Genomic DNA, 144,179 nt, shown 5'->3' with positions numbered 1-144,179 from the left:
TGAGCATTTTTATTGCCACTTAGGCTAAGAACATAACAATAGCAAACCTGCAGAAGTGATAAAATTTTAAAATTCTTTATAGTCTCAAAATGAGCGTATAGTTCTGTACTTCCATTTTGAGATATAATGGAAACCACTTTGAACTCTTGCTCTTACGTTTTATTTTTGAGCAGGAAAGTTACTTACCCTTTGTCAGTACCTGATCTCCACCAAGCTGTAAGATGTATTTAGGTCCCATTTAAACAGGATTTATTAGTCAATGGGGCTGCCATAACAAATTATCAGAGATTTGGTGGCTTAAACAATAGGAATTAATTTTTTATAGTTCTGGAGGTTGGGCAGTCCAAGATTAATGTGCCACCTGATTTGGTTCCCAGTAAGTGCTCTATTCCTGGCTTGTGGATAGCTGACTTCTTGCTGTGTCTTCACATGATGGAGGAAAAGAGGGAGGGAAGGAGGGAGGGGGAGGGAGGGGAAGAGAGAGAGAGAGAGAGAGAGAGAGGGCACCCTGGTGTCTCTTCCTCTTCTTATAAAGACACTAATCCCATCCTGGGGCCCCCTCCTTATGACCTCATCTAAACTTAATTATCTTCCAAAGGCCACATCTCCAGGATACCATTACGCTGGGGGTTGGGGCTTCAACATATGAATTTGGTGTGTGGGGGGCACAATTCAATCCATAGCACAAGCAATAATTATCTTTGAGACCAATGGTGAAGACAACAAAACATTTGATTGTTTGAGCTTTGATTTTTTTACCTGAATACATATAAAAGTTTAAAAATGTTAAAATGGATACTTATATCTTGATGTTTTAATTTGTTGTTGAGCAGCCTAAAATTGTTTATCAAATTAAAAAAAATTCTTACTTTGTAAATTTTATGTCAGCATACCTTGGCATAAGTATTGTTCAAGAAAACATTTTTTCTTTCGTGGTATCTGCTTCTGTGCCACTAACTCACTTTCTTTATATTCCTGCTGATTAGATAGTGCTTGGAGATGAGCAAGATGGAACTTGATAAAGCATCTGGAATGGAAAATTCTCACAGTAGGACCTGCTAACTTGATTGCCTCATCGCCATGGCAATGCTCATCGGTCAGTATAGCCAGGTAATGAGACGGCTTAGTTCAATTAGGATTTAAATATTCTTCTACCACTGCATACGAAATTTGCAAAAGCATTTGTCTAAAAATAGGTCATGCTCTCCTATGACTCATAAGATATTCTGCGCTCAGTGGAGTGCGCACACAAAGGTAAGTGACCAAATCCATCTCTAGCCTCCTCCATTTATTTTGTCCTTGAACAAAGCATAATGTTTAAATGTGTCTCTGAAAAAATCACATGTTTGTATAAATTCAAGAACATATTGTGCTGATTAAATGTGATTTGGGAAGTAGTTATAGTCATTTATACATAGCCCATTTGGTCTTCAGTTATTGTGAGCAGAAATCTGGTTCAGAGGAGACATGCATCATTTGGGGTTGGAGATACTAGTATCGAAGTGAGGCTGCATACTTAAATGAATAAAGGTGCAGCCCACGTGGTGACAAATGTCTATGAGACATGAGCTTACATCGGTAGTTCAGTTTGCACTCCCATTTTCCATCTATTCCAAAGCGGAGCCTTTCTTCCGGCCCTTATTCTTTCTCCACTCTCCTAGCAGAGCAGTTCACCTCCCACTTAATTGAAAATAGAGGCCATCTGGCATGTGCTCCTACCCCTCTACCTACAAACATCTGCATCTCTTTTACTTCCTTAAAGTTCATTTCCATATCTACCTTTCATCTTCTCTCTTGGGTTTTCAATTTCTCCCCATCTCTGCTGGCTCTTTTCCCTAGCAAAGATGTAAATGCAAGTTTCTCACATCTTAAAACCATGAAAAGAGCATAATATAAAATATGTCCTTGCCTTCTAATTTTGTTTTTGGCTCTTACCTTCAGAACCAAGACTTTTAAAAGAGTTATTTTCTCACTTCCCTTTGTCTCTTTAGTCCATTGAAATCTGTCTACTGCCTCCGTCGCTGTACTGAGATTGCTTTTAGTGAAATCAACAACACCATTTAATGAAGCATTTGGTATGCAACAGATATCAGACAGCGGTTTGGTGACACAATATTGAGTAAGAGATGTCCTTCAAGGTATTCACAAATCATAGTTCTGATACACCTTTCAACACTGAACACATTCTTATTCACTTGTGAAATTTCCAGTTTTTGTCCTCTAACCCTGTGGAGCTGCCTCATAGAAATGCCTTTGTTATTCTTCCCCTCTATATCATACTCCTCTACAGGAAGTATCCTCAACCAGTCCCTCCCCTTTCACTCCTCTACCAGTCCTCAGGCTCCTCTGATGCTGCCTTCAGTATCATTTGGCCAGGGGTCTCTGCCTTTCAGGATCTTGTTAGATCCTTCATCCTAGATCTGTGCCAACTCTTCTGTGGTGCATCCCCTAAACCTCATTTATTAAATTTTACTAGATTCCTCAATTCAGTAATGCTTCGCTTATATAGTTATTATTTCACTACCATACACTATCTTCTAACTTATTATGTGGCTGTCCCCTGTTTATTTTTTAATTAAACTTTTTACTGTGAGATAATTATAGATTTCTATGCTGTTGTAAGAAATAATATGCACAATCCCATGTACTCTTTACTGTTTTCCCCAATAATAAAGTCCACTAAAACTCTAGTACAACATCACCACCAGGATATTGACACTGATACAGTCAAGATACAGAATATTTCCTTCACCACAAGGATGCCTCATGTTGCCTGCTTACAGCCACATACCCCTTTTACCACAACCCCTCCTTAATCTCTGGTAACCACTGATCTCTTCCCTATGTCTATAATATCCCTATGTCTATAATATCATTTCAAGAATGATACATAGGGCTTCCCTGGTGGTGCAGTGGTTGAGAGTCTGCCTGCCGATGCAGGGGACAAGGGTTCGTGCCCCAGTTCGGGAGGATCCCACGTGCCACGGAGCGGCTGGGCCCGTGAGCCATGGCCGCTTGGCCTACGTGTCCGGAGCCTGAGCTCTGTAACAGGAGTGGCCGCGACAGTGAGAGGCCCACGTACCACAAAAAAAAAAAAAAAAAAAAAAAAAAAAAAGAATGATACAACAGAATCATACTGTATGTAATTTTGGGGGGATTTTTTTCCACTGAGCATAACTCCCTGGAAATTCATCCAGATTGTTGTAGTTGTGTGTGTCAATAGTATCTTCTTTTTCTTTTTTCCTTGGTAGTATCTATGTATGGATACACCATTGTTTATTTGACCATTCATCCATTGAAGGACATCTGGGTTGTTTCCATCTGGGGGCTATTATGAATGTGTAAAGCTGCTCTAAATATTAAGGTAGAGGTTTTTTTGTGAACATAAGTCACCATTAATCTGGGATAAATGTGAAGGAGTGCAGTTGGTAGGTAACATGGTAGTTATATGTTTAGTTTTTAATAAAATGACAAACTGGTTTTCACAATGGCTGTACTATTTTGCATTCTCAGCAGCAATGTATGAGTGATCCAGTTTCTCCGTATTGTTGGTTCACAAACTGACCTCCATACACAGAGGGCAAGAAGGAATGAAAGAAAGAGGCAAACCACTACTGATTGGTAGGTGGCAGGTTTAATATGCACAGGAACTTACATATGAGGCTCCTTTTGGATGGCCACAAGATGAGTAGATCTCTACATCTTCCTGCAAGAATCTTAAAATTTATATAGAGACCTTAACTAGATTCAGTCATATATTCTGTGCAGGTGGCCTCAACAACACATACTCTCTCAAGGCTGTGTCCTTGAACAGGGCTCCTATTGTGGGAATGGTGGTCAGAGCATACATTCCAAGGATGCGGGAGGGAGTGAGGAGCCTTCGATTGCTTGGGTCCAGCTTGTAGGTCAACCAGCAGTCACGTCCTCTCCATGATCTCCTTCAACACATTTCATCACCAGCATTTGGTGGTATCATTATTTTTATGTTAGCCATTCTGATAGGTATGTAGTAATAAATTATTGTGGTTTTAATTTGCATTTTCTGAATGACTAATGAATATCTTTTCATGTGCTTATTTACCATTTATCCTCTTTGGTGAAGTGTTTGTTTATGTATTTTGCCCACTTTCTAATTGTATTTTTTAAAGATTTTGTTTTGATAGTTCTTTGTGTGTTCTAGATATTAGGCTTTCTTGTACATGAAGTGTGCAAATTTTTATTTTAGTCTTTAGTATGTCTTTTCATACTCTTACTCTTTTCATACTCTTTTGAAGTGCAAATGTTTTTAATTTTCACAAGGCCCAATTTACCAATTTTTCCTTCTATGGATCATGCCTTTGGTATCAAATCTATGAATTTTTGGTCTCATCCTAGATCCCAAAGATTTTCTCCTATCTTTTTGTTTTTTACGTTAAATAGTTTTGCATTTTATATTTAAATTTGTGATACATTTGAGTTAAATTTTGTATAAGGTTTAAGACTTAGGTCAAGATTGTTTGTTTTGCCTGTGGATACCAAATTAATCAAGCACCATTTGCTGAAAAGGTGTCTTTTCTCCATTGAATTGCTTTTACACCTTTGTCAATAGTCAGTTGGGTCTGTTTCTGGGTTCTCTATTCTATTTATACCTATGTTTCTATCATTCTGCCAGTATCATACTGTCTTGACTGCTGTTGCTGTATAATCTTGGAGTCAGGTATGCTGGTTCCTTCCACCTGATTTATTTTAATTTAAAAAATTTTAGTTTTCATTGAGATATAATTGACATATAAAATTATAAAGTTTAAGGTATATGAAATATTGATTTGATACATTATACATTGCAATATGATTATTACAGTGGCATTAACACCCCTCTATCATGTCTCATAATTATCATTTGTTTTTTGTTGTAAGAACACAGTCTCTTAGCAACTTTGTTTTTAATAATTTACTGTAGTGACTTTGCTGTGCATTAGATTGTCAGCACTTATTCATTTCCTGGTACTTTTTTTTTTTTTTTTTTTTTTTTTTGGTGTACGCGGGCCTCTCACCGCTGTGGCCTCTCCCGTTGCGGAGCACAGGCCCAGAGGCCATGGCTTACGAGCCCAGCTGCTCCGCGGCATGTGGGATCCTCCCGGACCGGGGCACAAACCCGTGTCCCCTGCATCGGCAGGCGGACTCCCAACCACTGCGCCACCAGGGAAGCCCGCAAGTTTGTCCTTTTCAACAACATCTCTCCAGTTCTCCCAACCCCAGCCCCTGGTAATCACCATTCTACTTTCTGTTTGTATGAGTTCAGCTTTTCCAGGTTCCACATATAAGTGATATAATACAGTATTTGTCTTTCTCTGTTTGACTCATTTCACTTAGCATAATGCCTTCAGTTTCCACCCATGTGGTCACAAATGACAGAATTTCTTTCCTTCTCATGGCTGAATTATATTCCATTGTATATATACAGTCAGCTCTCCATATCCATGGATGTGGAACCCGTGGATATGGAAGGCCGACTATATTATACCATTTTATATAAGGGACTTGACCATCTGTGGATTTTGGTATCCATGGGTGTCCTGGAACCAATCCCGTGTGAATACCTAAGGACGACTGTATACCACATCTTCTTTTTCCATTCATCTGTTGATGAACACTTAGGTTGTTTCCATATCTTGGCTATTATGAACAATGCTGCAATAAACATGGGAATACAGCTATATTTTTGATATCCTGTTTTCATTTCCTTTGGATATATACCAGAATTGGAATTACTGGATAGTATGGTAGTTCTATTTTTAATTTTTTGAGGAACTTCCATAAGGTTTCCTGTAGTGGCTATTCCAATTTACATCCCCACCAACAGTGCACAAGTGTTCCCTTTTCTCTACCTCCTCGCTGACACTTGATAATGTTTGTCTTTTTGATGATAGCCATTCTAACGGGTGTGAGGTGATAGCTCACTGTGGTTTTGATTTGCATTTCCCTGATGATTAGTGATGTTGAGCATTTTTCATGTCCTGAAGGCCAGTTGAATCTCTTCTTCAGAGAAATGTCTACTCATTTCATTTGCCCATTTTAAAATTAGATAGTTTATTTTTTTGTTATTGAATTGTATGGGTTCTTTGTATATATATATATATTTTTTAATAAATTTATTTATTTACTTACTTATTTTTGGCTGTGTTGGGTCTTCATTGCTGCACGCAGGCTTTCTCTTGTTGCGGCAAGTGGGGCTACTCTTCAATGCAGTGTGCATGCTTCTCATTGCAGTGGTTTCTCTTTTTGAGGAGCATGGGCTCTAGGCATGTGGGCTTCAGTAGTTGTGGCACATGGGCTCAGTAATTGTGGCTCATGTGTTCTAGAGCGCAGGCTCAGTAGTTGTGGCACATGGGCTTAGTTGCTCAGTGGCATGTGGGATCTTCCCAGACCAGGGATCGAACTCATGTCCCCTGCATTGGCAGGTGGATTCTTAACCACTGCGCCACCAAGGAAGTCCCTCTTTGTATATTTTGGATATTAACCCCTTGTCTAATATATGGTTTGGAAATATTTCTCCCATTCTGTAGGTTGCCGTTTCATTTTGTTGAGTGTTTCTTTTGCTGTGCAGAATTTTCAAATTATTTTTGCTCTTCTATGCCTTTGCCTTTCCATATAAATTTTATAATAATCTTTTTGATGTCCACAAAAAATCTTCCTTAGATTTTAAGAATTACGAAAAACCTTTATATCAGTGTGGGAAAGCTGAATTTTTACTGGGTTGTCTTTCAGCCCATGAATACAGTACATGATTTCTTAAATCAGTGTTTTTAGCTTTTCAGTATTCAAGTCCTGTTCATGCTTTGTTATATTTATGCCTAAGTATTTTTTGAGTGGTTATAAAATGGTATTGTAGTTTTAATTTCAGTATCCACATCTTCAATGCTAGTATATAGATATATAATTGATTTTTGTATGTTTATGTTGTATCCTGAGACCTTGCTAAACTCATTTATTAGTTCTAGGAGTTTTTTGGAGATTCCTTGGAATTTTCTACATAGACAGTCATGCCTTCTGCAAATAGTGACACTTTTATTCCTTTCTAATCTGCATTTCTGTTATTTCCTTTTCTTGTCTTATTTCAGTAGCTAGAATTTCTACCACTGTATTGCATATGAACAATGAAAGCTGACATCCCTTCCCTTTTCCCAACTTTAGAGGAAAAGTATTTTGTCTTTCACCATTTAGTATAATGTTAGCTTTAGGTCTTTTGTGTATGCTTAATCAACTTTAGGAATTTCCTCTCTAGTTTTCTGAGTGGCTTTTTTTTTTAAAGTTATGAATGGGTGTTCATTATGGCAAATGACTTTCTGCACAGTTTAATATGATCATGTGATTTTTCTTCATTAACATATTAATATGATTGATCATACTGGTTGATTTTTAAATATTAAACAAGCCTTGCATCCCTGGGGGGAAAACTCAACTTGATCATAGAATTTGTATATATATATATATATATATATATTTTTTTTTTTTTTTTCCTGTAATTTTCTTTGTTTTGAACAGCCTTTTTCTAGTTTTGTTATCAGGGTAATATTAGCTTTAAAAAATGAATTAGGATATGTTCATCCTCTTTTGTTTTATGAAAGATACTGTAGAAAAATTGGTGTTAATTCTTCTTTAGACATTTGGTAGAATTTGTAGATGAAACCATCTGGGCCTGGAGATTTCTTTTCCAGATAACCATAAGTTTGTTTTCTATGTCTGTGAGTCTGGTTCTGTTTTATAAATAAGCTCATTTGTACTATGTTTTTAGATTCCACATATAAGTGATATCATGTACTATTTGTCTTTCTCTGTCTCACTTCATTTAGTATGATAATCTCTCGGTCCGCATTTTCATTTTCATTCAGTTCAATGTACTTTTTGTTTTCCCTTGAAATTTCTTTTTTGATTATTGAGATGTATGTTGTTTAGTTTCCAAATGTTTGCAGATTTTCCTGTTATTTTTTTGTTTTTAATTTCTAGTTTGGTTTCATTGTAATCAGAGAACATACTTTCTATGATTTCAGTTCTTTTAAATTTGTTAAGGTTTATTTTATGACCCAGGATGTGGTCTACCTTGGTATATGTCTAATGAGAAATTGAGAATAATGTGTATTTGAGTTTTCTGCTGTTGTTGGGTGGAGTGCTCTACAATGGATATTAGATTGTCATGGTTCCTGGGATGTTGAGTTCTTCTATATCTATGCTGATTTTTATCTAGTTGTTCTATTGACTGTTGAGAAAGGGGAGTTTTCCAACTCTACTTATGGATTCGTTATTTATCCTTTTAGTTTTATCTATATTTCTAAAATTTCCATTTGCTTCTTCTTTATACTATTTTTTTGCTAAGTTTTTTGTTTCTTTTCTGAGACTTTCTATTTTTAACTTTTTAAAAAATTATGTGTTCATAATTTCTCACTGAAGCATTTTTATAATGGTTGTTGTAAAATATTTGTCAGGTAATTCTAAAATAGGTCATCTCATGGATAAAGAAGATGTGGCACGTATATACAGTGGAATATTACTCAGCCATAAAAAGAAATGAAATTGAGTTACTTGTAGTGAGGTGGATGGACTTAGAGTCTGTCATACAGAGTGAAGTAAGTCAGAAAGAGAAAAACAAATACTGTATGCTAACACATATATATGGAATCTAAAAAAATAATAATAATAAAAGGTCATGAAGAACCTAGGGGCAAGATGGGAATAAAGACACAGACCTACTAGAGAATGGACTTGAGGATACGGGGAGGGGGAGGGGTAAGCTGGGACAAAGTGAGAGTTGCATGGACATATATACACTACCAAATGTAAAATAGATAGCTAGTGGGAAGCAGCTGCATAGCACAGGGAGATCAGCTTGGTGCTTTGTGATCACCTAGAGGGGTGGGATGGGGGTGTGGGAGGGAGGGGGATGCAAGAGGTAAGGGATATAGGGATATATGTATATGAATAACTGATACAGTTTGTTATAAAGCAGAAACTAATACACCATTGTAAAGCAATTATACTCCAATAAAGATGTTAAAAAAATGAAATAAAATAGGTCATCTCACTGTTAGCATCTATTAATTATGTTTTTTCATTCAATTTGTGATCTTCCTTGTTATTAGTTTGATGATGATCTTTTACTGGAAGTTAGAAATTTGGTGTGTTGCATTATAGGGCTCTGGATCTTATTTAAACTTTGTCTTTTAGCTGGCTGCTTATAAATGGCTTTATTGAAAAAGGAGGGGCCCCATTTTGTTACTGTTAGGTGGGGATAGAGGTCCAGGTTCCCCATTTGTCCTTTGTCAATACCTGAGCAGGGGGTCCTTAATAAAGCTGGGTGGGGCGTAGAATACAGGGTCCTCACTAGTCTTGCAGTGATACCTCCTTGACTGCAGGTGCCTTGTTACTGGTCCCATTGTGGCCTCCTTCTGAGATCGAGTCTGAGGGCCATGTGGTTAGTCACGAAGTCTTATAGCTGGAAGGTGGTGAAAGTCCTTGCTCTCCATTTGGCCTCCTATGACACCATGCCAGCAGAGAAATTAAGGGGTGCCTCATGACTGATCATGGTGGTGGAAGTCCAGGTTCCCCTCATGGTCTTCACTGACATCTCATTACAGATAGGGATCTTGTTACCACTCATCAGGGTTGAAGGTATTCTCTTCTCATGTTTGTTTGACCTTACTCTGCTGGAGAAAAAGGGGTAGTGGACCTCATAACAGTCTCCAGAGGGCAGAAGTCTAGGCTCCTCACTTGACCTTTGCTGGCATGTATGGGGTGGGACCTCAGTTGTTTCTGTGGTGTTTGGCTGGAGTAAAACAGTTACTGCCTCAAAGTTTTCTATCTTGTCTTTGTCCTTTGGTAGAGAGAAGAGGCTGTTTATTTTTGGCCTGAACCTGTTGGCATTTTCTGGTTTCTGGCTTCTTCAGACTCTAAGTATGGGATCTAAAGGACAAAAAGAAAACTCATCAACATATTGCTCCTAAGGTTCTGAAACGCCTAGTCAGTCTGCCTTCTTCTGTCCATTTTTCAGCATTGATGAGTTTGTTTCAGTCATATTTAGTGGAGGGAATAGGGAAAGATATGTTTATTCCATCTTCCCAGAAGTGCAACTTCCCTGTTTGTTTTTAATTAATAGGTTAATGCAAAGGATTCTGATTTAATCTTTTATCCTACCCTTCTTATTTTTTTAAGAGCCACATTGACCCAGAGGTTACAGAGTTTCCAGCTAATACATTAAACTGTATTTAGTAACAGATGTTGGCCCCTGCCTTTTCCTCAGAGACCCTGTTAATTTCAGGGAAGAACAGGTGATTTTGGAGATCTTTCTGCACAAGTTCTGAAAGTTAAACACAGCTCAGAATGGTGTGCTCGTGAAGCTAAACTGAGCTGAGTTGGATTTCATTTTGGGAAAGTGATATAGGATACCTGATCTTTCATTTGGTATTTTCAAAAGAAACCCATCATGGACTACAAGGGATGCAAATGCAGAAGTGTGTTCTCAAGGAAGAGCCTGTATCTTTTCCCTCTCTGAATGTGCATGAGCCATGTACAACTTCTGTCACAGTGGCTGCTGATTAACCGGTACTTTAAAAATCTTTTATATTGGATGAGATTTCCCTGTTAGACAGGTTGTTAGGTATTATTCTGTAACCAAAAACTGTGTTTTATGGTATAATATTCCAATCTGAGTGAATGGGATTCTTATTTTTGTTTCACCATAGATTATTTCTTTCAGTTTTTGCTGATGTTTAACTTAACCTCAGAATTCTTAGTGAATATTTGTTTTTAACATCTTTATTGGAGTATAACTGCATTACAATGGTGTGTTAGTTTCTGCTTTATAACAAAGTGAATCAGCTATACATATACATATATCCCCATATCTCCTCCCTGTTGTGTCTCCCTCCCATCTTCCCTATCCCACCCCTCTAGGTGGTCACAGAGCACAAAGCTGATCTCCCTGTGCCATGCAGCTTCTTCCCACTAGCTATCTATTTTACATTTGGTAGTGTATATATGTCCATGCCACTCTCTCACTTCGTCCCAGCTTACCCTTCTGGCTCCCCATGTCCTCAAATCCATTCTCAACGTCTGTGTCTTTATCCCTGTCCTGCTCCTAGGTTCTTCAGAACCTTTCTTTTTTTTATTTTAGATCCCATATATAGGTGTTAGCATACGGTATTTCTTTTTCCCTGTCTGACTTATTTCACTCTGTATGACAGACTCTAAGTCCATCCACCTCACTACAAATAACTCAATTTCGTTTCCTTTTATGGCTGAGTAATATTGCATTGTACATATGTGCCACATCTTCTTTACCCATTCACCTGTTAGTGGACACTTAGGTTGCTTCGATGTCCTGGCTATTGAAAATAGTGCTGCAATGAACATTGTGGTACATGACTCTTTTTGAATTATGGTTTTCTCAGGGTATATGTCCAGTAGTGGGATTGCTGGGTCAAATGATAGTTCTTTTTGGAGTTTTTTAATGAACTTCCATAATGTTCTGCGTAATGACTTTATCAATTTACATTCCCACCAACAGACCAAGAGGGTTCCCTTTTCTCCACACCCTCTCCAGCATTTATTGCTGGTAGATTTTTTGATGATGGCCATTCTCACTGGTGTGAGGTGATACCTCATTGTAGTTTTGATTTGTATTTCTCTAATGATTAATGATGTTGAGCATTCTTTCATGTTTTTGTTGGCAATCTGTATATCTTCTTTGGATAAATGTCTATTTAGGTCTTCTGCCCATTTTTGGATTGGGTTGTTTATTTTTTGATATTGAGCTGCATGAGCTGCTTGTAAATTTTGGAGATTAATCCTTTGTCAGTTGCTTCATTTGCAAATATTTTCTCCCATTCTGAGGGTTGTCTTTTTGTCTTGTTTATGGTTTCCTTTGCTGTGCAAAAGCTTTGAAGTTTCATTGAGTCCCATTTGTTTATTTTTGTTTTTATTTCCATTTCCCTAGGAGGTGGGTCAAAAAGGATCTTGCTGCGATTTATGTTACAGAGTGTTCTGCCTATGTTTTCTCTAAGAGTTTTATAGTGTCTGGCCATACATTTAGGCCTTGAATCCATTTTGAGTTTATTTTTGTGTATGCTGTTAGGGAGTGCTCTAATTTCCTTCTTTTACATGTGGCTGTCTTTTCTCCATTGTATATTCTTGCCTCCTTTATCAAAAATAAGGTGACCATAGGTGTGAGGGTTTATCTCTGGACTTCCTATCCTGTTCCATTGATCTGTATTTCTGTTTTTGTGCCAGTACCATACTGTCTTGATTACTGTAGCTTTGTAGTGTAGTCTGAAGTCCGGGAGCCCGATTCCTCCACCTCTGTTTTTCTTTCTAAAGATTGCTTTGGGTATTTGGGATCTTTTGTGTGTCCATAGAAACTGTGAAATTTTTGGTTCTATTTCTGTGAAAAATGTCCTTGGAAGTTTGATAGGGATTGCATTGAATCTGTAGATTGCTTTGAGTAGTATAGTCATTTTCAGAATGTCAACTCTTCCAATCAAAGAACATGGTATATCTCTCCATCTGTTTGTATTATCTTTAATTTCTTTCATCAGTGTCTTATAATTTTTTGCATATAGGTTTTTTGTCTTCTTAGGTAGGTTTATTCCTAGGTATTTTATTCTTTTTGTTGCAATGGTAAATGGGAGTGTTTCCTTAATTTCTCTGTCAGATTTTTCACCATTAGTGTATAGGAATGGAAGAGATTTCTGTGCATTAATTTTGTATCCTGCTACTTTACCAAATTCATTGGTTAGCTTTAGTAGTTTTCTGGTAGCATCTTTAGGATTCTCTATGCATAGTATCGTGTTGTCTTCAAACAGTGACAGCTTTACCTCTTTTCTGATTTGAATTCCTTTTATTTATTTCTCTTTGATTGCTGTGGCTAAAACTTCCAAAAATATGTTGAATACTAGTGGTGAGAGTGGACAGCCTTGTCTTGTTCCTGATCTTAGAGGAAATGGTTTCAGTTTTTCACCATTGAGAACAATGTTGGTTGTGGGTTTGTCATATATGGCCTTTATTATGTTGAGGTAAGTTCTCTCTATGCCTACTTTCTGGAGGGTTTTTTTCATACGTTGGTGTTGCGTTTTGTCAAAATCTTTTTTTGCATCTATTGAGATGATTTTATGTTTTTTCTCCTTCGGTGTATCACATAGAATCCTTGCATTCCTGGGAAAAACCCCACTCGATCATGGTGTATGATCCCCTTAATGTGCTGTTGGATTCTGCTTGCTAGTATTTTGTTGAGGAATTTTGCATCTATGATCATCAGTGATATTGGCCTGTAGTTTTCTATTTTTGTGACATCTTTGGTTTTGGTGTCAGGGTGATGGTGGCCTCATAGAATGAGTTTGGCAGTGTCCTCCCTTTGCTATATTTTGGAAGAATTTGAGAAGGCTAGATGTTAGCTCTTCTCTAAATGTTTAATAGAATTCACCTGTGAAACCATCTGGTCCTGGGCTTTTGTTTGCTGGAAGTTTTTAAATCACAGTCTCAATTTTTGTTTGCTGGAAGTTTTTTAATCACAGTCTGAATTTCACTGCTTGTTATTGGTCTGTTTATATTTTCTGTTTCTTCATAGTTCAGTCTCAGTAGGTTGTGCTTTTCTAAGAGTTTGTCCATTTCTTCCAGGTTGTCCATTTTATTGGCATATAGTTTCTTGTAGTAATCTCTCATGTTCCTTTGTATTTCTGCAGTGTCAGTTGCTGCTTTTCCTTTTTCATTTCTAATTCTGTTGATTTGAGTCTTCTCCCTTTTTTTTTGATGAGTATGGCTAATGGGTTATCAATTTTGTTTATCTTCTCAAAGAACCAGCTTTTAGTTTTATTGATATTAGCTCGTTTCCTTCATTTCTTTTTCATTTATTTCTGATCTGATTTTTATGATTTCTTTCCTTCTGCTAACTTTGGGGTTTTCTTGTTCTTCTTTCTCTAAGTGCTTTAGGTGTAAGGTTAAGTTGTTTATTTGAGATTTTTCTTGTTTCCTGAGGTAGGAATGTATTGCTATAAACTTCCCTCCTAGAACTGCTTTTGCTACATCCAGTAGGATTTGGGTCGTCATTGTCATTTTTTTCTAGTTATTTTTTGATTTCCTGTTTGATTTCTTCAGTCATTCTTGGTTATTTTTTAGTTTATTGTTTAGCCTCCATGTATTTGCTGTGTTTATAAATTATTTTCCTGTATTTCCTGTATTTGATATCTAGTCTCATACCGTTGTGTTCAGAAAAGTTACTTGATATGATTTCAATTTTTTTAAATTTACCAAGCCTTGACTTGTGACCCAGGATATGATCTATACTGGAGAATATTCCATGAGCACTTGAGAAGAAAGTGTATTGTGTTTTTTTTGGATGGAATGTCCTATAAGTATCAATTAAGTTCATCTTGTTTAATGTATCATTTAAATTCCTTATTGCGATTCCCTTGTATGTTATTTGTTGTTTTTCCCTTGCTGCTTAATATTTTTTCTTTGTATTTAATTTTGGATAGTTTGATTAATTTGTGTCGTGGCGTGTTTCTCCTTGGATTTATCCTGTATGCAGCTCTCTGCACTTCCTGGACTTGACTATTTTCTTTCCCATATTAGGGAAGTTTTCAGCTATAATATCTTCAAATATTTTCTCAGTCCCTTTCTTTTTCTCTTCTTCTTCTGCAGCCCCTATAATTCAATTGTTTGTGCATTTAATGTTGTCCCAGAGGTCTGTGAGACTGTCCTCAATTCTTTTCATTCTTTTTTCTTTATTCTCCTCTGTGGTAGTTATTCCTACTATTTTATCTTCCAGGTCACTTATCCCTTCTTCTGCCTCAGTTATTATGCTATTGATTCCTTCTGGAGAATTTTTAACTTCATTTATTTTGTTATTCATCATTGTTTGTTTGCTGTTTAGTTCTTCTATATCCTTGTTAACTGTTTCTTGTATTTTCTCCATTCTATTTTGAAGATTTTGGATCATCTTTACTGTCATTACTGTGAATTCTTTTTCAGGTAGACTGCCTATTTCCTCTTCATTTGTTTAGTCTGGTGGATTTTATCTTGCTCCTTCATCTGCTATGTGTTTCTCTGTGTTTTCATTTTCCTTAACTTACTGTGTTTGGGGTCTCCTTTTGCTGGCTGCTGGCTCATAGTTCCTGTTGTTTTTGCCATCTGCCTCCAGTGGCTAAGGTTGGTTCAGTGGGTTGTGTAGGCTTCCTGGTGGAGGCGACTGGTGCCTGTGTTCTGATGGATGAGGTTGGATCCTGTCTTTCTGATGGGCAGGACCGCATACAGTGGTGCATTTTAGGGTGTCTGTGACCTTATTATGATTTTAGGCATCCTGTCTGCTAATGGGTGACGTTGTGTTGTTAGTTGCTAGTTGTTTGGCATAGGGTGTCCAGCACTGTATCTTGCTGGTCGTTGAGTCAAGCTGGGTCTTAGTGTTGAGACAGAGATCTCTGGGAGAGCTTTTGCTGTTTGAAATTACATAGAGCTGGGAGATCTCTGGTGAACCAGTGTCCTGAACTCGCCTCTCCCACCTCAGAGGCACAGGCCTGACATGTGGCCAGAGCATCAAGACCGTTTCAGCCACATACCTGCTGAGCCCTGAGTTTGCTGCCTCTCCCACCTCTGGAGGTGCTGGGTCCATTCCTCTCAGAGCCTCTGCAGTTTATGCCTGAGGAGATTTCAGGCTTTACTTGAGCATCCTTAGTGAATATTTTAATGAAACTTTTAGGTAGATTTTATTCATCTATACATTTTATGAATTTATACTTTAATAAAGAAGAATATAAGAATAGTATTAAAATCAAATGGCAACCTGCCACTCAAAAATAAATATGAGTCTCACTAGCTGTTGATTTAAAGCCATCTGTATGAAGCATTAAAAATAGTTAATGACACCCACATGTGCCACCAATGAACACTGAATTAATTGACTGTTAGTAACATGCAACTCTGCTGATGCCTGATTCTTCCTTTGCTACTGTTACTGAGTCCAAGCTCCTACTGCTGGCTGCAGGTGAGGCTAATAAATTGAGAGACGAGTTGTTGGGGAAGGAATCATGACTTTATTTGGAAAGCCAGCAGTCTGAGAAGATGGTCGACTAGTGTCCCAAAGAACCATCTTATGTGAGTTAGAATTCAGGCTTCTTTTATACTGAAAGGGGTGGGGGTATGGCTGGTTTTTGCAAACTTCTTGCTATTGGAATCCTTTAATTCTTGCAGCTGTCAGTGTAAGTCTGTTTACAGTGCTTTTATAAACCTCCAAAAAGATAGATGTTTTTCTGTGTTCTGCAACTTTTTGTCTCTATATGAACGGAAAAGTGTTGTACCTTTAAAGGTCAGAGCCTTGAGAATGGGCTATTCTTTATATTTCAGGCTATAGGCAACGTTCTTTGACAAAGGTGCAGAACCAGCTAGACTAAGCACAGGCAACAGAACACAAGGGTTAGAGCTAAAGGAATAGATCCAGTATGGAGTCAGGTTTGTTCTTCTCTGTTACACTACCAGGAGTCTCTTGTTTGTCTGTCTAGATCCCAAAGAAAGGTCATTCCTTTAGAACCCGAAGATGACCCTCTCTAAAATGCACAGGGTTTGTTTTCTTAATGATCTGGAGTTGACCTCAAATATCATAATTATGATGCTCATTAGCTATTTTTGAATATATATGTCAAATGAAGTACATACTAGTTACATGAACTGTAGTAAAAACAAAAATTAACAGGGCTTAAAAAAATACCCAGTTTCCTACCATCACAGAAAAATAACTGATGGCATTATTTTTTTTAGATCTTTTTAATATATTTCTTTTGTTTTTATGCAGATGGTAATAATAGTACAGAAATCATTTTAAGTATTATTTTTCTTAATACCTCATTGAATCCATTATGTTACTACATGACCTTCATATATATTTTGATTATGAAAAATTTTAAGATTGTTGGAAAAATTAGTGATAATGTAACCACAAACATGACAAGATGTAGAATTAATGCAAGATTTTAAAATAATATTTGCTCTAGATAATTGTTAACCATTGAAGATAGAATAAAAATAGTCCTTATTGAAGTATAGTTTTTGGAAATATAATAAGGAAACACACAGAAAAGTGCATAAAATGTAAGTGTAAAATTTAGCAAATAAACAGTAAACTGGGTATTTTCTTAATAGAGTCTTTGGAAGATCAGATGTTTTAAGTTTGATGAAGTATGATTTATCAATATATTTCTTTTATGTCATGCTTTTTTTTGTGACCTACAAAATCTTTTGTCTACTTTCAAGTAGCAAAAATTTTCCTCCTATGTCTTATTTTGGAAGTTTCAGAGATGTAGCTTTTACATTTTGACCTTGAAACTGTTTAGGATTAAATTTTGTTATACCATGAGATAAAGTTCATTTTTTTCTCCATGTGTATATCCAATTGTTGCTGCACTATTTGTTGAAAAGTTTGTTTTTTACCCATTGAATTACCTTGGTGCCCTTTTAAAAAGTCAAGCAACTGTATATATGAGTTTATTCCCAGACCCTCTCTTCTGTAACGTGAATCTTATCATTATGCCAATACCACATTGTCTCAACTATTTATTGTAACTTATACACATTTTGATATATTATTCTTTGATGTTCAAAGCATAATTTAACTTAAATGTGTTATTTCTTATTTGAACCATGATTATATAGGTGAGTTTTGCTTAATTACAATTATTTGAGGTTTCTCCAGATATCTCTTTGTAACTTATTTCTAATTTAATTCTGTTGTCAGAATTAACATCCTCTGTTGTCAAAAAACATCCTCTGTGTAATTTCAATTTTTGGAAATTAATTAAGACTCAGTTTAGAGGTTAGCATATGGTCTAACTTGGTGAATGTTCCTCATACAATTGAAAAGAATGTGTATTCCTCTCTTGTTGGGCAGGCGTACTAAATATCAATTAGATATCTGAGAGTCCTCTATGTATCTATTGGTTTTATGATGACTTCTATCAATTACTGAGAGAGGAGTGTTGAAATCTTCAGCTATAATTGTGAGTTTGTCTATTTTTCCTATCACTTCTATCAGGTTTTCACCTCATGTGTTTTAAAAGTCTATTTTGGGGCTTTAAAATTGGCATTTAAGAATTTTATGTCTCTGGACACCTTTGTCATTATGAAATAACACTCTTTATTCCTGATGATAATTCTCATTCTGTAGGCTACTTTGCCTGATATTAATACAGTAAGTCCCACTTTCTTATAATTAGTGTTTGCATGTTATTTATTTTTCATCCATTTGCTTTTAGCCTATTTGAGCTTTATATTTAAAGCCAATTTTACATCCACAGTATATGGTGGACATTTTGCTTTTTAGCCAAGTTGGCGATATCTGCCATTTAACTGGAGGGTTTTTAACTATTCATATTAAACATAAAACCAGTATATTTGAGTTTAAATCTATGTTCTTACCATTTCTTTTGTATTTTTTATTTTTTTAACGTCATTTTTATTCTCTCTATGCTTTCTTTTAATCAATTATTTTTGAATTCCACTTTATTCCCACTGGTTAGCAGACACAGATGGCCTTAGCACAGAGAAAAACATCAGACACTCAGGAATAATGCAAGGAGCTCAATATAGTCCATTGATCAACCATCACCCTAAAGTCCACCTGTACTTTTTTACTAGCTCACCCCATTACTTAAAAGCCCTCTCACCTTTTGTTTCAGTGTGGTTTAGTTGAATCTATTTCCCCAACTGCAGTAATTTGAATAATGTCTTCTTTGCCTTGTCCAGTGCAATATTTACCTTGAACCTAATCACAGTTTTCACAGCTAACAGCTAGAATCACCTGTCTTCAATTCATACTATTATCATCATTAGCCAAAGGCTCTTTCAGAGCTAGAAACCTGATATTTTCATTTTTTATTACAAAATCCTTTAATGAATAGTTAGTGCCTTCAAGATAAAATGGAAACTCCCTGGTATGGTAAATAAGATATTTCAACAAACACACACACACACACACACATTTTAAAACTGAAGACTACTTTTTAGTATAATGTTGCATTTTTTTCCCCACATGCAACCTAACTTTTACAAGTTACTTGTAGATGCAAGAATATACTGTTGGGCTTCTGTTTGTGTCCATGAATTTGTGATGGAAATGATAATAAGTAACATTAGCTTATATGGAATGAATTAGATGAGAAAGAACAAGAGGTGGGGCTAAAACAAAGAAAGATCCAGGATAGAAATAAAAGTCATTAGGTTACAAATTTAGTAAAAGAGATTTCTTTCATCACCTAGCCCAAGACTGGCATCTGCAGCCCTGCAGCCAGAATTTCTCCCTCATTGCAGTTAAAAGGAATTCTTATAGTTTGCAGTGTCAGTGTGCTCTCTCAAATTTCAACTGAGATAATTTTTTGGGAAATGACCTATAACTTTTAAAATGATCGCAGTTTTAGACATCGCTTTGAGTTAAAAAGGACAAGATTATCCTTTTATGTTTGGGATACGTAAGCAAACTGAACACTGATTCAAAACTAAATTTAGAAGGAAAAAAATAATTAGTAAAAACCTTACAGGTGAAACCATGAATCTTTCTCTTACTTTTGGGATGTTTGGTTATTATTATTTTCTTTTTCCATGGAAAACATAGAAATGAAAAGATATTATCTCTGAATATTTATTATTGTGAAAATATATAAAGATTAAAAGTGTTATGCATACATATTTTAAGAATATATAAATGTAATAAATCTTTTGGTTGCATCAGGGATGTGTCTGTGTTAAACTGCTGTGTGAGGATAAGCATGTCCATACTGCAGAAATTTGTGTGCTCTGGTCAGTGTAGCTTCTTATTGTCCTGAATACTGAAACTGTTGCCCAAATAATGCATAATTTTCAGTGAGGTCTGTGTTCTTATGGTGTAGAACTTGCTTCCTGTCCATGGTTAAGACTATCTGCAGGAGAAAAGATTAGAAGAAAAGACACTGGAGTCCTTGAAAGATTACTGTGAAAAAGAAACTTGGAAATAGTGTAGACTCATTACTAGGGACTTCAGGTAGGAGAAAGCCATCGTTCTAGGTATAGATCATGTATCAGTTTCCTAGGGCTTTTATAAAAAAGTACCACAAACTGGATGGCTTATAAAAACAGAAAATTATTTTCTCATAGTTCTATAAGCCAGAAGTCTGAAATCAAGGTGTCAGCAAAATTGGTTCCTTCTGAGAGTTCTGAGGAGACTCTGTTCCATGCCTCTCTCCTAGTTCTGGTGATGGTTGGCAATCCTTGTTGTGTTGATACATCACTCCAGTCTCTGCATCCATCTTCACATGGCATTCTCCTTGTGTTTCAAACAACCATCTTCCCTCTGTGTCTTGCTCCTCTTCTCACAAAGGTACCAATTATATTCAATTAAGGGCCCATCCTACTCCAGTATGAACTCAGTTATGATGAGTTCCATAAGATCGTACAGAAAAACCCGAACGAACTTTTTGGCCAACTGAATAATTACATCTGTAACAATCCTGTTTCCAAATAAAGTCACTTTCTTAAGTACTAGGGGTTAGGATTCTAACATATCTTTTGGGGGAGGATACAATTCAACCCATAACAAATTCCCTTCCCAAAGAATTTATGTGCTCTAAAGAAACTGTAGTATAAGAGGAATCTTCCCTTTGTTGCTAAGATCCCAAAAACTCTGCTGAAGGAATACCTCTTCAAAAGCTGATTACAGGAGCAGAGTCTTTTCCCTGTTGATTTTGGATGGAGATAAGCACCAGTTGATGGTCTTGAGAGAGTGTCGATGAGGTAAACACTTCCATTAGAAATGAGAGAGGGGACAATTTTCCATGGGAACAACTTGCTAGAATAATGATAGCAATAAGTGGAGCAAAAGAGCACCGGAAGGAATAATTGAGAAGAGAGCCATACTATACCTTTTATTTGTTGTCTTTAATGAAGATCTTACTTCTTTAATGAAGGTCCTATTCTTCTCTATGTTTTTAAAGTTTTATTTTAAGTCACCTTTTCTTAATCGTCTATCTATGATGGCTGTTTTTTAATCTTCTTATCTTTTTGTTTTTTGCCTCCCTCTTGCTAAAGACATCCCCAGGGCCAAGAAAAAATATTGGCACAATATTGGCTCAGTAAATGGATACATTATGTATTTGTCAAAGGTTTTTGTTAATCATTGTTGAAAGATAACTAATAAACCTGGATATTTTCCCTTTGATATGTGATGAGTGAATTGCCTCTGTTTATACGGTTCGTTTGGGCGATGGTCAACTCCCCTTTACATATCTAGAGAAGGTCAATTAGCCCATTAATGAAATTCTTTCTTCTGCATCTAAGCAAATTTTAATTTTCATAATATGCAGTTCTGTTGAATCGAGGAGAGATTTCTGCTACCTCTTGTGCTTAGTTCTCTGGCTTTCTGAATCCACTTTAAACACACAAAAAGTAAAACTTTTTGCAGGATCTGAGGTTCGTTCTGTCTATACTATTTTGCCACACAGTAATGATAGAGACTGTGTATCGAAGTATTCATTTTGCCGCTCCCAGCTCCCACTGCTCCGGTTAATTTGTTTTCGGATTTCATGGTCTCCACATGGATGTGTATAAAGAGATACTCAGAGATGCTTGGGAGAAGAGCACATTGTCCACCTCACAGAGGAACAGTCTTACAGCAGAGTTACAGCCGCTATGTTTTCTGTTCAGCGGGATCTTGCATTTGTGAGCATGTGGAATTGTGGAGAAAGGATGAAACCTCTTACCTTCTTGCAGACCAGGCCAATTCTTTCCTATGGCACTGCACAGATAGGCTACAGATGGAATTCCTCAGTGGTAATCCACTGTCGTTCAGTTAATGAAAATGCCTTAATTTCTAGAAACACATGGATAACTTCATATTTTTCTGTTTTCATCATCATTATATGTGAAGTGGGGAAAGGCTGCATCAGGAATTTTCAGACAGTTGCATTTTTTTCCTTAATTATTTTTTGCCATGAGTAAAAAGTTCTTTAATCCTTTGGGAATATAAAGCAGTAAGTATATGTAATACAGAGAAAAAATAATTTAAGCACTTCGAGGAAGATAAAATTTCTCAAGGGAAATAATTCCATTAAATTGAATTTGAAACAGTTGTACCAAGAAGATATTTAAATCCAGTGTGTTGTGAATTACTTTTAGAAGCATAGAGTTAAAAAGAAACTTAAATCCTTAAATCTAGAGAAAGATAAGATTTCCAGGGAGCAGAAGGAGAAGGAGACCAAGCAGTCATGAGGAAAAACCGTTTCGCCAGAATAAGCTGCTTTATTAAAGGAGACAGATTTTGGCAACACTTTCAAAGTATTTTGACAAAACGTAAGGTGAATGAATTCACATAGGTATCATTACAGTGACAGAAAAAAAAAGTAGCTTCTGAATCAGAAAAATAAAACGATTTACCCTTGCTAAAGACTCCAGAAATAATTCAATATTTTCTAATAAAAATTATTATAAAGTCACTGGACTGAGAGAAAATATCATTTTTATTTATTTACATTGTCAACACCACACTCCTCATGGCCTTGTTGGACAATTTTATTTGAATAAATTTGTTCCCAGTGAAACTGTCAAGAACCCAGCTCAAAGCTCAGGGTTTTGACATCTGAGTTTCTCCTCTTATTGTAACTTGACATTCTAAAACAATAGACAAGTGATCTTAGTGTGAAGGAGACTTTCAAATATTTGCATATTGCTCCATATTTTTAAATGTGTAGAAATTTACATGAAGCATAAAAAAGAGATTAGTAGGAAATGGGTAGACTTATATGAAGCCTAATTATGATATTAACAAAAAGAGAGAAATTATGTCTTGGACATTTTGACATCTATCCCTGAGTCAAATCTCTCCAGACATACTTGTAAGATTCCTTTGTTACCAGAAAAGACAAAATAAAGAACCCAATATATTTCCTATTCTGATTACCTACCAGAAGACTAAAGGCAAAATTTTGCAATAATGTATTTATTCTATTTTTAACTACTTCTCAGATCCTTTTAATATATTTCACTTCTCTGTATTTAGTATGTATTGTTCATTTCCACGTGCATTCATTTTTACAAGAAAATGATTATTTAAAAAGTAGTGTCAAGAACCTCACAGTAACTGATGTTTAACTACACACCTTTCTAATTTTTTCAGGTCCTAATAATTATTTTTTAAAACCTTATAATCATTTAGGCCTTTAGAGATTAGACAGTGCATTCAAGCATATCATCTAAAAAAAAAACTCACTGTAACCATGTGAGGCAAATATTATCTGTCTCCATTTACAAATAAGGTAAGTCATTTGAACAAGGAGACACAGCTTATAATTGACAGAAACTAGATGTTAAATCTAATTATCTAAATTCTAAAATCATACTTTCTAAACTAGATTATTACCCTTCCAGTTGCCTTACTTTTCTTCTTTCTTTCTTCTCACTTATTACCATCTAAGGCTTTGACCAATGTCATAACTGTTTGGGAAGATGATGAAAAAGTGAGAAAAAGCTACTAGAAAAGTGAGATATAGATTGCCAACCTAAGCTGAGACAGGTCTAGGCTAGATCTTGCGGCAGGAACAGCTAGACCAGTCGCGACAACCTGTGGTTTGGCTCAGAATGAAAACACGACACCAAAAGAAAACCACGATGGTGGATTCCAACAAACAGCAAAGATGATGGAAAAATAGGAGATTACTCTGGCCGGTCGTGAGAATGAAGGCAAACTCCATCACCCGTTTGCTGTAGTTCACAGGGTGTTAACTTGAATTGAGTGGACAATGCTTTGGCCACATCTGTTGCCTTTATGATGCCCACCTCTCCTCCATCCCTCACACATGAAATATTTTCTATTTCATGTTAACAGGGTAATTCAGGAATCACCACTTAAAAATAGGAAAGCTGGGATCTTTATCAGCGTGTAACTTCTCTGTTTCCTCTAAAGCATGAATTTAGCATGTCAGTGGTTGTGGGCAGATGAAAAAATGTAAACGTGGAGAAGTGGTCAAGCTTCGAGAAATCTCAAAAATAGTTTTTACTGTAGTAAAACCAAAGCGACATCACAAGGTGCCTATTGTGCTGCCAGTGACCGTGGAGAAGGAATCAGGAATGAAATGTCTCTGATCCCCTGTCTACCCAGCCAAGGGTAAAACTGCATCAGCAAAGCTTCTCAGAGCCTCAAGTCCCCCATCCATCAGATGGAGAGCATACTGGTCCTTCTCAGGCACCTCACAGGACAGCTATGGATATTCAGTCAGATAATGCATTCTTTTGCTTATTCAAATAATAATAAAAACAAAACGACAAACAAAAAGCACTAGTTCTACTCTCTCAGGCTTTGTGCTGAAAATTAACAGTAAAACAACAAAAAAGACAGGGGCCTTTTCAGTCTGATCCCCTTCAAATCATCAATGATAGATATTTATAGTGAAACTACAATGAAAAACAAGGAAATATTAAACACACAATTAGGACTAGAGATTAAATTTGGGGATAAGGGAGATATATTCTCACAGTGAGAGGTTTTCAGGAGCTTTAAAATGTTCCTAATGTTTTGTCCTCTAGCTTAGAGGACAACTGAGTAGTTGAATGTTCACTTTATCATTCTGTGTACCATCTAGATTTATATGCAATTTATTTATAGGTAAGAAATCTGAATTTCTTAATTTAGATAATCTCCTTTAAAAAGACATGAGACTTTCATCAAAGAGTGCCTAAGATGCTTGGAAATAAAGGCATAGAAACCAACCATGATAAATATGAAACATATGCTTGCGAGTTTGTGTTGATAAAGGAGGTTGGGGCTGGGGTTTTCAGAAGAAATAGAAGAGGAAGCATGCAACAGAAAACACAGAGAGAAAAGGAGGTTATGAACGAGAATTTCACCATTTGATATGTTTGGGGCAGCTACAATTTGGGAGCATAAAAGCAAGCTGTTGAAGACAAAATGCCTAGGAGAAACATTTGAGGAAACTAAAGAATAAAGAGGGAAATGGATGAGTTCATGAAACTGCTTAATATACTGCTGAATACAAGGTTTTGGACAAGTCATTATGCTTCTGGGATTCAGTTTTCTCACCTGTAGAATCAAAGAGCACACAGAAGGGTGGGAAGATCAGATGATTCTCCCAGCCTTCAAGCTGAGCTTGCTCAGATGCTGTCCTCAGGACTTACAAGAAGAAAGAAATCCTTAAAGTTCCTGCCACATCTTTTTCAACCAGCTAGACCTGGGTGCTAAGGGCATTGCTTGACAAATAATTAAAAGGGAGGGATGAGAAGAATGTACACCCTGGTACAGCCACTTCCTTGAGCTCTCACACCATTTAACAGTTTATTTGGGCAACAACGCTTTACTGTCAGAGTTATTGCTGCATAATTCTAAGGAAGATCACACACAGTATGTAATTTTTTAGTAGCTTTAGCATTAATATTTTATTAAATTTATCTGAGGGGTAGCTTAGCATGGCAAAACGCTTATCCAGTAATTAATGACCTGCTGGGTATGGAAGGGATGAGCCATATGGTGAGGTAAAAGGGGTATGGAGGAGGGGAGAGGTTGGGAATTTACATTCACAGAGGGTCTATTTTCCTACGAAAACACAGACATATAGAGCTTGCAAGCTTTGAAGGAGCGGAGGAACAGGAGAAAACAAAATCATGAATGTGCCATGCAGAAGAGTAGTCGGGGTGATTTGGATGTAAGGAAAGCAAGACAAGACATGAGCAGAAGAGGAGTAAAATGCATGACTGTGGCTGTGCTTTAAGCACTTATGCTGTGTTAAAGATAAGAATGGCCACGGCAGCTGATTCTATTGAAACTTACTATGTAACAAACACGAGGATTAATACTTTTCATATATTATTCATTATACGCTTATAATGATACTTTGAGGTAAGTGCTGATATATATCATTATCTTAAAGATGATAAAATATAATTTACCAAGATTAAGTGATTTACAGTCACACAGCTGGTGAATAGGAATGAAAAGCTTTGAACCCAAGTAGCCTTTCAAAAGCTCATCCTTATATGTTACCCTGTGTTGTTAGTTTCTTCTCTCTTAACTCACTGGTTTCACTATTGAAGTCTATGATCGGTCAGAGCGGTAGCTGACCACTGAAGGAGTGAGGCTGCTTTCCCTCTGTAGAGTGTGTCACTTACCCATTTTAAATTTTCTTCAACTAGGGAGATGGGAAAATGTGAACTATGCCAGAGAGGCAACATTTAAATTAATTCCAAGCCTAAGCTGTAAGCCAGGTCAAATAATCACCTAGCACGCTATTGTTCACTTCAAATTTGTGCCGAGGAGAGCTATACGGTGAGCGCCATGTGACAACATAACACAAATATTTTACCTGTAATACAGAAACAGCCCAAAATCCCAGCAAAATGAAAGTGTAAAACGGAAGTCCATCCCCTATCCAGAAAATTAAAATCCAAAGAAATTTACAGTTCAAAAATCTCCTCCCCAACTTTTTACTCAGCTCTGTCTCAGTATGTAAGTATAATATCTTGGTGGAAGCTAGTGTCCTTCAGTAACTTCAGCCTGAATGTGTTTTTCCCTGCATCTATTATGGCCAGTATAGTACTTCCAAAGATAGAGTAATTTAACCCTAAATTACACATGTATCCCACTTCCAAATTTCCATATATCTGAAAACCACATCAGAACATCAGGGTCACAGGCATACAATTTAGAAATCCAAGTAATTTCTTAGTCTCTAAGTAGTTTACTCCTAGCAAAATAATGTTACTAGCACCTAGTACATGTAATCTAAACATTCCCTGCCATTTTCAGGATGAGTTGGAAAGTGTTCCTTCCTGTTTGATACTTTGGAAGGGTGTGAGGAAGACTGGTGTTAATTCTTCTCGAAATAATTCTTCTCTAATAGTAGAATTCTACAGTGAAGCCATCTGGCTTGTCTTTGTCAGAAGGTTTTGATTACTGCTTAAATCTCTTCACTAGTTATAGATCTGTTGGGATTTTTTATTTCTTCATGATCCAATCTTGGTCAATTGTACGTTTCTAAGAATGTATCCATTTCTTTTACATTAACCAGTTTGTTGGGGGTATAATTGTTCATAGTAGTCTCATAATCTTTTTTTTTTTTCTGTGACATCAGTTGTAATGTCTCTTTCATTTCTAATTTTGACTATTTGAATATCCTCTCTCTTTTTATTTTAGTCTAGGTAAAATGTTGTTAATTTTATCTTTTCAAAAAACAAACTACTGATTTTGCTGATTTTTTCTCTCAGTTTTCTATTATCTATTTCATTAGCTGTGTTTTAATCATTATTATTTTCTTCCTTCTGCTAACTTTGGTTTTACTTTGTTTTTCTTGTTTAGTTCTTTGAAGTGTAAAGTTAGGTAATTGATTTGAGATCTTTGTGGTTTTTTAATGTAAGCATTTACTGCTATAAACTCTTTTTACTGCTTTTGCTGTAGCTCATAAGTTTTTTTATGCTGTGTTTTTGTTTTCATTTGTCTTGAGATAATTTTCTAAATTCCCTTGTAAATTCTTCTATGACTCATTGGTTATTTAAGAATGAATTGTTTAATTGCCACACGTTTGTGGGGTTTCCTTCTGCTATTAATTTCTAGTTTCATTCCATTATAGCCAGAAAATATACTTTGCTTGATTTCAATCTTCTGAAATTTGTAAAGACTTAATTTGTGGCTCAACATGTGATCTATCTTGGAGAATATTCCATGTGCATTTGAGAAGAATGTATGCTCTGCTATTGTTGGGTGGAGTGTTCGTTATATGTCTGTTAGTTCAAACTGGTCTATAGTGTTTTGCAAGTACTATGTTTGCTTATTGATCTTCAGTCTAGTTGTACTATCCATACCTGAAAGTAGGGCACTAAAGTTCCCTACTATTATTGTGTTGCTATTTCTCACTTTAGTTTTTTTTTTTTTTTTTTTTTTTTTTTTTTTTGCGGTACGCGGGCCTCTCACTGTTGTGGCCTCTCCCGTTGCGGAGCACAGGCTCTGGACGCGCTGGCCCAGCGGCCATGGCTCACGGGCCCAGCCACTCCGCGGCACGTGAGATCTTCCCGGACCAGGGCACGAACCCCTGTCCCCTGCATCGGCAGGTGGACCCTCAACCACTGCGCCACCAGGGAAGCCCACTTTAGTTATTTTTAATGTTTGCTTAATATATTTGAGTTCTCTAATATTAGATATATATATTTCATAGATACACCTTCCTGGTGAACTGACCTTTATGGAATTATATGTCCTTCTTTGTCTCTTGTGACAGTTTTTGTCAAATTCTATCTTGTCTGATATAAATATAGCCAATCTTGCTCTCTTAATTTCCTGTTTGCCTGAAATGTATTTTTCCATCTTTTTACCTTTAGCCAGTGTGCCCTTAGATCTAAGGCAAGTCTCTTACAGACAGCATATAGCTGGATCTTGTTTTTTTTTTAATCTATTTAGCCAATCTATGTCTTTTAATTGGTACATTTAATCCATTTACATTTAAGAAAATTAGTGATAGGAAAGGATTTACTATTGCCATTTTATTAATTGTTTTCTGTATGTCTTGTTGATTTTTTGTTCATTCTTTTTCCCTTTCCTGTCTTCTTTTGTTGATCTTTTATAGTGACATGTTTTGATTCCCATCTCTTTCCCTTTGTGTAAATTCTATAGATATTTTCTCTGTGGTTCCCAAAGCAATTACATAAAATATCTTAAAGTTATAACAATCTATTTTAAACTGATACCAACTTAAATTTTGTATGAAAACTTCTCCTTTATATCTTTGCCCCCTTACTTTATGTGGTTGTGACACAAATTACCTCTTTTTACATTGTGTACCCCTTAATATAGATTTACAATTATTATTTTTAGCTTTAAAAAAAATTCTACACCAGATTTAAAAGTGATTTGCACAATTACATTACATTAGTACCGGATTCTATATTTTTCTATGTATTTACTTTTACCAGAGTGTTTTATATTTTTGCATGGTTTTGTTTTGCTGTTTATCATGTTTTTGCTTCAACTTGTATGACTCATTCAGCATTTCTTGTAGGGTTGGTCCAGTGCTGCCTGGTCAAGTCTTCTATTAAGTCCCTCTAGTGAATTTTCAATTCAGTTATTGTATTTTTCAGTTCCAGAATTTCTCTTTGGTTCTTATTCATAGTTTGTATCTTTTGTTGATATTCTCATTTTGTTCATGTATTGTTTTCTGATTTTATTTACTTGTCTATTTTTGCTCTGTTTTAATTCATTGAGCATCCTTATGACAGTAATTTTGAACTCTTTTTCTGACAATTCATGTAGTCTCTGTTCTTTTATAGTTAGTTTCTAAAGATGTAATTTGTTTCTTTAAAAGGGCCATGTTTCCCTGTTCCTGTGTGTGTCTTATTATTTTTTGGGTTGGGATTTCAGCATTTGAAGAACCATCTAACTCTTCCAGAATTTGTGGTCTAGTTTCACATAGGGAGGACTTTTTCATTTAGACCAGCAAGAGATTTTGGAGACCTCTCAAGCCTTTCTCAGATATGCATCCTTTGTCTGCACTTGGATTCAGGCAAGACAGAGACTGTTTCATCAGGCAGCACCCCTAAAAGTCAGGATGTTGGTTACATGTTCTACTCCTTTTCTTCCCCAGGGGGAGGATGAGAGTTGGAATTTCCTCCAAATCACCCTCTGCCATGCTGGGCTCTGGCAAGAGAAAGTATCAGAAATTATCCTACCTAGTTTCAGTGTGATTGGCTTTGGGCTCACTTGGAGTGCAGGAAACATAATTATTCTGCCATCTTGCTGACCTCCCTTCTATTTGAATTAAGATCTTTTTTTTTTTTTTAACATGCATTAGGCCTCACTCTTTATGCTATAAAGATCTATGAATTTTGAAAAACGGATTGTGTCATGTATTCACCACTGCAGTACCACAGAGAAGAGTTTCATGGTTAGTTTCATGGTTAGTTTCTGCTTCTAAAAAGTGTCTTGTGTTAACCTATTCTACCCTCCCCACTCCCTAAAATTGTGGCAATCACTGATCTATCTCTGTAGTTTTACCTTCCCCAAAATGTCATATAATCGAATCATATGGTATACGATCTTCTCATTCTGGCTCCTTACATTTAGTGATATGTATTTGAGTCATCTATGTATTTGAGTAGTTTGATGGCTTTTTCTTCTACTTCACTGAATAGTTTTCACAATATGGATGGATGGATTACACTTTGTTATCCATTTACCTCTTGAAGGACGCCTTGGCAGCTCCTTTTCTTCCCTGTCCTCTGGTTCTTTCTCTGGATGCAGCATTTCTCAGTCTGCTTTTTTGAGTCCTTTTCCCTGTTGACCGTGGCTTTTATTTATTTTATTTATTTATTTATTTATTTTATTTATTTTTCCTTAGGTGAGACAGAAAGGGTGGAGGTGGCTGAAATGGAACAGAGTTCCCTTCCTCAAGCTGAAAAAAGATTTCAGAATTGCCCTCTGGTTCAAATTAATTAAACTTCTGTCTTCTGGAAACTAAGCCTTTGATAAAAAGAATGGTCTGGGTGGGAGTTTACAATGGCTACTCTTCCCATACCATTTCAGGTTCATGTGGGGAGTTTTCTTGGATCCTACCTGTGAGAACCTGGTGATAATCCTGAAGTAAAGCACTTGACAGTGTGAGGAGCCCTGTATGACTCTGGTGCCCCAGCAGCTTCTTACTCTCATGCTAGTCCTCACTCAGTCTCCACCACTTCAAAAGTGCTAATAGAAGTTGTTCCTATTTGTTTATGGCATCAGGTAGGTGAATCTCAGGTACTGTAACTCTCTGGATGTGCTTGACTCTTTAGATTTTGGGGTAATGGTTTGCCCTGTGATGTCTTTTCTCTGACATTTCTTAAAAAATAATTGATTTTTCTCTTTTCTCTGACAGTTCTTTAAAAAAATAATTGATTTTCACTTTGTCTTGCTGTTTCTTATTGTAAGGTTAGGGGTAACAACTTATATACCTTTTATGTGTGGGAGCTGAAACCAGAAATAACTTCTTCATCTTTTAAATTCCTTGTGCTTTTAAATTTTGCCACCACAGTAGCAATGCAAAAATATAATAATGTTTATTACTTATTTTTTTGCTACAGTGATCTGACTTACTCTGGAAATATATAGTAGCTCTCTAAGGCCCAGAAAACAATAGATAAAAGGGGTTGGGTGGGTGTTGCTCGGGAAATATAGGAAGCCATTGGAATAGACCTTTTCTGGCCTAACAAAGAGTTTGTGCTCTCCACATGGTACATAATCCAAAGTATGGCTACTTCTATGAGTATAGAAGTACTCCTAAATTCTTGGAAGAATCTTCTTTCTCTCACACACACATACATACACACACACTCAAGGAAGGAAATTTCTAAACTTGATCTCTTCTTGCCTCCTTTTGACAGGTTGCCCTGATCCTAGCCGTGGCCTGTGTCTACTGACATAAATTTTATTCTAAAATCACTTTTTAACTTTTTTTCAGTCATGACATTTAACTCATTTTGGAATTATAAATAAGATTAAATCAAGACATGGTATTTTTCTAGGACAAAGATATAAGGAAATAAATGTTAGCTCATTGTCCTTAGACCAATCTCAGTATCATTACCTTTCAGATTGAAGAACATCAAGGGAATGGGTTGATTGAATGCATTTTTGGGAACAGCTGGAGCCTAGATATTATTTAATAGCCAAGTCCAGGCATGCCCAAGATGACGCCTCCATCACCAGCCTTCACAGTAAACCCCTCAGAAATGGCCTGGGCTCATTGCCAGAGTCTCCAGTAACAAGTTTTAGGACTGTCTAACAGCTTCAAGAGGATAATATAGAGGATGTTTCTCAGGCTTAGTTAAACCCTCATTTCTTAAAGGTGGTTCTATGAAGGACAGTAATAAATTGCCATAGTGATTTGGGGGAGAAATGGGAAGCATGCTCCATGTTCAGAGTGTCTTTGCCATCAAGCTCCATATTCTATGCTTCTCTTGGCATCTTTCTGTCAATCATCATCCCACAATGACATTTCTGCAGTGGGTTAAATTAATTAAGAAATAATGATCCTGGCAGTGCAGTGGATGGGGAAGGGAGGTGGAAAATGTGGCCTGGGATCTAGAAGACTTATTCTGTTCTAACCAGTCTACCACTGGTTCTTATGAGCTCTCTCCTTAATAATCCTCAACATTTATCAATTTTCACCCTAAAAAAATTATATATCGTTATTTAATCTCCTTCTGAGCTCTGCTACCATTTTGTCTCTCTCCTAATCGTCTCCAGATAGTTTGTTGCTTGAAGTAGAAGTCTATAAGCATCTATTCCTTTGCTTTATCCTTTCTCGTTGTATAAAAACAAACACAGTTTCTTTGTAAGTGCTCAAGGCATTATGACTTGACCAGTTTTCTCCCAATGACTTTCTATATGATAATGTACACCTGTGTTGATCTCTGAGCCTCAGGGTTATGTGTTTTTTATGAAGGAAATTGCTTGACATTTTCCTAAACTTCGGGGTCATCTCCTCACTAAAGCATTTTCCCTGTTTCATACCAGGAGGAACATGCCAGTGGGTAGTGTGAGTGCCGTGATTGATGTGCTTAATCACGAGGAGCTGCCCCTGTGGTTGGTGTGGGTGAATATGAGGACTTGTTACTCTCTAGAAGGGGGCTGAGGGCAGGTGATTTTACTGATAAGAGGATTGAACTAGAGCCTGTGGGCAAACCTGTGATAGGGCGTTATCTTAGTCTGTTCAGGCTGCTATAACAAAAATACCATAGACTGGGTGAGATGTATTTCCAATAGGTCTGGAAGCTTGGGGAGTCCAAGATCAAGGCAGATTCAGTGTCTGGTGAGGTCTCACTACCTGGTTCATAGATTGCTATCTTCTCTTTGTGTCCTTATGTGGAGGAAGGGGCAGGGCATCTCTCTGGGGTCTCTTTTAAAAGGGTACATTTCCCATTTATGAGGGTGGAGCCTGCAGGACCTACTCAACTTCGGAAGGACCTTTCGCCAAATATTATCACAGTGGGAATTAGGGTTCAACATGTAAATTTTGGGGAGATACAAACATTCAGTCCATAATAGGCATTAAGTGTGAGCGTAGGCAGAATTGGACTGAGAGGTGTGGACAGAGCCAAAATGTCAGGAATCCACTAAAACATTGACCCAGGCTTTCTAGATACCTGCCTTACCACCATAAAGCTGATGGTTTTTTCAGCAGTTTAAATGGTGGTAAGAATAGATGATTACTATATTGGAATATTAATGTGGTATCCCAATAGGCTACACTTAAAAAAAATTCTAAGTGTCAGCAGAGAGGGCACTACTGCAGATTACTGGAGTATAATGGTATTTGGGCACTCTGCAGACATTTTATTCGTTGAGTGGATTGTAAAATTCTGAAAGTTATTCAGGAAGCAGTATTCTTTCCCCACAAGATGGAATGATTCATTTCTTATCAACCACAGGATCTAGGAAAAATATGTACAAGGCAATTCACTTAGCTCTAAGCAATGAACATATGTGCACATGTGCATACATATAGAAGTGGTAAAAAATTTAGGTTTACTTTTCTGAATCATTTTCCCAGTTCCTGTAGATAAATGAACTTGGCACATACAATTAGTCAAAATATCTTTGGCAACATGTTTTATTAAACGCTCACAAAAATCACAAGATGTGTCAGAATTAAAGCTCAAAATGATAATGTCACAAAGTCAGTAACTCACAGAGTGGGTATTCCATTATTGATCGAAGTGTGGTTTAATCAAAATTACTCATTTTATAGACTGAGAGTAACACAGAAACCAAATCTTGCCACAGCAACAGGGGCTGAATAGACAGTAAGGAGACTACATCCAAGTCATGATGCTGAAAAAATACACTAAGGCTGGGGACATCAAGCCTGTTGCACAAGGAGGGGTGGTATTATCAGATCACAGTTCATGAAGGCAATCATCATTAAGGTACCCACGATGAATAAATGGGTTTTGCAACAGATGGGAGGATTATATTGATGGGAAACCCAGGGCAAGTGTGATATACAAATCCAAGAAATTATAATCAAGGACAGAGCTACAGGTTCTTAATGTGGGATAGGAATGTATAAAACTGATCCAGTCGAATGAAATTACTGTAGTATTAGAAAGGTTTATAAAAATTATATTACAGAACAGAAAACAAAGCTGAAGTCTAAATACTTAAAGGACCTAGTTCTAGTTTGGGCTGGAGTAGTATACTAGTCCTGAGAAGGTAGGTTAAGCTCTAGTAATAAAGAATATCCCAAATCTCATTGGCTTAGAAATACTTATTTCTTGTTCATAACATTCTTCATTGGAAGTTGGCTGGGACCCCTGATCTGTGTTATCATCATTGCCTTCTTTTGGGGACCTAGGCTAACAGAGCAGTCATTTTCTAAAACATTTTTAATAATAAGGAAGATGGAAAAAACTACATGGTATAAGCATTAAAATCTCTGCCAAGAAGTGAAATATATCATTTCTTTTTAAATTTCATTAGTCAAAGCAACCTGAGTTAAACAGGGTGGGAGAAGTATAATTATCATACAGGAAGTAGAATAGGAGAAATGTGAAAAATGATAGAGTCTGTTACAACTGGTTATTATGTAAGTTGATTACAAGCCATACACTGTGGGAACTAGTCAAAACTGGACTCTCCATGTATTTTTTTGACGAAGATAAGCTTCAACCTAGAAAATGGGAAAGATGAGCTTCTGTTGTAAGTCAGGTATCCTCTCCAGATTTGTGTGTTGGTACAAGTTGATGTGTACCTGTTTGGGGGGATGATGTTTGTGTGTGTGTGTGTGGGAATGGAGGATAAAAATGGGATAAAAAGGAATATAAAAGATTATATAGATCAAGTGGATAAGACAAAAGCATAAAATGGGGCTAAATGATAAAACCAAGGAAGAAGAATTCCAACTTGACTACCTGGGGCTTAGAATCTGTTCTCCTAAGAAAAAGAAAGGGAGAAGGAAATTGGAACAATAGTGAGGGTCTTCTATCTGAGAAAGATGTTACGCCAAATCTTTAATTTCTGCAACAGCCCTCCAAGATCAATGTATAGATTTAATATGGACACAGCCCATTCTGTAGATGGAGAAACTTGAATCTCACTGAAGACTACAAAGTTGTAGGTCAAGGATTTTAAGCTCACCACAAGTTATTTTTTTCCAGCCCATTAATATGATGACTCCTTATTTCAACCACCTATGCAGCTCACAAACATTTCCCACACAGTGTGGGATGAATATAAAGCTATAGCAACAAAGAATACTGATCCAATAGGAATCTCTGTCTTGAAAGAACTAAAAACTAAAATTCCTAAACCACTCTGTTAACCAGCATTAAATTTTAGATGAGGTCTTAAGGCTCAGATTGTAACATGCTGCTTTTGTCAAGCTTTTACTTTTGCTGTGGGAAGACTCCCAGGCTTAGGAAAGGGGCTTGTTGAAAGAACACTTTTACATAGAGGCTATTTCTCCTTGACTGGTCAGCATCGTGTGGGATTTTTCTTCCTTTGGAAGAGATATTTAAAGGTGCCTATTACTTGACCTCTACCAGGTAGGCTGCCTTGCAGCTGGCCGTCCTGTGTAAATTTATTCAGACACCTGAGCTCAGCTTTCATCTAAGCACACAGATGAGAGTTGCAGCAGGCTCCCCATCCTTGCTCATTTGGTATTCCAGAGGAGAAGCTCAAGTCCTGTACCTTGTTAAAGGAAGAAACCAACTGCTAAAAGACCTTGGATGTGAATCATGGCATTCTCCCTCAGCTTATTAAAGCCATGTCTATTCCTGTTTGGCCTCTGATACTGTTTTGGTGCTATCTGTCAGGGAGATTTTTGAGTGGTGAATGAACAGTCAAATATTTTGCAGTTTATTAGCTCCGTGTGGACATGGCCATTTGTCAAGAGAGCCAACCAACAGCCATCTCAGACAATGCTCTCTCTTTTTTTTTTTTTTTAAACATCTTTATTGGGGTATAATTGCTTTACAATGGTGTGTTAGTTTCTGCTTTATAACAAAGTGAATCAGTTATACATATACATATGTTCCCATATGTCTTCCCTCTTGCGTCTCCCTCCCTCCCACTCTCCCTATCCCACCCCTCCAGGCTGTCACAAAGCACCAAGCTAATATCCCCGTGCCTTGCGGCTGCTTCCCCCTAGCTATCTACCTTACTACGTTTGTTAGTGTGTATATGTCCATGACTCTCTCTCGCCCTGTCAAAGCTCACCCCTCCCCCTCCCCATATCCTCAAGTCCGTTCTCCAGTAGGTCTGCGTCTTTATTCCTGTCTTACCCCTAGGTTCTTCATGACATTTTTTTTCCCCTTAAATTCCATATATATGTGTTAGCATACGGTATTTGTCTTTTTCTTTCTGACTTACTTCACTCTGTATGACAGACTCTAGGTCTATCCATCTCATTACAAATAGCTCAATTTCATTTCTTTTTAAGGCTGAGTAATATTCCATTGTATATATGTGCCACATCTTCTTTATCCATTCATCCGATGATGGGCGCTTAGGTTGTTTCCATCTCCGGGCTATTGTAAATAGAAATGCTCTCTCTTAAAAGATTAAGCAGAATTAGTGATATGGACAATTCTGGCAATGGAAGAAAAAAATATTTTGTTTTCCGGTAGACTTTACCTGAAACACCACAACACCAATAATTCTACAGGCACAATGCACTAAGTATATACAAAGTTTAAATTTTTTAATTAACAAATGCTGAATAGAGATGCATTATCTGTTGTTTAAAGCGGTCATGAAACTGAGCAAATAAAGGCATTACATTGGATAGTGAACAAGCTATCAGAAACAAAAAAAGTTTTAAAGAGCTCCTTAAGTGTTCAGAACTACTGACACATATTTTTGTTAAGTAAAATATACATTCCAACACTTAAGTTAATTCATACTTCACTAACATTAACATGCCATCCATTAGAGTCAATAATTTATTATTTGGATACTTTCCATGCAATAATTTTAGTTAACTTAGTACTGTAGTTGGAAATATATTACACATACTGTCTTACTTTTATATTCATAGTTAAACCATACTGTATAACAGGTCCTTAAAAAAAAGATTCTAAAAAGAAGTCTGGGGCTTCACTGGTGGCCCAGTGGTTGAGAGTCCACCTGCCAATACAGGGCACACGGGTTCGTGCCCCGGTCCGGGAAGATCCCACATACCGCGGAGCGGCTGGACCCGTGAGCCATGGCCGCTGAGCCAGCGCGTCCGGAGCCTGTGGTCCGCAACGGGAGAGGCCACAACAGTAAGAGGCCCATGTATTGCAAAAAAAAAAAAAAAGAACTCTGCTGACAGATGATAAATTTACCAATATGAAAATAAGATTAACACAGGTCATTCCATTTGAAGATTCAGAAAACTACTTTTCAAATTTCGTTTGGATGACAGTGTTCATCATGTTGCTCTGCACAGTTACTTCTGCTTGGAAAAAATCTTTCTTTAGAATTAATGATTCTACAGGTACAATGCACTAAGTATATACAAAGTTTAAATATTTTTATTAACAAATGCTAAAGAGAGATGCATTATCTGTTGGTTTAAGCGTTCATGAAGCTGCGCAAGTAAAGGCATTACACTGGATGGTGAACAAACAACACTTTTTCTAGTTTTCTAAGATTGGCAAAGAAAGGAAGCATATGCCATGCATCTCATATCTTTGAATTATTAATTTCAATTAATTTGTCAGAGAGCTGGAATAAATCATAGGAAAGTTATCTTTATTTCTGTAATTTTAGACTTTTTTCACTGAATGTTCATTGCTATTAAATATCTTTAAAAATATTGTGTAAATATAACATTTTTATGAAGAGAAATACATATTAATGTTTATATATGTGAACATTGAAAATCCTAACAAGCATAAAGTGAAATATAAAATAATGTATTTATGTGTAATGAAATCGCAGCTATTTTTGTAGGTATATTTTCTTTTTTATATGTTCATTTTTCTACAGTGTGTAGTATTTTTGGTTTTTTCTCCTCAAGCTTTATTGAAATACAATTTATGTACAGTAGAATTCACTAACTTTAATCATATGGTTAGATAAATTTGGATAATTTATTTATACTTTTTTTTTTTTTTTTTTTTTTGGGTACGTGGGCCTCTCACTGTTGTGGCCTCTCCCGTTGTGGAGCACAGGCTCTGGACGCGCAGGCTCAGCGGCCATGGCTCACGGGCCTAGTTGCTCCGCGGCATGTGGGATCTTCCCGGACCGGGGCATGAACCCGTGTCCCCTGCATCGGCAGGTGGACTCTCAACCACTGCGCCACCAGAGAAGCCCTATACTTATTTTTTATTTAATGTTTTATTCTTATTCTAATTTCTTAAGGTAACACCTCAGGTCACTAAATTTAAATTTTTGTAATATACACATTTCAAACTAAAACTTTCCCTATATATACTGCTTTAGCAGCACTCCAGAAATTTGGACATGGTATATATTCATTATTGTTCATTTTAAAACATTTTAATTACTCTTACTACTTCTTTTTTAACTTGTGGATCATTCAGAAGAATGTTGTTTAATATCTACTTATTCAAAGGTTTTGGTTATGGCAATTGGTTATTTCAAATTAATTCCACTATATTCAGAGAATATGCTTTTTAAAATGTATTTTTATTCATCTTATATATCAGTATATAGATTATCATTGTAAAATTACCATATGCCTTGAATGTGTATTCAGATGTAGTTGGGTGTAGTGTTCTTTAAATATCAGTTATATCAGTGAGTTTGATAGGGATGTTCTGATCTTCATTTTTTTTTTTTTGCTTTAGTTTTTATGTCTCATTTTATCAATTGCTGAGATGATGTTAAAAGATTCATAATACTATGGGGTTGTCTAATTTTTTAATTAATTTTGTCAGTTTTGCTTCATATAGTTTGAAACTCTGTCATTAGGAACATTCACATGGTTTATCCATTAATTTCTAACATAATTAATGATTTGGTTGAGTCATCTATCATTTTATTTCTTATTTTCTCCTATTTTATTTTTGCTTTCTGTTTTTTTTTTTAATTTTTACTTATTTGAATATATGTTGATATTCAATTTTAATTTTCCCATTGGCTCTTTGTCTTTTGTGTTATATTTTTGTAGTTGCTGTAGGGATTACAACATACATCCTTAATTTTTCACAATTCATTACATTTAATATTGATTTACTTTACATAAAATAATAAAAATTCCAGCTTTATACATATAGTTGTTTTACATGTTTCATCTATATCACATATATGATAAAGTCCATAAGACAATATAATAATTTTTGTTTTAATTATTTGAATTATATGAAAATTAAGAATAAAAATAATGTTATTTTGCATTTATTCAAATATTTTCCATTTCCAGTGCTTTTTATTCCTCTCTGAGAATCCAAATTTCTATTAGGTATCATTTGCCTTCAATCTGAAGAAATTCTTTAAATAGTTTACAGTGTATATCTCCTGGCAGTAAATTTTCTTTAAACTGAAAATGTCTCCATATCAACTTCATTCTATAAGGATATTTATACTGTACATAGACTACCAGATTAACCCTTTTTGGGAACACTTTAAAGGTGTTATTTCATTCTCTCTTCTTTCCTCCATAGTTTCTGAGAAATCAGCTCTTAATAAATCATTGTTCTCTCGCATGTAATGTATTGTTTCTCTAGGTGATTTTTATATTTAGCTTTCAAAATATGACTACATTGTGGCTTATGTCTTGGTGTGGCTTCTGTGTGTTTTTTTCTAATTGGCTAGTTTCTGTCTTTTATCAAATTTGGGAATTTTTCAGCCATTATTTTCCAAATATTTTTACACACTATTTTTTCTCTACCTTCTTTCTGGAACTCCAGTTGCTCATATTTTCAACAATTTGATATCATCTAAAAGGCACTTAAGGTTCTGTTCCCCTTCAAAATCTTTTTTTCTTAGAGCTATTGACATTAAATATTTTCTATTGACCTATCAAGTTTCCTTATTCTTGCCCATGCCACTTACATTTCGCTGTTATTGTAGATACTGCCTTGATCAGTTCTAGAATACCAATTTATTTCTTTTAAAAATAATTTCTGTTTCTCTGATGACATTCCCTATCTCTCTATTCATTGAATGTGTATTTTGTTTCCCTTCATTGAGGATAGTTGGAATAGTGACTTTAAAAGTCTTGGCTGCTAGTTCCAACATTTTGGTTATCTCAGGGTCAATCTCAGTTGATTTTCTTTGATCTTGAAAATATGTTTCAATTTCCTAGGTCTTTGTATATTGGGCTATTTTCTTATTGTATCCTGAGCTTGGAGAACTTGAATTTTGTGATTTTTGTCCTAAGAGAATGGCAAATTTTGTTTCTTGGTCAACAGATCTGATTTTAATTCAGAATTTTTGTTTTTATCCAAGTTGCTTTGAGTTGCCTGCATGTTTGTGGTTCAAAGATATATGTAGATAGAATTAGGACATCCTTTGTCTCTTTGCCTTCCGGATTTCTCCTACTTCTTAGAGGTCGTGAATAGCCAGGGCCAGAAGACTGTGGTTTTTCCAGTGACATCCTTGTTGCTTCCCATACCATGCTGAATGCTTTGGCTCAAATCTAAAAGCCACGACATGAAATCAATTCGTTTAATACCTCTCCTCCGAGTGTGTACACCCCGCAAGATTCTTTCTACTTCTGTTCCCTCTTCAGTGCCTTCAGGTACCTGCTGTTTGTATTATGTTCAGATTTTATAATGATTTGCTGTGTGTGAGTCAGTCTGGTGAGATCTTAGTACTTCCACACTATAGGAACCAGAATTACATTTTAATTTTTAAAAATGCTTTTTTAACGTTTGATTTTCAGCACTGCCACAAAGAAACCCATGTTCAGTATGAATTGTGTAACATTATCAGAAACCTGACATCATCATCATTTGGATTATTTTTCCCCTATATCCATTTAATATAATAGTAATAATATACCAGTATTATATTTGTGTATTTTTATTTTAGTCACATCTACTAATTATGCTCTTTATGTTAGCTGATACTTTATTGTATTTTGATCATTTCTTTAATAATTCTGATGGAACCATCTCATCTGATGGTTCCTCATATAATTTATAGATTGGATGGTTGTTCTAAATTCTTAACATTTTTTCTCTTCCCGCAAATTTTTGTCCTGTTCATTTACTTTATGGAAAAATACCTCAAGAATGTCTTGCATGTCACTTATTCAAGTTTCCAAAATGCTATTTATATAATTTACTACCCTCAATATAAATTTTACTTCTTTTAAAATTTCCTTGTCATTCTTATTTTTTTTCATTTTATTTTTTAAAATTCCCAACCTTTTTTCATATGGTGTTTTAAAATATTATTACAGAATACCAAAACATTTTCTAAAATTACTTGGAGTTACTAAAGTAGAAAATTGGAGTGATATTAACTGAATCTTGAGGATAAGCTAAATATATTTTATGATACCATATTTTTATTTCATATTTTATACACAAACAGATATGTATGTAATATATACACTTGTGTGCATATATATGTATGTGTGTTGATATATGTGTGTTTGTGTGTTAATATACATATGTATACATGTATGCATATATATGTATGTGTATATATGTATGAACACTGATTAAATGATGAGTATCAACCAGACTTAGTATTTATCAAGGCCTATGTTGTAATGTGGCGTATGGTTTGATCATAGTGGACAAAATCCTTCTCATAGATGCAATTCAGAAGTAGGTTAATGAACAAAGTTCCTGGTGAATTCCCAGTTCCTAGAGAACTGTCATTTGTTTCATCTTTGTTTGGCAGAAGTGGGATATTTTCCTTCTTCACTGAGTGGTTTTCTAATATTTTGAACAGATGAACTGCATGAAAACTGTAACCCCAAAATAAATTAGTCCTTAGTCTCTGTCTAATGCCTAATCAGTTCATGGATTGTGAGGTTTGTACATTTAAGGCTACATGTTTTCCTATTGCCAGGCTTGAGAATCCACAACCCTTTCATATTTCAGTCTTAGAGAACTCATTTTAAGAGGAGTAGAGATTTCCTTAAAAGCTCTCAGAGACCCTGGAGAACAGAATCGGCCCAAGACTAACAAGGAAATTAAATCCTGTGATTCCCAGGATTTGCTACTTAGGCTGGGCTATGGGCTATATTCTTTGCAGCCAAACTGAAGTTTTGACGATATGACGTCTTTATAGTTAGAAAATCTGATGAATGGTTACATTTAATGTAGATGAGGCACATATACTAACCACGTTCCAAATATCCAGACTTGTGAGTTATAATGGGGAATGGAAAGTTTTTACTCCAACCAGAAAAAAAAAATACCGTGATACACTCTAGAATTAGAAAATTACTAAGATTTATATTACCACTTATAAGGAATTTATTTTCTATTAACAGAAATATTATCATGTATTTGCTGACTTAGAAAAAATACTAAACAAAAGGGAATATCCATGTAATGGCTTTCATATACTCCTTGAAAAATATATAAGCTATAAAGTCAAAGTTATTTCTGTGATAAGATAACACAAGGAGCAAATTTGGTTTTCTTCTTTTTGAAATTATTTATTTGTTTTAGATAAAATCTAATTTTCTCTAAAAGGAAAACTTACAGGAAGAGAAAAAAAAGTTAAGAATTTAGAACAACCATCCAATCTATAAATTGTATGGGATCCTTATTATTTAAGAAATACATCTCCGAAGGCTATAGCTGCCATAGATAGTGATTCCTCTAATGGGTCTGGGCAAAGTAAATTAAAAACCTTCTGGGGAGTATTCAGCATTCTAGAAGCCATGAAGAACATTCATTACTCATGAGAAGTACTCAAAATATCAATATTAACAGGAGTTTGGAAGAAGTTGATTCCAACCCCCATGGATAGCTGAGAGGGTCAAGATTTCAGTGAAAAAAGTAACTGCAGATATAGTAGAAATAGCAAGGGAAATAAATTTAGAAGTGGAGCCTGAAGCTGTGACTGAATTGCTGCAATCTTGTGATAAAACTTTAACGGATGAGGAGTTGCTTCTTACAGATGAGCAGAGAAAATGTTTTCTTTAGATGGAATCTACTCCTGGTGAAGATGCTGTGTGGATTGTTAAAATGACAACAAATGATTTAGAATATTACATAAATTAAGTTGGTAAAGCGGCGGAAGGGTTTGAGATCATTGACTTCAATTTTGAAAGAAGTTCCATTTTGGATAAAATGCTATCAAACAGCATTGCATGATACAGAGAAATCATTCTTAAAAGGAAGAGTCAATTGATGTGGCAGACTTCATTGTTGTCTCATTTTAAGAAATTGCCCCAGCCATGCCAACCTTAAGCCTCCACCATGGCTATCATTCACCAGCCATAGACATCTGAGGCAAGATCCTCTAAGAGCAAAAAGATTATGCCTTGTTGAAGGCTCAGATGATGGTTAGCATTTTTTAGAAATAAAGTATTTTTTAAATTAAGGTATGTACAGTTTTTAGACATAATGCTATTGCACACTTAAAAGACTACAGTATAGTGTAAACATAGCTTTTGTAAGCACTGGGAAACCACGAAATTTGTGTGACTCGCTTTATTGCAGTGGTCTGGAACAGAACCCTCAATATCCCTGAGGTATGCCATAGTTTGGGGGTTTATACTTAGGTCTGTGATTAATTTTGAATTTTAATTGTATAAGATAAGGGAGATATGATGAGGTTTATTGATTTTTTTTCTTATGTACATTAAGTTGTCCCAGCACCATTTGTTGAAAAGACTATACTTTTTCCATTGTATTGTCTTTGCTACCTTGTCAAAAGTTAATTTGCCATATTTGTGAGGTTTTTGGGGGGACTTTTCTTCTGTTTCATTGTCTTTTCTCCAACACAACACAGTCTTGATTACTGCTGCTTATATTTTCTTGAAATCAGGTAGTATGAGTCCCATCCTTAGCCCAAGCAGTATAAAGGAATACTGGGATAAGTGCTTAAGTATTCTTTTAGGCTGCTGGGGAGGAACTATGTTCTTCAATGTTAACAGATGGTATTGAGGATTAGACCAAAGTTTCAGGCTGTAATAACTGCACACTTACTTATTCAGCTCAATTCTCTGTTCATATGACTTTGGACAGCCTCACTGGAGTGGCTTTTCTTGAAATTAGAGATTGATAGATGTTTTTAACACTTGAGGAACCAGATCTTTTATACGTATATCAAGAATACTCATAATGATAATAATAATATTTTGCATTGTTTGTTGTGGAGCTATATAGTTTACAGAGTTCTTTCATTTGTATTATCACATCCAATTAAAATTAAAAAGCCTGCAGGATAGTACTATTTTCCCTATTTTAGAATAAGGAAGCTAATACTGAATTATTTATCAAAGATACATGTAGAAAATAACACCTTTATCATTTTGATGTCCATGGATTAAGAAAAAAATAAGGCATTAGCCAATTCAGTAGGAAATGACTTATGAGCAACACTTAGTATCATCAAAATGGATGCTTGCCTAAGGGTTAACTGAAAGAGGTACCTGTGACCAATCCAAAACTCTAGGTTGATACAAACAACAAGTGGGTGGAAGTGGGTAGCGCTGTATATGGCAACATAATTAGAGCTAATGAGATAAAATTCAGGGAATTATGGAGGAGGTCAAAGTTAACTGAATTGTGAAGTTAGTAGCAATTAACAATAGAGCTACCTTTTCTGCTGAGTTTTAGAAAAAACATCTTTTATGAGTGAGAATAATTAGTTTATGGGGTTAATTTCCAGTAGTTGCTTGAGAGAGTGTTCCAGAAAAATGCTGTTTCTGAAGAAATGTAGCCAGCAGGGAGACACACCTGCATATGTGCGCACACACACATAGCCTACTTTAGGTGAGTTTTAAAAACTGTTTTTAAATACATGCTATGTCCTGGAAACTGTCCATTAAGCTGAAAGATAATGATTTGTTTTTCCTTTCAATTTAGTCCTTTAAAATTTGGTAATGATAGTAAAACTTTATACTATATACACAATTAACATTTTCCTTCTCTGTGTATTTTTGTTAAATGTCACAGTGATAAATTAAAATATTTTCTTAAAATAGTCTATAAACCATTGAAAAAGTAGCAATAAAAACTATGCCAACTTTACAAGCTGGCTCTTCAGTTTTTCCCTAATTAAAAAATTGAACGTAAATTTTGAATTTCAAAGTCAGTTCATTTCCAACATTGACTCAATTTTATATAAATTTTAAATTACAAGCGATCACATTTTGGACAATTATGAAAAATTCTCTAGGAATAACATGAGAAAAACACAACCTACTTCTGATCCATTTGAACATTAAATAGTGTTTTTATAAAGTCTGCTGGGCAAAGCCTCTACTGGGCAAATCCTGTGTTATTTGCACACAGGAATTCATAGGGTCTCTGAGAATACTAGAGTAGCTTTTTCAAGCTGTATTTGTTTCTCATGCACAGTATCAAGTCTTGCAATAGGAATAAAGGTGGAAAAACTCAAGTATAGTCAAAATATTGTTTATATATAGATAAATATATATAATTTCCTTCTTTGTGTTTTCATGTACAATCTCTTGCTAACACGGGGGAAACAAGACTGAGGATGTTGATGATTTAATGAACATCCTTCCTCCTGTTAGAAATATAATTCAGAATCTCTCTAAGTATAAGGTCAGTAGTTTATGTCCAGATGTGCATTATCACACACCTCTCCATACACTAATTGTTCAAGATTAGAGTGCGTGGCTGGGATATGCCCCATCAGGGCTGCCAAAGGGGACACTATACGTTTGACAGGTACAGAGGTGAGAGTGGGCTCAAAGGAACATTACCATTTACTAGTCTGACAATGATTTATGCTAAAAGTGGGGTGTGGTTAAACAATAGTTGAAGAGCCCGGAAAATGAAGGCAATAGATTAGGAGTTGGGAGTTTGGTATTCTTGCTGGGGGGTACTCTGGTCCAAGAAACCTCGGGAGCGTGAGCAGCACGGGGAACCTGGAGAGTTGAGATCAAATGGGATCTGGATGGTCAGGTGCTAACTCTACTGACCCTTCTTACACTCTGAACAGTCATTTTACGTGAGCCCCAAGGACATCAGCTCTATTGATATTGCCTGTACATCCAGAACAATAGGAGTGATGGACTGTGAGTGAAACATCAAATTACTGCCTCTCTCTGGTCCTTGGCTTTGTATCAATACACTAGTGTCAGTAATACCCACTCAGCCTCCCTCAGCAAGGACCTGCTAGTGTGAGACAAGAACCCACATTTTGTATGGCAGGCTCATTGGATGAGAGGAGCAGTTATTTAAATAATTGAAAGGACAATACTGAATTACATTTTTCCCGTGGATCGTGAGATTTGTTTTATTTGCTACCTTTCAAATGGATTAACATAAAACTCCCCAGGTTGAAAAAATAAAGAAAAAATAAATAAATACCCAGATAGGGTATTTTTATGTTTACGTTTTTATTTTTATGCTTGTAAGTATTTCAGTGAAAACTTAGTGCAAGTCCGAACCCATCTTTTGGACGTTTTCTATGTATTTTCTTCATTGCAATGAAGAAATGATAATGTATTTTCTTCATTGCAGGTCCACCTAGTCATCTCGTGAAAGTGGTTTCTCTATGGAAAGCTTTGTTTTGCTTCCTTCAAATACATGCTTATCCCCTAAGGGATGCGTTATAGTCATTGTGGATCCGCTATTTAGTATGTGAATTTCTCTGTTTCTGTCTTACAAAAAACTTGTCTGTGTGCCCTTTCATACTGACTGTGTGTAGGATTAGGCGTCTTTATGTCCTTGTGCAGTAGTCTGAAGAATTGTTTTTCCCCCCAGCATAAACAAAAAAAACCCTATCCAGAAGAATAAACACAATTGAAGCAAATGGAAGATTCACTTAGGCCTATAGAACATAAAAAAGTGGAAAATGATAGGAGGCATGTTGATATTTTTCTCTTCTATAGCGGGGACACAAATGCACAAAATTTCTCTTCGTGAACACCATTATGAACAGTATTTAAATGATCATGAATCCCAATGGAGAGGGAAATTTGTAAGTGTCCCTGTCACAACTCATGTTAGGGATTATGTAACGTTATATTCTATGTGTTAGGTTTTTGTTTTTGTTTTTGCCTGTTCACGTTCCTTTGTCTTAATAACAGTCCCCTGCTTTTTTCCTTGGGATGTGGGAGCCAGGTGATAGAGGAGGCAGATGCCATTATCCAGGTTCATGGATTGCTGGACCAGCATGTCAGCCATAGGGTTTCCTCATTTTCTGTCTGTCTGGGTCAGGGACTGAAGGACCTCATCCTACTTGAGCCTGCAGGGACTCCTTTGTGGAGGTTGGGAGATCTGTTGAAAAGCTCTCAGTGGTGGCTCTTGTTTGTTACCAGAAGCCAAATCAGAGAGCAGCCACTGCTGCCAGTACAACAAAGAGAAAGCACTTGTGATTCCCTCTGACAGTTGCTTAGTGATTGCCCCAAGCTGTTGGACTGACTCAGCTGCTTTTCCAAAGTGTGACTGCACAGTCTTCTGATTTGGGGTAACTAGGGAGAGAGGCAGGTTCCTTTGTCAAGTGCAGGCACAATGAAGTTTCCACACACCAAGTATCCACACCTTATAGGTGAAAATTTCTGTTGTGATTGACAATGTATGTACAGGCATGTGGTTATCCTAATATGATGAGTTCAACTCAGGAATACCAAGCACCTGGGGGATTGGGTGGGTATGTATTCAGAGACAACAAGTGAAGATAGCAATGCTGAGTCAGTAAATTGTGTTTATTTACTGCTTTCAGAGAAGCTTCTCAGTCATCTGCTCTGCAAATCAGCTGAGAAGTAGAAGTGGTTCAAGATCAGAAATGGAAAATTAGCCAATAGCAAAATAGGCCACTTGGACTTTGAAACAAATAGACACAGGAATCACCTTTAGGGTAGAGGAGGAAACTGTTAAAGAAAATCACAAATTACTCAATCTGAAGAGCCAAAAATTGACTTTATCCCAACTTCTAGCTGCAGGGATTGAGAAACTCAGTGCAAAAAAAATGTGGATATCCCTTAAATAGAATGATGTGCTGGGTTATTTGGGATTGGAAGAGGGTGAAATTTGTCACTATAGTTAAAAGGGGTTCTGGTTATACTCTAGTCAAAAAAGCTGATTGTGTAAACTTGACAGTCTGTCCAAAGGGATCTGTGGATGGTGGGGATTCTGTTTGTGATTTTGAAGTTTCCAGTTTACAAGTGGATTACATCCTGCAGAACAGAGTGGAATTTACAGGGTTTTCCCAGATGCGGATCATGTGACTTTTTAAATTTTTTTTTTTAATTATCAGAGCTAACTAAATATCATTAGCCTGAAGAGTTGATGCCGCCACAAGTTCACACACGTTTTAGTTAACCTGGACCAAATCTGGTTTATAATAATAGGTGAAGAAGATGATTTTTATCTTAAATAAACCTGAAGTTGAATCTAGCCTATCAAAACTGGCTAGTAAATACATTTCATTCAACTGTATAAGGTCACAGATAAAGTGGAAAGGGCTCTTGCAGGATTTTGAAGGGTCTAGTACTTTATAGAAGAAAGTATGGGTGATCAGAAAGGTTTAGGTGTATTTTGTTGATCTTTTCATTTGGGTTGTTACGATGACTGATTTGTTTTTGGCATTTAATGGAAAACATTTAGAGATGCAAGCACCCAATGACTTTGGATCAGCCCTACACAATTAATTTTCCCACCTCAAATGCCCATAGTGCCCCCACTGAGAAATACCGGCAGACTTAAGAAAACCCCAAGGGCCAAAAAAGTGTCTGAAATACCTCATCTGATCAGATCATAATAACAGAGTGTGGCCCAAAGACCAGGACAAGAAATCCTTGGCCCCAGAAAATAAAATATCATCTTTATCTAGGGCTTCAGGGGCCCAGACTTAAGGAAAAGAAAGGAACATCTAGTGAACATACATTGGGTGAATTTTCCACATTGAATAGTTCCATCTGTTCAACAACCTTATGAGAAAAGGGAGATTGCCCCCTTTTACAGACAAGAAAACTAAAGACAGAAAAGAGAATAGCTTGCCCAAGAGCACAGAGCTAATAAGTAGCAGATCCCAGGATGAGAGTGCAAGACCTAGGGGCGGACATTAGAAACCTCTCCACCCCTTTCAACCAGGGCAACCTCACGTAACATAAGGCACTTCTAAGTGAGTTTCATTTAAAGAAATGAAAAGGGAGCCTCAGAGCTAAGAAGTTATCATTGGACCGTGTTTTCTTGACTGTGTAAACTAGCTATGAAGTAGAGTTGTTTTTCTAATGGGAATGTGATAAAAGTATTTGAACAATTTATATTCTTGCCAGGGGACCTTGTTACCATGAAATTATTTTTGCGATTCTGTCTTTATGATAAGCCAAGGTCTTTTTATTCTCCTCTTCTGTTCGTTTGTTTATGTTGGTCTACACTGAATACTAAGAGAATGGTGTTGTTTTTATGCCGATCCTATAGACATAGTTACTGAAGAATTAGAAATGATTAGCCTCACAGCCATCTGAAAATGTACTGTTAAATAGTAAGAACTAATTCTGAAAGCTGGAAACTCTTATGAAAAGCCTGTTACTGTAATTGACTTTTTTTTTTTTTTTTTTTTTTTAAACATCTTTATTGGGGTATAATTGCTTTACAATTGTGTGTTAGTTTCTGCTTTATAATAAAGTGAATCAGTTATACATATACATATGTTCCCATATGTCTTCCCTCTTGCGTCTCCCTCCCTCCCACTCTCCCTATCCCACCCCTCCAGGCTGTCACAAAGCACCAAGCTAATATCCCTGTGCCTTGCGGCTGCTTCCCCCTAGCTATCTACCTTACTACGTTTGTTAGTGTGTATATGTCCATGACTCTCTCTCGCCCTGTCAAAGCTCACCCTTCCCCCTCCCCATATCCTCAAGTCCGTTCTCCAGTAGGTCTGCGTCTTTATTCCTGTCTTACCCCTAGGTTCTTCATGACATTTTTTTTCCCCTTAAATTCCATATATATGCGTTAGCATACGGTATTTGTCTTTTTCTTTCTGACTTACTTCACTCTGTATGACAGACTCTAGGTCTATCCATCTCATTACAAATAGCTCAATTTCATTTCTTTTTAAGGCTGAGTAATATTCCATTGTATATATGTGCCACATCTTCTTTATCCATTCATCCGATGATGGGCGCTTAGGTTGTTTCCATCTCCGGGCTATTGTAAATAGAGCTGCAATGAACATTTTGGTACATGACTCTTTTTGAATTATGGTTTTCTCAGGGTATATGCCCAGTAGTGGGATTGCTGGGTCATATGGTAATTCTATTTGTAGTTTTTTAAGGAACCTCCATACTGTTCTCCATAGTGGCTGAACCAATTCACATTCCCACCAGCAGTGCAAGAGTGTTCCCTTTTCTCCACACCCTCTCCAGCATTTATTGTTTCTAGATTTTTTGATGATGGCCATTCTGACTGGTGTGAGATGATATCTCATTGTAGTTTTGATTTGCATTTCTCTAATGATTAATGATGTTGAGCATTCTTTCATGTGTTTGTTGGCATTCTGTATATCTTCTTTGGAGAAATGTCTATTTAGGTCTTCTGCCCATTTTTGGATTGGGTTGTTTGTTTTTTTGTTATTGAGCTGCATGAGCTGCTTGTAAATTTTGGAGATTAATCCTTTGTCAGTTGCTTCATTTGCAAATATTTTTTCCCATTGTGAGGGTTGTCTTTTGGTCTTGATTATGGTTTCCTTTGCTGTGCAAAAGCTTTGAAGTTTCATTAGGTCCCATTTGTTTATTTTTGTTTTTATTTCCATTACTCTAGGAGGTGGGTCAGAAAGGATCTTGCTGTGATTTATGTCATAGAGTGTTCTGCCTATGTTTTCCTCTAAGAGTTTGATAGTTTCTGGCCTTACATTTAGGTCTTTAATCCATTTTGAGCTTATTTTTGTGTATGGTGTTAGGGAGTGATCTAATCTCATACTTTTACATGTACCTGTCCAGTTTTCCCAGCACCATTTATTGAAGAGGCTGTCTTTTCTCCACTGTACATTCCTGCCACCTTTATCAAAGATAAGGTGTCCATATGTGCGTGGGTTTATCGCTGGGCTTTCTATCCTGTTCCATTGATCTATATTTCTGTTTTTGTGCCAGTACCATACTGTCTTGATTACTGTAGCTTTGTAGTATAGTCTGAAGTCAGGGAGCCTGATTCCTCCAGCTCCTTTTCTCGTTCTCAAGATTGCTTTGGCTATTCGGGGTCTTTTGTGTTTCCATACAAATTGTGAAATATTTTGTTCTAGTTCTGTGAAAAATGCCAGTGGTAGTTTGATAGGGATTGCATTGAATCTGTAGATTGCTTTGGGTAGTAGAGTCATTTTCACAATGTTGATTCTTCCCATCCAAGAACATGGTATATCTCTCCATCTATTTGTATCATCTTTAATTTCTTTTATCAGTGTCTTATAATTTTCTGCATACAGGTCTTTGGTCTCCTTAGGTAGGTTTATTCCTAGATATTTTATTCTTTTTGTTGCAATGGTAAATGGAAGTGTTTTCTTGATTTCACTTTCAGATTTTTCATCATTAGTATATAGGAATGCCAGAGATTTCTGTGCATTAACTTTGTATCCTGCTACTTTACCAAATTCATTGATTAGCTCTAGTAGTTTTCTGGTAGCATCTTTAGGATTCTCTATGTATAGTATCATGTCATCTGCAAACAGTGACAGCTTTACTTCTTCTTTTCCGATTTGGATTCCTTTTATTTCCTTTTCTTCTCTGATTGCTGTGGCTAAAACTTCCAAAACTATGTTGAATAAGAGTGGTGAGAGTGGGCAACCTTGTCTTGTTCCTGATCTTAGTGGAAATGCTTTCAGCTTTTCACCATTGAGGATGATGTTTGCTGTGGGCTTGTCATATATGGCCTTTATTATGTTGAGGAAAGTTCCCTCTATGCCTATTTTCTGCAGGGTTTTTAGCATAAATGGGTGTTGAATTTTGTCAAAAGCTTTCTCTGCATCTATTGAGATGATCATATGGTTTTTCTCCTTCAATTTGTTAATATGGTTTATCACATTGATAGATTTGCGTATATTGAAGAATCCTTGCATTCCTGGAATAAACCCCACTTGATCATGGTGTATGATCCTTTTAATGTGCTGTTGGATTCTGTTTGCTAGTATTTTGTTGAGGATTTTTGCATCTATGTTCATCAGTGATATTGGCCTGTAGTTTTCTTTCTTTGTGACATCCTTGTCTGGTTTTGGTATCAAGGTGATGGTGGCCTCGTAGAAGGAATTTGGGAGTGTTCCTCCCTCTGCTATATTTTGGAAGAGTTTGAGAAGGATAGGTGTTAGCTCTTCTCTAAACGTTTGATAGAATTCACCTGTGAAGCCATCTGGTCCTGGGCTTTTGTTTGTTGGAAGATTTTTAATGACAGTTTCAATTTCAGTGCTTGTGATTGGTCTGTTAATATTTTCTATTTCTTCCTGATTCAGTCTTGGCAGGTTGTGCATTTCTAAGAATTTGTCCATTTCTTCCAGATTGTCCATTTTATTGGCATAGAGTTGCTTGTAGTAATCTCTTATGATTTTTTTTATTTCTGCAGTGTCAGTTGTTACTTCTCCTTTTTCATTTCTAATTCTATTGATTTGAGTCTTCTCCCTTTTTTTCTTGATGAGTCTGGCTAGTGGTTTATCTATTTTGTTTATCTTCTCAAAGAACCAGCTTTTAGTTTTATTGATCTTTGCTATCGTTTCCTTCATTTCTTTTTCATTTATTTCTGATCTGATTTTTATGATTTCTTTCCTTCTGCTAGCTTTGGGGTTTTTTTGTTCTTCTTTCTCTAATTGCTTGAGGTGCAAGGTTAGGTTGTTTATTCGAGATGTTTCCTGCTTCTTAAGGTGGGCTTGTATTGCTATAAACTTCCCCCTTAGAACTGCTTTTGCTGCATCCCATAGGTTTTGGGTCGTTGTGTCTCCATTGTCATTTGTTTCTAGGTATTTTTTTATTTCCTCTTTGATTTCTTCAGTGATCACTTCATTATTAAGTAGTGTATTGTTTAGCTTCCATGTGTTTGTATTTTTTACAGATCTTTTCCTGTAATTGATATCTAGTCTCATGGCGTTGTGGTCAGAAAAGATACTTGATACAATTTCAATTTTCTTAAATTTACCAAGGCTTGATTTGTGACCCAAGATATGATCTATCCTGGAGAATGTTCCATGAGCACTTGAGAAAAATGTGTATTCTGTTGTTTTTGGATGGAGTGTCCTATAAATATCAATTAAGTCCATCTTGTTTAATGTATCATTTAAAGCTTGTGTTTCCTTATTTATTTTCATTTTGGATGATCTGTCCATGGGTGAAAGTGGGGTGTTAAAGTCCCCTACTATGAATGTGTTACTGTCAATCTCCCCTTTTATGGCTGTTAGTATTTGCCTTATGTATTGAGGTGCTCCTATGTTGGGTGCATAAATATTTACAATTGTTATATCTTCTTCTTGAATCGATCCCTTGATCATTATGTAGTGTCCTTCTTTGTCTCTTGTAATAGTCCTTATTTTAAAGTCTATTTTGTCTGATATGAGAATTGCTACTCCAGCTTTCTTTTGGTTTCCATTTGCATGGAATATCTTTTTCCATCCCCTTATTTTCAGTCTGTATGTGTCTCTAGGTCTGAAGTGGGTCTCTTGTAGACAGCATATATAAGGGTCTTGTTTTTGTATCCATTCAGCCAATCTGTGTCTTTTGGTGGGAGCATTTAGTCCATTTACATTTAAGGTAATTATCGATATGTATGTTCCTATTCCCATTTTCTATATTGTTTTGGGTTCGTTATTATAGGTCTTTTCCTTCTCTTGTGTTCCTTGTCTAGAGAAGTTCCTTTAGCATTTGCTGTAAAGCTGGTTTGGTGGTGCTAAACTCTCTCAGCTTTTGCTTGTCTGTAAAGGTTTTAATTTCTCCATCAAATCTGAATGAGATCCTTGCTGGGTAAAGTAGCCTTGGTTGCAGGTTTTTCTCCTTCATCACTTTCAGTATGTCCTGCCACTCCCTTCTGGCTTGTAGGGTTTCTGCTGAGAGATCAGCTGTTAACCTTATGGGGATTCCCTTGTGTGTTATTTGCTGTTTTTCCCTTGCTGCTTTTAATATGCTTTCTTTGTATTTAATTTTTGACAGTTTGATTAATATGTGTCTTGGCGTATTTCTCCTTGTATTTATCCTGTATGGGACTCTCTGTGCTTCCTGGACTTGATTAACTATTTCCTTTCCCATATTAGGGAAGTTTTCAACTATAATCTCTTCAAATATTTTCTCAGTCCCTTTCTTTTTCTCTTCTTCTTCTGGAACCCCTATAATTCGAATGTTGGTGCGTTTAATGTTGTCCCAGAGGTCTCTGAGACTGTCCTCAGTTCTTTTCATTCTTTTTTCTTTATTCTGCTCTGCAGTAGTTATTTCCACTATTTTATCTTCCAGGTCACTTATCCGTTCTTCTGCCTCAGTTATTCTGTTATTGATCCCATCTAGAGTACTTTTAATTTCATTTATTGCGTTGTTCATCATTGCTTGTTTCACCTTTATTTCTTCTAGGTCCTTGTTAACTGCTTCTTGCATTTTGTCCATTCTACTTCCAAGATTTCGGATCATCCTTACTATCATTATTCTGAATTCTTTTTCAGGTAGACTGCCTATTTCCTCTTCATTTGTTAGGTCTGGTGCATTTTTATCTTGCTCCTTCATCTGCTGTGTGTTTTTCTGTCTTCTCATTTTGCTTATCTTACTGTGTTTGGGGTCTCCTTTTTGCAGGCTGCACGTTCGTAGTTCCCGTTGTTTTTGATGTCTGTCTCCAGTGGCTAAGGTTGTTTCAGTGGGTTGTGTAGGCTTCCTGGTGGAGGGGACTAGTGCCTGTGTTGTGGTGGATGAGGCTGGATCTTGTCTCTCTAGTGGGCAGGTTCACGTCTGGTGGTGTGTTTTGGGGTGTCTGTGGCCTTATTATGATTTTAGGCAGCCTCTCTGCTAATGGGTGGGGTTGTGTTCCTGTTTTGCTAGTTGTTTGGCATAGGTTGTCTAGCACTGTGGCTTGCTGGTCGTTGAGTGAAGCTGGGTGCTGGTGTTAAGATGGAGGTCACTGGGAGATTTCCACCGTTTAATATTATGTGGAGCTGGGAGGTCTCTTGTTGACCAGTGTCCTGAAGTTGGCTCTCCTACCTCAGAGGCAGAGCCCTGACTCCTGGCTGGAGCACCAAGAGCCTTTCATCCACACGGCTCAGAATAAAAGGGAGAAAAAGTAGAGAGAATTAGTAGATGTATGAGGAAAGAAAGAAGGAAAGGCGGAAAGGAAGGAAGGAAGAAAGAAGCAAAGAAGGAAAGAAAGGAGGGAGGGAGGGAGGAAGGAAGGAAGGAAGGAAGGAAGGAGGGAAAGAAGGAAAAAAGACAGAAAGAAAGAAGATACAGTAAAAATAAAATAAAGTATAATATATTTATTGAATTAAAAAATATTTAGAAAAAAAAAAAAAAAAGAGGGACGGATAGAACCTTAGGACAAATGTTGGAAGCAAAGCTATACAGAGAAAATCTTATACAGAAGCATACACATACACCTTCACAAAAAGAGGTAAAGGGGGAAAAATCATAAATCTTGCTCTCAGAGACCACCTCCTCAATTTGGGGTGATTCGTTGTCTAAAGGAGGGAAGGACGGAAAGAAAGAAAGAAAGAAAGAAGGAACGACGGTAAAGTATAATAAAGTTATTACAATTAAAATTATTGAGAAAAAAAAATTTTTTTTTTAAAAACCATGGACGGGTAGAGCCCTAGGACAAATGGTGGAAGCAAGAGTATACAGACAAGATCTCACACATAAGCATACACGTACACATTCACAAAAAGAGGAAAAGGGAAAAAAATCATAGATCTCGCTCCTAAATTCCACCTCTTCAATTTGGGATCATTCCTTGTCTATTCAGGTATTCCACAGATGCAGGGTATATCAAGTTGATTGTGGAGCTTTAATCCGCTGCTTCTGAGGCTGCTGGGGGAGATTTCCCTTTCTCTTCTTTGTTCTCACAGCTCACAGGAGCTCAGCTTTGGATTTGGCCCTGCCTCTGCGTGTAGGTCGCTGGAGGGCGTCTGTTTTTTGCTCAGACAGGAAAGGGTTAAAGGGGCCGCTAATTCGGGGGCTCAGGCTCACTCAGGCCGGGGGTGAGGGGGGGGAAGGAGGGGCACTGCGTGCGGGGCGGGCCTGCGGCGTCAGAGGCGGCGTGACGTTGCGGCAGAGGCCGGCGTGACGTTGCACCAGCCTGAGGCCCGCCGTGCGTTCTCCCGGGGAAGTTGTCCCTGGTTCCCGGGAACCTGGCAGTGGCGGGCTGCACAGGCTCCGCGGAAGAGGGGTGTGGAGAGTGACCTGCGCCCGCACACAGGCCCCTTGGTGGCGGCAGCAGCAGCCCTAGCGTCTCCCGCCCGTCTCTGGGGTCCGCGCTTTTAGCCGCGGCTCGCGCCCGTCTCTGGGGTTCGCGCTTTTAGCCGCGGCTCGCGCCCGTCTCTGGGGTTCGCGCTTTTAGCCGCGGCTCGCGCCCGTCTCTGGAGTTCCTTTAAGCAGCGCTCTTAAACCCCTCTCCTCGCGCACCAGGAAACAAAGAGGGAAGAAAAAGTCTCTTGCCTCTTCGGCAGGTGCAGGCTTTTCCCCGAACTCCCTCCCGGCTAGTCGTGGTGCACTAACCCCTTCAGGCTATGTTCAAGCCGCCAACCCCAGTCCTCTCCCTGCGCTCCGTCCAAAACCGAAACCCGAGCTTCAGCTCGCAGCCCCGCCCGCCCGGGCGGGTGAGCAGACAAGCCTCTCGGGCTGGTGAGTGCCGGTCGGCACCGATCCTCTGTGCGGGAATCTCCCCGCTTTGCCCTCCGCACCCGTCGCTGTGCACTACTCCTAGGTCCCGAAGCCCCCCCCTCCGCCTCCCGCAGTCTCCGCCCGCGGAGGGGCTTCCTAGTGTGTGGAAACTTTTCCTCCTTCACAGCTCCCTCCCACTGGCGCAGGTGCCGTCCTTATTCTTTTGTCTCTGTTTTTTCTTTTTTTCTTTTGCCCTACCCAGGTACGTGGGGAGTTTCTTGCCTTTTGGGAGGTCTGAGGTCTTCTGCCAGCCTTCAGTAGGTGTTCTGTAGGAGTTGTTCCACGTGTAGATGTATTTCTGGTGTATCCGTGGGGAGGAAGGCGATCTCCGCGTCTTACTCTTCCGCCATCTTCAAGGTCCCCCCCTGTAATTGACTTTTGTGCAGCAAATGGAGTATGTTCCTCAGGGCTTTGTAGGGAAATAAATGAAATAAAGTGAATATAAGCTATATTACCATTCCTTAAAGTACTTTTAACTACTTCGTGTAGTCTAGTACTTCAGAGATACTTGCCAACATTATGGCCTCCCCCACATGTCTCATTCATTTGTTTCTCTTATTAGAATCTAGTAAACAGATCACTGAAGAACATCAGAGAGCACTAACTTAAGGATCTACCTTATTAGATGTTTTGCACTAAATATAATATGACATTCACTTCTTTATCAGAATGGATGTTAAGCCGTTAATTTGTATTGATATAACCTTTAGAATGACTCCGATCTTGCAGTTTTAATGCATTCTAATCTTTCACCATATATATCTTTAAAATGTTTCCATCTGCATTATTCCTTCCATGTGCAAATTCCATCTCTGTACAATTTGATGATTGCATAGTGCCATTATTAATCATGAGGCAATCACACATCTTGATGATGACTGAAATTCCCACCTACCATTTGTTTAGAAATGCAGGAAGAAGGGTGTATTTTTATGGTTGATCATAATATCCTAGAAGGAAGTCACATCTTATATGGGGCTAGTGTGGACAGTCTTCAAGCTCCCCTTTAGTTTTGAGAGACTAATTTTTTATTTCAAGCTTTGAAGGGAACTGTAATGTGTAAATGATAAAATTTTACCATGTATTAAGATCCATGTATTGAGATATAATGATAAGCTATAAATGATTAATAGTTTATCTCTACTAATTGATCCTCCAGCGAGGGTTTTGAAGCCTCTATTGGAGAATATGCAGGCAGTGGATATGTGGTTAACTTCAGGACCTCATTTTTGTTGGTCATAGCTTCCAAGCCTCAGTGTCAACCCCCAAAAGTGTTGCTGTAATAGTAGAAGACTTTTCTCTACCACTGATTTTGAGGCACTGAGGGCTTGACTGGGCATCTCTATACAAGAAACTCAACTACCGTTCTCTCACCTGGGAAATACTGTATCTGCTGCTGCTTAGATAACGTCTTTCACATGTGGATAAACCTACCTATTGAGCTCAGAATTTTCTACAATACCTTTTCAATTTTAGTTGGTAAGTGATATATCCATATTTCTAAGTCTGACCCTTAGGCTTGGGAATTTATTTAGTATTTAGTTGCCTAACTAAATGTCAGTATCCTCTTGAGTGGTTATTTTGTAATTTTTGTATTTTGTAATGGTAAAGTGTAATTCCTTTATCACTTAGAAGTTGATTCTTTAATGCGGTCACTTTGCATTTAGATGTCTTATGTTTAAGCTCAATGTTTACTGAGGAGCATTTAGCACTAAACAGTTTTTGTTTTCAAAGTTTACTAAATATCTGAACTATGTTACCCTGTAATATGGTATCTATAGCACAAGTAACAGTTGAAGTTATATTGATTTTAAGTCCCCATCATAAATGTCTGTAGTCTTCTACTCTTTTGAACAGTGACTTGTGACATAAGGTTAATAATATGAAGGGATTTTGGTCTTTCATTTCCTTTTTTCTTTTGTGGTAAGTTATTGACACTCCAGATATTAACTTTCTGGAACTCTGAATACCCTCCTCTATGCCTCAGAGACTCTGTCTCCTCGAATCTATTGTTTCTCTAGTTTTTCATTCAATCCAACCTTCTCTTAGCCTATAGCTATTTACTTTCTTCTCTATCTGGTAACTTATTTGGAAAGCTATTAAGAATTGAAGTGCATTATTTTATGGTGTTACCTGTCTTTATTCTTTTAGTAACTTCTCAGGTCAACTCTTACCAGTGAAAGAGGCATAAGTTTCTTCTATAAAACAAAAATTGAGTTATACTTATCCATCATACGTGTAAAAACCACAATTCTATGTATTTTCTGGAACTGAAAAGTACAGAAAGAGACAAGCCAAACAGAATGTTGGGAAATAAACAAATAAAATAATAGCAACAATAACAACATGCAAGGAAAGTAGAAACACAGAAATTTAAAAGGACCTAGGCCAGGAAAGTGTTTTCCCCTGCATTATACGTCTTTGTGTGTGTATGATGACAACTTACACATAATGGCTGCTAAGTGAATGCTATTCCCCTTCCTGAGCTGATTCCAAGTTACAGGAGAAACAAAAAGAGTAAGTGTTACTGGATCTTATTTCCACCCTATCTTTATTCAATCCATTTGAAGCAGACTTAGAATTAATAATCCACAAGTCCATGGAGATAGAATAGGAAATCCTAAAATTCTTCCAAATCTACCATCATAGTTCAAATGAAATCTGCATGTCACCTGAGGTGTACAACTCATGTCATTCTGATAATTTATAAACACTGCCTTACATTCTTTTCTCCAAATAGAGATATAATTCACACACCAAAAAATTCACCATTTTAAAGTGTATAATTCAGTGGTTTTTCATATATTCACAGAGTTGTGCAACCGTCATAACTATCTAATTCCAGAACATTTTCAGCAACCGAGAAAGAATCCACATACCTGTTAGCAGCCACTCCTTATCCCCCCTCACCCTGACACCTACTAATATATTTATTATCTCCATTGGCTCACCTACCCTGGGTATTTCATACAAATGGAATCATGTATGTGGTCTTTGAGACTAGAGTCTTTCACTTAGCATGTTGTAGCATGGATCGATAACACAGTTCCTTTTTTATGGCAGAATTATATTCCATTGTGTAGATATACTACATTTTGTTCATCCATTGATGGACATTTGTGTTGTTTCCATCTTTTGGTCATTATGAGTGTCTTATGTTATGAAAATTCATAGACAAGTTTTGTTAGATAAATATTTTCAATAATCTTGACTATATGGTAACTTTGTGTTTAACTTTTTGTGGAACTAAGTATTTTCCACAATGCGGTACCATTTTAGATTCTCACTATCAGTGTGTGAAAGTTTCAGTTTCTCCAAATCCTCCTCAACATTTGACCTTCACTTTTTTATTATAGCCACTAAAATGAGTGTGAAATTGTATTTCACTGCAGTTTTGAATTCTGTTTCTCTCCTGGCTAATCATGTTGAGCATCTTACCATGTGATGACTGGCCATTTGAATATCTTCTTTGGAGAAATGTCTATTCAAATTCTTTGCCCATTTTTATAATTGGATTGTCTTTTTGTTGTGTTGTAAGTGTTCTTTATTTATTCTGCAAATATTTTCTCTCGTTATGTGGACTGTCTTCAATTTCTTGATAGTGTCCTTGATACACACAAGTTTTTAATTTTTATGAATTCTAATTTGTCTATTTTGTCTTTTGGTTAGTTGTGGTTTAAGATATCCCCACCTAATCTCAGGTCAAAAATATTTACCCCTATGATATCTTCTAAGATTTTTTGAGACTTATTTCTTATATATTGGTCTTTGATCCATTTTGAGTAATTTTTGTATGGCATGAGGTTGCTGTTCATCTTTTTGGAATGTGTATATCCTGTTGTCTCATTTTTGAAAAGACTATTTTTTTTCCCATTGAATGGTTTTTGGCACCATTGTTGAAAATCAATTAGCATAATTCTTTGGGTTTATTTCTGGGCTGTTATTTCCGTTGCATTGATTTATATGTCTATCCTTATTCCAGTACCACATGTCTTTTTTGGAGGGAAAAATTTAACTCATAACAAGTCCCTCTAGTGAGCTCTTATTTTCAGTTATTGTTCTTTTCAACTCCAGAATTTCTATTTTTTTCTTCTTCTTTCTCCTTGTTCCCTTTTCCTTCTTCTCCTTCTTCCCCTTCTCCCTCTCCTCCTCCTTTAATTTCTCTCACTTCACTGCTTTCTCTATTTGGTGAGACATCATTCTCATACTTTTCATTAGTTCTTTAAATATCATTTCCTTTAGCTCTTTGAACATATCTAAATACCCGAGTAACTCTTTGTCTAATAAGTGCAGTGTCTGGGCTTTCCATAGGGAAAGTTTTATTGATTTTTTTTGTCTGGTTTATGGGCAATACTTTCTCATTTTCTTGCATGTCTCATTTTTGTTGTTGTTATTGAAAAAACAAAGCAAATGGAAAATTTAAATAACATAATTGCAACTCTAAACATCAGATATTCCTCCTCCCCAGGGTGTTATACTTGCTTGCTGTAGTTGATGTTGTTACCTTTAACACCTTTTATTAACGAATTCTTTAAAATCTGTATTCGTCAGGTATGGCCACTGAAGTCTGTGTTTGGTTAGCTTAGTGTTCAACTAATGATTGGAGAGAGATTTCCTTAAACCTGTAGCACTCACAAGTCTTTCTCTTTGCCAAGAGGTCCTATATGCATGTTGGGGCACAGCTTCAGCAGGGCAGTTGGAAACTTCATTAGTTCTTACTTCCCACTCATGCAGAGCCTCATGGTTAACCTGACTGAGAGTGTAAGGCTTTTGCACGGTTGCTGCTGAGCTGGGGAGTGGAGGATGTGACCAGATAAAGTGGTGCAAAGATCACTGCTCTTACTGAGATTCAGCTCTTTTTCTTGCATAAATGCTCCCTCAGTTGCTGCAAACCTTTGGTCAATTTCCAGAGTTCTGAACAAGTTGATTCTAATAATTTGGGGAGTACATTTTCAGAGGTTCTCATTATGCCATTTTCTGTGATAGCACTCTCTGATGTGCTTGGGCTCTCAGGTTCATTTCAGGTTTATTCTTTCTGAATCTACAGAGACCCTCAATGTTTTCTACTGCTGTTCCCCTCGGTCTTGTCTCTACCAACACAGATGTGGCTTTCATTCGATTTCTTTTCCAGTGCACATATGCACGCACATCACTCATGCCAGCCGTTGCAGATTTGGTTTCCCAGGAAGAAAATCCTGCGATAGAGATTAACATACAGGATGTTGATTTAGGAATGCCCCTGAGTTCAATACCTGTGGAGAGGAGGGAAAGGATGCAGGCTTGGACAGAGGTAGAAGATGAGCTGTAATGTACTTTAAAAAAAAAAATTTATTTTCATACAATTTTAAAGGTTATTTTCCATTGTACTCTTAACAAAGTCCTCAGCACAACCCATAGGAAGCTCTGTAGCTGTGATGTCCTTTCAGAATTATTCTGAATTAGGTCAAGTGGGCTGGGACTTTGTACCCTTGCATTGAATAGTCACAGATGCAAACTTCCCATGACTTTGGACAAGGCATCTGCAAAGTCCCTTTTGCCATGTAAGGTAACATATTACAGCTTCTGGAGATTAGGGTGCAGGAGTTTTAGGGTTGCATTGTCTTACCTATAACACAATCTACCAATATACCTTTTGTGAGTTGCATATTTATGAATACGTAAATTTCCCATTTTTCTATTGGCTAGACAGTCTCTTTCTTACTGATTACAGGAGATTTTTTATTCAGAGGTCCCCATTGTTATACAAACTAAATCCATTACTAAAATATGTCATGTTAAATTTTTGAAAGTAAACTATATTTCATTATTTAAGTGAGAAAAAGAGTAATGCACTGTAACACTATTAAAAATTTTTCCCAGATACCACCAAAACACTTTAACACATTCATTTGACAATTCGTGAAACATACATGCACAATATAAAATATTTAGAAAGTAATTACCTAATTATTCAATAACAAATGAAGTCATTAATGTGCACTTTTGCATGGTGTTACAAATGCACTGAAAAATATCAAATATGAATTCTATTTTTCTTCTATAGTGCAAAAAGCAAATACTATAAGTTAACAATGAAATATTATGTCAAAGAGACATAAAAAATGCCAATGATATTTAGCAAGAAAAATCATAAAATTTTAACTCACCTACTGAAGAGCTGCCTGAATGGAGTTTGGTAGTTAGTGGAAGGAGACAGATACAATAGATACCTGCTTTTTCGTGCTTGGTGAAAGTCTGGAATTGTGAACAGGTGAAAGAGTGAGTAAAACAGAATGTAGGTAATGTTCCTCCTTGTCTGTACCTGTAACTAGGGAAGTGGCAGACTTCCTCTTCTTGTCACTCAAGAGTCTGGAAGTGGATGGCTATGAATCACTGGGTGATATCACCCTCCACCATAATCTCATTAATTCTGGACTTGGATCAACTCTAAATTATATGTCATCATTTAAATCGTTTGCAGGTGTTTTGGCCTCACTAATTTATCAGTGACACTATAGATTTTTTTATTTCATTTTTTTCTTCTAACATTTTTATTTTAGTGTAGCATATACAAATCATAAGTTTACCGCTAATGAATTGGCAAAAAATAAATGCAGTTGTGTTGTCATCAATCAGGTGTAGAAAGAGAATATTACCATACTTCAGAGGCCCCTCTAAGACCCTTCCTAATTACTAGCCCCCCTCCTAAAGTATCCACTCCCTTAGCTTCTTCCACATTAATTATTTTTTATTCCATATTAATTATTTCTGTCACTTTATTTTTGTCATTAATTATATATGTGTATGTATATATTAATTATATAATTAATTATACATTAATTATATATGTGTATGTATATCTATTATATATTATATCTATATCTGTATATATATATACAGTGAGAGAGAGAGAATCAAACACTACATATTATCTTATATGTATTCTAGTTATGTATTGCTGCTAACATATCACCTCAAAACTTAGTGGCTTACAGTAAGAATTCCCAATGAAATGGAAAACTCCAGGGGTAAAAAGCAAAGAGGACATAGAAAACCAGAGCAGTACAGGAACAGGCAACCTAACTGGCAGTGTGGAGCTGGGGAGATTGTTGCCAACATCAGTAATCATGGTGCTGAGATTTGAACAGTCTCATGTGGATGAGGGAGGGACTTTTATAAAGAGAAGAGTTGGAATCGAATTTAACTAAGGCATTACTTGCAAATTTTGAAGAATGTAGATTGTTTGTGGTGGATGCCATAATTGCTTGGAATTCAGGGTGGACAGGTAGGGAGACAGGGGAAGCCATGGCATTCACAATGTGTCTGCTTCTCCACTCTAGATCGGAACATCCTGCAGTTCTCCATGCTGTGGTAAGAGCTTACATTTCCTGAGTCCTTGCTGTGTGTCAGGCACTGTTCTAAGAACTACACATGTGTTAGATCACTGACATTTACTATAATTAATTGAGGAAAGCACTATTATTATTTCTACTTCACAGGTGATGAGTCAGGGCACAAAATGGTGAAGTCGTTTGGCCAAGGCCACGTACATAAGAAGATGTGAATCCAGCATTCAAACTGGAGCAGTATAACTCCAGTATAGTTTTTTCCATTTGTTATTTTTGAGAAATTTCAAATACATAGGAAAGTTGAGAGGATCATACAGTGAACATCCATATACCTAGGGGGAGTTGTTTTGTGTAATTTTCCTGAATAATGTGTTTCAGACATAATGACATTTCACCTCTAAATAAGAGGGTATTCTCCTGCATATAATGATGATGCCAGGATTATAACTAAGAATTTAAGACTATATCACATCAGCTAATATCTAGAACATACCCAGATTTTCCCAATTGCCCTTAAAAGTGTATCTTTTATAGCTGTTCTTTAAAGATCAAGATTCAGTCAAGGTTCACAAATTACCTGAGACTTGTATGTCTCCTTAGAACAAGTTCTCTGTCTTTTTTCTTTTCTCACAATATTGACTTTTTGAAGCATTCGGGCTAGTTGCTTTGAATTTCCCACATTCTGAATTGGTCTCATTTTCTCATAGTGCTGTATAAATGGCTCTTCTATAAAGCCTGGGTTTTATCTACTATGTTACTTTTCCTCTTCTTTAGGCCCTGAGAACTGAGTCGCTTACCAAGGAGGCATTTATTTAAACATTAGCGTTGCTTCTTTATCCATGAATAGAATAGGTAATATTTTAAAATGTAAGATCATCTTTGGTAATTGTCACAGTGACTGACACCAGGGCCTGATTTTATTGAGTATGTTAGAAACTTTTAAAGGACAAGTTCGGCCATTGGCTGGCCTCTGAACCCTTCCCAATGACCATATGGGTGGTAGATAGTTCTGCTGCTGTGTATAGTGAAAATGAAGTAATATCCAAGTGCCTGCCTACTGTTACACTTGGTTCTACATGTGTGAGTCTGTTTCTGTGTGGGCATATGGGGTGTGTGTGTGTGTGTGTATGTGGCTGCATGCACGCATGCGCTCACCTGCACACACTTATCAGCTCCTCACAAAAACCTTGTATTGTCAGTATTATCATCCCATCTTATATAGATGCTCAAAACCATTATTTGCAAAAGATTCCCTCATTCTAAAGCCTATGAGATTTCCAAAATTCAAAATAGTAAAAGATTTCACCTCATGCCGATTTTGATTGGCTATTAGTGGCTGTATAGAGTACAGTCTTGAGGATTCTGAGGACGCACCTTATCCCAGTGAGAAAAAGTGCCATGGAAAATATTCAGTATCAACCATGAGTCCCCAGGAAGATAGATGCTAGTACATATGAAAAATATTTGAGAATGTCACCTGACCCCCAATGAGCAAGCAAAGTCTAGCAGGTTCCTATCTAAGAACACCATTTCTTTCCTCCTCCAGAGACAGTCCTGGGTCCTCTAAGATTTTATCAATACAAGGTATCCAGGGGTTGAGGCCCTAACTCTTCCAGGTAACACGCATGTTGAAGGGCTGGGGTGACATCTGAAGTTGGTGAGGGGGATTAAATGAGGTTCATAATAGCTCCTTAAAGTAGACAAGAGGTTATTATTTACACCTGACTAGAAATAATTGCTATGTAATGGTCCCATAATGGATCCTCCAAAAGATTCTACAGGAGAGAGCAGTTAATGTAAAACAGCTTCATGGGTCATTTAGATGAAATTCACATTTTTTTGCGAGTGAGAAGTGCTGAATAGATGCTTTCTTTTGAATTCTTCTTAGAGAGCTCCAGACCCATGGAAAGAGTGGAAAGAAAAGCAACTTTGCAGGATGCCTTCTCCAGGCTTCATTTACCCACTGTACTGAAGGCGTTGTGACGCAGTGGAGTTATTCCCTTAGAAACAAATGATAATTAGGAATGGAGGCAGATGATTTGATTGCATTAAGTCTGAGGTAATTAGAGACATAATTTTATTCCCTTTAATTTGGCTATTACATAAGAGGTCACCAACAAAGCGATAGATGCCAGTATGAAAGGGTGTAGGGAAAGCTGAAAATTTACTCTTCATCCTTTTTCAAATCCTGCCGCTCTCTGCCTTTTCCCAACCCAAGGCATCATTTTGGCACTGAAACTATCATGAAGGCTTTTGTTCAGGTGTCTCTCTGCAACTTCCTAATATGGTATTTCACCAGTTACCTAACCCGAACTCAATAGTCTAACCCAGTGAGGCAGGGAAGCTCATTTCATCCTGATTTTATATTTGTAGTTGACATTTAGTGAGGTTAAATGATTGGGCCATTATTACCTGAATTTGAAGAGACAGAACAGTAATTAAAAGTTTTTTCCCCTCTACATTATGCTAAGTGTAGACGTCAATGTGAAAAATAACACATTATAAAGAAATGTTGGGTAACCCAATGGAATGTATTATCATATAGTTCCAAAGGCTTTTGCCCCTTTTCACTTCATTTTTTTTCATAAATGCACACTTATTCCCTCAGCCACAAACAGGAACATTCTCTTTGACTATGGCAGGTCCTAGGGATCCAGGAATTCTTTATCTCATTAAGGCTATTGTCATCTGTTACACCCTTTGGTGTATGGGCACCCTCCCATCACCAAAATGACCTTGAAAACAAATGTACAGTTAAAAAAATTTTTTCTCCAGCTAAAGGTGACATTTTTAAATTGTATGTAAGAATCACTTGAGGAACTTAGGACAACAGGTTCCTAGAATCTGCTCCCAGAAAATGAAACTCTGTTGGTCTTCATCTAGGACTCAGAAACATGCATCTTTTACAAGTACCATGGCAGAATATAATACAAGTTATTTTCAAAACTCAGAAATGCTGCAGTTAGAGGGACAATAGAAATTGCTAATGGGAAAGTTATAAATGCACTTAATCTTTCAAAACTTTGTAGCTAGTGTCTTTCATCTATATTCTTGTGTCTCTTTTCATAAGTTTCTTCCTCACAAGTATATTCCGAAGAGATCTCTCTAACATCTGTAATCGGGTACCAACATAGGACAGGCCATAAAGATGTGACTAGTAGTTACCATATTGGACAGAACAGTTCTAGAATCCCAGAATGTGCTTGTCCATATACCACTAGGCTTTCTTCCTCTATTGGATAACCCTCTCTGAGACATTATAGTTCAAATGGGTACTTTAGTACCAGTTGGAAGTTCACTTCCTTCTTCAATTACTGAATAATACTTGAGCTTCAGTATTGCCATCTGTAGTATGATACTATAAACCTTATTTGCCAGAGATTTTCAGAATATCACTTGAGATAAGACTTTTTAAAAAATAGCCTTCATTTTACAGCAGTATTAGGTTTACAGAAAAATTGAGCAGGCAGTACAGAGTTCCCATATACTCTCTTTCCCAATTACTTACTCCCCCAGTTTTCCCTATTACTGTCATCTCCATTAGTGCATTACATTTGTTACAATTGATGAACCAATAATAATACATTATTATTAACTAAAATCCATACTTTACATTAAAATTCATTTTTTGTGTTGTATATTTCTGTGGGTTTTGACAAATACATAATGTCACACATTCACTAGTACAGTATCATACAGAGGTTTTACTGCCCTAAAAATCTGTGCTCTGCCTATACGTCTGTCGTGGACCCACCCAACCCTTGGTGACCACTGATCTTTCATATCTCTATAGTTTGTCTTTTCCAGAATGTCTTATAGTTAGAATTATACAGAATGCAACATTTTCAGACTGCCTTCTTTCATTTAGTAATATGCATTTAAGATTTAAGATTTCATGGGTTGATAGCTCATTTATTTTGGCTGTGTCAGGTCTTAGTTGAGGCACGCCGTCTCTTCATTGTGGCGCGCGGGCTTCTCTCTGGTTGTGGTGGTGGGTTTTCTCTTCTCTAGCTGTGGTGCCCAGGCTCCAGGGCACATGGGCTCTGCAGTTGTGGCTCACAGGCTCTCTAGTTGAGATACGCGAGCTCAGGAGCTGTAGCAGGTGGGCTTAGTTGCCCCGCGGCATGTGGGATCTTAGTTCCCTGACCAGGGATCGAACCCGAGTCCCCTGCATTGTAAGGCAGATTCTTTACCACTGGACCACCAGGGAAGTCCTGCTCATTTATTTTTATTGTTAAATAATATCACATTGTGTGGATGCACCTCACTTTGTTTATGAATTCAGCTAGTGAAGGACATCTTTGTTGCTTCTAGTTCTTGGCAATTATGAATGAAACTGCTATAAATATTCAGGTAAGGTTTTGGTGTGGACATAAGTTTTCAATTCATATGGGCAATACCTAGGAGAATGATTACTAGATCATGTAGTAAGCCCATGTGTAGCTTTGTAAAAACTGCCAAAATGTCTTCCAAGATGACTGTGCCGTTTCACATTCCCATTGGCAATGAATTACAGTTCCTGTCGTTCTACATCATTTACAACGTTTGGTGTTGTCAGTTTTGAATTTCCACCAGTCTAATACGTATATAGTGGTATCTCGTTGTTTTAATTTGCAATTCCCTAATGACATATTGTGTCTAGAATCTTTTCATATGCTTATTTTCCATCTGTATATCTTCCTTGGTGAGGTGTACAGATTTTTTTGCCCATTTTTTATTGGGTGGTTTGTATTCTCATTGTTGAGTTTGGTTAAGCCTTTTATCAGTATGTGTCTTGTAAATTTTTTTACCACTCTGTGGTTTGTCTTTTGTTTTCCTGAGGTGAGTTTTGTGTAAAGTAGAGTTTTTTAATTTTAATGAAGTCCAACTTGTCAATTGTTTCTCTCATGGATTATGTTTTGGTGTTGTATTTAAAAACTCATTGCCAATCCCAAGGTCACCCAGATATTCTCTTATGTTATCTTCTAAAAGGTTTGTGTTTTACATTTAGGTCTATGATCAAGTTGGAGTTAATTTTTGTAAAACGTGTAAGTTTTGTGTCTAGATTCATTTATTTGCATGTGGATGTTCAGTTGTTCCAGCACTATTTGTTGAAAAACTCTCCTTTCTCTGTTGAATTGCCTTTGCGTCTTTGTCAAAGATCAGTTGATTATATTTCTGTGTGTCCATTTCTGGGCTGTCTGTTCTGTTCCATTGATCTATTTGACTGCTCTTTCACCATTGTGACACTGCCTTGATTACTATAGCTTCAGTAAGTCTTGGAATTGAATAACATTAGTCCTTTGACTTTGTTCTTCAGTATTTTATTGGCTACTCTTGGTCTTTTGCCTTTAAATATAAACTTGAGAATAAGTTTGGCAATATCCACCAAATAATTTGCTGGGATTTTGATTGGGATTGAGTTGTATTTATAGACCAAGTTGGGAGGAACTGACATCTTAACGATATTGAGTCTTCCTATCTACGAACATGGACTATCTCTGCGCTTATTTAGATCTCCTTTGATTTGTAAAATTTAGAGTATTATTGTTTTCATATAGATCCTGTACATATTTTGTTAGATTTATACTTAAGTATTTAATTTTTGGTACTGATATAAATGGTATTGTGTTTTTACTTTCAAATTCCAATTGTTCATTGCTGGCATTATAGGAAAGCAATTGATGTTTGTATAGTAACATGTATCCTGCAAACTTGCTATAATCACATATTAGTTTCCGGAGCATTTTTCTTTTTCTTTGGGATTTTCTACATGGGAAATTATGCCATCTGTGAACAAGGAAAGTTTTATTTCTTCCTTCGCAATCTTTATGCTTTTCCTTTCCTGTCTTTTCTTACTGTACTAGTTAGGACTTTCAGCATGATGTTGAATAGCACTCATTAGAGAGTACATCCTTGTCTTGCTCCTGATCTTAGGGGTATAGCATCTAATTCCTTGTCATTAAGTATATTACCTGTAGGGTTTTGTATATATTCCTTATCAATTTAAGGAGGTCTCCCTCTATTCCTAGTTTGCTGAGAGTTTTTATCGTGAATGAGTGTTGGATTTTGTCAAATGCTTTCTCAGCATTTATTGATATAATCACGTTTAGCCTGTTGATATGATGGATTACAGAGAATGATTTTCAAATGCTAATGAAAGGGTATTTTAAATGTAGTTTCACACACAATGCAACATTTGAAGACCAGGCTTTTTATGTACATTCCCTTGAACAAAAATCTTACCAGATACAAAGAGTAATAGGGAGGGTACTTGGGAAGGAGAGAAAGCCGGAGGGGCATCGGCTGCTGTCCCCATTGCATGCTCTGTTCTAGGAGCATTCCTTGCTTTATGTTAAACAAAGAAAAACTTGTTTTACATATGCCAGTATAGTTATCTTTAGTCATCTTAGATTCCCTTAAGAAACAAGAGAGGAGAAGAAAGACCTCATATTATATCATTTGGTTAATTAGACTTTTATCTCCCTTTCCTTTAGAATCGGAATATCAAGCTTGGTTCCAGAATTTTAGATTTTACAACTGAAGAAAATCAAAGGGTTTACTTTTTTTTTTTCAAATTTGGCCAACTGAGGTTTTGCTTTGCTGGGTTTTAGGACAAATTGTGGAGGGCAACTTAAGATGCAAGAAGAAGATATCACAGCTCTTGAATTGTCTACAACTTTAGAAGAGTAGGGCCTCAGATGGTTAACTGTATCATCTTTACACTTTATACTCCAAACTAGTAGTGTGGGTCATGCAGATCACATTCAAAATTAAAGGTGATCTTTCCTAAGAAAACCAGTTTGGTAATGTAATTGTATTGTATTTGTGATCTCACAAATATGCTTTAAACTGTGCTAAGAACTGTGAGATATAAATGGACAGGAAACTAAGATTGCCATCATCATGAAGCTGGCAGTCTATTTGGGGAGACAAAATTAAATGGGAATTACCCAGACAGGAACTAAGCTTTATATGAGCTTTATACCATCCAGTTGCACAACAGGTGTTACAGAAAATAAACATCTAAAAGAGTCAGGAAAGTGAAACCAGAGTAGGCTAGAGAAGAGAAGGAAGACTCTAGGAGAAATGGGGATTTGATTTGTGCTTGAAGGAAGAGTAGAATTTTAGGCAGGTGGAAAAGGTATTCCAAAAGCTTTTGAAGAAAAAGACAGCACAGAGGTGATTTGTGACTTTCCTATGCCGCTTCTAAAGCATCCCTCTTCCTACCTCATAAATAGCTTTGCTTCTTTGTGGCTCACATCTCTGACTGTGTCAGTCTCTTCACCTGTTAGGTATGAACAGATGAAGAGAGTGACACATCTGAATCAATCACCTGATTTTTCCTTCTCATTTTTTTTTACACATGATCACATAGCTCACAGCTTCCTCTCAGTCCTAACCATTATCCTTATCAGAATGAATTCCAAGTACAGATGCACAGTCATTCTAGAAATCTGGAACTTTGTTGCAGGACCATCAGCAATATCCTCCTTTTTCAGCCTATCTCAGCCAGAGAGCCTGTGATCATATCCTTCTAAGCTAGAGTCTCTGCCCTAAAAGCCCCGCCTTCTAGCTCCCTTGCTGCAGCGCTTCCTTTAAACGCCTCTTTAACTTCATAACTACCACTCCTTTCACTGCTCCGCTTTCCACAGGACTGCTCATAGGTTCACTCACACGGCTTGGATTCCATGGCTCAGCATCACAATCATACTCTTACAGGTCCTTGGCTAGCAACTGTTTTCCCTTGCTTCGTCACAGGAAAACACAAAACTTGGCTAAAATTGACACAAAACTAAAGAGATTTCTAATCACCAAAAATGTACAATTACGTTGCCTTTGGTATGCATGCAAAAGTTGGGGTGGGGTGTGGGGGGGAAGTCAGACCAAACTGCTCGGAGTAATAGTGCCAGCTAAGTTTGCTCAAGAAGGAGAGTTGAACTAACATTTTGTGATGTCTACTATGTGCTAGGCATATTACGTATGAAGTTTAATTCTCCAAAGAATCCAGTGAGATAGGTGTTATGCCCATAACACCTTAAGGCTCAGACAGGTCAAGAAATTGCCCAGAGATACATGGTAAACAGAGACACAGTTCCTGAGAAATGTTAGTTTCCTCTGCTTTGCTGTTTTCTGTAATTACAGAAGTCTCTTCCTTAAGAGAGTCTTCTGGCATCTTGACAGTGAAGCTTATCTCATAAAGAAATTCTTATATTCAGTGTAAATAGCACTCTTTTGACGTTGGCTGTCTCATCTCTTTCATAATTCTAGATGTTAAATTACATTTCATTGTATGTATGTCTGAAATAATATTAGATTTTGGGGGTGAATATTAGAAGTTGCCATAAAAGAGACTTGTGTATTAAAGTAGCATGTCCAAACTCTAAGAGATTGTCATGTGGGTGTTTAATAAGTAATATTTGAAGGTACAATAGAATCCAAGGTGCACTTTGAATATAAATATATTCAAAGTGCACTTTGAATATAAATTTATATGTATATATGATATATATACATATATATGATATATTTATATATATACATATATATGTGTGTGTGTGTGTGTATATATATATATATGTATATATATATATATCAGAACACCACTTGCATCCCCTTTAGATATTCTCTGCAATTCTCTCTATAGAACAGCTCAATGCTGTGCTACCCTGTCTCTGAATCTTATATCCAGGTCCCGTGCCTGCTGCTTTCTGAAGTTCCATAGAAAGAAACTCAAAGCTGGCTCTCTTGGTCACCGCCAGTCAACAAACTTCTGGATGATAGTGGAAAGACAGCCATCATTTCTGTTGCTTCAAAGAATTCACATGCTTTAGTGCCGTGTGTATATAAAAAGCTGTGGCAACGGATTGGTTTGTGGATTTGTGATGCCAGTTTTGTGAGGTTATGCAAGCCCAATGCTGGTATACCACGGTTTCCACCAGTAGAGTGACCCCAATACGCCCATGGGTGAGGAGAGACATGGCTATTACACAGAGCAACTTGGTCATGAAATTCCTTATTTATGACCACATTCAGAAAGCCATGAAACTTTCCCACTTACTGTCATATTTTAATTCACTGCCACACTTGTGAGCACACATATAAATCAGGGTACATCTTTAAAAGATAAATCTCACACCAAATCCAGGGTGAACTAATGCATCCTTTTTTATGGAATCTATGTGACCTGACTATAAAGAGCATTTTTGATGAATCAGAACTAAGGTTTTAATAAAGAAACAGAAGATGGGCTAACCACAAAATTAAAACTCCCAACCATCTCAGAGTAATAAAGTCATAAATATAAAAGTGCTCAAAATATCTCATTTGCATCTTTGAATAACGTCCCTGTTTAACAAGGACAGGGCACTGCCTGGACCAGCAGAGGGCAGTTTCCCATGTATGTTGTCGTTTCCTGGTTCAGTCTTATCGCAGTTTCTTTGTCAGTCTTTCGCTGCGTAATAGAGCAGGGCCCTGTGGTAATTAATTGCCATCGGCCGTGTGTTTTTACCAGTGATTTTTACACCCAATTGCTCAGCTGCAATATCGTATCAGCCTCATTTCAACACATGCTGGAGAACAAAAATGTGCCTTTGGATTCCTAATCAAGTTTGGTCAATTTAAGGACTCTTTTTTGCAGAAACAATGTCAAGTTATCCTGTGACTGTGGTATCGCCTCCCTATTAGTAGTTAAAATTTTATGGCTTTCTGAACAAGGCAGATCGAGGTTTAAAATCAGACTCTGCTGCCTAGTGGCTCTGTGACCTTATATTTGTTATACTAATCACTCTGGTTACTTAAACTGGGCCTGTTGTCTTAATAGTAAAATGTAAATAATGATAGTATATAGTCCAAGGTGATACTGAGGTTTAAACATCTTAAGAATCAATGAAATATGTACTTGAAGTTTTTCAGCTTACTTATGTAAGTTACACATGGACTTGGAACATAGCCTCCCAATAAATTTACCTCAGGAGTTTTTGAGCTCCATTAGCCACAAGCTACACTAACTACCTCCAGGCAAACAATTGAATCAATACACCCATCTGTTTGGTGATTGTAAACATAGCAAAGGATTGATAACAAATGCACTTTGTGGTTCATGAAATGTTTTTATGTGCATTATTTTATTCATTCTTCATGGCCATTTTTTTTTTTTTTTTTTTGCGGTACGCGGGCCTCTCACTGTTGTGGCCTCTCCCGTTGCAGAGCACAGGCTCCGGACGCGCAGGCTCAGCTGCCATGGCTCACGGGCCCAGCCGCTCCGCGGCATGTGGGATCTTCCCGGACCGGGGCACAACCCACGTCCCCTGCATCGGCAGGCGGACTCTCAACCACTGCGCCACCAGGGAAGACCTTCATGGCCATTCTTTAGCGAGGCAGGACAGTTATTAGGATCTTACTTTACAGTGAGGAACTCGAGCTTCAGAAGGTTAAGCAATTTGTTTCAACGTGGCAATGACAGATACAGAGCTTGAACTTAATTCACCCTGATACCCAGTCTGTGGTATTTGTAACACGCGATCTGGTTCCTCTGAAGAGTGACAGCATTTCCCTCTCTCAGAGTCTGCCTCTACATTTGTAACCAACAGAATTAAGACAAATTGCTCCCAAGTTTCCTTTAGCTCTGACATCCCAAGAGATCGTAGGACAATTTCCATGAAAGGGATGGTACTAACATCAGTAGAGAATTATCATGATGTTTGTACTAGGCTTGGAGAATGAGGCTTCAAGGCTTAGAAATACTGAAGAAACTTCTTGGAGCGAAGAGAGGTAAAGAAAAAAAGATAGTGAGGCTCCATTAGTCCCTGAGTCAGTTAATCATTAGATTTTTTTAAAAGTCAACTGTTTCTCCTCTTCAATACCCATTAAACGTCACCTATCATCATTCTAAATACCACCCCCTAAGACAGAACACCATAATTCTGCCTATCAAATTTCCTTCTAAACCAATAAATTATAATACACCAAACTAACTTCTCTCCCTCACTGCCATCCAAACACCACCCTAAAACCAAACCAAGTAACTCCAAATAGGAGTAGTAGCCGTAATAGCTGTAGTGATAGTAATAAACATGCGTTGTTTTCTGTGTGCCAGAACTGTCCTTTGAGCTTTTAAAGGCACAATTTCATATAATCTTTTTGATCTAATGAGGTGGGTACTTTTATTATCCATTTTATACAGCTGAGTAATTCGCCTCATCATCGTCACTCCTGTAGCATTTCTCGTCCAGGCTACTCTCATTTATTTCCTAGTTACTTCACTAGTCTTTTTTTTTTTCTCTACCCTTACTTACCAACCCATCAGTCTATACAGCATCTGAGCTGATCTTTTCAAACATAGATTTAATCATGCCGTTCTCATGTTTAAATCCTTCATGAGCATTTCATTGCACTTATAAGATGCCTTAAAAAGCATTTCTGGCTGCAACCTACCTTTTTAATTTTATCTCATCTCATTTCATGCCTCTTGCTTCTTCTGTCATGAGGCTTTACCCATATTGAATTCTTCTCTGTAACTTGGCTGCATCAAGAATTGTCCCAGTCCATGGTCTTTTTCCATGGGGTTCCCTGACTGGAAAACCTTCCTTCCTATTTTTTTCCTTTGTCATTCCAATGCATATCTCCAAATTCATGTCATTTCTTCAAAGAGGCTTTTCTGGATTACCTAGTCTCAAGCAGATACACTTAATTCTTTGGTGCGAAGAATTACCCTGCTTTTTCATTATACTTATTATAATTAACAGTTACATACTTATATGCATTTTTACTATTGTGGTTTTTTTTCAAGAGGGAAGGGCCCATGTCTATTTGTTTACCACTTCATATCCAAAATTTTGCACAGTTTCTTGCACACGGTAGGAATAAAATAGCAAAGTCACGGACTCAACATTTTCATCCTTATTAAACATCCTTATTCCCTTTGCCTCAATTTCTTCCTCCAAAAATGCAGGCCATTTAAACAACCTATTCATTAGATGAAAACAAAAATTATAGAACACATGAAGCCATAATTTAAACAAACAAAAAATAACAACAAAAAACTGCTCAAGGATAATAAAAGAACAAGCAGGGATTAAATGAATGACTCCCATCTTTATTATGTCAGATTTTCACCCTCATTTTTAAAAAAATACCACTAGTCCACCTGAAGGTAGCATTCCAGGTATTCTGGATCTAACTAATAAAAAAATTACAGAAATATTACTAGAGGAGGTGAGCTAGTATCCACCCAAGAATTAGGAAGGTACTCAGGGATAAAATTGAGAAACTACTGGCCCGGCATTTAATTGGAAAGGCCATATGATGTAAGTCATAAAATTATAATTATATGGATGAGGTGAATGGTAACTAGTTCACCCAATCCCAGAATAATAGAACTAGTAGGCACTCTTCCTAACCCACAGCTTTGAAACTTGAAAGAATAATTACACATTACACTTAAGGGAAATAAAGTGAAATATTTTAAGATAGAGATACATTTTAGAGAATTTATATTAATTCATGAATATCACTATGATGGTATGTTAAGAGGAATGAGGCCATTGGGGAATCCATGATTTAGCTTTTTAACCAGAGGCCCTGGAGCAAAGGCATGCTTGTCTTCAAACCATCCCTTCATGTGATAGGTTAAACACATACTTGATACAATGTGTTAATTACCTACGAGTATACAGTATTTTAGTCCACATTTTGGTGTCAAATACCTTTTCTTTCTTTAATAGAATCATGGAGCTGACTCTCATTTAAGTATGGCAGACCTACCATTTATTAGGTGACTGCAGGACTGAGTGGTCCTCTGGAGGATATTTTTTCCGATCACCTCTGCCCTTCAGTCTGTCTGAGCTGTCATCCTAAGAAGATGGTTTCATATTCTTTGCCCCAGTGACCACCCACTAGACCTGTTCTTCCAAGGGCTTTGTTCTTACCTTAAATCATTTTTTCAATTGATTATGCGTAAATATTTACTGAATACCTATTATAAACATGCTAGCTGCTGGGGAAATGGAAAAGAAAGGGGCATCATACCACCTCTCGCAATGCATGCAAGAGAAAGAAAAATTAATGAGTCATTGCTGTACAATGCATGAAATGCTACAAGAAACACTTGCAAGAAACACAGGAAAACTGAAGATGAAATGTCTCATAGAGAACATGACATTTGAGTTAAATTTTAACGACCTAAGTTCATAAGGCAACAGTTTCGAGGTGGAGAGAAAACATTTATGGAAGGGAAGAGAGATGTGCTAGAATATAATATGCTCAAGAAAATGAAATTCATTTAAAGGGGAAATGTCTAAAGAGGTAGGCATCAACTTAAGGAGGAGTCAAACTCTGTCCTGGAGGAATAGAGACTGGAGCCAATGAGAGAAAAGGCTTCACTAGATTTTGAGAGCGAGAAAGAGATGATGCAAGCTTGCTGCTTTCCAACTTGTTTGGCTAGATGGATTATGGTGGCATACTCTGAGATGGAAAGTGCTGGAGGTGGATCAGTTGAGGGTGTGTGTATTTGTATGTGTGTATAATGGAGAGGGAGAAGGTATAAGGTGACAGGTTCACCTTTGGACATATTACTTTTGGGATACCTTGGGTCCTTTAGGCAGAGATGTATAGCAGGCAACTTGACACACAGTCATCAGATGAAGACAAGTTTTGGCTGGAGATAACGACTTAAAAGTCACTATGTGAGAATGTACAGAAAGAACACATAATGGAAAGACAAAGCTGTGTTATTTAATCAGAAGTTGCAAAACAGTATAATTTTCTTAGAGGAAAGTTACTGAATTCTGCTATAATGGCCTCAACTTAGCAAATGGAAATGTGAGCCCATAGCAGGTCTTCATTCAATGAGTGAGCACATAACCACTTGCCAGACACCATGAAAGACATGAAGCATACTTATACAAAAGTTATGAAAGTTATTTTTTAAGCAAAAATACGCCTCACAAAACTACAAAGTATGTTGATTTCTAATTGTCATGTGCTAAAATCCAGGAGAAATAAGCTTCCAGTTCTGATGTAGCAACATTAGAAGGGGATATGTAAGCAAGTATGACATTACGTCTTTGGAAAAGCTGAACCACTATGGAGCAGTTTTTGCTTCTAATAATGGGTGGGGCAAGATGGAAGGGTGAAAACACTATAAGACCAGGACTGCTCAGTAACAGGACTATTGTCTTATATATCCAGCTGGTTTGAAATACACATTAATATCTGCTTCAACAGCTTGTCTTGTGGAAGCAATTGAGCCAGGAGCACAGCAGCTGGCAATCAGTGGTCTAAAAGTAGTCACTATATTGCATTCACAACAAGGGCAGGTGTCTGGTATTTGGGAATTTTCTTCCTTGGAACCGTAGATAGACCAGACTACGGGAAGTTGGCCACCACTTCTTTCTCTGTTCACAGTTTCTTGTTAGATAGAGATATAATAGTGAAGTAGACAGAGAGAAGTTAAATAGACAGTTAGCTAATCAGACACACAGACACCTGCTCAACACACAGGAGTCACGTGTCAAGGAAGATGATAATGCTACTGCCCTCTATCCCCCTCACCCTGCTGCCAATCTTTTAGCCACCTCTGAAGCCACCTGGGAATTTTAATACCTAAAGTTCTTCATACCTAAGCATATTCAAAACTATTGGATTTTTCTTTGACTATACTAAAAATAATTTGAGAAAAAATAAGCTTGGGCAAGTCAGAAGCATTTTGATGAAAGTACAAGGAAGGATTTCAGAGTTATCTGGCCAAAGATTCATTAAAATAGACCCATAAGAGCCCCTCAATTTTTGAAAGTTTTGAATATAGTATGGAAATAGAAGATTAGGGATGTAACCAAAGACTTTAAATTCTAATTGCTTGAAAAATAATTAAAGTGGATTTTTATATATTTTATTATGCTTGGACTTTAGTCATATTTCTAGGTCTCTTCTTAACCATTTTATGAGTTAAGGTGTGTTTGTAACAGAGTCCTATGCTTATTTCCTCAGTAAATATCAAAGCCCTCTCATGTCCTTTTTTTCTTATTAACTCTATTGAAGTTAAGCTATAAAGAACATGGTACCAAATGACTATTAAGGGATTGAAATTTTAAAGTACAGGCAACTTTTAGAAAATGACAGTATAGCTTCTGCACACATAGCTTAACATTTTAGAGAAAATAGGCATAGTCCTACTGTCTGTTTCGAAGGAAGAAAAATAAATAAATTTAACATTATTATCTACTGTATTTTGGTAAATACCATTAAAACAGTAACACTGGGAATCAGGAGACCTATCTTCTCACACTGTTTTTTTTATAACTATCTCTGCGATCTTGATAAGCTACACCCTCTTTGGGTCTCATTTTCCTCATCTCTGAAATGGGATAATTAGACTCATTCCTTCATCTCTGATAGTCTGAGTCTATGAAATAGTTGGATTCAAAGGTGACTGGACAAATCTTGGTAGGAGAGTGTGGTATCATCTTAGGCTCAGGCAAATCCAGCCCCAGTTGCTACAAAGAATGATGAGATAGTCGGGGTCCAAGAGCTTTTCTACACTTGGATGCAGGGATATGCTCTTTGTAGTTTGGAACTCTCGGAAGCCAGGAGTTGTCAGCTTTTCCTGATTCAAGTAAGCGGATGCTCTTCTTCCGGCCACCCTCAGTTATCTGCACCCTGAAACCAGCGGGAGCAAAGATTTCAATCAGATCCACATGCGAACTTGGTGCCACTGGGCATTATATGATTAAGTCTCTAAATAACACTCCAGCCAAAATCTAATCAGAGAGCCTGAATTGCAATTGTCAGTGCATCCACTGGCTATCTGTGTGCTGAATAAATATTGCACTTCCTGTGACACAAGCTTGCCAAGATACTCCTAATCTTTTTTCTAGCATGAGGGCTCCCAATCAGAAACCATGTCCTGGGAGATTGTTGCGAGCTCCTTTACACACCATTTCACACACCTGTTTTTGTCTCCATGAATTTGCAATGACTTTTCCTCTAGGCTTAGACTGATTAGAGCATTCTTCTTTCCAGTCCAGTTGTTACAAAGGCAGTTCTAATACAGATCAGCTCAAATGCCAGAACAGGTCAAATCTTTAGCTTTTAGCCTCCCCAGTGAGCCTAGTTTAAGTTTAAAAAGGAGGCTTTAAGCGTTGCTTTATAATTCTGTCTTTTGGGCTCTGAGAAACAAACCAGGTGAGTTAGTAATGATCGCAGCAGAGAATTCATTAAGCTGCCCTAATTGAGGGCTGAAGTGAGGGGGGGAAGGCCCCCAAATTTGACCTGATTGATCCTGGAGACTGCAGTGGGAGGACAACTAACACTCTGTGAAACATCTAAGAACTAAAGGCTTAAACATTTTATTTTACCCTCATAGCATCTCTTTAAGATAAGAATTGTTATCACCATTTTACAGATGGCTCAGAAACGTTAAGTAATCTGCCCAGGGTCACGTATGTACAAGAGCAATGATTAGAATGCAGATCTTTTTTTAGGCTGGTGTTCCTTTTTTCTGTTTCCTAGCCTGCTGGGGAGAAAACCCAGGCTTAGGGAAGTATAAAGCAACATGAAGAATGGTTTTGGAAATCAGTTTCCTCTGGTAACAAAAAGCTGACTAAAGCCTGCTGTCATGGGGTTGGAGGGCAGAAGCATGGAGAGGGAGTGAAGCTGAATCCGGCCTCTGTTCCCCAACATGGAATTAAATCTCAGAGATGGAGTTTTGGGTGAAGTAGAAAAGAATAGCTTTATTGCTTTGCCAGGCAAAGGAGGCCACAACAGGCTAATACCCTCAAAACTGGAGAAGATGTCCCAACTTGGAGGGGGTAGTGAAGAGTTTTATAGTAATTGTTCGAAGAGGGCGTGATCAGCTCGTGGACATTCTTCTGACTGGTTGGCAGTGAGGTAAGTGGGAGGCAGCATCAACCTTCTGGTTCCACCTGGTGGCCTGAGGTCTACGTGCTTGTGGGCAGCATACATTTAACTTCTCCCACCTGGTGGGGGTTTCTGTATCTGCAAAACAGCTTAAAGATATTGTTATGTATATCCCTTGAGCGAACCAGGGCCCTGCCCCAAGGCTGCACTATTGTTTCTTTTGACTGTTCCTCTCGTCTCTGCATCCCCCTCCCTTCCCTAAGTAGCAACTGTTTGAACCTGCTCATTGGAACTCATGGAAGGTCCTGGAGGATGAATGAAACCTATTTCCTGTAATCAAGAAGTGGGGGACACAGAAAGGCTTTTGTGCTCAGGAGCCCCACAGGGTCCTGCTGGGTTGCAGGAGCAGAGTGAGTCTGAATGAATTACAGGTAGGGTTCAGGCTTTGCGGAAAATTAGCTGGGGATTCAAGGGTATTCATTGAGAAAGCTCCACTTATAATTTCTCTTACTAGCAATTAAACCCTCCAAAGCCAGCCATACTAATGTTCCAATGTACTGCTCATGCTCATTGCTACGTCTCACATGCCCTGCACTAGAGTCAAGCAGCGTGACAACATGTGCCTCTTCCCTGAAATTCACATGCCTGAGATGCCCCAGGGTCTGGAGATCTGTCTCTTCCCACCTGCCGTACTCCTTCATCAAGGCCCAGATCAAATATCTGTAGCCTTCTCTGAGTCCCCAAGGTGAAAATGGAATCTTCTCCTACTGAATTGCCTTAGCACATTTATCAAGTCCCAAGCACTTGGCAGTTTTTGTACAAGCCTTGTGTTCCCTGCTAGATTCTCAGATTCCTAAAGGTTGGGGCAAGAGATATGGCAGAAAAAGCACATATTTGAGGTTTGGTAATCTTCTATTTTCTCCTCTCAATCTCCTTCACAGAGATGATGCTCAGAAAATATGTATGAAGTAAAGGAATTTATTCCCACCATTATGCTTGCTTTTTCTTTTAATTTCCTTGGTAGAAACCACTGATCATCCATTGAGTAAGTTTTTATTTACTAAGCACCAACTATGTAGATAATTCTGTGATGGATCAGGTCGTAGAAGGCTTTTACTGTCATGCTAAAACACTGAGTGTTAGTCTTATTTCAGGAGAGATATGAATAGGTATGATGCAAGGAAGTGACATGATCAGAGTTATTTTTCAGAAAGATACTTTTTGATGCAATATTAAAGATAGAATGGAGGAAGGTGAACCAGACGGTAGGGAGAACAGAAGTATGTTGGCAACATTCCAGGCATGAGATGATAATGGCTTAAATTAGTCTTTATGATGGAGAGGAAAAGGTCCAATGGAATAACAGACTGTGAATATCTGTTCATAGACCTTTACAGCCCAGGCTTCACCACCTGATCACTTACAGATGATTCTTAATATCTGGCTATTCCTTCATTTCAACTCCATGGGATGTGACTTTTCTTCTCTGTGGATTTGACTTTTCTTCCCTGTAGATTTGCCAAATATAGGAAAAATCAAAAACTTGTTACTAAAAGAAAATAAACATATATTACTTTAAAGTAATAGATAATTTAACTCATTAAGCAGAAATGAGTTCCAAAATGTGAAGGTCTCAGAACACTGTCATGAAATTGCCAAGAACCATGGGCCATATGGTAATTCCATATTTAGCTCTCTGAAGAACTGCCAAATTCTTTTCCACAGCTGACCTAGCATGTTAGATTCCCATTGGCAATGTACAAGTGTTCCAATTTCTGTATATCCTCACCAACACTTGTTGTTTTTTATTTTTTTTAATTATGGGTATCTTAGTAGGTATGAAGTGATATCTCATTGTGGTTTTGATTTGCATCTTCCTAAAAACTATTGATGTTTAGTATCATTTCTTTTGATTATTGTGCATTTTTATATCTTCTTTGGATAAAGGCCCTTTTATATATTATATTCCCCAAACATAGATTTATATTTAGTTTTATGCACTTGTGTGAAAAATAAAAACTGGAGTTAGAAAAAATACAGTGATATTGGCTTTTATATTGCCCATGTATTTACCTTTACTGTCAATTTGTACTTCTTCATCTGGCTTCAGATTACTATCTAGTGTCCTTTCTTTAGAATCTGAAGGACTCCCTTTAGGATTTCCTATAGGGCAGGTTAATAAACACCCTCAGGGTTTGTTTGTTTGTTTGCCTAGAATATTTTAATTTCTCCTTCATTTTTGAAGGATAAATTTTCCAGATATAGAATTATTTCTTGACTGTTTTTTTCTTTCAACATTTTATGTCATCATACTGCCTTCCTGCCTCCATGGTTTCTGATGAAATTTGCTGTTAACCTTACTGAGGATCTCTTGTGCTTGATAAGTTGCTTCTTTTTCCCTTGCTGCTTTTAAGATTCTTTCTTGTCTTTGGCTTTAGCTACTTTGATTATAATGTATCTTTATATGAATCTCTGAGTTTATTATATTAGAATTCATTGAATTTCTTGGATTTGTAGATCTATGTATGTCATTTTCATGTCTGTATTAATTTTAGAATTAGCTAACCAAATGCTACAATAAAAGCTTGTTATAAATATGGCATGAAATTACATAATGCCTATAGACTAATTTGGGGACAATCAATATCTTACAATATTGACTTCCAAGCAGTATATCTTTTCATTACTTAGTTCTTTATTATTTCTCAGTAGTATTTGTAGCTTTCAGTACACTGCAACTACATATCTTCACATATCTTGTGTTAAATACATTTCTTAGTTTAGATGGTTGATGATATAAAGAGAATGAAATTTTTAGTTTGATTTTCCATTTCTTCACAGATAATATATAAGCACAGATATTTACTTTTGTAAATGAACCTTGAGTTCTGTGACATTATTAAATTCACTTATTCAAATAATTGTTTTGTCAATTTCTTAGGTTTCTCTATGTAAAAAATCATGTTGCCTGCCCAAAAAGAAAATTTTACATCTTTCCATTTCATGCCATAAAGTCTTTTCTTAGCTTCTTTTTTCATATCTCTTTTGTCATCTATGTCTTTGCTGATATTTTATCTAGTTGTTCTATCAATGGAATGAGAGAAGTGTTACATCTTCAAAAGTGATGACAGAATTGCCAATTTTTAATCACTTTAATTTTTGATTCATGTGATATACAGGATATAATTTTTTATGTCTTCTTCTTGAATTGACCATTTTATCATTATGAAATATTCCTCATCATTTAAACGTGCATTGACATCACAAGAACAAAAAATCAGAGAATTAAAATTTGTAGTAAAGTCTCCAGGTAAATGATGCATTTTTCTTTATCTTCTGTTGATTTATTTTCCCACGTTTTCTTTTGGCTGAGATTCTGTGACTACAGAAATCCATTTACTGTAGCAAATGGATAGCTGAATGTGTCATACTAAGCAATCAAAATAGAAGGCTTTGCATGTGCATGGATATGTAGGTGTACATAGGCAGACCCTTTGAAATAGACCTTGAGAGATACTATGATAGACTCTAAAGAATGTGATGATTGATAAGACGTAGGTGGGAGAGGAAAATTTGGGAATGATGCCTAGACATCTTGTTTGAACATTTTAGTGGATAGTTATGTCTTTCAGCAAAGTAAAAAATACAGAAGCAGCAGCAGGTCTGAGAGTGCAAAATAATGACTACAGCTTTGGACAAGTTAAGTTTAAAGTGTCTGAGGAGTATCAAGGTGATGTCCAGTAGACAGCTGGATATATGGTCTAGTGCTCAGGAGGGAGGTGTGGGCTGGAAAAGAGATTTGGAAGTCATCAATGTCCTGTCAAGGGCTTGTCAAGTGGAAACTCAAGTGAAAGCCCCAAGATTCATTTGATACCCAACAGACAAAATAAAATACCAGGAAATTCTTTGTGCAAATTGTGCATTTCTCTCTGAGAAACCACATTCCGATGGTGAAAAACTTTAGCGTTTTAAAGTTGCAGTCCCCCTGTGAAGTGCAGTTTTTGATACGTGATAGTACTGTCTCTGTCCCTCTGCCATAAAATCTATATTTGACCAGGTAAAGCAAAAATGGAAATAATAAAAAGAAAATAGTACACAATATTTTAACTTAATAAAACCAGCTTAGCTGTTTTATCCTGGACTCTGTAATTATTGACATAACTTTTAAGTAAAGGGAGTTACGAAAAACATTGGGAAGAGGAAGATTATAAACGTGTGTGTGTGTGTCTGTGTGGTTTTTTATTGTGGTAAAATACAAATAACAGATAATTTACCATTTTATTCATTTTGAAGTGTACATTCAGGGTATTAATTATATTCAGAGTGTGCAACCAACCTCATTATGGGAAATAACTGCTAAATGGGTACAGGGTTTCAGGTACGGAGACCAGTAGTTGAAATACACTGATACGTATTAAATGTCCTATTTTGTGATGTGACACACACACGTACACATACGTAATTTGGTTTTATCATCGCAAGCCTATAGTTTTGATATTATTATCTCATTTTATAGAGCGTGAAATTAAGCCTCGAGAAGTGTCTTAAACACAAGAGCAGATCTCACTCTTGGAAGTGAGGGATTAGATCTCAAGCCTCTCCACTCCCACTTTACCTTGCTCTTTTTCAAGACAAACTTTTGCCTAAAACACATTCACTGTTATCTAGCTCCAGAACTTCTTTTTCTTCCTAAATGGAAACCCTGTACCCATTTAGCAGTTACTTCCTGTAATGAGGTTGGTTGCACACTGTGAATATAATTAATGCCCTGAATGTACACTTTAGGCTTCAGGTACAGAGACCAGTTGGTGTGAGTTAGACATTAACTGCCCAGCAGTTTTCCCCTGGCAGTGACCTCCCCTTGAGAGTTGGGCATTACCCCAGCGAAGTGAAAACAGTGGAATAAAAACAAGCAGTGAAACGAATGGCAAAGCTTTACTGTTCTTTCATGGCATAAGTTCAAGTTCATATGTAACACAGTATATATACAGAAGTAGACTTTGAAATGTGGTGAAGAGATTTAGGAGGATCTAAAAGACATCCACAGAATTCAGGAAGAAGTTGCTGAGGAAGTGCATGATTTAATCAGTAAGCAAATAATGAGGTTATAGTTGAAAAGTCAGAAGCAGGATGAGGCACCATATTGAGGAATTAGGAGAAAGATGAAAGATAGGGGGTGTGGAAGGCAAAAAAGGAAAGAGAGTAGGAGGGAGAAGATATTGATTTAGTCAGATTTAGTCATTCAACAAGTCTTCTTTTTGTAGGGAAAGCTGCTAAGTCATGTTTATCCAAAAGCCAGTGAAACAAGGTGGAAGGTCCAGCTAATCAGGAGAGTGACTTGATTTGTCAATTTCCTGGAGACAGAGCTTTAAAAAAGGAGGGTCCTAGAAGCTTGAGGGGGGGTGTGTGACTGTGCATTTCAGAGATAAAGGGAGAAAGATGTCACCTATTGACCACAATGGTGTCATTAGAACTCTGCTCATCAATGCTTAGAACTAAGAGTAGATATTAAATTAAGTCAGAAAATCAACTTTTTGATTCATTGTTTATTCACTCATGTGTTCACTTGCTCATGCATTTATTTGTTTAATCAACAAATAAAATTTGAAAATCTATTACATGCATGGTCAAAGATATTCCAAAGGTTTTCTGTTAGGTGTTGGGTGATAGGAAGAAGGAAAGACAAAATTTTAGTGTGAGAGCAAGGGCCTGACCTAAATATAAGAAATTCAAGAATTTGAATCCATTTTCAGATGTACCTGAATGTGAAGACGGTAGGCTCACGTGAGCTTCCTCAAGTGTGCTGTTCCTACCCAGTTAGAACTCACTTTAAAAAAGCATCAGTTACAAAGCCTGGTTATAAGCTCTTTGAAACTTAAATCATATTTTCTCAAAAACTCAATATCATGCATGGCACATTCTAATGTTTTCTCCATAAATATCTCATTAATCCCCAATGTGGCAGGGAATAAAATTACCAGGGTATTAAGGTATGCAGTGAACCTTCCCGTGATATCCTGAGAGTTCTGATTCAGAAATATGGCCTTAATTGGATTATAGCGTAGTTGCATTTAACTGTGGAAATTCAACTAAACAACACCGGGGAAAAAGTTAGAGTGGGGCAGAAATAGAAAAGGAACATTTTAAATAGCAAATGTTCCCATATGACAGTTTCTTCAAAGAGATGACGTCAAAGGATACACATGAGATGATGGCTTAAGGCTGTGGTGCCTTCAGTGTGTCTCATCCCCACGCACCTACCTTTCATAATGTGAATGTCTCCCACTGCTAAAAGTGATCCCTGAGTTAAAGATACAGAGGGGGCTTTTTGAGTTGGGAAAGTTCTGTGTATGGAAGACAGAGCCACTGTTGCATCTCCTAGGAGCTTCATGCATCTTTAAGATTTATCTCTTGGAAATTTTTGGCTTCCTCTCCAATTATAATGGGTTTTCCAATAAGAAAATCTCTGTTTCTCCCTGAAAACTCCCACTTTCCTCCTTGATGACCCAAATTTCCTGACTCTCATATCTGTATTTTTAGTACAACCAAAATTCTATGGCAATTTTGAGTGGTCCTGTGTGTTCTCCTTTTCTCAGTGACAGAAGCCAGGGGCAGTACTGTTCAGTTCTTTCCTATGTGCTTTCTTTGACCATATGTGTCCAAACTGATATTATCTCAAATACTAGAGATTTGACATTAGCACTGCATCTACATTGTGAGTTTAATAGATATCTGAGAACTAGATGAACTTTACAGTTCATAGTAAGTTGCATCCTTTCTACAAGTAAATGTATTTTTCCTCAGGAATCAATTGTCTCAGTGGCAGGGTCCACTTGTAAAGGCCTCTGTATCAAAAGCAGACTCCAGCTCAGTCACTGAATCTGTTTGCTCATAATGGCAGCAAAAGTATAGGGATTAGGAGTGAAAGTACAGCCACTGCAAATGATTGTTGGAGAAAGGTCTTTATTTTGGATAGAATGCGGTAGGAAAAGCTTTGACCCCTGGTGGAAGAAAAACAGTACCCATCAATAGACCTGGCATATAGCCTGTAGTCAGTAGATACTGCACTGGAGGACAGTGGGCCAGAGTAAAGTGGGAAATCCCGAGAGTGAAGAAGCCCACATATTTCTTGATGTGGATTAGTATATTTATTTGAATTTAAGTTAAAATCTATAATAGTGTTATTATTTTATGAACAACAAAGGAAGGTAAAGTATAGTCAACTTCCAACACAATACTTTCTGACATAGAAATTTAATTTATTTTTTAAATATAAATTTATTTATTTATTTTTTCGCTTTTGGCTGTGTTGTGTCTTCATTGCTGTGAGAGGGCTTTCTCTAGTTGCGGCGAGCAGGGGCTACTCTTTGTTGCAGTGCGTGGGATTCTCATTGCGGTAGCTTCTCTTGTTTGGAGCACAGGCTCTAGGCACGTGGGCTTCAGTAGCTGTGGCCTGTGGGCTCAGTAGTTGTGGCTCATGGGCTCTGGAGTGCAGGCTCAGTAGTTGTGGCGCACGGGTTTAGTTGCTCCACGGCATGTGGGATCTTCCTGGACCAGGGCTGGAACCCGGTTCCCTGGCATTGGCAGGCGGATTCTTAACCACTGCACCACCAGGGAAGCCCTAGAAATTTTATTTTAGATGTATTTAGATATAGAGTTCTAATATATATCATGCTGCTCTATGCTGTAATTCTTTGAATATACAATATCGTCTGTTTCACTGCTCAGTCATCGTGTATTATTTTTGAGGACATTTTAAAAGGCAACTAAACTCAACGCATCTAGTATTAGCAATGTAAATAATACATAGAGCCATGATACAATGGATGGCTATGGCCAAGCCTGCACATTTCAGGCAATAACACCCTACCTCCCAAGTAGCTCCTGGCCTGCTGCCTGGATGGTGCATATTGAAAGAGTCCATTGATTTGAAGGGATATCAGACTTCAGGAATTTGTACTATGTGAAAAAGAAACATGAATCTTAGAACTTTTGAAATGGCAAAGATGAAGTAAAACAACCTCTCTGCTTTTATTGTGATGAACTTAATGAATGTAAGTGTAGCTGTACTCCAGTCAAATGATGTGCAGATATGTGGGACAAGAATTAATTCTGAAGAAATTGATTCGAACATGTCGAAATTTGTCACCATGACAGGAAAATCATTATTCCAAGGGATTTGCTGTCTGTACCTGGTAACAGATAGCAAGCTTTGCATTAGAGAAAAAATTCAGAGATGCAGTGAAATCTTGAGCATCTAGAAGACATTCTGCCTTCTACAACGCGGATGGCTAACATTTGCATAGAGGGAGTGCATTGTATGTGCCAGGCTTTGTCATGCACTATTTCTGCTAAACTTCATAGCAATTTTATGAGTTAAGAATCACTGTTAGCACATTTTATTGATGAGGAACAGAGGTGCAGAAAGGCTAAATAACTCACTTCGTTAGCTAGTAAACAGAAGGTCACAATTCAAAATGCAAACCTGAAGCATTTCTCACTCTGCTATGCTGTCTCCTGGCAAGTTAACCTGGGCTAGCAGCTTTCTCTTTACCTGCCAGATGTTCATAAATTAGGCATTTGTGAGTTCGGAAAACACTCCACAACTTTGGCTTTCTATCACAAGCAATTACGATTCTCTACTGGCTTCAGTGTGAAACCAGTGAATGCAGGTGCCCTCGGCATCAGAATATTCAAGAGTGAGTGGTGCAAGGCACTTGTTTGTTTTTCTTCATATACTCTTCCTCGAAGTTTTTAGTTGATGGGATTTTAAAATTATTTTTCAACTATAAAACTAATAGAGTTAACTGTTAAAATGCTAGTCAGTTTAAAAGTATACAATGTAAAAACAAAAATGTTTCCCTCTCTTTTTGCCCACTACAAGGGTAAATCACTGTCAACACTTTGCTCTGTGTCTTATATGATGATTTTTAGATTCATATACAAATAAGGTGTAAGGCTTATAAAAATTATACCAAATTATTCATATTGTTATGAAATGTGCCTTTTTACTCACCAATATAACATCAAAACAAAAATTATTGGTTCATGAATTGCAAAGAAGGATTAAATAATTAAACTATAGTATCAGAAGGTGGAGCTGGGCCTCATTTCCTGAAATCAAAATTTTGTACACTCTTCTCTAAACTCAGATTCTTGCATATTGCCAGCTGGATTGTCTCTCTCATTGCAAAGCTAATAATTTCTACAGGAAGGGGAATGAGGTTACCAAAAAATTCCCAGGTTCCCTTTTTTATTTCCACTTCAAAAAAAATCTATGGCATGACTTTAACTGATTCAGCTTGGGTTAGGTATCCATCTCTGGCTCAATCAACTGTATGTAAAAGTCCGGGGAATTATGACTGTCACATCCTTGTTCAATTACCCAAGTCTGGAACATTGGGTAATTGTTGGCCTACAGACAGAGAAATTAAAATATGCCAATTTCCATCTTAAACCACATTGTTGGGAGCAGGAACTGGGTGTGGTTTCAATAATGGTCTCTCCACATCTCTAAACAAATATTGCAAGGATAAAAGTTATCTGGATGAGCAAAATGATAGGAATCCATTAAGCAAAGTATGAATGTACCGTGGATAATTTGTCATCTCTCTATGGATGGACATTCATCTTAGCTCATGTTCTTCATCATCATAAATATTTTTCATTATTATAAATAATGCTGCTGTGATCATCCCTGCACACATATCTCTGTGTCCATATAAGCGTTTCCATATGTGTCCATATAAGTATAATAGATTTATAAAAATGGAACTGTAAGCTAAAAGCACATGCATGTTTTAATTTCATAGATGCTGTGAAATCCCCACTGAGACATATTTACACCAGTTAACACTACCACCAATGGTGACTGTTTGTGTACCTAGCAAATGCTCTAAAAACTATTGGATACAATTAACTAGAGGGAAATTAAGCACTTTCTTATGTGGATTATAAATCTGCCACTTCAAGATAAATATTGAAATTCCTAGGCTCTATTTTTATATAACTTCAAGTTATGTATTTCTGAGAGTGAATTGACAGTGAGTATGAATCTCAGTACTAAACTTTAGAAAATTCAGGGTTTATTTTCACCGAGAGAGGAAAAGCTATTTAATCTCAAGACTGAGAAAACATTCTACCTCATCATGGAATATGCTAGTGGAAGAGATGTGTCTGATTACCTAGTAGCTCGTGGCACATGAAAGGAAAAGAGGCTTGAAGAAAATTCCACCAGAAAGTATCTGTTGTGCAGTGCTGCCAACAGAAGTGGGTTGCTTATAGAGACTGAAAGGCAGAAAACCTGCTCTCGGATGCTGACATGGACATCAAGATTGTAGACTCTGGTTTCAGCAACAAATTCACCTTTGGCAAACAGCTACGTAACTTCTGTGGCAGGAATTTTGCTGCCCCAGAACTAGTCCAGGGAAAAATTTAAGATAGACCCGTGTGGGAGGTGTGGAGGCTGAGAGTCATCCTATATGCAGGGGTCATCTGATCCCTGCCTTCTTATCTCAAGAAGCCATGGGAGAAGTTACTGAGTGAAATATACCATATTCCCTTCTACTTGTCCATGGAGTGTGAAAACCTGCTCAAGAAATTTCTCATTCTCAGTTCCACCAAGAGAAGCACTCCCAGCAAGAGAGGCACTTTTGATCAAATTATGAAAGATTCATGGATGAATTTGGGTCATAACAATGAACTAAAGCCTTATGTGGAACTGCTCTCTGACTACAAAGACCCCCCAGAGTTGATGGTGTCAATAGGTTACACACAAGAAGAGATCAAGTACTCACTGATGGGCCAGAAGTTCGAGGTGATGGCCGCCCATCAGCTCCTGGGACACAAGAGCATAGAATTGAAGGGCTGTACTATCGCCCTGAGGCCCCAGCCTTTACCTAATCTGACCAACAGCAGCAGTCCTTTCCCATCTCACAAGGTACAGAATAGTCTCTGCCAACCCCAACCAGTGGGGTGTCAGCAATAATGCTGGTCCTGCCATTTCCATCTCTAATTCTCAGAATACTCAGAGTAGCAGTGCAGAAAATCAGCAGCCTTCAGATGGCCAGGAACCAGAACAAAATGCTAGCAGCACAGTCAACTTGCCTGCCACCTCTCTGATTGTCTTGGCAAAGAAGAAAATAACTCCTGTTCCATACACAAAGAGTGGCCTCTCCACCAGCAGAAATCAAAACAGGAATTCCCCATTTTTGGAGAGGGCCAGCTTCCACCAGAAAGAAAAGAGCCTGACCAGGCTAGGTTCTGGGGCCTCCACCAGCTTCTGCTTCTGCTGCAATTGACCCAGCCTTTGCCCTGCCTGCACTAGAAACCCACGACAGCCTTGGTGCAGCCCAGCCAAGCCTCTGGGTGCTGCCTCACAGACAGCAATGGCGAGGTGCCTCGGCACTGCCCCGTCAGCATGTCCCTGTGGCTTCCCACAATGGTGGAGCCCCAGACAGGAAATTCCTTCCAAGCTGAACAGCTCTGACATATACACAACCAGCAGAATTTGCCCTGTGGGAAGACCCGAGCCTCTCCCTCTGGCAACAGTCAGGGCCAGAAGAACTAGTGGAGACTCTCAAACTTCACCTGGTGGGCAGCAGAAGCAATGATAAAAGAATTTCAAGAGGCTAAGTGGTGCCCACTCTACTTTACATGGAGTATGAAGTATCACAAGCACATGGAGTCTGCTGGGAGATGTGCAAGGTCCTGTATGCAAACAGCTGCCAGTGTGAGCTAAACAAAAAAAAAAATATTGGGCTGGCCAAAAAGTTCGTTCGCGTGTTCGTTACATCTTATGGACAAACCCGAACGAACTTTTTGGCCAGCCCAATACTTGCTGCTGTACATGCATAGTTTCCAGGGCCAAAAGGACTACATGCAGTGGAAGATGGTGGTGTGCAAAGTGCCACTGAGGTCTCTCAATATGTTTGACTTAAGTGGATATCAAGCATTTCCATGGCCTTTAGAAACGTTGCCTCTAACATCACCGTGGAGTTTAAGCTTGAAAAGGCTGCCACGACCCACCAGAGAGATAAGAGGAGAAGTAGGCTGGCTATAGCTGCTCTGCCCCCCGTGTGGACTAGTGTATTTCCCCCTCTGGCACTTCTCCTCTTCCTGTGACTTTCTCTGTCTTTTCTTCTATTTTTGCAGGGGAGAGGAGATTGGTCTACTGAAATAAAGACAAACCATCCAAATGGAAACACAACACACATCTCTCTCTCTCTCTCTCTCTCTCTCTCTCTCTCTCTCTCTCTCTCTCTCTCTCTCCCCCCCCTCCCCCCTGCTATTAACTCATAATGTCTATTAGCATTTCTTTGAGCTGACTAAAGTAAACCGTTCTTTATAATAATAGACTACATGTTACATAGTAAATGCATTCACATCATGCCCTCTAGAGCAAAAGGGAAGCGTAAGATATAAAATCTCTGGATCAGATGGTTAAAACTGTAATCATTTAAAATCAAGGATGGCATGAGAAAACAGGAAAGTACTGAGCTACTTCTGCAAAGAAAAATAAATTTCTTTTCTCTGGGATAAATATAAGCCAAGAAAGCTTAGCCAAATGACCTCATGAGTATAAATGTTTTCCAGGCAAAGTTATAAAGTGCTAAGATGAACACATCTAACCTGTTGCAATAAAGCTGTTCAGTAATAAGAGCCCCTGGATTCCATGGCTCTAGGATGGATTAAATATTTTATCTTCTAAAGAACAGTAATCAGCTGGGGAGAGTGAAGGAATTGGCTTTATTTGATATTTGATTTACTTTCCCTGCCATTTCCATGGGTCACCTTTTGGTGCTGACTTTCAATTCAGCGGCTGTTGTAGCACCAGAGTCCTGGATTATGAAAAGAGTGGTTTCATTTAGGAGAAGTAAATATTCTAGCAGCTGTGAATTCAGGATTTAAAAATCATTCTAACTTGCTGAAAACGAACAGTCCCAGCATAGAGTCAAGCGAGAAGCAAATGGCAGAAATACCTGTATGAGTCCATTCACTGGGTGTGTAGTGTGTTTCTTGTCTATGGCTTACCTTGTTATTTGCTTGTTTTTTTCCCCATTTTCACCTCCCCAGATGCCCCTAACCACTGCATCTCCAACTCTCCTTCTGAAGACCAGCTGATTCCTTCATTCTCTTCATTCATTCAATAAAATATTGCTCATCTATGAAGATACAATATTTAAAACAATTTTCATAGTAGGCATGCATAAACAAATATACTGTACTAAGTGCTATTTTAGGGTACCTACTGATGGCTGTTGGAACAAAGAAAATAATAATAAACTAACTGTGAGTGGAATGATTAGAAGATGAGCAGAGATATTAATTGCAAATATACAAGGAATCACATTTTAGGTAAAAATAGCTGTAGTAAAATCACAGAGTCTCAGATGTTCTCTGAAGTAGGTAATAATTGGTTATGACATAGGGATGACACAGGGTATGACATGTGGCAAAGTGGTAGGAGATGACACAGAAAGGTAAGTTGAGATCAGATTCTGAAGAACCCTGAAGAGCAGAAGACCTTGGTCTTTATTCTGGAGGTGAATCATCAATGACAGTGATTAGATGAAGGGTGTATTCTAGGATGATAACTCCATTTTCAGGATAGAGAATTTGCATTAAAAATCCCAGTTTCTAGATTTTCCCACAACATGCAGAAAAAAATATATGAGACCACAGATTTTGATAATACATGCCAGTTACCAAGGTTGTTGCTTTTAAGAGAGATACGTTTTTAGCGAAATTCCTAGTGAGTACAATTCTCCCCACTGTAAGTAGGCTATAGGAGAATGAGGTCACTTCTTCATATCTTAAAGTTAAAGCAAGAGGTAATGTGAGTAGGGAGGCTCTGAGTGTCTGACTCTCTTTTGATCTTCTATGATGATACTCACCAGTAGATGAAGTTCCTGAACTAAAATCAATACTCAGTGGAAAGTAACTGCTTACAGGAGGCATAATTTAGAGTGTCAGCCTAATCCCAGTCCCTTCCTTGGTGAACTTCCCCTCTCACAGTCTCTGTATATTTGATACAATGAGAAAATTATCCCCAAACCCTGGTCCCAAGTGATTGGACAGATCATAGGCACATGACCTAAGGGCAGTCAAGCCCTTAAACTGGCCTAGTACACTTATTGCCTGACTTGGTAAGATTCTCTACCTTGCACCCAAACCATGATCTGTGAACAAGCATCTTTGGCATCACCAGGTAATTAATTAGAAATGCAAAATCTCAGGCTCTATCCAATACCTCCTGAATCAATCTGCATTTTACCAAGATTCCCAGATGATCCATATTCATATTAAATTTTAAGTAGCACAGCTCTAGACCAGCAGGTCTAGAGAATTTAATTTAAGAAATATTAAAAACATGTGAGCGATTAGCAGACTGGAAAGAAACAGACATGCAAGTATAACTGTGTTCTTGTTCATGGCCAGTTACTTCAACAGAAACCCTGTGACTCCTTTTGCTACTGAGGTGCCTGTAGAGCTACCCCATGTCTAGACGCTCCTACCAGTTACAGGTGTTCAAGTTCCTCCTGCAGTGTTTCTGTTCTTAAATGTCCAAGAGAGTCACATCTTTCATGTGGGTATTTGTAATTAAATTCCTTCTCTTGGAACCAGTTTGAGATTTTGTTTCCTACAGCAAAAGTTGCCAAAAATCAAACACTTCTTATAGTAGCAATCACTGAGGAGTTAATGAGAGCAAATCTCTGATTCAATTGAGTAGTTCTAGTAAGAGCAACAATTTCTCTTGTGCAAAAAATTGGCAGCAATTCATTTCCCCAGCCAGACCTGGTCAATGAGGAAGAAGCATATCACTCTCATTTAAGACTTGCATTAATCTCCTTAGTCTAGCATGATGACATTCCTTGTACAGAAAAGGATCATTTACTCAACCTGAAAGAAGGAAAGAAGCCATGTCAAGAGAAAATTGTCCTCCCTTTTCACAGGCAGGATTGGCAATTTTTTCTGATGCTTCTCTAGGGTGAAGAGGGGGTTCGATGTAGACATTCCAATTTTAAATTCAGGAGGTTTGGCTTTTTCCCAAGACCTTTGCCGGGAGAGACTGTCTCTCTCTCTTTTTTTTTTTTTTTTCTTGTGTAAATTTTTTTTTAAGTATAGTTGATTTACAGCATTATATTAGCTTTGGGTGTTCAACATAGTAACTCAGTATTTTTATAGATTATACTCCATTTAACGTTATTACAAAATAATGATTACATAAATCAGACAGAGAGAGACAAATACAGTTATGTTATCACTTATATGTGGAATCTAAAAAATAAAACAATCGAATGTATATAGCAAAACAGAAACAAACTCACAGATATAGAAAACAAACTGATCTCAGAGAGGCAGCTGTGAGTGGTGGCGTGAAGCAAGATCTTAATTCCCTGTGCAGGAATTGAACCTTGGTAGCCTGGATGAAAACTAGGATTCCTAGCCACCACACCCCCTGGCTCTCGTCCCCAGTGAAAAATGCATTTCTCACGGAGGCAAAACTGTAAAAACTGGTACAAAGTTTATTATCAGAGACATAGCACAACAACAAGTAGGAGAGCACACAGAGAAACAGTTTGTTTAGTTAAGATAGAGGCAAGGCAGAGATGCACACCTGGAGAGAAAGGGTGTGGGTGTCCTCCCTAATGAGGAGGAATGCAGTAAAGAGGCCGTTAAGTCACTTATATAGGGCAGTTCTTCCGGGTCTTTGTTTACCTTTGGCCAATTATCTGGTTTCTTTTTCCGCACCTGCCCTGCCCTAGGACCCTCCCCAACATGCGTGGGCAACTTTTTTCCAAGATGGATTACAGCCCAGAGGCCTATGGGACGGCCTTAGCATCACATATTATAGGGTGGTGCCCCCTCCTTTTGACCGCCAAGGAGCCTTTCTGCGCATGTGCAATGTTTCCCTTGCCCCAAGGATGGGAAATGTATGACCTCTTGATCTTTTAACAGGGTTTAGTCCCACTCTGTCCCTGCCATAAGAATGTCCAATGTCTGGTTATTTACCCTATTTCTGTTGCTGGTTTTTATATCAAGGTGCAGATCTCGAAATATAGACAAGTGTCCAGTCATAAACATGTAATCCTGGAGCCCGCTTGTCTCTTGCTTCAGGAAATATAAATAGGGGACTGGTAATGAATGTCTGGCCTGGAGCCCATCTTCTCACCCCAGGAAGTGTGAACAGGAGGCCAGTTGTGAATGCCTAGCTTGGAGCCCATCTATCTCTTGCCTCAGAATGAGTGGATATCAGTTGGGAGAAGGATGGGGGGTGGGGGGCAAGATAAGGGTACAGAATTAAGAGATATAAACTACTATGTATAGAACAGAAAGAGTATATTGTACAGCACAGGGAATTATAGCCATTATTAGGAGAACCTGTCTCTGGCATTTCCTCCTTTGTTTTCATAAACTCCTTTAAAGAAAATCCTATCCATCAGGAACATTCTGTCCTGCCTCATTGCAAGATATATGACCTTGAGCAAGTTGTTTAATTTTTTGCTTCTTCATTTCTTTATTTACAAAAGGGGGACATAAAAACCCAGTCATTTTATGTATATTATTCATTATATAGAAAATAATATAAATATATATATATATGTGTGTGTGTGTGTGTGTATATATATATATATATATATATAAAATCATACTTGGGTATCCACCCTCCATATCCGCAGATTCAACCAACTGTGGATACAACGGCCAAATGTATATGTAATTTTCAATGTCAGTTATATAAATGCAAGATATTCTTAAAATGTTCTGTGAAGTCTTAGTACTTTTTCAATATGCTTTAGCAGTGGAATTTTTTGTTCAAAAAATATTACAAAAAAAAAAACAAAAAAAAATACACAAAAAAAAAATACAAAAAAAAAAATATTACATATTAAATAAACATAAGATCTGGTAGTTTGGTTGAATTAGCTTTGTGTTGATGAAGGTAGTGATCTGAGGAATTGACTCTTCAAACATTGTAACTGAATGTAGGGTTTCACAAAGCATAGTGTGAAAATCAGATTTCTATATAATTTGAGTCATCATATATTCATCTCAACAATTATTTATAGAGTGCCTGAATTCTATATCAGGAACATGGCCAAAATACAAAGATCTCAGTTCACCTGGGAAAGAGATAAAAAAAATATATTACATGGTATGTGTTGACAGTTGATTCTGGAGTATTATTGAAGCACAAATCTCTCATCAGTTACCTCTGCCTAATAAAAGTGGAGTAAAACTTCACTTGCCTAATGGTGGTTGGGAAGAAGAGAAATGAGGTTATATTTGACCCAGACCTTTCAGAATTTGTAGAAAATTTTGTGTTAAATAAGTGTGAAAAGAGTGCTCCAAGCAAGGGAAAACAAAGGTAGGTAAAGCCACAGTGTTATGAGTGAGTGGCTTCAAAAACATCACATAGTCTGATAAGATTGGAGTTTGGTTTATCAGATAGAGCAAGACAGTGGTGGAGAAAAGCTAAAAAGGGTTGGGACCAAGTTGTGAAGAGTTTTGACTTTCATGAAGTTCTGTCTTTTTGGCAATAATTGTTTAATAAAAGAAAACAAAAATGACTAAATGTCTATTTTGGAAAAACCTCTGTGGCAACCATGTCAAAAAGAGTTTTCTGGATCATTTTTTTTTTGTTCCTGCAGGTCCACAAGCCATCCTGTCATCCTGTTTTCTATTTTCTAGGAATCTGACCTGCATAGATTGCATCAATGTGCTGCCATGACCTCTAGCTTCTGGTAAGGATCCATCAATGGGAGACACCCGCAGGAGACTAGAGAGGGGTGGAAGAGAGGGCTGATAGGCAATTCTTTGCCTTCCAGCGTTCTCCCTTCCGGGTAACCACTGGTGAACCGCATCTCTGTGCCAAAGGCCACAGTTCCTGCTGTGTGGCTTTCTTCAGTTTATGGTAGTCATTTCTTCCTTTTCCTTCTTTCCTATTTATTTATCAGGATGGACTCAAACATTTTATTTTTTCCAGTGGGGTTATAATCTGCTACTATCATATTCATTTTCAAGTCAGATTGTCAGAATCTTGGCTGTTGAGGGCCCTCCAAGCCCTCGAGCCTTCATGTCCTCTTGACATGTCCCACCATTCTTTGAGTATTTTCTTACTTTGAGGCTCAACACAACATTCAAAACTCTTCTTGTACTTTTAGTGCCTCAGCCCTGGAATCAGCCATTTCTCCATGGAGGTCTAGTTCCTCCTAGTGGTTCAAGGTATGCTCATTGCTGTTTTGGTGCTTCTAGGTCTCTCAGCAGGCAGACTTATGGAAGGTCTATCAATTTATATTGATAACTCCAAATTTAATCCAATAGCATAGAATTCTGGTCTTCTCATTTCCATGTAATTCCCTTCTCCAACCCTCAGAAATCTGGTTGCCGCTATCCTTAGTATATATTTATGTATTTGTCCAATTCTAGAATACATAGAAATTAGTTTCAGAATTATTAATTCATATTACTGAGAAAAGGAAACCTCCTCAGGTTTAGGAAATGTTGTCAGTAGGTCTCTGCTGTCATGAGCCCTGGGATATTGCACCATTTCTTCTTAGTTTCCCTTAAACTCCATTACACCTCTGCTAACAGGCTTTTTATTAGACACTCTTTAAGTATCTAATTTGACTCTGTCATCTGCTCTCTACTGGGACAATAACTGATAAAATGTGCTAGAGAATGACTACTTATAAGGGGTTTAGAATATGTAGAAAGAGACAATCTGCCCTAGCTTTTATCAATATTCAGGCACTGAGCACTTTGTGTCAGCACCAGTGGATTTTATCCAGTGCCTGGCATTATCATGAATAAAACTGTAGTGAGCCATGCAAGAACTTTATATTACGAGATGTATGCAGACAGAAATTTAGGGAAAAACATATACCCTTTATACACTTTAGAAAATTAAACACCTAATGTTTTAGTTATTTCCACTCTGATTAATAACATTCTATTATTTTTGCATCTCCACTTGTATCTGATCTGGGCGTGGTTCCTCCATAGCTACCTTTCTATTGGCAAAACTCATGAAGAAGCACAGGACATTACTGAAAAAAGCCATGTAGCAGTGTGTCACAAAGACATTCTTGGCTAATGTAGTGTTGCGATTTATAATAGGATATGTATATTTGTTCTTCATCCTTATTTCAGGCACAAAGCACAAAGCCCTTAGATGTCCTGTGAAAAGAGCAATAATCTTTTGTTAATTTAATGAGGTGATTTTGCAAAGCATCTAAGGATGGAGGCAGGTTGCCAGTGGAGTGTTGGAACAGTTGCTTAGAGTGTTGGAACTTTAAGTTCCACCCTACTCCCACCCCCACCTTTTGAGAGGGGAGAGGGGCTGGAGTTGAGTTCAGTCACCAATGGCCCATGATTTAATCAATCGTTGCTATGTAATAAAACCCAAATGGCAGGCTTCTGAGAACTTCAGTGTTGGTGGACACATGGTGGTACAGGGAGAGAGGCCCTCGGAGAAGTTCTGCACCCTTTCCTTATACCTTGATGTATAAGTATCTTCATCTGGCTGTTGAGTCATTATTCTTTAACACCCTTTGTAATAAACTAGTAATCTAGTGAGTAAACTGGTTTTCTGAGTTCTGTGAGCTGCTCTAGCAAATTAATGAAACCCAAGAAGGGGGCTGTAGGAAATTCTGGTTTATAGCCAGTTGGTCAGAAGTGCAGGTAGGGCAACCTAGACTTACGATTAGTGTCTGAAGTGGAGGGCAGCCTTGTGGAACTGAGTCCTTAGACTGTGGAATCTGTTGCTATCTCTCTGTACATAGTATGAGAATTGAGTTGAGTTGCAGGATGTAGTGCTGGTGTCAGAGACTTGCTTGGAGATGTGGGAAAGAAGAATCCCACACGTTGGTATTCGATACAGAATTGTAACTTTAAAATTTAAACTTTCTCTAGTAATAACTGGAATATGTACATTATTCGTCTTGAGTGTTCATACATCTCAGAGAAGAAGAGAAATAAAAGTTGACATCCTAAGGCTGAAAAAAAGTTAGCTAGTTGGGTAATGAAAGTTTGTATTAACTCTGTGACATGATTTTTCATACATGTCACTTTACAATAATTAGCAATAATATATTGATCATGGTACTGGGAAACATGGAATTCCTGAGCCCTGTGGCTAAGAATTTAAAGTGGTAAATGCTTTCTTAAGGGAAATGTGTTTTTTTTAATATACTGGATTTGTCATAGATTGCTTATACTATTTGATTCAGAAACAAAGTCTTCTCTAATTTATTCTTTAAAATATCATGAAAGAGCTTCCCTGGTGGTGCAGTGGTTGAGAGCCCGCCTGCTGATGCAGGGGACACGGGTTCATGCCCCGGTCCGGGAAGATCCCACATGCCGCGGAGTGGCTGGGCCCATGAGCTATGGCTGCTGAGCCTGCGAGTCCAGAGCCTGTGCTTCGCAATGAGAGAGGCCACAACAGTGAGAGGCCCGCGTACCGCAAAAAAAAAAAAAAAAAAAAAAAAAAAATCATGAAAAATGACCAAAGAGAGTCGTGATACATCATTTTCATCTGAACATTATTTTTAGTAATTAAATCTTGAAAACTTTTGAAAATATTCAACATTGATATATTTCCTAAATCTATTTTGATGAAGCTTTTATAAAATTATATTTTGGTTCAATAAATAATGGTGGACAATTAAATGCAACACATTAAAATTAAAAAAAAAAACAGGACATGAAATCAAAATTTAACTATTAACTCATATTAAGAATTATGGGGGGAACCTTCAAGATGGTGGAGGAGTAAGACGTGGAGATCACCTCCCTCCCCACAAATACATCAAAAATACATCCACATGTGGAACAACTCCTACAGAACACCTACTGAATGCTGGCAGAAGACCTCAGACTTCCCAAAAGGCAAGAAACACCCCACATACCTGGGTAGGGCAAAAGAAAATAGAAAAAACAGAGACAAAAGAATAGGGATGGGACCTGCCCCTCTGGGAGGGAGCTGTGAAGGAGGAAAGGCTTCCAAGCACTGGGAAGCCCCTTCACTGGTGGAGATGGGGAATGGGTTGGGGGAAGCTTCAGAGCCACCGAGGAGAGTGCAGCAACAGGGTGCAGAGGGCAAAGTGGAGAGATTTCCACACAGAGGATCAGTGCCGACCAGCACTGACCAGCCTGATAGGCTTCTCTGCTCACCCGCCGGAGCGGGTAGGGGCTGGGAGCTGAGGCTCAGGCTTCAGAGGTCAGATCCCAGGGAGAGGAAGGGGGTTGGCTGCGTGAACACAGCCTGAAGGGGGCTAGTGTGCCACAGCTAGCTGGGAGGGAGTCTGGGGAAAAGTCTGGACCTGCATAAGAGGCAAGAGATCATTGTTTCAGGGTGCTGAAGGAGAGGGAATTCAGAGCACCACCTAAACGAGCTCCAGAGATGGGCAAGAGCTGCACCTGTCAGCGCGGACACTAGAGACAGGCATGAGACACTAAGGCTGCTGCTATAGCCAACAAGAAGCCTGTGTGCAAGTACAGGTCACTATCCACACCTCCCCTCCCGGGAGCCTGTGCAGCCTGCCACTGCCAAGGTCCCGTGATCCAGGGACAACTTCCCCTTGAGAACACATACCATGCCTCAGGCTGTTGCAGAGACACTGGTCTCTGCCACCTCAGGCTTGCCCTGCATTCCATACCCATCCCTCCCCCGTTCCTGAGTGAGCCAGAGCCCCCTAATCAGCTGGTACTTTAACCCTGTCCTGTCTCGGTGGGAAAAAGATGCCCTCAGGTGACCTACAATCAGAGGCAGGGCCAAATCCAAAGGTGAACAGCAGAAGCTGTGCAAACAAAGAAGAGAAAGGGAAATTTCTCCGTGCAGCCTGAGGAGCCACAGATTAAATCTCCACAATCAACTTGATGTACCCTGCATTAGTGGAATACCTGAACAGACAACGAATCTTCCCCAAATTGAGGAGGTGGACTTTGGGAGCAACTGTAGACTTGGGGTTTGTTTTCTGCATCTAATTTGTTTCCGGTTTTATGTTTATCTTAGTTGAGCATTTAGAGGTTATTATCATTGGTATATTTGTTTATTGATTTGGTTGCTCTCTTCCTTTTTTATATATATATTTTTTCCTTTTTCTCTTTTTGTGAGTGTGTATGTGTATGCTTCTTCGTGTAATTTTCTTTGTATAGCTTTGCTTTTACAATTTGTCCTAGGGTTCCCTCTGCCTGTTTTTGTTTGTTTGCTTTAGAATAGATTTTAGCACCTTATCATTGGTGGATTATTATTATTACTTTTTGCTTTGGTTGCTCTCTTCTTTTTTTTATTACTTTTTAATTTTTAATAATATATTTTCATTTTAAGAACTTTTCTTTCCTTCCTTTCTATCTATCTTTCTTTCCTTCCTTTTTCTTTCTTTCTTTTTGATTCTCCCTCTTCTTCTGAATCATGTGGCTGAGAGGGTCTTGGTGCTCCGGCCAACTGTCAGGCCTGAGCCTCTGAGGTGGGAGAGCCGAGTTCAGGACATTGGTCCACCAGAGAACTCCCAGCCCCACATAATATCAAATGGTGAAAGATTTCCCACAGATCTCCATCTCAATGCTAAGACCCAACTCCACTCAACAACCAGCAAGCTGCAGTGCTGGCCACCCTATGCCAAACAGATACCAAGACAGGAACACAACCCCACCCATTAGCAGAGAGTCTGACTAAAATCATAATAAGGTCACAGAAGTCCCCAAACACAGCACTGGACACGGTCCTGCCCACCAGAAAGACAAGATCCAGCCTCATCCACCAGAAAACAGGCACCAGTCCCCTCCACCAGGAAGCCTACACAACCCACTGAACCAACTTTACTGACTTGGGGCAGACACCAAAAACAACAGGAACTACGAACCTGCAGCCTGCAAAAAGGAGACCCCAAACACAGTAAGTTAAGCAAAATGAGAAGAAAGAGAAATACACAGCAGATGAAGGAACAACACAAAAACCCACCAGACCAAACAAATGAAGAGGAAATAGGTAGTCTACCTGAAAAAGAATTAAGACTAATGATAGTAAAGATGATCCGAAATCTTGGAAACAGAATGGAGAAAATACAAGAAATGTTTGACAAAGACCTAGAAGAACTAAAGAGCAAACAAACAATGATGAACAACACAATAAATAAAATTAAAAATACTCTAGATCAAATCAATAGCAAAATAACTGAGGCAGAAGAACGGATAAGTGACCTGGAAGATAAAATAGTGGAAATTACTACTGCAGAGCAGAATAAAGAAAAAAGAATGAAAAGAATTGAGGACAGTCTCACAGAACTCTGGGATATTAAATGCACCAACATTCAAATTATAAGGGTCCTAGAAGAAGAAGAGAAAAAAAAGGGACTGAGAAAATATTTGAAGAGATTATAGTTGAAAACTTCCCTAATATGGGAAAGGAAATAATCAATGAAGTCCAGGAAGTGCAGAGAGTCCCATAAAGGATAAATCCATGGAGAAACACTCCCAAGACACATATTAATCAAACTATCAAAAGTTCAATACAAAGAACAAATATTAAAAGCAGCAAGGGAAAAGCAACAAATAACATACAAGGGAATCCCCATAAGGTTAACAGCTGATCTTTCAGCAGAACTTCTGCAAGCCAGAAGTAAGTGGCAGGATGTACTCAAAGTGATGAAAGGGAAAAACCTACAACCAAGATTACTCTACCCAGCAAGGATCTCATTCAGATTTGATGGAGAAATTAAAACCTTTACCAACAAGCAAAAGCTGAGAGAGTTCAGCACCACCAAACCAGCTTTACAACAAATGCTAAATGAACTTCTCTAGGGAGGAAACATAAGAGAAGGAAAAGACCTACAATAACAAACCCAAAACAATTAAGAAAATCGTAATAGGAACATACATATCTATAACGACCTTAAATGTAAATGGATTAAATGCTCCAACCAAAAGACATAGACTGGCTGAATGGATACAAAAACAAGACCCATATATGCTTCCTAAAAGAGACCCACTTCAGACCTATGGACACATACAGCCTGAACGTGAGGGAATGGAAAAATATATTCCATGCAAATGGAAAGCAAAAGAAAGCTGGAGTAGCAATTCTCATATCAGACAAAATAGACTTTAAAGTAAACACTATTAGAAGACAAAAAGAAGGATACTACATAATGATCAAGGGATCAATCCAAGAAGAAGATAGAAAATTGTAAATATTTATGCACCTAACATAGGAGCACTTCAATACATAAGGCAAATGCTAACAGCCAAAAAAAAAGGGAAATCAACAGTAACTCATTCATAGTAGGGGACTTTAACACCCCACTTTCACCAATGGACAGATCATCCAAAATGAGAGTAAATAAGGAAACACAAGCCTTAAATGACATATTAAACAAGATGGACTTAATTGATATTTATAGGACATTCCATCTAAAAACAACAGAATACACATTTTTCTCAAGTGCTCATGGAACTTTCTCCAGGATAGATCATATCTTGGGTCACAAATCAAGCCTTGGTAAATTTAAGAAAATTGAAACTGTATCAAGTATCTTTTCCAACCACAACACTATGAGACTAGATATCAGTAACCAGAAGAAAATCTGTAAAAAATACAAACACATAGGGGTTAAACATTATGCTATGAAGTATAACCAAGAGATCACTGAAGAAATCAAAAAATGCCTAGAAACAAATTACAATGAAAACATGATGAACCAAAACCCATGGGATGCAGAAAAGCAGTTCTAAGAGGGAAGTTTATAGCAATAGAATCCTACCTCAATAAACAAGAAATATCTCAAATAAACAACCTAGCCTTACACCTAAAGCAATTAGAGAAAGAAGAACAAAAAAACCAAAGTTAGCAGAAGGAAAGAAATCATAAAGATCAAATAAGAAATAAATGAAAAAGAAATGAAGGAAACGACATCAAAGATCAATAAAATTAAAGCTGGTTCTTTGAGAAGATAAATAAAATTGATACACCATTAGCCAGACTCATCAAGAAAACAAGGGAGAAGACTCAAATCAACAGAATTAGAAATGAAAAAGGAGAAATAACAGCTGACACAGCAGGAATACAAAGGATCATGAGAGATTACTACAAGCAACTCTATGCCAATAAAATGGACAACCTGGAAGAAATGGTCAAATTCTTAGAAAAGCACAACCTTCCAAGACTAAACCAGGAAGAAATAGAAAATATGAAAGACCAATCACAAGCACTGAAATTGAAACTGTGATTAAAAATCTTCCAACAAACAAAAACACAGAACTGGATGGCATCACAGGGGAATTCTATCAAACATTTAGAGTAGAGCTAACACCTATTTTTCTCAAACTCTTCCAAAATAAAGCAGAGGGAGGAACACTCCCAAACTCATTCTATGAGGCCAACATCACCCTGATACCAAAACCAGGCAAAGATGTCACACAAAAAAGAAAATTACAGGCAGATATCACTGATGAACATAGATGCAAAAATTCTCAACAAAATACTAGCAAACAGAATCCAACAGCACATTAAAAGGATCATACCCTATGATCAAATTGGGTTTATCACAGGATGTAAGGATTCTTCAATATACACAAGTCAATCAATGTGATACACCATATGAACAAATTGAAGGATAAAAACCATATGAACATCTCAATAGGTGCAGAAAATGCTTTTGACAAAATTCAACACGGATTTATGATAAAAACCCTCCAAAAAGTGAGCATAGAGGGAACTTAACATAATAAAGGCCATATATGACAAACCCACAGCCAACATTGTTCTCAATGGTGAAAAACTGAAACCATTTCCACTAAAATCAGGGAAAAGACAAGGTTGCCCACTCTTACCACTATTATTCAACATAGTTTTGGAAGTTTTAGCCACAGCACTCAGAGAAGAAAAAGAAATAAAAGGATTCCAAATCGGAAAAGAAGAAGTAAAACTGTCACTGTTTGTAGATGACATGATACTACACGTAGAGAATCCTAAAGGTGCTACCCGAAAACTACTAGAGCTAATCAATGAATTTGGTAAAGTAGCAGGATACAAAATTAATGCACAGAAATCTCTTGCATTCCTATACACTAGTGATGAAAAATCTGAAAGAAGAATTAAGGAAAAACTCCCATTTACCATTGCAACAAAAAGAATAAAATATCTAGGAATAAACCTACCTAGAGAGACAAAAGACCTGTATGCAGAAAACTATGACACTGATGAAAGAAATTAAAGATGGTACAAACAAATGGAGAGACATACCATGTTCTTGGATTGGAAGTATCAACATTATGAAAATTACTCTACTACCCAAAGCAATCTACAGATTCAATGCAATCCCTATCACACTTCCAATGGAATTTTTCACAGAACTAGAACAAAAAATTCACAATTTTTATGGAAACACAAAAGACCCCAAATAGCCAAAGCAATCTTGTGAGTGAAAAATGGAGCGGTAGGAATGAGCCTCCCAGTCTTCAGACTATACTACAAAGCTACAGTAATCAAGACAGTATGGTACTGGCACAAAAACAGAAATATAGATTAATGGAACAGGATAGAAAGCCCAGAGATATACCCACACACATATGGTCACTTTATCTTTGATAAGGAGCCAAGAGTTTACAATGGAGAAAAGACAGCCTCTTCAATAAGTGGTGCTGGGCAAACTGGACAGCTACAAATAAAAGAATGAAAGTAGAGCACTCCCTAACACCATACATAAAACTAAACTCAAAATGGATTAAAGACTCAAATCTAAGGTCAGACAGTATAAAACTCTTAGAAGAAAATACAGGCAGAACACTCTATGACATAAATCACAGCAAGATCCTTTTTGACTCACCTCCTAGTGAAAGGGAAATAAAACATAAATAAGCAAATGGGACCTAATGAAACTTAAAAGCTTTTGCACAACAAAGGAAACCATAAACAAGACCAAAAGACAACTCTCAGAATGGGAGAAAATATGTGCAAACAAAGCAACTGACAAAGGATTTATCTCCAAAATATACAAGCAGCTCATGCAACTCAATATTGAAAAACAAACAACCCAATCCAAAAATGGGCAGAAGACCTAAATAGACATTTCTCCAGAGAAGATATACAGATTGCCAACAAACACATGAAAGGATGCTCAACATCACTAATCATTAGAGAAATGCAAATCAAAACTACAATGGGGTATCGCCTCACACCAGTCAGAACGGCCATCATCAAAAAATCTACAAACAATAAATGCTGAAGAGGGTGTGGTAAAAAGGGAACCCTCTTCCACTGTTGGTAGGAATGTTAATTGATAACAGCCACTATGGAGAACAGTATGGAGGTTCCTTTAAAAACTACAAATAGAACTACCATATGACCCAGCAATCCCATACTGGGCATATACCCTGAGAAAACCAGAATTCCAAAAGAGTCATGTATCACAATGTTCATTTCAGCTGTATTTATAATAGCCAGGACATGGAATCAACCTAAATGTCCATCAACAAATGAATGAATAAAGGAATTGTGGCACATATATATAATGGAGTATTACTTAGCCATAAAAAGAAACGAAATTTGAGTTATTTGTAATGAGGTGGATGGACCTAGAGACTGTCATACAGAATGAAGTAAGTCAGAAAGTGAAAAACAAATACTGTATGCTAACACATATATATGGAATCTAAAAAAAAAAAAAAGGTTCTGAAGAACTTAGGGGCAGGGCAGGAATAAAGACGCAGATGTAGAGAATGAACTTGAGGACATGGGCATGGAGAAGTTTAAGCTAGGATGAAGTAATAGAGTGTCATGGATATATGTACACTACCAAATGTAAAATAGATAGCTAGTGGGAAGCAGTCGCATAGAACAGGAAGATCAGCTCGGTGCTTTGTGACCACCTAGAGGGGTGGGATAGGGATTGTGGGAGGGAGATGCAAGAGGGAGGATATAATGGGATATATGTATATGTATAGCTGATTCATTTTGTTATACAGCAGATACTAACACACCATTGTAAAGCAAATTATACTCCAATAAAGATGTGAATTTAAAAAAAAATTATGCACTCAATCCATTAGAGTTTGTAAAAGTAATGTTATCATATGTAAGTGAAAGAAAATAAATTGGTCAATTTGAGAGGATGCTAGTGAAGTTATTTTTTTAAAAAACAGTTAAATTAATGGGAAAGTATACAATATTTGTTTACTTTTTTATTAAAAATATACCAGTAGGTAAATAGGAATTGGGGGAAAGATGTTATTTATAGAAGCACTCTAGGTAATACATGAAGAAAAGAATATTAACACTGGCTTATTTTGCCACACTCAATGAATTATTAGTGGACATAAACATTGTTTTCCAATGCTTGCTGTTATCACAAAAAGAGAGATAACTAGACCTTATGTATGCCTTGATGGAAGAATACAGCACTACCTGTAAATATGAGGTATTTTTACTCTCTCGAAAATATCAAAACTGAGTCAGGTTAAACCTCTAGGCCCAACTATTTATTTAAAGGAAACAAAGATGCAGAGGAACATATTAAATAACACTTTGATGATATAAGCAGTTTACAATCACTACAGAGGTTTTTAAAAATTTCAAGAGAATGAATAGTATTGGAGAGGAGATGTATAGATTAAATGAGATTTAAGAACTCTATTACCCAGTTGAAAAATGTCATTTTTGTTATTTAGATCCTGAACCAAATTTAAAAATTATGGACTCAGAAAGATCATCAATGTTATGGCCTCTTAAAATTTTAACCAACAAATTTATTGAGTTTTCTTACTGGTTTTCTTTTGTAAGAATTTTTTGACTGATTCTCTCGAATTTCCTAGATGTATATTCATAGCATCTTTGGTAATGAAAAATTTCCTTTATCTTTTTCAGTATGTATACTTTTCAATTTTTACATTTTTCAGCTTTATATGGTGATTGATTCCTGATCAGTGTGAAATGTTAGTGAAGAGAATAACCTTTCTTGTTTGTTCTTCATAACTTGTTTTCGGCTTGAGAGATTATGTCATTTACAATATTTTTAATTTTTAATTTTTTTATTGAGGTATATAGTTTTGGGTGTACAACACAATGATTCATTACTTATTTATATTGCAAAATGACCACTATAATAAATCTAGTTAACATCCAACACCCTACATAGTTACCAAAAGAAATTTTTTTTCTTGTTATGAGGACTTTTAACATCTACTCTCTTATCAATTGTAATATGCAATACAGTATTATTAACTATGATTTTTAATAATATTTAATATTTAAAAAATAATAATATACTAATTTTAGTAATACCCTTTTTTCTGTTTTTGCAAGAGGTTTACTCTTAGAGTGATGACTTTCATGAAATGACTTTTTTCCCAAATATTATAAATTGATTCAAACACTTTAAGTAACACATATAAATCATAAAAATTATCATCATCATAACAGAAACAAATAACCAAGTATAATTGGTTACCCAATTAAGAAATAGAAAATTATCTTCAAAGCCCAGTCAGATGCATTTTCATCACCTATAAGGTGTATTTTTTGTTTTGCATTGTTTTCTGATTATAGATTTTGTCTAGCTGTTAAAAGTAATTTTTTAAATACTGCAAAATATGAAGAATGAAATTAACAACCAATTTCACCACCTAGCAATGAGCACCCTTAACCTTTTGTACACTTCGAATGTTTAGTATATAGTACATATGATTATGTGTTTAGAAAATATAATCATACTCTTTTCACTTGAAATTTTAAAAATATAAATTTTTTGTTATTATAAACATTATTATTGAATGTTAGATCTCTATGAGCATCTCTGATTATTTCCTTATATAAGGTTTTTGATGGTGAAAGTAGTGGATTAACGAGTACAAACATGTTTTAGTTATTAAGTATTCCTAAATAGCTTTTCAGAAAGGTGAAACCAAGCTACATTTCAACAGCGTTATATTTTGCAATTCACTGTATGCTAATTTCTTACATATAATAACACACTAACTTTTTGTTCAGAATTCATATATTTAATGATTTTTAAAATAATTTGAAACATTCACACTGTTTCCTTAGGCAATAGACAAATTATTTTTATTTGTCTTTCTTTTAAGTTTGTTCTTCTTCATTTTTATTCAACATTTTACAAATTCACAATTAATAAATGTTGGCATTTTCTTATTAAAAATAAAGGGGTACAGACCAAAGTGAAAAATCAAAGTCTTTGTGTTTTCAAGTTCTACATGAAATGGTGCACTTTTTCTTTTTTTAATAAATCTTTATTGTCGTATGATTGCTTCACAATACTGTGTTAGTTTCTGTTGTATAACAAAGTGAATCAGCCATATGCATACATATGTCCCCATATCCCCTCCCTCTTGAGTCTTCCTCCCATCCTCCCTATCCCACCCCTCTAGGTCCTCGCAAAGCACCAAGCTGATCTCCCTGTGCTATGCTGCTGCTTCCCACCAGCTAACTATTTTACATTTGGTAATGTTCATATGTCGATGCTACTCTCACTTCACCCCAGCTTCCCCCTCCCACCCCATGTCCTCAAGTCCATTCCCTATGTCTACATCTTTATTCCTGCCCTGCAACTAGGTTCATCAGTATCATTTTTTTTTTTTTTAGATTCCATATATATGCATTAGCGTACGGTATTCGTTTTTCTCTTTCTGACTTGCTTCACTCTATATGACAGACTCTAGGTCTATCCACCTCATTACAAATAACTCAGTTTCGTTTCTTTTTATGGCTGAGTAATACTCCATTGTATATATGTGCCACATCTTCTTTATCCATTCATCTGTCGGACATTTAGGTAGGCTCTATATCCTGGTTATTGTAAGTAGTGCTGCAATGAACATTGTGGTACGTGTCTCTTTTTGAATTATGGTTTTGTCAGGGTATATGCCTAGTAGTGGGATTGCTGGGTCATATGGTAGTTCTATTTTTAGTATTTTAAGGAACCTCCATACTGTTTTCCATAGAGGTTGTATCAATTTACATTCCCACCAACACTGCAGGAAGGTTCCCTTTTCACCACACCCTTTCCAGCATGGAATGGTGCACTCCTGATGCTATGTTGGTAGTAATGTTTGACTGAGATATATTTTAGGTCAGACTTTACAAAGTTAACTGGAATTTTACAGGCGACATCAAACCAGGTGTACTGTACTCCCACAATATCTGTACTATACATCATACTTGTCTATGTTAAAAATTCCATTCCACCACTTTTTCCATAAGTCTGACATGTTGAGAACCACAGAACAAAGTTAAAATGACAGATATTTATTAAATGTCTGGCTGCTGTAGCATTAATGGGCTTAGAATCTTGCATTTCTAGTTTTCAGCTGCCAGTTCCCAAGCAAGTGATTTTGCTGATAAAGGATCGCTTTAACAGGGAAGAAGGGAGAAGGGCAACATGATTTGGAAAATTGTACAGGTTTAATGGAGGGTATTTTTAGAGCCAAAAAGAGAAATGCCTTCAGTTTTTTTAAGCTTCTCTTAAGTTGATTCCAGGATACCAACACTGCCTTCCTTATCAAATGTAGCCCGAGGAGGTCAGGAAAAACAGCCCACCCAGTGAGGCAGACAGGCTTTCAAAGAATTGAAAGTCTAAGATGATTTTGGCAAGGGAATTTGGATAGGATACGGGTAAAATGATTCTTTGAGAGATTCTTTTGACCTCACAATTTTAATATTTTATTGTATTTATTTTCTTTTTCTTTTTTGACCTACTTCCTAGGCACTCTATAGTTCAAAAACTCAAAGTACATTGTATACTCCATGTGGAAAAAGAGGTTGGGAAAAGTTAATTTAACATTTTTAGCAGAGCCCATATCTGGAGATTGTCCATGCACACAGGGATTTGGAGTCTTACTTCACCATGAACATACTCTGCCATGAGTGTTCCACCACGGCCCATTAGACTTCAGCAAGATAATGCCTATCTGACTCAATCAGTCCTCTTGACACACACCTGAGCTCAAGTCTCTAACTGTTTGGCTGGGCTTTCAGCCAGTTTTCTGTGTCTTTTCTGTGACTGCATTGCACAATCTCTATTCCTTTTCTACTAATCATTTCTCTTTCCCACAGATAATCCAAACCTAGATTCACATTTTAAATAATTATTCACAGCAGTTGTTGGGTTTGGCTTAACATGAGTGATTGATTTTTTTTTAAGTCTCTTGGACACACACAAGGATTATATGCTTAAATAATTAATACGAAGAATTATGAGCACAGCACTCTGTGGCTCCTATGTTTCTCTGACTGCTGTTTTCTCCCTGGGTGCACACGCAGCTGTACCCTTCTTTGGCCCGTGCAGGAGTGTGTGCAACTCCCTGCCATTTGTGGACCTCTGGTACCTCCTGTACAAGGACCACAGGATTTCTCTTTTCCCATGAGGGTTAGCCTGACTTTTCACCTCAATGCTTCTATCTCCCACCACCTCCCTGCGGTTATGTAATTTCATTCAAGAACCCACATTAAATAGAACAATAGGCAGGAAAGGATTTTACCTTCAATCACCTTTTGTTTTGTACTGCATCATAAACCTTCTCTAGATCGATAGATAGATAGACAGGTATCTTGGGTGTGGAGATAAAAGGGAAGATGTAAAGGAATCTAAGCACTACGTAGGCATTTGGGTAGATGAGTCATAAAAATGAGTAATCAAACCTCTTCCCTTTCTTGGCATATAGTTTAATTCCATTTACTTCATATATTTAGATAATTTTATAGAAAGAATTTTAAAAGACTTTGACAACAAGACTCAGCAATAATCGGGACTTTTTTAGATGATTTGACTGAAGCCAATATACCCAACATATGCAGTATATCTTTATTTTTGAAGATTTGTTAGTAACACACTGAAATTTTATTTTCAACACACAGCAGTTGGGCAGCAGTAGAATTGGATGTGGTTGCACATATCTGAGTGTATTCTATAGAATCTCTTCCCTAGGAACTTCTAGCTGAGCTGCTGATGTTTCAGCAATGTTTTTCAGCACACAGAGTTACATTTTAAAAGGATTTAAATGCTAAACCTAACCAACAGTCTGTGAAAAATTCTATTTTGCCATTAGTTTACTTAATAAGGCTCCACAGTACACTACTTTAGGAGACAAATACAAAACAGTAGGAACAACATAGCCTGAGTCTTTCTAGAATCTAGAGAATCATTTTAGATACTCTTGAGAATGAAAGAAGCAAATAGATTCGGAGCCAGTGAGATGTAATGGAAGGTGCCAGGAGATCTAGGTTTATGTCCTCCTCTATATTTTATCTATTCGATCAGAGATTAAATACATGTTGGCATTGTGTAAACACTAAATTTCTGTATAAATACAGATTACTTATATTATTCCTAAATCCTAAGATACTTAGGAACGAGTTCCATCCTCCATAAAATAAGAATAGGGTGTAAGGTTTTCCTCCCAATATTGTGGAAAGTTCACAATAGTGTACCTACATGTATTTAATCCAGAATTCTCTGATCCAGAATATGAAATAGGGATTCCATTATCTACATTTTAAAAATGAATGAAATCGTAGAGACTTTAAACTTAAACAAGACACATAACCAATATTATGAGATGCTACTTTAAAATAATGTATTGAGGGGCTTCCCTGGTGGCACAGTGGTTGAGAGCCCGCCTGCCGATGCAGAGGACACGGGTTCGTGCCCCGGTCCGGGAGGATCTCACATGCTGTGGAGCGGCTGGGTCCGTGAGCCGTGGCCGCTGAGCCTGCGCGTCCGGAGCCTGTGCTCCGCGGCGGGACAGGCCACAACAGTGAGAGGCCTGCGTACAGCAAAAAAAAAAAAAAAAAAAATGTATTGAGCTCCCAGTTAGAAGAAACCTGAACTATATGGAATATCTTTCTCCCTCCCTCCCTGATCCTCACTCAAGCAATTAATAAAGTAATAGCAACAAGCTTTCATTAATTGCTTACTATAGGTTAAGTGCTATTAAAATGCTTTCTTGCATTATATCATTTTTTTAAAAAAGCCTGCATATGCCAGAAGCATCAAAATGTTTTTGCCTCATGTAGTGCTGTTGGCGCAATATGATATGATGGGATAGACCCAGGGCTCAGGTATTTCCTCCTCTGAACAAAGCAGCAGAGATTGGGGAAGTAAGTAGAGAACATCCTAAAAGAACAATATTAATACAAAGGGTAAGGAGCAAAGATAAGCGTGACTTCAATGCAGTAGATAGAGAGAACTCCACATTGAACAGTTTAATTCCATGAAATACTAATAAAAATACATAATATCAAGACAGAAATTACTTCTAAAATTCCATGTATTCATTCATTAGTTCAACAGATATTTGTTAAGGTTTCTGAACCTTGCATCTGCATTAGGTTCTTTTGTGAATTCTTTGGGTACAGAACTGAAAAAAATATTACTTACATAGAAGATGTATTTTAATCAAGATTAGAATTAAGTGCAAATAATATTAGAAAACTAAGTAAATTTGAAATATGTGACAAAGTTTTCTCAGGAAAAAGTAGAAAACTTGGCAAGGTAATAGCCATGAAAAAAATGTCTTTAGTGGGTGTTATGTACTTAATTTCACATGTTTTAACAAAGTTGTGTCATCAATGTGCCTGGTGGTAAATATTCCATAATTTCTGAGTATCTTTGTGACTTACTGTGATAAAGCTAAAATAAAAAATATATTTTATGTTTATAAGAGGAAATAGATACACACAGACACTTAGATAAATAGTATTGTTTAGTAAACCTTTATAAATTTAATAATTTTCCAAAAATTATTGGGGTATAGTTGATTTACAATGTTGTGTTACTTTCTGCTGTACAGCAAAGTGAGTCAGGTATACATATACATATATCTAATCTTTTTTAGATTCTTTTCCCATATAGGTCATCACAGTGTATTGAGTAGAGTTCCCTGTGCTATACAGGGAATAGTTATATATTAGTTATCTACTTTATATATAGTACTGTATATACGTCGATCCCAATCTCCCATTTATCCCTCTCCCCCTTCCCCCCGGTAACCATAAGATTGTTTCCTACATCTGTGACTCTATTACTGTTTTGTAAATCAGTTCATTTGTACCATTTTTTTAGATTCCACATATAACGGATATTGTACGATATTTGTCCTCTATCTGACTTAACCTCACTCAGTATGACAATCTCTAGGTCCATCCATGTTGCTGCAAATGGCATTATTTCGTTATTTTTTACAGCTGAGTAATATTCCATTGTATATATGTATCACATCTTCTTTACGCATTCCTCTGTTGATGGACATTTAGGTTGCTTCCATGTCCTGGCTGTTGTAAATAGTGCTGCAATGAACATTGGGATGCATGTATCTTTTTGATTTATGGTTTTCTCTGGATATATGCCCAGGAGTAGGATTACTGGATCACATGGTAGCTCTGTTTTTAGTTTTTTAAGGAACCTCCATACTATTCTCCATACTGGCTGTACCAATTTATGTTCCCACCAACAGTGTAGGAGGGTCCCCTTTTCTTCACACCCTCTCCAGCATTTATTATTTATAGATTTTTTTTATGAAGGCCATTCTGACGAGTATGCAGAGATAATTCATTGTAGTTTTGATTTGAATTTCTCTGATAATTAGTGATGTTGAGCATCTTTTCATGTGCTTTTTGGCCATCTGTATGTCTTCTTTGGAGAAATGTCTGTTTAGATCTTTTGCCCATTTTTTGATTTGTTTGTTTGTTTGTTTGTTATTGAGCTGTATGAGCTCTTTGTATATTTTGGAGATTAATCCCTTATCAAACGCTTCATTTGCAAATATTTTCTCCCATTCTGTGGGTTGTGTTTTTGTTCTGGTTCTGGTTTCCTTTGCTGTGCAAAAGCTTTTGAGTTTAATTAAGTCCCATTTGTTTATTTTTGTTTTTATTTTCATTACTCTAGGAGGTGGGTCAAAAATGATCTTGCTGTGATTTATGTCAGAGAGTGTTCTGCCTATGTAGTCTTCAAAGAGATTTTTAGTATCCGACCTTACATTTAGATCTTTAATTCACTTTGAGTTTATTTTTGTGTATGGTGTTAGGGAGTGTTCTAATTTCATTCTTTTACATATAGCTGTCCAATTTTCCCAATATCACTTATTGAAGAGACTGTCTTTTCTCCATTGTATATTCTTGACTCTTTTGTCATAGATTAGTTGACCATAGTTGAGTGTGGGTTTATCTCTGGACTTTCTGTCCTGTTCCTTTGATCTATATTTCTGTTTTTGTGCCAGTACCATGCTGTTTTGATGACTGTAGTTTTGTAGTATAGTCTGAAGTCAAGGAGCCTGATTCCTCCAGCTCTGTTTTTCTTTCTCAAGATTGCTTTGGCTCTTCAGAGTCTTTTGTGTTTCCATGCAAGTTGTAAAACTTTTTTGTTTTAATTCTGTGAAAAATTCCATTGGTAAATAAATTTAATAATTTTAAATAACATTATTCTTTAAAAAATATAATTTAGCAATGTGTAAGGACATTTTAATAATATTAAAATCACCCAGTAATTTATTTGTAAATTTTAAAGAACAGTAAATTACAGGTAATAACATGTACCCATGGTATCCACTGCAGAAATTGGTTAATGTTGGCTTTTTTATTTTTGTAGCTTAATTTTTTTAAATTAAATAAATAGAATATGCAGATAAATCTGAAGCTTCCTTATTCTTTTTAGTTCCTCTTTTCCTTAAAAGCGAACACTGGGGCTTCCCTGGTGGCGCAGTGGTTGAGAGCCCGCCTGCCAATGCAGGGGACATGGGTTCGTGCCCTGGCCCGGGAAGATCCCACATGCTGCGGAGCAGCTAGACCCATGAGCCGTGGCTGCTGAGCCTGCGCGTCCAGAGCCTGTGCTCCACAACGGGAGAGGCCACAACAGTGAGAGGCCCGCATACCGCAAAAAAAAAAAAAAAAAAAAAAAAAAAAATATATATATATATATATATATATATATATATATATAGCGCTATAGTTTAAAACTTGGACCAAAATTATACAAAACAAGTACGCAACGTGTTTGCTTTTATATATATATTTTTTAAATATATATTTTTAAAAATATATATATTTCAAAAATATATTAAAAAAATATATATATATCCAATCTTGGCCTTCTTTAATTATGTTAATTTATTATTGTAACAAAGGTAACTAGCAGTTAGGTCAAATACAAATACCATTGATGGTCATTTTCACTGTCATTTAGCAAGAATTATTAGTAAGTACTATCTTTATGAAACAAATTTCTCAAAATAGATCTTAATTAAAAAATAGTTTTATTGAGATATAATTTACCTGCCATAAAGTTCACTCATTTAAAGCGATTTTTAATGCTTTTGAATATATTCACAGAGTAGTGTAACCATCACCATAATCATTTTAGATCATTTTTATCTGGTACCCATTAATGAACATTTTAATTTGTTTAAATTAAACAAGCTTTTGCTCTCCCACCCACACAATTCCCACTCAGCTCTCAGCAACAACTAATGTACTTTCTGTTTCTACAAATTTGTCTGTTCTAGACATTTCATATAAATAGTATCACAAATGCATGGTATTTTGTGACTGGCTTCTTTCCCCTATCATAACACTTACTGTTTTTGCTATTCATCCATGTCGTAGCATGTATTAGGACTTCATTCTCTGTTATTAGCAAATAAATTTCATTATTGGACCTGCCACATGTTGTGTATTAATTAATTCATCCATTGATGGACATTTATGTATGAGTTTTTATGTGGAGATATATCTTCATTTCTCTTGAGTGGAGACTTAGGAGTGGAATTGGTAGGTCATATGGTAACTCTACTTTTAACATTTTAAGGAATGGCTAAATTGTTTTCCAAAGGGCTGCACCATTTTATATTCCCACCAACAGTGTATAAGGGTTGTAATTTCTCCCAATCCTTGTCAAAACTTGCTATTGTCCGTCTTTTTGATTATAACCATCCTACTGTTTGTGATATGGTATCTTATTTTGTTTTTTCTCCAGTGACGCCTCATACTCAGTCATATTGAGTATCTATTCATGTGCTTATTTGTTATTTTAAAATCTTCTTTGTAGAAATGCCTATTGAAATCCTTTGCCCATTTTTAAATTGATTACTGGCCTTTTAAAAACTATTGAGTTATAATATTTTTTAAAAGTAAATATATTATGGATATAATTACCTCATTAGATATATGATTTACAAATAATTTCCCCATTCTGTGGGTTGTCTTTTTCCCTTGTTGATGGTATTCTTTGAAGCACAAATATATTCAATTTTGATTAAGTCAAATTTTCAATCTTATAACTTATGCTTTTGGTGTTATAACTAAGATATTATCTAATGAATGGTTGTGATTTACTCTTGTATTTTCTTCTGAAAGTTTTATAGCTTTACTCATACATTTAGGTTCATGATGCACTTTGAGTCAATTTTTGTGTATGGTATGAGAGAGGGGACCAAATTAATTATTTTGTGTGTGAACATTTATTTGTCCCATACAATAATTTTTTTTGTATCTTAACATCCTCTTCTTCTGTGGTTATCATATTTATTTCCCTTAAATCTTAATGAAGTGAATGACATCAATATTTTCTGGTATTGTACCATTCTTCTACTTCTGTTATGAATTTAACTTGATCATAATATTTTATTTTAATACACTACTCAATTTCATTTGTTAATATTTTACCTAGAATTTTTCATCTTATTCTGTTATAATTAAAATATCCATTTATTTTACAATCCTTAAATTTTTCTGACATCAGTTTTACCACCTTATGAAATGAACTGGACAATTTGCTAAATTTTCTACTGTTGAGCAATTTTATTTATTAAATACAATGAAATATTATCTTAATGTAATGGCATCCCTCTGTGTGTGTGTGTGTGTGTGTGTGTGTGTGTGCATGCATCCACATGCACATTGGCTTTTCATTCACAGTATTTTCTTTATTTCAATCCTGTTTCTTCAGTCTTACTATGTTTCTTTATTTTCAGTCTTTTTCCACAAACCAGTTTTTAGTTTTGTGTGTCACTTCTATCTTTTAAAAATTTTTATGATTTAAAAAAATTTTTCATTACAAGTCCACTCTTTTCCATATTATTTTCTTTCTACATTTTGAAGTGGGGAAAAGGTAGGTAAGGAATGTAACTCTTTTTTGATTTACTTAGTTGATTCTTTCAAATGCTATACTACTTCATTTTTTCTTACTCTTAACTGAACTTAATGCTGCAATTTTTATGTATTACGTCAGCTGCAAGCCACATGGTTTTAGCATATATTACTTTTGTTACTGTTTAGAATGGAACCTTTATAACTTCTGTTACACTTTCTTCTTAAACCATGGAATAATTAAGGTATCCTTTATTTTCTCACTATGTAGAGTTTAGATTGTTATTTAATTGAAGGTTTCTAACTTATTTTATTGTAATAAAAAATGTAGTCGGGATAGTGTTGATTCTTTGAAATTGGTTAGATTTCATTGATAGCGTGATATTTGGTCATTTTCTTTCTGAAATGTTACATTTGTCTTTGAAAAATGAATTTATCCTTTATTTTAATATTGCTAATTGTCTAATTTTATTTAATTTTACTTTGCAAATCTCCAGCCATAGCTTCTGCAGCTTCAAAATGTATAAATCTAAGAGGCATTCTGTCTTCAGCTTACAGTGTTTGCCTTAATTCTGAGATTCTTCTTCATTTATAATGCTTGGGCAATTCCACCTTTTAATTCTTAATGCTGCTATGTATACCAAGACACATTGTTATATTTGTCGAGAAGTATTATATGTTTAGAGAGAGAAGGTTGAATAATCAGCTCATCTTTTTTTTCAAATTTACCAGGAGTCCATAAGAGTAATTTTTAAAGTTTTCAAAATAGGATAATTTTTTAAAAACTGTCCAGTCCAAATAGTAAACAGACAAAAATTGCTTATAACTTTGAATAAGAAAGATTCCAATATTTCAAAAGACAATTCATTTTAAGGAACTAAAATACCACTTTAAAAAAGGTAAAGATAATACAAAATAGACAATTATAACACATTTCTCATTATTTTAGAGGTTAAATGTTTATATAAAAGTGAGCCAAAGATTTTTATAATAAAACAGAAAAACACTATAAGGTAGTGTTTATCCAATAAATAGAAAATACATGGATGATTGAAATTAGAAATCTGGTAATATCTAAAAATATTTTAATGGATCTCAAACGTGTTTATCCAGTTTTACAATGAAGAAACATTTAACGAAATGCAAAGTAAAATATCTGTGTTGCTAGTAATACTAAGACTAGAATGATACTTCTTTAAGAGGATGTCACTTTTAAACCATAATAATAATAAAAACAACAGTCATAAATACTATAATCATCATTTTAATGCTTGAAACATTCCCATTAAATCAGGTCTATAACAATGTCATATGTAAACCACTCTTTAAGAGTTTTCTGGAAATTGTAAGCAATCCAGTTTTCAAAGTATGAGAAAATGGAAGCATATAATTGGAAAAGGCTGGGAAATTAATCATTATTTGCAGATCATATGACTCTACCATGGAAACCTAAGAGCTTAAACTGACAAAAATTATTAATTACAGTAAGAAATTTAAGTAAGGTGTGAATAAAGAACACAAAACAACTATCTTTCTATGTATAGCAGCAGTCAGTGATAACACTTAAGTAAATAAGAATAAATTCTAAAAGAAAATTATAGCAACTATATGAAGAAAACGAATTACTGACTCACAATAAAAATATGTAAATTTAGAAAACATAATTTAAGATATATATATTCTCATAAAACTTATCTATGAAAACTATATCAGGTTTCTTTTCAAGAAATAAACAGTTTTAAAATTCATTTTGAAAGATAAACGCTCTAGACTTCTCATATTTCAAAGAAATAATATAATAATAAAGTATGAGCTGTTCTTACAGATACCAAGCCCTGTTAGGATTTTCTGGTCTTGTATACTTTCAGCACATTGATTGTCACCCTTAAACTGTACTTCTAGGGGCCAGATTCACACTTTCCTATAAGAGTGGTCTAACTAACACCATGATCCATTTTGCAGAGGTATGATTTTTTATCAACTCTGGCAGTACCAACATCTTTGTACAGTTGTGTTGGTGCAATTATTAGGATAATTTATTTGCCTTCTTGCACTATTTTTAAAAACCTAGTGAAGAACAAAAATTTATATCTCAAAAACTTAACCTTGTTTAGATGATGATGAATAGCACTGGATTTGGAAAAAAATGATCTTTGTCCTTGGTCTTACACCCAGAGGATTGAGCTTGATGTACCATTTTTAATAAAGATTAAAATTCAAGAACAGATTTCTGGAATGGAACGTTGCATATATATACTGAACCCTTTAAGTTAGAGTAAAGCTGTGTCTGGTACATCTCTCACTTCTTATGTCTTTTCACTTGCTTATCTTCTTCATTACAATATAACCTCACGGAGGATAGGGACTTTATTTATTCCATGCTCCTAGAACAATGCCAGACACATGATATGTACCTACTTAATACATGCAGGGAAAGGGGAAGAAGAACCTACTTCTTATGTATCTCACATGGCACCGTGGGAGGCTAGGAAACTGGTGATGGTGTGAAGATGCAGTCGGAAGGGAGAGGCTAATGTGTGGGCAAGAAGAAGGTATGCTGAAGTCCTGGGCTGTGCAAGTGGAATTTCAGCTCTTTCTGTCTCATTTCCTTTCCCAAGATAAAGGTCAGAAAAGCAGTGCCTACAGAAAAACCCACGAATTGGTCAAGGGACTACTCACTAGCATAGAGCATCACAATTTGAAGGCAATGACTAGAACCAGTTCTGGAGCTGTTGTAACAAAGTACAAAATCCAGTATCCATTGCTGTGAACACTGGTGGTGGCCACACTTAAGCACCAGGGGAGCATACCCTGCCCATGGAGCACATCTCAGCCCCCAACAGCTGTGGTCTTGTGATTCCTGGTGTCAGTGTACTTTTGTGCGTTCACCCTCGAGCTCTGCTAATACTGGGAAAGGGTAAGAAGAGAAAGCCAGCACTTTACCTGGCTGAAGGAGTGGAGTGTAGAAAGTTTTAGTTTTTTCTGTTTTTATGAACCCATTGTACCTCCCAACTCCTCTAAGCTGGGAAGACACCTGTTATGCCTCCCTTGAGCTGGCCAATTTTTTTCTGCTTTACAAGTGGAAATACAATTCCCTTTAGGCTTCAGAGTCTACATGTATAGGGAAATTTCCTGCTTGTTTTTCTCTTCCAGTTTCCATTTCAAAATGTCTCAGCAAGTTTTTCTGTAAGCAAGCTGTATATAAATGAATGTGTAGGAGCCTTCACTACATATTAGAGTCCAGGGTATTGTGATACACATCTGGGAAGGATGTAGAGGAAATCCTCTAGGGTGAAGGCAAGAGCAGGCTAAGGCAGGCTCTGAAGATTAAGAGCTGCAAGTATGTCATTATCACACTCTGGCTGACCCTGCTGAGCCCCATTCAAAAACTGAATATACATTTAAATTGGTAGAAAGGCTTTCCTACTAGGAAGAGATTTCAGACTGGAGGGGTGCAGTTTCTGACTGGGCTTGTTTATCTTGTTATACATCAGCAGGATGGCTGCAACAGTTCTTCCTCCTGTCGCACCATTCTTGTTAACAATTTGAGGGGAAGCATCTTTATATTATCTCCTTTTAGAATGTTAGTATAATAAGCCAATGAAAAGAAATTGATTTATAGAACATTAAAGTGGAATGAAAACTACAGTATTTAAAATTTTTATTTTTATACTATGTGGTATAACGCTTTACAAGTAATTCTGGTAATTTCAAAAAGGAAGGAAAATTATTGCTACCCTATCGCCTGTATCCAGCTTTTCTTGGTGAATTTTATTACATGGTTATCCTCTATTGATTTTTTAAATCATAAATGTAAGCATAATTTCTATATAACTATGTTGTTGAGTTTTAAGAGTCCTTTGCATATTTTGGGTAACAGTCCTTCACCAGAAGTGTCTTTTGAAAATATGTTCTCCCAGTTTGTGGCTTGTCTTCTCGTTCTCTTGATATTGTCTTTCCCAGAGCAGAAATTTTAATTGTAATGAAGCTGAGCCTCTCAATTATTTCTTTCATGGATTATGTCTTTAGTGTTATATAAAAAGGCATCACCATACCCAAGGTCATCTAGGTTTTCTCCTATACTATCGTCTAGGGGTTTTATTGTTTACATTTAGGTCTATGATCCAACTTGGGTCATTTTTATGAAGGGTGTATGTCTGTCTAGATTCATTTTTTTGTATGTGGCTGTCCAGTTAGTCCAGCACTATTTGTTGAAGAGTCCATCTTTGCTCCATTGCATTGTCTTTGCTCCTTTGGTCAAAGATCAGTTGACTGAATTTATGGGGGGTCTGTTTCTGGGATCTCTGTTCTGTTCCATTGGTCTGTCTTTCCTTTCCCCAGTACCACACTGTCTTCATTGCTGTAGCTATACAATAAGTCTTGAAGTCAGGCAGTGGAACTGCCTCCAGTACCTTGTTCAGTAGGGTGGCCCTGGGACAATGGTCTGCTTCTGGGTCCACAGTTAGGTACTCAGTTGGCCCACAGTGTGTCTATTACCAGGTGGGTGGCTGGTGTGGCTCCCACCAAGTCTCAGTGAGGTTCTGCCACATCATTGAATGGGTCTCTGGGTGAGCAAAACTGGTCCTGGACCATGGCTGAGAGGAGATAGAATCAAGCCCCCAGGGATGTTTCAAGTTCCATAGACACATTTGAAGTCTGCAGGCCTGGTTTTAGAGGCATAGATGGATGTGTCTCTGGCCAGATCCCAAAGGAGGCTAGACTGGTCCATGACCATGGCTGGAGGGGTTGGAACTGAGTATAGAGGGGTGTGTGTGTGTGTGTGTGTGTGTGTGTGTGTGTGTAAAATATATGTATATATCAGATATATACATAAGCATACATAATCTAATATACTGTTGGTATTATTTTAAATAAACTGCTATCAGATCATTAATAAGAAGAAAAATAAAAGTTTTTTATTTTATCTTATTTCTTCTTCAGTACTCTTCCATTCTGTGTGTAGATACAAATTTCTGACCTATATTATCTACCTTCTTCCTAAAGAACTTCCTTTAATAGGTCTTGCAAAACAGGTCTACTGGCAACAAATTCCCTCACTTTTTGTTTTTCTGAGAAAGTCTTTATTTTTCCTTCACTTTTTAAGGGTAACTTTGTGGGGTATAGAATTCTAGGTTGGTGAGTTTTCTCTTTGAACATTTTAAATATTTCCCTCCCCTCTCTTCTTGATTGAATGGTTTCTGATGAGAAGTCAGATATAATTCTTATCTTCCTTTATAGGAAGGTGTTTTTTTCCTCTGCCTTCCTTCAGAGTTTTCCCTTTATCTTTGATTTTCTGTAGTTTGAAAACTGCATGCCTAGGTATAGATTTTTGCGGGCATATTTCTTGCTTAGTTCTCTGAGCTTCCTGGATTTGTGGTTTGGTACCTGGCATTAACTTGATAAAATTCTTAGTCATTATTGTTTCAAATATTTTTTCTCTTTCTTCCAAAACAACCATTTAATAAATGTGTATTCAATATTGGCTCCTACTTATGTGCTGTGTTAAGAATAAAGATAGAAAGATGAACCAACGCTATATCACCCTTGTCTTCAATGGACTTTCATCTTAATGGGGCATACAGAAAAAGCATCAATAAACACAGTATGCTAAAACTATAATAGAGAAGTACATAGACACAGGACAGGCACCTCCTACACATAGGAACTCTCCCAATGAGCTTCCAAGAAAATAATAAAATTTGAGGTGGGCCTTGGCAGACAGATACAAATTTAACCATGTGCATATGCTAGGAAAGGGTCTTCCATTCAGGGAGAAAAGTGTATTCTAAAGGGACGGATGTTAGTGTGGGTGGCAAGGGGATGGGACAATGATAGAGTGGTTGGAACAAAAGTTAGTCTGGGAAGTGAGGGTTAATAGATAAGTAGATGAACTCTTGCCACAGTGTGGAACGGGGTAGCAGGAAGTGGACATAAGCTTTCAGGTTTTTGGTAGGAGTGTTGATATTTGACCCCTAAAATTAGTTGTGAACTTTTCCTTTCCCAGATGTTTTCCTACATTAATCTACTACCATTTCAACACATATATGAGATTCTTACCTACTCAGTTAATCTTGGTGGAAAGCAGCCAGAATTATTAGCTTTTCACTTCTTGTGACCCACTTAGCCAAATACCTTGAACACATTCACTTCTCCCTGTCTCTGAAGTCACTTCCCAAGTCCAATTACTGTGTCTCTAACCTAATCTACATTGTTATCATCCTTTCTCCCTATTTCCATTCTTCTTGTCCTTTAATAAAATTCCTACACAAAAACCACAGTCAAATCTCTTATAAATGTCAAATGAAAAGTGTTTCCTCTACCACTTTGACTCTTTATAATATCTTAATTCATGTAGAATAGAACTCATACTCATTTAAATCAATAATCTTGTATGCTGTGGCTCATGCTTAATTTCGTGACACTGTTCCCCAAGTTTATCATGCTGCAGTCACAGTGACTTGGTTTCAGTTTTCCTACATGCGTTTATCCCTATCTTTCCATATTCTTCATAAGACCAGCTCCTTTTTATCCTTCAAGTCTCATTTAAATCTCATACTCTTGGAGTCTTCTTCAAACATGTTATATAAAACAGATTGCTTTGATTTATTTTTAAACTTATTTATTTATCCTCACTTGTTGTAAACTAAAATACAGATGCAGAAAACTGCTATAGAATGCATGTACAGTTATTTGATTATTATGAGGCTAACATCTTTATTAGGACTTGACCAATCAGGTAAAAAAATATTGTCAGCCATACCAGAAGCCCCTCAAAATGCCTTGTTCTCAGCAATACCTCTCATATTCCCCATAAACAAATATTCTCCTAAGTTTTAGTAATCACTTCCTTGCATTGCTTTAGTTTCATCATACAAGGGTACCTCCCTAAATCTTATGCTTTGGCCTCATCCATTTGTCTCTGTTTTGTTTTGTTTTGATATATCTTTCCAATGGATTTTGATTTATAGGTTTTACTTCTGTCATTTTTCCTTATGTTTTATTTTTTAATTGAAGTGTAATTTACATAAAATAAAACACAGTTTGTAAATGTACATTTCAATAAGTTGTTTCAAATCTGTGCATCCCTGTAACCATCATCTCAAAAAGTTCCCTCATCCCTTTTTTCTGTCAATCCCATCTCCCAGAGGCAACCATTGTTCTGATCTTTATCACCATAGTTTTTCCTTGTTCTTGAATGTCATATAAAGAGAATTATGCAGTGTGTACTCTTAAGTTTCAAAGTTCTTTCACTCAACATAACGCTGTTTCATGTATTAGTCATTTGTTTTCTTTCATGGCTAAATAGTATTCCATTCTATAAACATACTATATTATTTTTAATCCATTCTCTTGTTCATGGACACATCAAAAGATTTCGACTTTGAGAAGATATCAATAAAATGTGGACATTCTTATACACGTCTTTTCATGAATGTGTTTTCTTTTGGGGAAATTCCTAAAAGTGAAATTGTTGGATTGTATAGTAAGCATACGTTAAACTTTATAAGAAACCAACTGTATTTCAAAACGTTTGTACCACTTTACATTCCAACCAGTAATCCACGAGCATATCAGTTGCTTCACAAATTTGCCAACAATTGGAATGGAATAGCCATTCTAGAGGGTGTGTGTGGTATCACATTGTGGTTTGTTTTACATTTATTTGATTACTAATTCCCTGAACATCTTACCATGTGCCTTTTGGAGAACATTATTTGTGAAGTGTCTGTTCAGGGTTTCCCCTATTTTAATTGGATACTGGATTATTTTGCCTATTCTTATGTTACAGAAGTGCTTTATACACAGACACATACATGTTCACACACAGACACACAGACCTCACAAGCATACACATCTGTCAGCCGGTATGATGGTGGATGTATGTATTGAGAATATTTTCTCCAAGTCTGTGCCTTGTTTTTTTATTTTCTTACTGGTGTCTTTTGAAGAGACTATTTAATTTTAATGATGCTTAATTCATTGACTTTTTATTTGATGTTTAGTACTTTTTGTACTAAACATCCAAGAAATTGTTACCCACTCCGGGTTCGCAAAAATATTCACCAACGTTTTTATTTAGAATTTTCATTGTTTCAGCTTTTATGTTTATTTATATTGTAAGTCTCACATTAATTATTGTGTATAGTATGATGTACAGGTCAATTTATTTTCATACGAATGTCTAGTAGTTTCAGTGCCATTAAAAAAACCCAAAACTATCCTTTCCTCATTGAACTACTTTGGAAGCTTTGTCAAAAAATATCAATTGACCTTATATGTGCAAATTTATTTCTCTAATGTGTTAGCCTATGTTTTTTTAACCCTTAACCCAATATACTCTGTGTTGAGTCCTCTGAGTGTCTTCTTTTCCAAATCTTTTCTCACTTTGCTAAGGCCTTTGAATTTCCATGTAAATTTTAGAGTTATCTTGTCAATTTAATAAAAGCCTGCTGGAGTTTTGATTGGAATTGTCTTGAATTTTAGATCACTATTTCTCAATCTTTTTAAAAATTGTTTTGCCCTTCCCCCCACCAACTTCAAGGAGAAAAAGTAAATTCTATTTAAATCCTCTCAAGCAAGCTACATTAAATAATAAAGAATAAGATTCTATCAGGTAGGGTTGAGCCTTGGAAATGACAAGCCATTGTAATATCTGAGGATTTTTTGGAACAAATTTTCATCCTTTCTAAGGGGTGATGTTGTCCCTGCTGAGAACATATGCTTTAGATCAATGTGGGGAGAACCTTAACAATGTTTAGTCTCCCATTCTATGAGCTTGCTATCTCTTTCCATTTATTTAGGTCCTCTTTAATTTCTCTGGCAATGTTTTCTAGCTTTCATTGTACAGCTATTTCACCTTTTTTGGTTAAATTAATTTCTAAACAAGAATTTTGGTTTCTTTGTGCCTTCAAAAAGTAGTATTTTCATTGTATTTTTAATCATCTATTGTTAATATATAGAAATACCATTAATCTTACTACATTCCATGGTAACTTTTGTCATTTCAGTAATAATTCTGGTAATAGAATTTATTCCTTTTTGACAGATTCCTCCCTTAGGATTTTAAACCTAAACCATCAAGTGGTCAGCAAATAAAGGCAACATCCTTGTGCTTTATTTCTGTTTTCTTCTAATAACACCTTCCTGAGGGGAGGTTTATAAAAATTTAAGTGAGGAAATACCTTATAAAGTGAAAAGTAATAGGTGTAAGTATTTTTGTTATTTTTCCTTTTCAGTCTCCTCTCAATATCAACTAGCACCAACTGCAATCAGCCAGTGTGCCCATTCTTGTCTTTTTCCTCTCTCGGAGCAGTGTGTCTGCCAGAACGGATGGACTGATTTCCTGGATTAACAAAGGTAGGATCACAAAGCTTTACCTTCATTAGAGGGCAGCTTAGAAAAGGGGAGCCTTCCAAGCTGGCCTCCAAAAGAGAATACAACAGCAGGATTTGGTCAATTACTACAAGTTTGTATAAAACAGTGTTTTCTTTCAGGCTACCTTCCTGGAGTATAAGTCTACTATTGTGGTTCATAGCCAGTTTCTCTCGGTGCTGGCTGACTTTGATATCCCAGGAGGCATGTGAGAAACTGCAGTCCTGGCTGAATTAAGGTCAGGAGAAATGAAAAAATGCAATTACAGTGGAGACACGTTCTATTCTATCATCTTGTTTTTGTGTATGGCTATGTTCGCTTCAATATTGTGCAAACTTGATAATTAGTTCCTTGAAGATTTCTGGTACTGACTTGAATTAAATTGAGGAAAACGCTTTCATCAAACATACTCAGATCTGGATATAGAGGAGCAAATATGTAATACAATGGGAATAAAGAAAAACAGAGGTAAATGCACATGAGACTGGAAATAGAATGGGCTTGTAAAAGAGAGTATAAAAAAGGAAAAAAAGAGCTGAAAGGAAGTTCCAAAACATATCTTGAAAATCTACCACATAGCATATATTTTATTTTTTTTTCTTGCCTTTTCATAAGCTTTTCTTTTTCTTATTGTTGAGTTGTAAGAGTTCTTTACAGACATACTTCATGTTATTGTGCTTTACAGATAGTGCATTTTTTACAAATTGCAAGTCTGTGGCAATTCTGCATTGAACAAATCTGTCAGTGCCATTTTTCCAACAGCATTTACCCACTTCATGCCCGCCTGTCACATTTCGGTTATTTCTCACAGTATTTCAGACTTTTTCATTATTGTTATGTTTATTAAGGTGATACGTGATCATTGATCTTTGATTATACTATCATAACTCACTGAAGGCTCAATGATGGTTAGCAGTTTTTAGCAATAAAGTATGTTTTTTAGTTTCTTTTTTTAACATCTTATTTTTAATTTAATTTATTTTTTTATACAGCAGGGTCTTATTAGTCATCAATTTTATACACATCAGTGTGTACATGTCAATCCCAATCGCCCAATTCATCACACCACCACCACCCACCCACCGCCACTTTCCCCCTTTGCTGTCCATACGTTTGTTCTCTACATCTGTCTCAATTTCTGCCCTGCAAAGCAGTTCATCTGTACCATTTTTCTAGGTTCCACATATATGTGTTAATATACGATATTTGTTTTTCTCTTTCTGACTTACTTCACTCTGTATGACAGTCTCTAGATCCATCCACGTCTCAACAAATGACCCAATTTTGTTCCTTTTTATGGCTGAGTAATATTCCATTGTGTATATGTACCAACCGTCCTTATCCATTTGTCTGTCGATAGGCATTTAGATTGCTTCCCTGACCTGGCTATTATAAATAGTGCTGCAGTGAACATTGGGGTGCATGTGTCTTTTTTTTTTTAAGGAGAAACTTTCATTTATTTTCCAGACATATAGCATTCTTTAAACGTTTTTTGTGCAAACTACTTACACTATAAAATAAATCACAGAGATATAATGTACAACACAGGGAATATAGTCAATAATATAATACTTTGGTGTTATGTGTAATCTAAAAAAATATTGAATCACTATGTAATACACCTGAAACTAGTATTATATTGTAAGTCAACTATGCTTCAATTAAAAAAATTAAATTTCTCTTGTAAAACGTAACATAGATAAATAAAAATGAACAAACCTTGAAGTGGAGGTGGATTTAATCTCAAACCGATATTAAGTACCACCACTTAAATCAAGAAATACAAAATTGCCAAACTGTGTAATCTCCCCCTGTGCTCCCTCTTCCTTACTACTCCTCTCTGTTCCAAAGTTAAAAAATATCATGACTTTTATTGTCACTACATCTATGCTTTTCTGTAGAGTTTGCCACCCATGCATGAATTTTCACACATTATAGTATTGTCCTGCCTGTTTGTGAACTTCATATAAATAGAATAATCGAATATGAATTCTCTTGTGCTGACTTCCTTTTTTTTTTTTTTTAAATCTTTATTGGAGTATAATTGCTTTACAATGGTGTGTTAGTTTCTGCTTTATAACAAAGTGAATCAGTTATACATATACATATGTTCCCATATCTCTTCCCTCTTGCGTCTCCCACCCTCCCACCCTCCCTATTCAACCCCTCTCGGTGGTCACAAAGCACCGAGCTGATCTCCCTGTGCTATGCGGCTGCTTCCCACTAGCTATCTATTTTATGTTAGGTAGTGTATATATGTCCGTGCCACTCTCTCACTTTGTCAGAGCTTACCCTTCCCCCTCCCCATATCCTCAAGTCCATTCTCTAGTAGGTCTGTGTCTTTATTCCTGTCTTACCACTAGGTTCTTCATGATATTTTTTTTCTTAAATTCCATATATATGTGTTAGCATACGGTATTTGTCTTTCTCTTTCTGACTTACTTCGCTCTGTACAACAGACTGTAGGTCTATCCACCTCATTATAAATAGCTCAATTTCATTTCTTTTTATGGCTGAGTAATATTCCATTGTATATATGTGCCACATCTTCTTTATCCCTTCATCCGATGATGGACACTTAGGTTGCTTCCATCTCCTGGCTATTTGTAAATAGACCTGCAATGAACATTTTGGTACATGACTCTTTTTGAATTATGGTTTTCTCAGGGTATATGCCCAGTAGTGGGATTGCTGGGTCATATGGTAATTCTATTTGTAGCTTTTTAAGGAACCTCCATACTGTTCTCCATAGTGGCTGTACCAATTCACATTCCCACCAGCAGTGCAGCAGGGTTCCCTTTTCTCCACACTCTCTCCAGCATTTATTGTTTCTAGATTTTTTGATGATGGCCATTCTGACTTGTGTGAGATGATATCTCATTGTAGTTTTGATTTACATTTCTCTAATAGTTAATGATGTTGAGCATTCTTTCATGTATTTGATGGCAGTCTGTATATTTTCTTTGGAGAAATGTCTATTTAGGTCTTCTGCCCATTTTTGGATTGTGTTGTTTGTTTTTTTGTTATTGAGCTGCATGAGCTGCTTGTAAATTTTGGAGATTAATCATTTGTCAGTTGCCTCATTTGCAAATATTTTCTCCCATTCAGAGTGTCGTCTTTTGGTCTTGTTTATGGTTTCCTTTGCTGTGCAAAACCTTTGAAGTTTCATTAGGTCCCATTTGTTTATTTTTGTTTTTATTTCCATTTCTCTAGGAGGTGGGTCAAAAAGGATCTTGCTGTGATTTATGTCATAGAGTGTTCTCCCTTTCTTCTAAGAGTTTGATAGTTTCTAGCCTCACATTTAGGTCTTTAATCCATTTTGAGCTTATTTTTGTGTATGGTGTTAGGGACTGATCTAACCTCATACTTTTACATGTATTTGTCCAGTTTTCCCAGCACCACTCATTGAAGAGGCTGTCCTTTCTCCACTGTATATTCCTGCCTCCTTTATCAAAGATTAGGTGACCATATGTGCGTGGGTTTATCTCTGGGCTTTCTATCCTGTTCCATTGATCTATCTTTCTGTTTTTGTGCCAGTACCATACTGTCTTGATTACTGTAGCTTTGTAGTATAATCTGAAGTCAGGGAGCCTGGTTCCTCCAGCTCCGTTTTTCGTTCTCAAGATTGCTTTGGCTATTCGGGGTCTTTTCTGTTACAATATAAATTGTGAATTTTTTTGTTCTAGTTCTGTGAAAAATGACAGGGATTGCATTGAGTCTGTAGATTGCTTTGGGTAGTGTAGTCATTTTCACAATGTTGATTCTTCCAATCCAAGAACATGGTATATATCTCCATCTATTTGTATCATCTTTAATTTCTTTCATCAGTGTCTTATACTTTTCTGCATACAGGTCTTTGGTCTCCTTAGGTAGGTTTATTCCTAGATATTTTATTCTTTTTGTTGCAGTGGTAAATGTGTTTTCTTGATTTCCCTTTCAGAGTTTTCATCATTAGTGTACAGGAATGCAGGAGATTTCTGTGCATTAATTTTGTATCCTGTTACTTTACCAAATTCATTGATTAGCTCTAGTAGTTTTCTGGTAGCACCTTTAGGATTCTCTCTGTATAGTATCATGTCATCTGCAAACAGTGACCGCTTTACTTCTTATTTTCCGATTTGGATTCCTTTTATTTCCTTTTCTTCTCTGATTGCTGTGGCTAAAACTTCCAAAACTATGTTGAATAAGAGTGGTGAGAGTGGGCAACCTTGTCTTGTTCCTGATCTTAGTGGAAATGCTTTCAGTTTTTCACCATTGAGGACGATGTTGGCTGTGGGTTTGTCATAAATGGCCTTTATTATGTTGAGGAAAGTTCCCTCTCTGCCTACTTTTTGGAGGGTTTTTTATCATAAATGGGTATTGAATTTTGTCGAAAGCTTTCTCTGCATCTATTGAGATGACCATATGGTTTTTCTCCTTCAATTTAATATGGTGTATCACATTGATTGATTTGTGTACATTGAAGAATCTTTGCATTCCTGGGATAAACCCCACTTGATCATGGTGTATGATCCATTTAATGTGCTGTTGGATTCTGTTTGCTAGTATTTTGTTGAGGATTTTTGCATCTATGTTCATCAGTGATATTGGCCTGTAGTTTTCTTTCTTTGTGACATCCTTGTCTGGTTTTGATAGCAGGGTGATGGTGGACTCATAGAATGAGTTTGGGAGTGTTCCTCCCTCTGCTATATTTTGGAAGAGTTTGAGAAGATTAGGTGTTAGCTCTTCTCTAAGTGTTTGATAGAATTCGCCTGTGAAGCCATCTGGTCCTGGGCTTTTGTTTGTTGGAAGATTTTTAATCACAGTTTCAATTTCAGTGCTTGTGATTGGTCTGTTCATATTTTCTATTTCTTCCTCATTCAGTCTTGGTATGTTGTGCATTTCTAAGTATTTGTCCATTTCTTCCAGGTTGTCCATTTTATTGGCATAGAATTGCTTGTAGTAACCTCTCATGATCTTTTGTATTTCTGCAGTATCATTTGTTACTTCTCCTTTTTTACTTCTAATTCTGTTGCTTTGAGTCTTCTCCCTTTTTTTCTTCATGAGTCTGGCTAATGGTTTATCAATTTTGTTTATCTTCTCAAAGAACCAGCTTTTAGTTTTATTGATCTTTGCTATCGTTTCCTTCGTTTCTTTTTCATTTATTCCTGATCTGACCTTTATGATTTCTTTCCTTCTGCTAACTTTGGAGTTTCTTTGTTCTTCTTTCTCTAATTGCTTTAGGTGCAAGGTTAGGTTGTTTATGCAAGATGCTTCCTGTTTCTTAAGGTAGGATTGTATTGCTATAAACTTCCCTCTTAGAACTGCTTTTGCTGCATCCCATAGGTTTTGGGTCGTTGTGTCTCCATTGTCATTTGTTTCTAGGTATTTTTTGATTTCCTCTTTGATTTCTTCAGTGATCACTTCGTTATTAAGTAGTGTATTGTTTAGCCTCCATGTGTTTGTATTTTTTACAGATCTTTTCCTGTAATTGATACCTAGTCTCATAGCGTTGTGGTCAGAAAAGATACTTGATACAATTTCAATTTTCTTAAATTTACCAAGGCTTGATTTGTGACCCAAGATATGATCTACCTTGGAGAATGTTCCATGAGCACTTGAGAAAAATGTGTATTGTGTTGTTTTTGGATGGAATTTCCTATAAATGTCAATTAAGTCAAGATCATCTTGTTTAATGTATCATTTAAAGCTTGTGTTTCCTTATTTACTTTCATTTTGGATGATCTGTCCATTGGTGAAAGTGGGGTGTTAACGTCCCCTACTATGAATGAGTTACTGTTGATTTCCCCTTTTATGGCTGTTAGTTTATGCCTTATATATTGAGGTGCTCCTATGTTGGGTGCATAAACATTTACAATTGTTATAACTTCTTCTTGGATCGATCCCCTGATCGTTATGTAGTGTCTGTCTTTATCTCTTGTAATAGTCTTTGTTTTAAAGTCTTTTATTTTTTTTTTTGTTATGAGAATTGCTACTCCAGCTTTCTTTTGGTTTCCATTTACATAGAATATCTTTTTCCATCCCCTCACTTTCAGTCTGTATGTGTCTCTAGGTCCGAAGTGGGTCTCTTGTAGACAGCAAATATATGGGTCTTGTTTTTGTGTCCATTCAGCCAATCTGTGTCTTTTGGTAGGAGCATTTAGTCCATTTACATTTAAGGTAAATATCGATATGTATGTTCCTATTACCATTTTCTTAATTGTTTTGGGTTTGTTATTGTAGATCTTTTCCTTCTCTTGTGTTTCCTCCCTAGGGAAGCTCCTTTAGCATTTGTTGTAAAGCTGGTTTGGTGGTGCTGAACTCTCTCAGCTTTTGCTTGTCTGTAAAGGTTTTAATTTCTCCATCAAATCTGAGTGAGATCCTTGCTGGGTAGAGTAATCTTGGTTGTAGGTTTTTCTCCTTCATCACTTTAAATATGTCCTGCCAGTCCCTTCTGGCTTGCAGAGTTTCTGCTTAAAGATCAGCTGTTAACCTTATGGGGATTCCCTGTGTGTTATTTATTGTTTTTCCCTTGCTGCTTTTCATATGTTTTCTTTGTATTTAATTTTTGACAGGTTTATTAATATGTGTCTTGGCGTGTTTCTTCTTGGATTTATCCTGTATGGGACTCTCTGTGCTTCCTGGACTTGATTAACTATTTCCTTTCCCATATTAAGGATGTTTTCATCTATAATCTCTTCAAATATTTTCTCAGTCCCTTTCTTTTTCTCTTCTTCTTCTGGAACCCCTATATTTCGAATGTTGGTGCGTTTAATGTTGTCCCAGTGGTCTCTGAGACTGTCCTCAGGTCTTTTCATTCTTTTTTCTTTATTCTTCTCTGCAGTAGTTATTTCCACTTTTTTTATCTTCCAGGTCATTTATCCGTTCTTCTGCCTCAGTTATTCTGCTATTGATCCCATCTAGAGTATTTTTAATTTCATTTATTGTGTTGTTCATCGTTGCTTGTTTCATCTTTAGTTCTTCTAGGTCCTTGTTAAATGTTTCTTGCATTTTCCTATTCTGTTTCCAAGATTTTGGATCATCTTTACTATCATTATTCTGCATTCTTTTTCAGGTAGACTGCCTCTTCATTTGTTAGGTCTGGTGGATTTTTATCTTGCTCCTTCATCTGCTGTATGTTTTTCTGTCTTCTCATTTTGCTTATCTCACTGTGTTTGGGGTCTCCTTTTTGCAGGCTGCAGGTTCGTAGTTCCCGTTGTTTTTAGTGTCTGTCCCCAGTGGCTAAAATTGGTTCGGTGGGTTGTGTAGGCTTCCTGGTGGAGGGTACTAGTGCCTGTGTTCTGGTGGATTAGGCTGGATCTTGTCTCTCTGGTGGGCAGGTCCACGTCTGGTGGTGTGTTTTTGGGTGTCTGTGGACATATTCTGATTTCAGGCAGCCTCTCTGCTAATGGGTGGGGTTGTGTTCCTGTCTTGCTAGTTGTTTGGCATAGGGTGTCCAGCACTGTAGCTTGCTGGTTGTTGAGTGAAGCTGTGTGTTGGTGTTGAGATGGAGATCTCTGGGAGATTTTCACCATTTGATATTCCATGGAGCTGGGAGGTCTCTTATGGACCAGTGTCCTGAAGTTGGCTCTCCCACCTTAGAGGCACAGCAATGACTCCTGGCTGTAGCACCAAGAGCCTTTCATCCACACGGCTCAGAATAAAAGGGAGAAAAAGTAGAATGAAAGAAAGAAAGAAGATAAAAGAAAATAAAGTACTGTAAAATAAAATAAAGCTATTAAAATTAAAAAAATTATTAAGAAAAAAAATTTTTTTAAATTAATAAAAAATAAATAAATGGACAGATAGAACGCTAGGACAACTCGTGAAAGGAAAGCTATACAGACAAAATCTCACACAGAAGCATACACATACACACTCACAAAAAACACGAAAAGGGGAAAAAATAATATATCTTGCACTCAAAGTCCACCTCCTCAATTTGGTATGGTTCGTTGTCTATTCATGTATTCCGCAGATGCAGGGTACATCAAGTTGATTGTGGAGATTTAATCCGCTGCTCCTGAGGCTGCTGGGAGAGATTTCCCTTTCTCTTCTTTGTTCGCACTTCTCCCAGGGTTCAGCTTTTGATTTGGCCCCGCCTATGCGTGTAGGTTGCCGAAGGGCGTCTGTTGTTTGCTCAGACAGGACGGGGTTAAAGGAGCCGCTGATTTGGGGGCTCCGGCTCACTCAGGCCGGGGGGAGGGAGGGGCACGGATTGCGGGGCCAGCCTGCGGAGGCAGAGGCCGGTGTGACGTTGCAACAGCCTGAGGTGCGCCTTGCGTTCTCCCGGGGCAGTTGTCCCTGGATCCCGGGACGCTGGCAGTGGCGGGCTGCACAGGCTCCCCGGAAGGGAGGTGTGGAAAGCGATCCGTGATCGCACACAGGCTTCGTGGTGGTGGCAGCAGCAGCCTTAGCGTCTCCTGCCCGTCTCTGGGGTCCGCGCTGTTAGCCGTGGCTCGCGCCCGTCTCTGGAGCTCCTTTAAGCAGCGCTCTTAATCCCCTCTCTTTGCGCACCGGGAAACAAAGAGGGAAGAAAACGTCTCTTGCCTCCTCGGCAGGTCCAGACTTTTTCCCTGACTCCTTCCCGGCTAGCCGTGGTGCACTAACCCCTTCAGGCTGTGTTCACACCGCCAGTCCTCTCCCTGCACCCCCGACCGAAGCCCGAGCCTCAGCTCCCAGCCCCGCCCACCCCGGCGGGTGAGCAGACAAGCCTTTCGGGCTGGTGAGTGCTGGTTAGCACCAATCCTCTGTGCGGAAATCCCTCTGCTTTTCCTTCTGCACCCCTGTTGCTGCGCTCTCCTCCGCTGCGCCGAAGCTCTCCCACTCCGCCACCCGCAGTCTCTGCCCACGAAGGGGCTTCTAGTGTGTGGAAACCTTTCTTCCTTCACAGCTCCCTCCCACTGGTGCAGGTCCCGTTCTTATTCTTTTGTCTTTGTTTATTTTTTCTTTTGCTCTACCCAGGTACGTGGGGAGTTTCTTGCCTTTTGGGAGGTCTGAGGTCTTCTGCCAGCGTTCAGTAGGTGTTCTGTAGGAGTTGTTCCACGTGTAGATGTATTTCTGATGTATCTGTGGGGAGGAAGGTGATCTCCACGTCTTACTCTTTTGCCATCTTCCCCCTTTCTCCGCATGTGTCTTTTTGAATTATGGTTTTCTCTGGGTATATGCCCAGTATTGGGATTGCTGGATCATATAGTAATTCTATTTTTAGTTTTTTAAGGAACCTCCATACTGTTCTCCATAGTGCCTGTATCAATTTACATTCCCACCAACAGTGCAAGAGGGGTCCCTTTTCTCCACACCCTCTCCAGCATTTGTTGTTTGCAGATTTTCTGATGATGCCCATTCTAACTGATGTGAGGTGATACCTCACTGTAGTTTTGACTTACATTTCTGTAATTATTAGTGATGTTGAGCAGCTTTTCATCTGCTTCTTGGCCATCTGTATGTCTTCTTTGGATAAATGTCTATTTAGGTCTTCTGCCCAATTTTGGATTGGGTTGTTTTTTTTTTAATTTTGAGCTGCATGAGCTGTTTATATATTTTGAAGATTAATCCTTTGTCTGTTGATTCATTTGCAAATATTTTCTCCCATTCTGAGGGTTGTCTTTTCGTCTTGTTTATGGTTTGCTTTGCTGTGCAAAGGCTTTGAAGTTTCATTTGGTCCCATTTGTTTATTTTTGTTTTTATTTCTATTACTCTAGGAGGTGGATAAAAAAAGATCTTGCTGTGATTTATGTCAAAGAGTGTTCTTCCTATGTTTTCCTCTAAGAGTTTTATAGTGTCCTGTCTTACATTTAGGTCTCTAATCCATTTTGAGTTTATATTTGTGTATGGTGTTAGGGAGTGTTCTAATTTCATTCTTTTATGTGTAGCTGTCCAGTTTTCCCAGTACTACTAATTGAAGAGACTGTCTTTTCTCCATTGTATACCCTTGCCTCCTTTGTCATAGATTAGTTGACCATAGGTGTGTGGGTTTTGACCATAGGTGCGTGGGTTTATCTCTGGGCTTTCTATCCCATTCCATTGATCTATATTTCTGTTTTTGTGCCAGTACCATATTGTCTTGATTACTGTAGCTTTGTAGTATAGTCTGAAGTCAGGGAGTCTGATTCCTCCAGCTCCATTTTTTTTTTTTTCCCTCAAGACTGCTTTGGCTATTTGAGGCCTTTTGTTTCTGCATACAAATTGTGAAATTTTTTGTTCTAGTTCTGTGAAAAATGCCAGTGGTAGTTTGATAGGGATTGTATTGAATCTGTAGATTGCTTTGGGTAGTGTAGTCATTTTCACAATGTTGATTCTTCCAATCCAAGAACATGATATATCTCTCCATTTGTTTGTACCATCATTAATTTCTTTCATCAGTGTCTTATACTTTTCTGCATACAGGTCTTTGGTCTCCTTAGGTAGGTTTATTCTTAGGTATTTTTTCTTTTCGTTGCAGTGGTAAATGGTAGTGTTTCCTTAATTCCTCTGTCAGAGTTTTCATCATTAGTATACAGGAATGCCAGAGATTTCTGTGCATTAATTTTGTGTCTGCTACTTTACCAAATTCATTGATTAGCTCTAGTAATTTTCTGGTAGTATCTTTAGGATTCTCTCTGTATAGTATCATGTCATCTGCAAACAGTGGCAGTTTTACTTCTTCTTTTCCAATTTGGATTCCTTTTATTTCTTTTTCTTCTCTGATTAATGTGGCTAAAACTTCCAAGACATTGTTGAATAATAGTAGTGAGAGTGGACAACCTTGACTTGCTCCTGATCTTAGAGGAAAAGGTTTCAATTTTTCACCAATGAGAACATTGTTGGCTGTGGGTTTGTCTTATATGGCTTTTATTATGTTGAGGTAGGTTCCCGTTATGCCCACTTTCTGGAGAGCTTTTATCATAAATGGGTGTTAAATTTTGTCAAAAGCTTTTTATTCATCGTTGAGATGATCATATGGTTTTTATTCTTTAATTTGTTAATGTGGTGTATCACATTCATTGATTTGTGTATATTGAAGAATCCTTGCCTCCCTGGGATAAATCCCACTTGATCATGGTGTCTGATCCTTTCAAGGTGTTGTTGCATTCTGCTTGCTAGTACATTGTTGAGGATATTTACATCTATATTCATCAGTGATATTGGTGTGTAATTTTCTTTTTTTGCAGTAGTTTTCTCTGGTTTTGGTATCTGTTTGATGGTGGCCTCATAGAATGAGTTTGAGAGTGTTCCTTCCTCTGCAATTTTTTGGAAGAGTTTCAGAAGGATGGGTGTTAGCTGTCTTCTAAATGTTTGATAGAATTCACCTGTGAAGCCATCTGGTCCTGGACTTTTGTTTGTTGGAAGATTTTTAATCACAGTTTCAATTTCATTACTTGTGATTGGTCTCTTCATATTTTCTATTTCTTTCTGGTTCAGTCTTGGAAGGTTATACCTTTCTATGAATTTGTCCATTTCTTCCAGGTTGTCCATTTTATTGGCATAAAGTTGCTTGTAATAGTCTCTTAGGATGCTTTATATTTCTGTGATGTCAGTTGTAACTTCTCCTTTTTCATTTCTAATTTTGTTGATTTGAGTCCTCTCCCTCCTTTTCTCGATGAATCTGGCTAATGGTTTATCAATTTTGTTTATCTTCTCAAAGAACCAGCTTTTAGTTTTATTGATCTTTGCTATTGTTTTCTTTGTTTCTGTTACTCATTTTGATTGATCATATTAACTGATACATTTGGTTTTTAGTATTTTTTAAAAATTATTCTCTACTTTAGGAATCTACAGTCTACAACCTGTGGCCCAAGTGTGGTCCAGCACCTGTTTTTATATGAGCTAGAATGTTGTTACTTTTTTAAATGGAGAAAGAAAGGAAAAAGAAAAATATGTGAGAGTGACCATATGTGGCACACAGAGCTTCAAATATCTACTGTTCTTTTCAAAAAAAGCTTGCTGACCCCTGCTCTGTTTTATTTCAAAACACAGTTTTTAGCACATGCTGTCACAACCCTACTCATGTTCTGTGTATGCTTATCCAATTGCTGGTACATGTGCCTCTTGACTTAGGGAGTGGTGGTTCCATTCCATGTGCAATGGCCATTCATTCCTTGACACCTATGAAGAGGCCATAGGTGCCAAAGAATGAATGCCCACTGGCAGCAGTCTTCACTAGTGGATAAACATCCACCCTCTTGCCCCTCAAGTGGGAGAGAGAGCTCTAAGGCACGTGTTCTAAGCTAGCTCACAGTGCCCAAAGGGATGAAGCTCTGGTTGACAGGGTAGTGGCACGCTTGATACTACATACTTTATGGCCTCCTTCTGTCCCCTGTCCTGCTTCCTGATTCCCTTTCAGTATTTGCTGGTATTCTCTCCCAAACAAACTACTTACATTCCATTCATGTGCTGTTGCCTAAAATAGTCTTTGGAATGTTATCTTCTATTTTTTCTGCTTCCTTGAATTTTACCCAGTTCCTTAATTTCATACATAATGCATTCCTGAAAACATGTACAAGTTAAATATGTATACTTTCAGAAGGTAGACTTACATTTTATAAGTTCTTAGATAGCCAAATATATCATTTAAAACTTTCTCCTGACAGTAACCTTTAGTCACTAATTTCAAAGGCATATTTTAGATATCTTATAACTAAGTTTTAAACTTATTTTTCTTCACAATTTCTCACACAGTTGACTGTGGTCATCCCATGACTAACTCAGCTAAAGATTCATCTCTTTAGATACCCTTAATAATGTTTACCTCTGAGTTTTATCCTGTATATTATATTTGTACTGCCTATGACAAGTAACTTCATTTTTCATTTCCTTCTCTTTCCACGTTTTTAATTAAAATAATCAGATCCAAATGAAATTAAGATAACTGGAAAAATACTATTCAGATAAAGACAATTGTGCTGCTGCTAAAATATGTGTTTGGGGAACTAGCAATTTCACCTTGAAATATTTCAATGTTGCTATTCATCAGAAGAAGAACGAAAACCATAATTGACTTGAGAAAGGTATTTCAGAGCGAACAATGCATTTTTCAAAAGAATGCCATACATACAAGTTAATTTTTTTTTTTTTTTTTTTTTTTTAAATCAAGAACCCCCTGCTAGCTTTTTTTCTCTGTTTCTTCCAGGAGTTCCTACAGCTTTGTGTTGCAGGAGCTTTTTAAAATTCTAGTGGTTTTTCTTGCTCTGCTTATTCTTGCAGAAGGAGACATTTATTTACCTTGTGTTTATTTAGCTTGGTGGTTCCCAATCATGACTGTACAGTGGAATCATGGGTGCTTTAAAGACAGTACAGAGGCCTGGGTCTCCCCTCCTGAGATTCTGATTTAATTAGACTGCGATATGGCCTGGCCATTGGGAATTGTGAAAGCACCCTGGATGATTTTAATTCACAGACAGAATCAGCTAGGAGTTTAGGCAGATTCTATTGGACTTTGATATGTTCTTGTTTGAATCATGTTACAAGAGGAAGAATGATGCTGTACATAAATTCACAATATAATCCCAATAGGGGGCTCTGTTTCTCTTCTGACGAGTTTCTTTTCCTTGTGTTTTATTTGAAAGATGCAAGTTGTATGTTCCTGGCTCTTTGCAGAGTGTGGCCAAGTGCTCACCTACTGTCACTCTGTCTTCCAGGAGGATGCACCTGTACCACCAGCTCATTGCTTGGCACTCCTACTCTGAGCACCAGGAAACCAGAGACTTTCTGTTGCCACTGCTGTAGCATAAGCATTGAGCCCAAGTCTAGAGAGATTCTAAACAGTTGTTGCTTTAAGGACCTCCCCTCCTCAAGTCTACCATCACTTTGCCCTCTCATGGCCCCCTTGTTTATCAGGCATCTCTTCTAGACAGCAGAATATAAGGGTTTGACTGGGCTCACATCCACTTAATTCTTTGATTATCTAAGGCAGACGTGGTTCCAGAATTTTCCTTTTGGAGAAACTTAAGGCATTCCACTGGAAGGGCACTAGAGCTCTTTTTTTGCGTCTTCTTGTGTACAGCAAGCATGGTGTTGTCATCAGTCCCAAGTGTTTGGCGTTGCTTAAGAGAGGCTGGTGGAGACTGTCATTATGACTTTAGGGGAAATTGCAGAACTTTCTTCAATTTAACCTGATTACACTTTCCTAGTCAACATTTTTGAAATTTTGGTACATGGCTGTCAAGATTCCCTCATTGCTAATGCCAATGAAGGTTCTCTTTAACTCCTATCTTGTTCACTTCAGTGGCGATCTAGGAGTCAGGAGATAACTGTGGCTGCTCTCTTACATTCTAAGGAAAATGTGATTAGGGACTTTTGATGGAGCAGTTTGGGTGGACAGAGTACTCTAGTGGGATATGGTACATTGTCAATGAAGCCAGCAGACATGGGTTCATCCCAAGAGGATGGTCTGTTCTAAGATCAGAGGAGCTGCCAACAGTGGCAGCCTTGCCATGTAGGTACATAACACATACATGTATAATATGTAGTGTCAGAGATGGAACTTCCACTCCTAACCCCTGCCACTGTGTCTTCCAAATTATTTCACGTAGCGTACACTGCCTTTTCTGTCATTATTGGGCATCTGCCTGAGCAAGTCGGGCCAATCATAATAATTCACCTGATAGGCATAGTTCTTTGGTTTGTGGATGATCTAAGCGGGACCAGTCAGAAACTTCCCGAGGACATTTGCAGAGAGGCAGAGCTTCCATCCCAGTC

At 37.1% G+C, this 144,179-nt stretch overlaps 1 long non-coding RNA gene and 1 pseudogene across 1 annotated transcript; both read left to right on the top strand.

Annotated features, from left to right (window-relative positions):
- The first annotated feature begins 89,190 nt into the window (after nt 1-89,190).
- Nucleotides 89,191-93,266, top strand: LOC111168749 (serine/threonine-protein kinase MARK2 pseudogene; annotated as a pseudogene).
- Nucleotides 93,267-94,176: 910 nt separating this feature from the next.
- Nucleotides 94,177-130,282, top strand: LOC149747255 (uncharacterized). The gene is made up of 2 exons (XR_016388092.1): nt 94,177-98,805; nt 129,386-130,282. It is a non-coding gene; the product is annotated as an uncharacterized LOC149747255 (long non-coding RNA).
- The last annotated feature ends 13,897 nt before the right edge of the window (nt 130,283-144,179 follow it).

This window comes from Delphinapterus leucas, chromosome 16 (assembly GCF_059928025.1).
Source record: "Delphinapterus leucas isolate spDelLeu-1000000601 "Yukka" chromosome 16, BTC_Dleu_Yukka2, whole genome shotgun sequence".
NCBI lineage: Eukaryota > Metazoa > Chordata > Mammalia > Artiodactyla > Monodontidae > Delphinapterus > Delphinapterus leucas.
Note: the sequence above shows the minus strand (reverse complement) of the source record. Positions and strands in the feature narration are given on the sequence as shown.